Source organism: Arachis stenosperma, chromosome 6, assembly GCF_014773155.1.
Source record: "Arachis stenosperma cultivar V10309 chromosome 6, arast.V10309.gnm1.PFL2, whole genome shotgun sequence".
Classification (NCBI taxonomy): Eukaryota; Viridiplantae; Streptophyta; class Magnoliopsida; order Fabales; family Fabaceae; genus Arachis; species Arachis stenosperma.
The window spans coordinates 137703290-137847468 of record NC_080382.1 but is presented as its reverse complement, the minus strand read 5'-3'; the positions used below and the strand labels follow the sequence as shown (position 1 = coordinate 137847468).

At 33.4% G+C, this 144179-nt stretch overlaps 8 protein-coding genes across 14 annotated transcripts; 3 read left to right on the top strand and 5 right to left on the bottom strand.

Moving 5' to 3' along the window:
* Nucleotides 1-47982: 47982 nt before the first annotated feature.
* Nucleotides 47983-50709, top strand: LOC130934766 (uncharacterized). Its single transcript, XM_057864302.1, has 6 exons — nt 47983-48390; nt 48482-48559; nt 49160-49595; nt 49659-49751; nt 49841-50382; nt 50476-50709. The coding sequence occupies exons 1-6, from the start codon at nt 47983-47985 to the stop codon at nt 50707-50709; spliced, it is 1791 nt and encodes a 596-aa protein (XP_057720285.1).
* Nucleotides 50710-54140: 3431 nt separating this feature from the next.
* LOC130932393 (KID-containing protein 1-like) lies at nt 54141-55535 on the bottom strand. The gene is made up of 2 exons (XM_057861713.1): nt 54901-55535; nt 54141-54732 (listed from the first exon to the last, which is right to left on the bottom strand). Exons 1-2 carry the CDS (start codon nt 55263-55265, stop codon nt 54240-54242), a joined length of 858 nt encoding a protein of 285 aa, XP_057717696.1. The 5' UTR covers nt 55266-55535; the 3' UTR covers nt 54141-54239.
* Nucleotides 55536-82762: 27227 nt separating this feature from the next.
* Nucleotides 82763-86268, bottom strand: LOC130935322 (exocyst complex component EXO70A1). Its single transcript, XM_057865019.1, has one exon. It carries the CDS (start codon nt 85585-85587, stop codon nt 83548-83550), a length of 2040 nt encoding a protein of 679 aa, XP_057721002.1. The 5' UTR covers nt 85588-86268; the 3' UTR covers nt 82763-83547.
* A 15481-nt stretch (nt 86269-101749) lies between these two features.
* On the bottom strand, nt 101750-102517 carry LOC130934765 (transcription factor GTE1-like). The gene is made up of 2 exons (XM_057864301.1): nt 102454-102517; nt 101750-102390 (listed from the first exon to the last, which is right to left on the bottom strand). Exons 1-2 carry the CDS (start codon nt 102515-102517, stop codon nt 101750-101752), a joined length of 705 nt encoding a protein of 234 aa, XP_057720284.1.
* A 3204-nt stretch (nt 102518-105721) lies between these two features.
* LOC130934970 (uncharacterized) lies at nt 105722-119724 on the top strand. Of its 4 annotated transcripts, none has more exons than XM_057864492.1 (9): nt 105722-105935; nt 106179-106329; nt 106861-107628; nt 107813-115393; nt 116445-117252; nt 117436-118121; nt 118712-118853; nt 118952-119033; nt 119118-119724. In XM_057864492.1, exons 2-9 carry the CDS (start codon nt 106279-106281, stop codon nt 119218-119220), a joined length of 10221 nt encoding a protein of 3406 aa, XP_057720475.1. In that variant the 5' UTR covers nt 105722-105935; nt 106179-106278; the 3' UTR covers nt 119221-119724. The 4 variants fall into 4 exon arrangements, with proteins under 4 accessions (XP_057720475.1, XP_057720474.1, XP_057720473.1 ...); XM_057864491.1 differs by having other exon boundaries at nt 106861-107641; nt 107802-115393; nt 116448-117252; XM_057864490.1 differs by having other exon boundaries at nt 106861-107641; nt 107802-115393.
* Nucleotides 119725-120393: 669 nt separating this feature from the next.
* Nucleotides 120394-122750, top strand: LOC130934763 (uncharacterized). Its single transcript, XM_057864300.1, has 7 exons — nt 120394-120687; nt 120784-121026; nt 121132-121275; nt 121345-121493; nt 121595-121759; nt 121868-122020; nt 122123-122750. The coding sequence occupies exons 1-7, from the start codon at nt 120394-120396 to the stop codon at nt 122748-122750; spliced, it is 1776 nt and encodes a 591-aa protein (XP_057720283.1).
* Nucleotides 122751-123871: 1121 nt separating this feature from the next.
* Nucleotides 123872-127594, bottom strand: LOC130932962 (disease resistance protein RGA2-like). Of its 4 annotated transcripts, XM_057862434.1 has the most exons (5): nt 127385-127424; nt 126387-127100; nt 124734-126308; nt 124503-124614; nt 123872-124189 (listed from the first exon to the last, which is right to left on the bottom strand). In XM_057862434.1, the coding sequence occupies exons 1-3, from the start codon at nt 127392-127394 to the stop codon at nt 124897-124899; spliced, it is 2136 nt and encodes a 711-aa protein (XP_057718417.1). In that variant the 5' UTR covers nt 127395-127424; the 3' UTR covers nt 123872-124189; nt 124503-124614; nt 124734-124896. The 4 variants fall into 4 exon arrangements, with proteins under 4 accessions (XP_057718417.1, XP_057718416.1, XP_057718414.1 ...); XM_057862433.1 differs by lacking the exon at nt 127385-127424 and adding an exon at nt 127515-127594 and having other exon boundaries at nt 124734-127100; XM_057862431.1 differs by having other exon boundaries at nt 124734-127100.
* A 1043-nt stretch (nt 127595-128637) lies between these two features.
* Nucleotides 128638-136500, bottom strand: LOC130936288 (uncharacterized). The gene is made up of 2 exons (XM_057866333.1): nt 135960-136500; nt 128638-129501 (listed from the first exon to the last, which is right to left on the bottom strand). Exons 1-2 carry the CDS (start codon nt 136455-136457, stop codon nt 128842-128844), a joined length of 1158 nt encoding a protein of 385 aa, XP_057722316.1. The 5' UTR covers nt 136458-136500; the 3' UTR covers nt 128638-128841.
* Nucleotides 136501-144179: the final 7679 nt, after the last annotated feature.

Sequence of the window (144179 nt, the reverse complement as noted above, 5' to 3'; positions counted from 1 at the left end):
CTCTCTCTCTCTCTCTCTCTCTCTCTCTCTATGAATGAGGCAATGGTGGCAAAAATGTATAAGAGTTTTACACTATTATTATCAATCACATACTACTTCTATAATGTGGCAGCGCATAATTAAATATTTGTACAAGTGTAACAGAACCATAGCTCATTACAGCTAACGTTAGTCAATCCACTGAGCGCACTCTTGGTCTAAGTGGAATTCATCCCCAATTTAACTCCAAAATTTTAGTCCAAGTATTGTTCTAGTTCAATTGTATATATCAATTAGGCCAATTTGATAACTATCTTGTGATGGAAATATAAAGATACTGGATGATAAATCAATGTAGAGAATAAGATAATTACCGAAACAAGCAAACATTTCTCTATCTGGGACAAAATTTACCGAATTTCCTGTTTGCATCCAAAAATTAAGGACACTGAGGACATGGGACACGACTTCCTATCTTACATTTCCAATTCCTATCCTGATAGACTTACCAAACAAAGCCTTAACTACTACAACGAGAAATGAGAGGGGAAAAATCAGTGTTCCATATCATTATCTTGTTTCTGTACCCTCTTAATTTGATCAATTGGAACCCCTAGCTGGGCTAGTTGGTTTTGTAACAGAACCACTAAGCTCTAAGTTGCTTGATAAATAAACCTAGGGTCAAGTTTCAGAAACACGAAATGATAGCAGTAACAATGAGTAACCATCATGTTAATCATCATACTAATAACATAAAAAGCCAATTACATGAGAGCTTAGAAGGAAAACAAAACCAAAAACAAAGAACACAGTTAATTTAGTAGGCCGATGTGAATACCGAAGGGAGAAGCATAACAACAACAGGAATTTATCAAAAAAGAATAAATGGAAGGAAAAAGGAAAGGGAAGAACAAACCAGCTTCTTAGATTCGTTTCCCTTCTCGAGCTGTTGGGTCCATGCATCAACAGAGTGGCAACCGATAACCTGTCCCTCTTCTGATGAACCAGCCATTCTCTCTTAACTCGCTTTTCCTTTCTCTTTTTTCTCTTTCTCAAACAAAATATTGCACCAACAAACCACAACAAACACACAGCGCAAGATAAATATCAAATTAAATAATACATGCAAATTAAATAAATACCAATAGAAACTTTTATACAATGATGTACACCAAATTAAATTCATAAAAAAGTATAAAATTTTCATGGATAATCTCACACAAAAGATAAATACCAAAACAAGGAAGGAGAAGAGGACACTGTAGAAAATAGGGCAAAGAAACTAGTATATTACCAACTTTTGAGGCTAGCCTTGGGAACATATTGCCTCCTAAACTCTTGCTAAGGTGAAAATAGCACCTCCTCTCAAGTTTTCTTCTATTTGCTCAACTGTTTGTGTCCACTCAAGAAAATTCCTATAGTTAGGTTAGTAGATTGTTGCTGTAAAGAACCTGTTTGATAAATACAAAAGAATATGAAAAAAATTTAATAATTGGAAGTACAGAACAACCAATCTTCCTTTGTATCATCTCATCTTCAAAGAGACAAAATCAGTTTGAGAAAACTTGACAAAGAAATAACAATATTGCAGTGAAAATTGAAGCTGACATAAACAAATAAAGAAAAAACTAATTCCATAAACAATACTCTTGTTTTATCTTTGTCATTATTAACCAAATTATATCATTTTACTGTTAATTATAGTGGCAAAAGTCTACTGTCCTAGGTGGCAATGCTCTTGTATCTCAGAATTTGTGGCCATGCAAAGCAGAAAAGCAAACATCAGACCCAATGTTAAAGTTTGTTCATGAACTTCATAGAAACTTAGAACTGGGTGCAGCCAGCCCCACAACTGTTAAAAACTAACAAATTTGAATACAAGTATACAAATTTTATAAATATATAAAATTGTTAACTGTCAATGTTCAATGGTATTGTAACAAAAAGTACATTATACAGATTTCAAAAACAGTTAAAGAACCAAATTTAAGTTGCTATATACAACTTAGTTCAGCATAAACATCACACAGTGGCAAAGGCCATTTTGTCGAGAAGTGCATATAACTAATTCTTTATCAAATCAAGCTTTCATAACTTTTTCCTTTTTTCTAAATAAAACAGCAAAGTAAATTCTAAAGTATAATGGAGTAATCATACCAACCTGCAGCTAAAAATAGAAACCACCTCCTCTGATTCCTAACATACAACTCCAGTTTACTGCCTCGAACAAACTCAGGATTATTAATTCCTAACATAAGGTGAAATCCTAGCCATATGCATCCTTTTATCTCTGAGCGAATAGCGATCTGCAAAGAGTATAATAATATTTAAATAGGCACGAGTCACTCCAATTCAATGGTAGAATTGAATAGGAGCCTCACACAGTCCATTGACCTAGTAGATAATACCTTGAAAACTGAATCAATTGAGTAATTATCTCCAAGCCTAAATTATCTCCAAGCCTAGGATCCACCAGTTCTTTAAAACCACCTTTAGGATCTGGTTGATCAAAAACTTGATGAAACTGCCACAAAAATCACCAGAAAAATTAGAAAAGAAGAAACATAAAGATAATCTGAATTACTTATGTAAAGCCACTAAGCCCTCTAATGTTATCAATTATCACACACAAAAGAAGAAGTAATGCATAGTAGGGTATCAAAATTCACCAAAGCTATAAGTCCCTTGATTTCAGCACTACCATTGATCACAGCTTCTTTAGCATAAATAAGCTCATAAAGTCCCAAAAGCAAAGACATCTAATTTAGGAGAAACTCTACCATATATATACCTGCAAATAAGAGAATAAAATGGTTCAATGGTATAATTGAATTTGATCCCTTAAGTGCATGTTCTATTTTGCCATGTGAATGTGTCTATTTAAAGTAACAAACATGATTCATCATACTCTGGTGGCTATCGGTAAATACCCAGAGATCGCACGAGTTCACTCTCTTCAGATTATCGCGACAAAAGGGGCACGAAGATAGAAAGTAACAAGAAAGTAGAAACTGCATCAACAGCATCAACAGCAACAAGAGGATAGAAACTGCGAAGAAAAATTGATAAACCTAAAATTGGCACAGAAAAATTGAGCCCTAAGCACCAAAATCAGATTATACCTGAAATTCACTAAGGGAGCAAACGCGACAAGAGCGGCGGCGGAGAGAGCTCTGTGACAACGTCGATGAAGGGAGCAGACGCGACGAGAGCGGCGGCGGAAGGAGCTCGTGCGACGCAAGGGATGACAGAGAGATCGTGCGATGCGAACGGCGGCAACAGCGGAAAAAGTTCGTGCGACCAGAAAAGAAGCAACTCGTGAGGAAGAAGCTCGTGTGTGAAGTGTGAATGAACGTGTGTGAATTGTGAATGAGGTTCGAGACACTAGGGTTAAGCTAGGTTTACATCAATATTTTTCGACGAAAATTTTTAAATTACAGACAGAAAATCTGTCTGTAATAATTTAATAAAATGCACCGTTTTGTCTATTTAATTACAGACGAATTTTTTATCTGTAATCATTTTTCACGAAAAAAAATTAATTTTTCCAACAAAATTATCGACGGATTTTCTTTTCCATCTGTAATTTATGCTAATTCATTTTTTTTGTTTTCCAACGAAATAATCCCTCTGAAATTCTGTCTATATTTCTGTGGAATAAAATCCGTCGAAAATATCCGTCTGTAATAATTTTTTTCTAGTAGTGACTATAATAAGTGATAATAAAGAATTTAAAAAAAAATGTTACCAACCGCAACTACTTTAAAGAATCAAGAGAATTCGACACGATGTTAAATTATCAATTATGCCATGATTGTTAAAAAGAGATTGTGCAACAACAATAAAAGAAGATAAAGAGAAAATAATTTTTTTGAAGAAGTTGGCCACAATTAATAATTTAAATATTTGAAAGATAAAGGAATTATTACCTTATAAACGATAAGATAAAAGAGATAATAGGTTTAATTATTAAAACAGATGTTAAAGAGATTTTAAACAAAGAGGTTATAAGATCATTTAGGAAAAAAAAAACAAGAAACAAAAAGAAATTCTAATATTTAAAAATTTTGTTTATGAAGGTTTTAGAATCAACAAATAAAAATAGAATTGATTAATGTTGTTGTCGTCTTGAAGATCAAAGAAGAAGAAGAAAGAAGAAGATTTTGTCAAACTTAGCTTAAGGGAAGTAATGTTATATATATATATATATATATATATATATATATATATATATATAAAAGTTTGCTGTCATTGATCAAGTTGTTTGAAGATTATAGAAGTTCTAATATAACAACTCAGAACTAAATATCCAAGATACGTTCAAATTGAATTTATTAATATTGATAAAAACAAGAAAATTATAAAAGTTGATACAAGTTAAAATATATCTAATTACCAACTCAAAGTTTTAATCCATTGGAATTCTATTATTACAAGTGGGAAGAAGTACTCTATGCATATTGAAAGCAAGAAAAATCAAATAGAAAAAATAATTAACATGAGTAGTAAATTTTGACCAATATATATATATATATATATATATATAATCTTTAAGAATTAAAAAGCAACTAGTAAATTAAATACAAATCGTCTCTACTACCAATTATATTATTAGGCATTAAGATTAATTATAATTGTTTGTTTATAAATAGAAGTTTATGGGAATAGATGTTTTTAAATTTTTTCTATTATTTGATAAAGTATGAATTTTCACTTTAATTTTTTAAGTGGAACAAAAAAAATATGTAAAAAAAATATTAAATATTGAAAAATCATATTTTATCAAATAATTGAAAAAAAATTAAAAAAAATTCACTTCCGAAATTTATATATAAATATATAATATAAATTTTAAGTGAAGTTTATGAGTTATGTTGATAGTCTTTACTTTTCTGTATTAGAAAAATTAATAAAAAATAAACATATATATTATTATTTTAGTTTTGTTCTTTTTTAATATATTATTATATTATTATTGAAAAAATTATATTTAAATTATATTATATTATTATTGTTAAGGTGTTCACTTATGAACTATATAATATCATGAAAAAATTAATTATGAATGCCACACTTAACTAATATATTAGAGTAGGGGCCTGCTACACATACAAGTAAAAAGGCCGTACAAGTTTTACAAGTTATCAACCCAAACTTTATTAACACGCGCACTAACTCATTTTGAATGGAGCGTAACTACACGCGCCCCACTCAAACGGTTCTTCTTCGTCTTCTTCTTCCTCTTCCTCTTCCTCTTCCTCTTCCTCTTCTTCTTCTTCTTCGTTTTTTTTCGATTTTCATGGTTTCTGAAATTCTTCTTCTTCTTGCTGTACGTTCTTCTTCCTCTTACTCTTCTTCTTCTCCTTTTCTTTCGTTTCTGCACGTTCTTCTTCCTCGTTTTCTTCTTCTTCTTCTTCATTTACGTCTTTTCTCTCTGTTTTCTCGTTTTTTTTTCAATTTTTCATGGTAAAATCGTTTTTGAAGAAGAAGAAGCAGCAGAAGATGAGGAAGGAGAAAGAGAAAGAGTTCTGAATTATGCATAAGATGTACTTCAACGAATTTTGGGTGTATTTTCTTAAATCCTTTGGGTGTATTTTCTGTAACCCTTTGGGTGTATTCTATAATCGTTTGGGTGAATTCTTGTAACCGTTTGGGTGTATTTTCTGTAATCTTTTGGGTGTATTTCTGTAATCATTTGGGTGTATTTGAGTGATATCTGACTGATATCTATGGGTGTATCTGACTCATATCTATGGGTGTATCTTACTGATATCTATGGGTGTATTTTTCATTTCAGAAAAAATGGCAGGCATTACAGAAATACACCCAAACGATTACATAAAATACACCCAAGAGATTATAGAAATACACCCAAACGATTACATAAAATACACCTAAGAGATTACAGAAATACACCCAAACGGTTACAGGAATTCACCCAAACGATTATAGAAATACACCCAAACGGTTACAGAAAATACACCCAAAGGATTTAAGAAAATACACCCAAAATCAATGCATAATTCAGAACTCTTTCTCTTTCTCCTCCTCATCTTCTGCTACTTCTTCTTCTTCAAAAACGATTTCAGAGCTTGATGTCAAAAAACAATAGAAATCGAGAATAACAAAAAAAGAAAACAGAGAGAAAAGCACGTAAATGAAGAAGAAGAACAGAAAGAGGAAGAAGAACGTGTAGCAAGAAGAAGAAGAAGAAGAAGAAAGAGAAGGCAAGAAACGTACCTTGAATAATGTTTCTTCGTTTTTTCTAGTGATTTTGATGAAGGAGAAAGAGAAAACGAAAAGAGGAGAAGAAATTTCAATAAAAAAAAAGGGAGGAAGAGAAGAAAAAGAGACACAGAGAAAGAAGAAGAAGAAGAAGAAGAGGAAGAGGAAGAGGAAGAGGAAGAGGAAGCACGGAGAAAGAAGAAGAAGAAAAAGAGGCACAAAAAAAAAACGTGAAACGGCATGAATAAAGCGCGTGTAAGTGACGTAAGAGTTGTAACACGTTTTGGTGGATTATGCATTAATAAACTTGTAATAGTTACAAGCCCTAATCGCTTGTATACTGAGCTTTTCCCATTAGAGTATTTTATGTATTTAGATTCTCTAAAATGAATAAATTAGTAAAGTGATAAAGTGAAGCAATGTTATTAAATTCGCGAGTCTAAGTAAATTCGTGGAGTTGACTTATACTTAACTCATAGACTCGACCTATAAACTCGCGAGTATATATTTCTTAAATCTATGTATTTAAATTAACAATTTCAACCTCAAAACACATAATAAATTAAAATAAAAATACGAATTATAATAAATAATAATTCGAATCCTTCACAATTATGTAGTAAGTACAACACAGAAATAGAAGAAATACTAGCAACTGATAACCCTGTTTTGAACCAACAATCTCAGACATTCTATCCTAAATAAACAAAATCAAATAATCCAATTACTAATACTAACAGGTAACAATCATGAATGATGAATCATATTTTAATCTTTTTTCTTTGGGTTGCGTCGTTCAAAGAGTGTGCTTGTGTCCTGCCTAAGCAAAATACTCATCAATTTCTTTGTTCTTTTTTTTTATAGGTTCATCGTGGAGCCTCAGTTTTCAATTAGACAATGTCATCTATGATCCATCAAAGATTTACATAACTTCCAAGGCCCAAGAAACCAAAATCACTATTCACTACTATATAGGACCAGCTCACTTTAATAACTCAGAGGACTAATCACAGTTAGCGACTTATGCATCAACTGGCACTACAAAAATGGTCGCCTTGGATTCATGTTTAAATTTGACTTAGATAAACAGCAAAGAGCATCTCTGCCTCGTATAATTAGTGTGTAATCTCTTTCCTGGGCTTAGGCCCCGTTTATTTCACCAAAAAAAAACAGCTTATGTTTTTATGTGTAGAAAGAATTTATCTTTTACACCGTAGTATTCGCCATATAAGTATAGAAAAAATTTACCTTCTATACTGTAGTATTTGACTTACATATTATTTTCTATTATGTAACTTTGAAATTATTTCCACTCTCTTTTTTGTGCGACTAAATTAATGCTAAGGGATTGAAGCGAACCCCAGAGTTTGGTTATCTGATTGATTCATTCACAAACTGGTGTCTGATCTTTATCTTAGGATACTTCAAATGTCACCCCATGAATATGCATATTTGATGATCCACAAAAACACCACTCAATTTGTTGGTTCACAGGGCACATGATAATGTTCCAAGCTTCGTTAATCACATGCAATATAACTAAAAAAGTGATTTCCATTTTTAGACCTAGTTAACATTTGGGAATCTTAGAACAGTGACATTTTTTGCCACAAATTTGCCTGTGACGTCCACACACACTCAACTCAAGCCCCATATTAACATCGTGCCAAGGTTCCATTCTTATCTTTTCGTACTCTCCTTTTCCAACATTCACTTTAACGCCATCTCAACTTATATCGTCCTCACATCTATGTACATTATTGTATTATGCTTGATTCTTTATTTTCATTTTATTTCTATCTAACTATCATGAAACTTGATGAATTTTCTGCTTTGGATCGTTACTTTGTTGACTTTGTTCTGTTTTCTTTTATTTCGATCCTTAGTTTCTGGCTACTTTTTGTTTTGATACTTTTAATAATCAGTGGAAAAAACTAACTTTGATAAAAATAAATAAATAAATAAATAATAGAAATAGAACTATCATAAAACTTTGAGCCTCAGACATAAATTTGTAGATAATTTTACTTTTTACATTAATATTTTTTAATTTAAAACATTAAAGACAATAATTGTCGATATTTAATTAGTTTTTTATTTCATAAAAATTTTGAATATTAATTTCTTTTAAATTTAAACGGTTATATAAAGAGATATAAACATTTGTCTACCAAAATCTCTGTATTCAACTTTTATTACCAAAAATTGATTAATTTGATGTAACTTGCCTTGATGAATTTTTTTTTTTGTAAAATATAAAGTGTAGGAAGAAAAGTGAAATTTATTTTCGAAACAAAATTAAATCAAATTAAATATTAAGAATAATTTAAAAATTAAAAAAATTAAAACAAAAAATATATTTTATCTATATAAAATTATAGACTAACATAAAAAATAACTATTGTTTGGGAGACTGTTTTAAAAGTGGATAGAAAATTAACTTTGGAAGATAATTTTAATTCGGCCAGAGTTATGATTTACACAACATATAGATGTCACTGAATTTCGATATAATTGTTATTGATAAATAGAGAAAAATTTGATATCTTCGTGAAAGAAATATATTTTTACAGATTTTTTTTAATAGAATAAAAGAGAGATTAATAAAGGTAGAATCCACATTTTGAATAATAATAAAATAATAAAAAATAACTATAAAAAAAATTATATTCTTTTTCTATACTATTTTAATTTGTACAGTAGAGTGTCCTTTTTAAGAAAAATACATAACGTTGAACATACAATTTAAAAAAAAAAAAAGTAGACATCAGACATCAAGAGAAAGAATATTGTAATAAGGTGAGAGTTTTTTTGAAGATCAATTGGTAGTGCATGATGATGTCAAATACAGGAAGAAAGAGGTAAATTTCTAGACATACACCATATGGAGAATTTAATATATATAGAAGACTCAAGCTTAACAAAGTGCTTCCTAAATAATAGAAATATAAAAGAAGTTGTTCAAGAAACTCAATTAGAGTTTTAATATGGAACAATAAAAAAAACAAAAATTAATAACAAGGAGACACATGATGAGAAAGAAAACGTATTGGTCTCTAACCCTTTATTTCCACCGAATTTTGAAGATATTATTAGAAAATGTTTAGCTCAACCGAGTCTTAGAAAGCAAAGACCAATTCAAGTAAAGACGAGAAGTGTGATGTGAAGGAAAAAAAAAATAAATTAGGTAGCGTTTATTTTGAAGTATTAAGATAGAGATTGAGAGATTAAGATTTAATATTATGTTGGTTGGTTTAGAGACTGATACTAAAATTTTTGTTTCTGTCTTTAAAATTTCAATATTTTAATACTTCCAAAAAGTAGGAACACAGGAGACCAAAATTTTTAGAGATGGAGACTGAAACTTTAATAACATTTTATACCTAAAATACCCTCATTTTAATTAATTAATTCTAATTTTATTTTTTGTACAAATTAAATTAGAGTTTTATTCTTGTTTTAATTTTTGTCTCTCATTTTATACCAAATAGAATATTGAGATTTATTTTTATTTTTGTCTCTTAGTCTCTGTCTCTTAGTTTCAGTCTTTTCATCTCTGTCTCTCAATCAAACATTACCTTAGAAAGACCAAAAGATAGAAAAGTAAAAATAGATTTAAAAAAAGAAGAGCCGTTAATAAAAAGAGTCCAAACAGAAATGGAGTAACAAGAAAAAAGGACATAAAAGGTGGGATAAAAATAAAACAAGACATCAAATAAGAAATTCGAAGAAAAAAACTAAGACAAATGTAGAGGGAGAGGTTCACACAGTGCAAACAAAAATGATGAATTTGAAAGTGAAGCTACTAATACTTGGAGAATAGGATTGCAACTCAATTTGTTATATAAGGACGAGGAGGTTGTGGTGGCTTACCTTAATTAGAAAGAATTAGAATGAGAGAAATACTATCGAAGATATGAGCATAATCACAAGGACAAGAAAAAGAAAGAGAGCGATGTAACATTAGGAAGTAGTATATTTTTATAAGGATTATATTGATGGAGAGGAGTTAAACAAAAGAGAAGGATGGTGGTAGTATAGTTATCAAATTCAGTTCGACTCAGTTAATCGAACCGAAAATTCAGTCATATGATCAGCCAAAGCAAAAATCCAGTTACTTAATCATCAATTTGGGTTGAGTCATTGTTTGATAGGAAAAAAATTTCAGTTGATTTGTCTTTTGTTAGGATAGTGTTGTCATTTTATGTGCTTGGATTGTCTTATTTTGCTCAGTTTTTGAACTCCCTTTTTGTGATCGAGTGTTTAATTAGGTATTAAAAAAAAAAAAACACCTGTACAGAAGTGAAAGCAATTTTAATTTTGCCAAAGTAGTGAAGTACCGCACCCTGGTTTCTTCAGTAACCTAGATTTTCACTCATGATGCTTTCTCTTGAATCAGCAGACAACCCAAATACTTAACAAAGAGTTTGGAGAAAGACAGAGAGGATAACATATCTAGATTGGCTCTGAGTGAGATTGTATGTATGAGACGGAGAAAATAATTTGGTTTGGTAGCGTAGAAGAAAAGGCCAAGAGGGTAGTAAAGTTATTTTTTATATATAAGTAGTAATTGTTTTGGTATTCTTTAAAAACTATAAGGTAATTAAATTATGGTTTAATTATTCTGTTGAATTTTATAATTTTGTGAAATTTTTAATTAGGTTTTTATATATTTTTTTTAATTGAGTCCTTGTATTAATTTTTTTTTAATTGGGTTCCTACATTTTTTTATTTGGGTCCTTTGCACTAATTTTTTTTAGTTGGGTCTCTATAAAATTAAGTTAATTATTGCCAAGAGGAACCTAATTTAAAAAAAATTGGTGCAGGGACCCATTAAAAAAAAAAATATAAGGATCTAATTAAAAATTTTGCGAAATTATAAGACCAAACAGAATAATTAAGCCTTAAATTATCATTTTATATTATTATTGAGAGTATATATTTGAATAAGTTCTTGAAAAATTTTGCATCAGATATTTTCGTCTCTAAAAATTTTTTATTACATTGATATTCTTAAACTTTACAAAAATAAGATATATAAATTTTTACTTTAGTTAGATATATTATTTTTATTTGGTCAAATAAATCTTCAAAAGTGATGCAAAGACCTATATATTTTATTTTTGTAAAGTTTAAAAACTTTAATATAATTCTTGGGGATAAAAATGTTTGATAAAAAATTTTTTAGGAATTTATTTAAATATATTTAACGCATAAAATAAACTTTTTTTTCATATTTTATTGGAAATTATTTATGATGTTGTGTTTGAATTTTTTTTTTCAAAGGAAATATTTTATTAATATAATGAAATGACATGAAAAGTTCACTAGTGACTTCACATAGGGGACATTTAAAAAAGATCCAACAAAGATTATGATGTAATTGAATTATATTAATTGAATAAGTAATTTTTTTAATTCTTTAGTAGAAGTTCCGTTCTCCTCTCTTTCGCGAAGAACTCCATATCCAGTTCATCTTTTTCATCTCTTCTGTGTGGATCGGTAAGCCGCTTCAACATACATCTAAGGCGTTCTCCATTCTTTATTGAAGATCAATTCATTCCTTGCTTTCCAGATCTACCAGCACAGATTTGCTATCAGCTCTATGTTACTTAAATAGTTATGACTTCTATGTATGGTTGCTTATATGAATTCTAACCATCGCTCCCATGGTTCTGTTTGTTGTGCAGGAACTTCAAGCTCCGCGAGTCTCCATGCTTCCACTGAGTCCAGACAGTCAAAAATGCAATGATCCACTGATTCTTTTTCCGTTTGGCGGCGAATACACATCAGGTTAGAAGAAGTGATTCTGGAATGCAGCTTTTGGTCGACTGGTAAGTCTTCATGAGCCATCTTTCAGATAAAATTTTTGACTCTAGGTTGACTTTTCATCTTTCATATGTTCATCCAAAGCACTTGCTTCTTGCATCGATCAGGGAAGAACTTCGCTGGAGAGTGGTAGAAGAGGAATACTACTTGGTAACCTGACGCTACAGAATATACGCCGTTGTTGGTCCGCATCCAAGTTAGTTTATCGTCGCCTTCACAGATAGGAATATTGATGATTACTTCAGTGATTTCTGGTTGAAAAAAATTGTGCTATTTTAACCCGGTCCCAAGTTTTGTTAGGCAAAATTAGTACTGAGACCCACTGAAGAATTCTATCAGTGTTTTGGTTAGAAATAGGCATAATTACAGTGTAGTCATTGACCTATGAATCTGTGTGAATGCTCACCATATTTTCCCTACCAATTTTTTAGATTAATCCTTTTTTCAAGACTTTCCTGCCTTCCAAGACATTCCTCCAGTCCCATGATGGGTTATTCCCTATCTCTGCTCTCAGAAAAATTGTAAACCTGTAGTATTTGCTCCTGTAGACTTTATTAAGCAATGAAATCGATTTAGTAAGTAGCCTCCAGTCTTGTTTTGTAAGCATTGCAAGGTTGAAAGTTTTTAGGTCTTTGAAATTTAGTCTTTGTTAATTTCTGGGTCTACATATAATCTGCTAACTTATCCATTGCATCTTTCACTTTCTATTTTTTTGTTCCCACCAAAACTATAAGTTAGTGCGCTGTAACTCCACTAGTAAAGTATCAGGCAATCGAAAACAGCTCAGAGTATAAATGAAAATTGATGTAGCTACTGCCTTTTAAAAAAATCTCTCTACCGCTAGGAGAAAGTAGAGCTTGTTTCCATTGTTAGAGTTTCTGACGAATCTTGTTTTTTTAATATAGTTGAAAGTAGTTCTCTTAGACCTCTGAATAACTAACGGTAACTGGTGGACGAAATTGTGATCCTCAAAGTTGGTCTCTTTGTATTTGTATGAAACCAAAAATACCCAAAAGAGATCATGGTGTGATGAATTGGGATCTTAATAATCCCTGGTGTGATCATAACTCCGTTCAACTTAACCAGCAAGTGTACTGGGTCATCCAAGTAATACCTTACGTGAGTAAGGGTCGATCCCACAGAGATTGTTGGTATAAAGCAAGCTATGGTCACCTTGTAAATCTCAGTTAGGCAGATTAAATGGTTATGGGTTTCAAAAATTAATAATAAATAGAAAATAAAAAGGGATAGAAATACTTATGTAAATCAATAGTGGGAATTTCAGATAGGCGTGTGGAGATGCTAGAATCCTTTCGAATCTCTACTTTCTTACTACTTTCATCCAATCCTTCTTACTCCTTTCCATGGCAAGCTGTATGTAGGGCATCACCATCATCAATGGCTACTTTTAATCCTCTCGGGAAAATGGTCCTATGCGCTGTCACTGCACAGCTAATCGTCTGGAGGCATCACCCTTGTTGATAGCTACATCCCATCCTCTCAGTGAAAATGGTCCAAATGCTCTGTCACAGCATGGCTAATCATCTGTCGGTTCTCAATCAGGTTGGAGTAGAATCCCTTGATTCTTTTGCGTTTGTCATCACGCCCAGCCTTCAGGAGTTTGAAGCTCGTCACAGTCATTCAATACCGGAATCCTACTCGGAATACCACAGACAATGTTAGACTTTCCGGATTCCCGGGATCCTACTCGGAATACCACAGACAAGGTTAGACTTTCCGGATCCCCATGAATGCCGCCATCTATCTAGCTTATACCACGAAGATTCTGTTGGGGAATCTAAGAGATATGCGCCCGGCCTAAGGTAGAACGGAAGTGGTTGTCAGTCACGCGCGTTCATAGGTGAGAATGATGATGAGTGTCACGGATCATCACATTCATCAAAGTGTTGTGCAATGTATATCTTGGAATAAGAATAAAAGAGAATTGAATAGAAAGTAATAGTGATTGTATTGAAATTTGAGGTACAGCAGCGCTCCACACCCTTAATCTATGGTGTGCAGAAACTCCACCGTTGAAAATACATAAGTAAAAGGTTCAGGCATGGCCGAATGGCCAGCCCCCTTGGTCTAAGGACTATGCACCCCCAGATGTTCCTTAGATCTAAAGTGATCAAAAAATAAGAATGTCAAAAGATGTCTAATACAATAGTAGATTATCCTATTTATACTAGACTAGCTACTAGGGTTTACATGAGTAAGTAATTGATGCATAAATCCACTTCCGGGGCCCACTTGGTGTGTGCTTGGGCTGAGCTTGATCTATCCACGAGCTGAGGCTTTTCTTGGAGTTGAACGCCGAGTTATAACGTGTTTTGGGCGTTCAACTCCGGATCATGACGTGTTTCTGGCGTTTAACTCCAGACAGCAGCATGTACTTGGCGTTCAACGCCAAGTTACGTCGTCAATTTCCGAATAAAGTATGGACTATTATATATTGCTGGAAAGCTCTGGATGTCTACTTTCCAACGCCGTTGAGAACGAGTTCTGTAGCTCCAGAAAATCCATTTTGAGTGCAGGGAGGTCAGATTCCAACAGCATCAGCAGTCCTTTTTGTCAGCCTTTTTCAGAGTTTTGCTCAAGTCCCTCAATTTCAGCCAGAAATTACCTGAAATTACAAAAAAACACACAAACTCATAGTAAAGTTCAGAAATGTGAATTTAACATAAAAACTAATGAAAACATCCCTAAAAGTAGCTTGAACTTACTAAAAATACCTAAAAACAATGCCAAAAAGCGTATAAATTATCCGCTCATCACAACACCAAACTTAAATTGTTGCTTGTCCCCAAGCAACTGAAAATTAATTAGGATAAAAAGAAGAGAATATACTATAAATTCCAAAATATCAATGAATATTAATTCTAATTAGATGAGCGGGACTTGTGGCTTTTTGTTTCTGAATAATTTTGGCATCTCACTTTTTCCTTTGAAGTTTAGAATGATTGGCGTCTCTAGGAACATAGAATTTTGGATAGTGTTATTGACTTTCCTAGTTAAGCATGTTGATTCTTGAACACAGCTACTTATGAGTCTTGGCCGTGGCCCTAAGCATTTTGTTTTCCAGTATTACCACCGGATACATAAATGCCACAGACACATAACTGGGTGAACCTTTTCAGATTGTGACTTAGCTTTGCTAAAGTTCCCTAGTTAGTGGTGTCCAGAGCTCTTAAGCACACTCTTTTTGCTTTGGATCACGACTTTAACCACTTAGTCTCAAGCTTTTCACTTGGACCTTCATGACACAAGCACATGGTTAGGGACAGCTTGATTTAGCCGCTTAGGCCTGAATTTATTTTCCTTGGGCCCTCCTATCCATTGATGCTCAAAGCCTTGGATCCTTTTTACCCTTGCCTTTTGGTTTTAAGGGCTATTGGCTTTTTCTGCTTGCTTTTTCTTTTTCTTTCTATTTTTTTTTCGCCATTTTTTTTCGCAAGCTTCTTCTTTTTCACTGCTTTTTCTTGCTTCAAGAATCAATTTCATGATTTTTCAGATCATCAATAACATTTCTCTTTGTTCATCATTCTTTCAAGAGCCAACAGTTTTATCATTCATAAACAACAAGATCAAATTTATGCACTGTTCAATCATTCATTCAGAAAACAAAAAGTATTGTCACCACATCAATATAATTAAACTAAATTCAAGGATAAATTCGAAATTCATGTACTTCTTGTTCTTTTGAATTAAAACATATTTCATTTAAGAGAGGTGAAGGATTAATGGATTTTATTCATAGCTTTAAGACATAGTTACTACATACTAATGATCATGAAGTAGAGACACAAAACATAGATAAACATAACATAGAAACCGAAAAACAGAAGGAAATAAGAACAAGGAATGAATCCACCTTAGTGGCGTCTTCTTCTTGAAGGACCAACAATGTCCTTAAGCTCTTCTATGTCCCTTCCTTGCCTTTGTTGCTCCTCCCTAATTGATGTTTGATCTTCTCTTATTTCATGGAGAATGATGGAGTGCTCATGATGTTCCACCCTTAATTGTTCCACATTGTGGCTCAAATCTTCTAAGGAAGTGTTGAGTTGTTCCCAATAGTTGTTGGGAGGAAAGTGCATCCCTTGAGGCATCTCAGGGATTTCTTGATGATGAGCTTCCTCATGCATCTCTTGAGAACCGTGGAGGGTCTCTCTTGCTTGCTCCATCCTCTTCTTGGTGATGGGCTTATCCTCTTCAATGGAGATGTCTCCTTCTATGATAACTCCAGCTGAGTAACATAGATGGCAAATAAGGTGAGGAAAAGCTAGCCTTGCCGTGGTGGAGGGCTTTTCGGCTATTTTGTAGAATTCATTGGAGATGACTTCATGAACTTCTACTTCCTCTCCAATCATGATGCTATGAATCATGATGGCCCGATCCACAGTAACTTCAGATCGGTTGCTAGTGGGAATGATGGAGCGTTGAATGAACTCCAACCATCCTCTAGCTACAAGCTTGAGGTCCAGTCTTCTTAGTTGGACTGGCTTGCCTTTGGAGTCTCTTTTCCATTGAGCTCCTTCCACACATATGTCCATTAGGACTTGGTCCAACCTTTGATTAAAGTTGACCCTTCTAGTGTAGGGGCGTTCATCTCCTTGCATCATGGGCAAGTGGAACGCCAATCTCACATTCTCCGGACTAAAATCTAAGTATTTCCCCCGAACCATTGTGAGATAATTCTTTGGATTCGGGTTCATACTTTGTTCATGGTTCCTAGTGATCCATGCATTGGCATAGAACTCTTGAACCATTAAGATTCCGACTTGTTGCATGGGGTTGGTTAGGACTTCCCAACCTCTTCTTCAGATTTCATGTCGGATCTTCGGATACTCATTTTTCTTGAGCTTGAAAGGGACCTCAGGGATCACCTTCTTCTTTGCCACAACATCATAGAAGTGGTCTTGATGGCTCTTGGAGATGAATCTTTCCATCTCCCATGACTCGGAGGTGGAAGCTTTTGTCTTCCCTTTTCCTTTTCTAGAGGATTCTCCGGCCTTAGGTGCCATTGATGAAAAAACAAAAAGCTTATGCTTTTACCACACCAAACTTAAAATATTGCTCGCCCTCGAGCAAGAGAAGAAAGAAGAGAAGAAGAAGAAGAAGAAAATGGAGGAGAGTGAGGGGAGATGGATTCGGCCAAGGTATAGTAGAGGGGGTAGTGTTGTGTGAAAATGAAGTAGAATGGAAGGGTATATATAGGGAGAGGGGAGAGGGTAGGTTCGGCCATTTAGGGTGGGATTGGGTGGGAAAATATTTTTGAATTTTGAAGGTAGGTGGAGTTTATGGGGAAGAGTGGATGGATGTGAATGGTGAAGATGGTAATTGGAAAGAGAGATTGAGGTGATTGGTGAAGGGTTTTGGGAAGGAGTGTTTATTGGGAAGAGTAAAATAGGATTAGGAGGTAAGGTGGGAATATGTTAGGTGGGGATCCTGTGGGGTCCACAGATCCTGAGGTGATACTGTGGGGTCCACAGATCCTGAGGTGTCAAAGAATTCCATCCCTGCACCAAATAGGCATGTAAAATGCCATTGCACACCATTCTGGCGTTTAAACGCCGAGTGATGCACATTCTGGGCGTTCAACGCCCATATGTAACATGTTTCTGGCGTTGAACGCCAGTTTCATGCTTGTTACTGGCGTTCAGCGCCAGCTTTTCCTCTAGGCACATTCCTGGCATTCAAACGCCAGGATGTTGCTTGTTTCTGGCGTTCAGCGCCAGATTCATGCTCTGTTCTGGCGTTGAACGCCAGCCAGATGCTCCTTACTGGCATTGAACGCCAGTCTGTGCTTCCTCCAAGGTATGATTTTTTTTCTGCTGTTTTTGATTCTGTTTTTAATTTTTATATTTTTTTTGTGACTCCACATGATCATGTACCTAATAAAACACAAAATAAAAATAAAATAAAATAAAATAAAAATTAGATAAATAAAATTGGGTTGCCTCCCAACAAGCGCTTCTTTAATGTCAATAGCTTGACAGTAGGCTCTCATGGAGCCACAAAGGTGATCAGGTCAATGTTGTATAGTCCCAACACCAAACTTAGAGTTTGGATATGGGGTCTTAACACCAAACTTAGAGTTTGGTTATGGCCTCCCAACACCAAACTTAGAGTTTGACTGTGGGGCTCTTTTTGACTCTGAACTGAGAGAAGCTCTTCATGCTTACTCTCTTTTGTCACAGAGGGTTGGCCATGTGCCTTAAACACAAGGTAGTCCCCATTCAATTGAAGGACTAATTCACCTCTGTTAACATCTATCACAGCTCCTGCTGTGGCTAGGAAAGGTCTCCCAAGGATGATACATTCATCCTCTTCCTTCCTAGTGTCTAAGATTATGAAATCAGCAGGGATGTAAAGGCCTTCAACCTTTACTAACACGTCCTCTACTATTCCATAAGCTTGTCTCAATGACTTGTCTGCCAATTGTAATGAGAACAAGGCAGGTTGTACCTCAATGATCCCCAGCTTCTCCATTACAGAGAGTGGCATAAGATTTATCCCTGACCCCAGATCACACAGAGCTTTTGCAAAGGTCATGGTGCCTATGGTACAAGGTATCAAAATCTTGCCAGGATCTTGTTTCTTTTGAGGTAAAATTTGCTGAATCCAGGTATCCAGTTCACTAATGAGCAAAGGAGGTTCACTTTCCCAAGTCTCATTACCAAACAACTTGGCATTTAGCTTCATGATAGCTCCTAAATATTGAGCAACTTGCTCTCCAGTCACATCTTCATCCTCTTCAGAGGAAGAATAGTCTTCAGAACTCATGAATGGCAGAAGGAGTTTTAATGGAATCTCTATGGTCTCTATATGAGCCTCAGATTCCTTTGGATCCTTAATAGGAAACTCCTTCTTGCTTGAGGGACGTCCCAGGGGGTCTTCCTCACTAGGATTTTCATCCTCCTCCTCCCTTGTGTATTCGGCCATATTGATTATATCAATGGCCTTGCACTCTCCTTTTGGATTCTCTTCTGTATTGCTTGGGAGAATTCTGGGAGGAGTTTCAATGACTTTCTTACTCAGCTGGCCCACTTGTGCCTCCAGATTTCTAATGGAGGATCTTGTTTCACTCATGAAACTGAAAGTGGCCTTTGACAGATAAGAGACTAGATTGGCTAAATTAGAAGTGTTTTGTTCAGAATTCTCTGTCTGTTGCTGAGAAGATGATGGAAAAGGCTTGCTATTGCTCAGCCTATTGCGTCCACCATTGTTAAAGCCTTGTTGAGGCTTTTGTTGATCCTTCCATGAGAAATTTGGATGATTTCTCCATGATGAGTTATGAGTGTTTCCATAAGGTTCACCCATGTAATTAACCTCTGCCATAGCAGGGTTCTCAGGATCATAAGCTTCTTCAGAAGCTGTCTCTTTAGTACTGTTGGATGCATGTTGCCATCCATTCAGATTTTGAGAGATCATGTTGACCTGTTGAGTCAACACTTTGTTCTGAGCCAATATGGCATTCAGAGCATCAATTTCAAGAACTCCTTTCTTCTGAGGTATCCCATTATTCACGGAATTCCTCTCAGAAGTGTACATGAATTGGTTGTTTGCAACCATATCAATGAGTTCTTGAGCCTCTTCAGGCGTTTTCTTTAGGTGAATAGATCCACCTACAGAATGGTCCAATGACATTTTCGAAAATTCAGATAGACCATAATAGAATATATCAAATATGGTCCATTCTGAAAACATGTCAGATAGACATCTTTTGGTCAGCTGCTTGTATCTTTCCCAAGCTTCATAGAGGGATTCACCATCTTTTTGTTTGAAGGTTTGAACATCCACTCTCAGCTTGCTCAGCTTTTGAGGAGGAAAGAATTTATCCAAGAAGGCAGTGACCAGCTTATCCCAGGAGTCCAGGCTATCCTTGGGTTGTGAATCCAACCATATTCTAGCTCTGTCTCTTATAGCAAAAGGGAAAAGCATGAGTCTGTAGACTTCAGGATCAACTCCATTCGTCTTTACAGTCTCACAGATCTGCAAGAACTCAGTTAAAAACTGATAAGGATCTTCAGATAGAAGTCCATAAAACTTGCAGTTTTGTTGCATTAAGGCAACTAGCTGAGGTTTCAGCTCAAAGTTGTTGGCTCCAATGGCAGGAATGGAGATGCTTCTTCCATCAAATTTGGACGTTGGCTTTGTGAAGTCACCAAGCATTCTCCTTGCATTATTATTATTTTCGGCTGCCATCTCCTTCTCTTGTTCGAAAATTTCTGAAAGGTTGTTTTTGGATTATTGTAATTTAGTTTCTCTTAGTTTTCTTTTCAGAGTCCTTTCAGGTTCAGGATCAATTTCAACAAGAGTGCCTTTTTCCCTGTTCCTGCTCATATGAAAGAGAAGAAAACAAGAAAAGAAAGAGGAATCCTCTATGTCACAGTATAGAGATTCATTTATGTTAGTAGAAAAAGAAAGGGAAGAAGAGTGAAGAAGAATGAATAGTCTGTATAAAGAGTAAAGATAGGGGAGGTGAAGAGAAGTGTTAGTAAATAAATAATTAAAGAGAATAAGAATAGAGAGGGGAAATTTCGAAAATAATTTTGAAAAAAGGGGTTAGTAATTTTCGAAAATTAAAGATAAGATAAGATTAAATTAAAATTTAGAACAATTAAAAAGAATTTTTGAAAAAGAGATGATATATTTTCGAAAATTAAAGAGGGAAAAGTAGTTAGGTGATTTTGAAAAAGATAAGAAACAAACAAAAAGTTAATTAGTTAGTTGAAAAAGATATTAAAATCAAATTTTAAAAAGATAAGAAGATAAGAAGTTAGATAAGATATTTTAAAATCAAATTTTGAAAAAGATAAAATTTTGAAAAAGATAAGATATAAAAGATAAGATAAGATATGTTTGAAAAAGATTTAATTTTTAAATTAAAATTAATTACTAACAAGAAACTAAAAGATAAGATTTTAGAACTTAAAGATTGAACCTTTCTTAACAAGCAAGTAACAAACTTCAAATTTTTGAATCAATCACATTAATTGTTAGCTAATTTTCAAAAATTTGATATAAAGATAAGAAAAAGATTTTGGAAAATATTTTGAAAAAGATTTTTGAAATTTTCGAAAAATAGAAAAAAATAAAAAAGATATCATTTTTGAAAAAGATTTTGAAAAGATAAGATTTTTAAAATTGAAATTTTGACTTGACTTGTAAGAAACAACTAATTTTAAAAATTTTTGACCAAGTCAACTCAAATTTTTGAAAATTATGAGAAAAATAAGGAAAAGATATTTTTTATTTTTGAATATTTTAATTATGAGAGAGAAAAACACAATTATGACCCAAAACATAAAAATTTTGGATCAAAACACTTAATGCATGCAAGAATACTATGAATGTCAAGATGAACACCAAGAACACTTTGAAGATCATGATGAACATCAAGAACATAATTTTGAAAAATTTTTGATGCAAAAAAAACATGCAAGACACCAAACTTAGAAATCTTTAATGCATGGCCTCTAACAAACGAAAAATGCACATGAAAAACAACAAACAACACAAAACAAGAAAACATCAAGATCAAACAAGAAGACTTGTCAAGAACAACTTGAAGATCATGAAGAACACTATGAATACATGGAATTTTCAAAAAATGCAAGTAAAAATTTTTAAAACATGCAATTGACACCAAACTTAAAAGTTGACTCAAGACTCAAACAAGAAACACAAAATATTTTTTTATTTTTATGATTTTATTAATTTTTTTTCGAAAATATTTTTTGGAAAAACGAAAAAGAAAAATTTTGAAAAAGTTTTTGAAAAGAAAATTACCTAATCTGAGCAACAAGATGAACCGTCAGTTGTCCATACTCGAACAATCCCCGGCAACGGCGCCAAAAACTTGGTGGACGAAATTGTGATCCTCAAAGTTGGTCTCTTTGTATTTGTATGAAATCAAAAATACCCCAAAGAGATCATGGTGTGATGAATTGGGATCTTAATAATCCCTGGTGTGATCATAACTCCGTTCAACTTAACCAGCAAGTGTACTGGGTCATCCAAGTAATACCTTACGTGAGTAAGGGTCGATCCCACAGAGATTGTTGGTATGAAGCAAGCTATGGTCACCTTGTAAATCTCAGTTAGGCAGATTAAATGGTTATGGGTTTCAAAAATTAATAATAAATAGAAAATAAAAAGGGATAGAAATACTTATGTAAATCAATAGTGGGAATTTCAGATAGGCGTGTGGAGATGCTAGAATCCTTTTGAATCTCTACTTTCTTACTACTTTCATCCAATCCTTCTTACTCCTTTCCATGGCAAGCTGTATGTAGGGCATCACCATCATCAATGGCTACTTTTAATCCTCTCGGGAAAATGGTCCTATGCGCTGTCACTGCACAGCTAATCGTCTGGAGGCATCACCCTTGTTGATAGCTACATCCCATCCTCTCAGTGAAAATGGTCCAAATGCTCTGTCACAGCATGGCTAATCATCTGTCGGTTCTCAATCAGGTTGGAGTAGAATCCCTTGATTCTTTTGCGTTTGTCATCACGCCCAGCCTTCAGGAGTTTGAAGCTCGTCACAGTCATTCAATACCGGAATCCTACTCGGAATACCACAAACAAGGTTAGACTTTCCGGATTCCCGGGATCCTACTCAGAATACCACAGACAAGGTTAGACTTTCCGGATCCCCATGAATGCCGCCATCTATCTAGCTTATACCACGATGATTTTGTTGGGAAATCTAAGAGATATGCGCCCGGCCTAAGGTAGAACGGAAGTGGTTGTCAGTCACGCGCGTTCATAGGTGAGAATGATGATGAGTGTCACGGATCATCACATTCATCAAAGTGTTGTGCAACGTATATCTTGGAATAAGAATAAAAGAGAATTGAATAGAAAGTAATAGTGATTGTATTGAAACTTGAGGTACAGCAGCGCTCCACACCCTTAATCTATGGTGTGCAGAAACTCCACCGTTGAAAATACATAAGTGAAAGGTTCAGGCATGGCCGAATGGCCAGCCCCCTTGGTCTAAGGACTATGCGCCCCCAGATGTTCCTTAGATCTAAAGTGATCAAAAGATAAGACTGTCAAAAGATGTCTAATACAATAGTAGATTATCCTATTTATACTAGACTAGCTACTAGGGTTTACATGAGTAAGTAATTGATGCATAAATCCACTTTCGGGGCCCACTTGGTGTGTGCTTGGGCTGAGCTTGATCTATCCACGAGCTGAGGCTTTTCTTGGAGTTGAACACCGAGTTATAACGTGTTTTGGGCGTTCAACTCCGGATCATGACGTGTTTCTGGCGTTTAACTCCAGACAGCAGCATGTACTTGGCGTTCAACGCCAAGTTACGTCATCAATTTCCGAATAAAGTATAGACTATTATATATTGCTGAAAAGCTCTGGATACCTACTTTCCAACGCCGTTGAGAGCGCGCCATTTGGAGTTCTGTAGCTCCAGAAAATCCATTTTGAGTGTAGGGAGGTCAGATTCCAACAGCATCAGCAATCCTTTTTGTCAGCATTTTTCAGAGTTTTGCTCAAGTCCCTCAATTTCAGCCAGAAATTACCTGAAATTACAGAAAAATACAAAAACTCATAGTAAAGTCCAGAAATGTAAATTTAACATAAAAACTAATGAAAACATCCCTAAAAGTAGCTTGAACTTACTAAAAACTACCTAAAAACAATGCCAAAAAGCGTATAAATTATCCGCTCATCAGTAACCCAAAATACTTATTTTGATTTTCAATATGCGGAACCATAAGAAGATTAGACAATTGGTCTCGGATTTGAAGCGGTGTATTTCTGTTGAAGAAAACAGATGACTTGTCTAGATTAACCACTTCTTATACCCTCGTAGGTCTGCAAGATACTTAGTAAGCCTCAATAGTCTCTTTCTGTAGCTTTGCTAAATAAAATTGAATCATCTGTAAAAAATAGATGGGTAATTCTGGGGCATATGTGATTCAGTCTCAAACCAAAAAGATCCTGTCTTTGTTTTTCTCTGAGGAGCAGATGGGAGAGACCCTCTGCACAAAATAGAAATAGGTAGGGAGAAAGAGGATCGCCTTGACGCAACCCTCTACATGGTTTAAAATAACTACATGGTTGACCATCCACAGTAACAGAGTAAGAAACTGTCATCACACATTTCTTCATCCAATCTGGCCATTTATCGCAAAACCCAATTTTTTCATCATTTCCCAAACAAAAGACTATTCGACTCTATCATAAGCCTTACTCCTATCAAGCTTTAGAGCTAGTTCACAGTCACCATATCTCTTATTTTTTAGGAAATGCATAAACTCATGAGCAATAAGAACATTATCACTAATCAGCCTCCCTTTAACAAAAACACTTTGATTGTCACTAATCACTCTATTCATGACTATTTACATTTGGTGTACTAAGATCTTAGAGATAATTTTGTAAAAAATACTACTAAGACTTATAGGTCGAATATGCTTCATAGAGCTAGCATTATCAACTTTGGGAATAAGGCAGATATGAGTGTGATTAAAAGTTTTTTAAAATTTTACCTCCAAGAAAAAAACTTCGGACCGCTCTGATCACAGCATCCTTAATTGTCCCTGTTCCGTGGGTTACCTGAAACTAGAGGTCAATCTCTGTTGAGATCTCTTGCGTGGGTCGGAACTATTGTGTCCAACTTGATGATGGTGGTTGGAGCCGCCGTGTCCGACTTGTTGGACTGGGTGACAATGCTGATCCTTCGTCCCCGGAGGGTGGGGGGTACCTGCAAGGGACTCCGATGCTTAAGTTAGCAAGGGTATTAAGCAGGTATTGAGTAGAATCAGAATATGAGTTATACCTGGGTGCTCCAGTGTATTTATAGTGTTGAGACGTGACCTTTGTTGGATAAGATAAGTTAGTTATCTTATCTTATCTTTAGGGTTGAGGTCAGCGTATCTTCAGCGGAACCGCCCTTATCTCTATAGGTTTAGGCCGTCTTAGGATTTGGGTCGTGTTCCTTCATTTGGGCCCTTTACTGGGCTCTCTTGTCGATTTGGCCGAGCTCTCTGAGAAGAGGTCGGATAGTCTGACCTGAAGAGGTCGGTCGCTTTATCTTCAATCATCCCAGGTCGGATAGCTCGACCCAGGGTATGAACAGTGCCCCTGCTTGAGCTCGGTCTTCTTTTCTGAGGTCGAGTCCTAGACTTCAGTCCTTCTTGAGGCCGAACTCAAGCATTTTTGTCGATTCCCCTTGTAGAAATTTTTGAACATAGAACGTTTTCTTCTAAAAGCACGCGCTTTTATATCGGCGCTTTGGAAACGTGAGAGGGTTTAATGCCTTTATTTAACATTAATTGCCCTGTTTCTCCTAGGCCTTTTTATTTTGATTTTGAAAACCCAGAAACGGTTTTTCTTCTTCACGCATTTCGTAACTTCTTCGCATTTCTCTCTTCTCCCGTTTTTAACTTTTCCTCTGTGTTTGCTCTGTTTTGCCTTACTCTTTCTCTGCGCCGTTTCGTTTCGGTACTCCGTTGGTGCTTCCTTTGAGAGACGTTTTCCTGCCCCAGCTTTCCATTTTCTTCAGGACTTTTCAGGTTTGGTTTCTACTTTCCATTTCTTTACTTCTTTTTACTTTTTGACCTTCGGTTTATGATAAAGTTTTGGTTTTGCTTGCATGCTTGTTTGAAAAACTTGAATCTTTTTGCATTTACCGTGCCTGTTTATCGCCGTGTGTTCTGGGGCTTCTTTCATTTTCTGCATGATCGCTTTTTGCTTAGTGCCTTTAGAGCTTTCGCTTGTCATTGCCTTTCCTGTTTGTACTTTTGATGGTATTTTTTGCCTAATTCTGGAAAAGGTTGTATCTTTGGTGTTGTTCTATTTGGCATTGTTGACATTGACAGTGCTTTTGCTTGGTAGACTGTAGAAAGATAGTTGCTCTAATGACTTTTCCGTTTTTTTATCTTGCTGGACGAAGTGCTTGTTGCTTTAGGCCTTGTTTCCTTGTTTTCGAGAAACGTTGGGGTGTAGGTTTTTCCCAGGGACCTTGCTTTGTTGTTGCTGCCTCCAAAGGATGCCCCAAGACTTTTGGTTTGAGTCTTGGGGTTTTCCTTTTCTGCATGCCTCATCTGTATGATATTTAAGTTTGCTTTCTACCTTCTCCGAGATGTTTTTAGTAACCCCGTCTTCTTTTCTTCCTTGTAGGATTAGTTGGCCCTATGTCTTCTCGCAATAACATCGTAGAGATGTCTTCCAGAGTTCCCGAGGGGATATCCGACTGGCTGGACTCCCTTGTCTTGTTGTGTGTTTCTGTTGTGGATGCCGAGTTCTGTGCTGAACTGAGGAAGCGTCATAGGATTTGTGGTAACAGCGCTCGTGAGGAGGATTATGAGCTTGTTGCCCCTGACTCTGACGAGAGAGTTTGCTTTCCGACTTCTGTCGAGGGAGAGCGTCCCTTCTTTTATGCTTACGAGTACTTTTTCAGTCAGTTGAACGTTTATTTTCCTTTTACCGCCTTTGAGACCGACCTGCTGTGGTCGTGTAATATTGCTCCTTCCCAGCTTCACCCCAATTCCTGGGGTTTTATTAAGATTTTTCAACTTCTCTGCCGTGAACTAGATGTATCTCCTTCCCAGACTTTGTTCCTTTATTTGTTTGTTTCCGCCAAGCCCGGTGGTTCCTCAAAAAAGAAAGCTTCTTGGGTTTCTTTTCGGTCCGCCCAGGGGCACAAAGTGTTTGCTATGTATGATGAGTCTTTTAAGGACTTTAAGAACTACTTTTTCAAAGTTCGAGCTGTTGAGGGGGTCCACCCCTTTTTTCTTGATGAAAACGACGAGCCCTCCTTCCCCCTAGAGTGGCAAAAAGATGTACGAGTATCTCGCTACACTTGGGAGATGTTAGATGACGTTGAACGCGCTTTTGTGGTTGTCCTCAAGGATCTTTGGGGGAAACCACCTCATCTTGATTCGAAGAGATTCTTGAATGATCCTTCCTTGGTTCGAACTGTTCTGGGTATTTTGTTTGGCTTTGCTTTTATACTTGTTTTTCCTTTCTCTACATTACATTTGTAACTCTTGGCTGTTGCTATGTTTGCAGAGATGTCGAAAAATACTTATTCTTTGAAGGCCTTTAAAAAGGCGAAGAAGGCCACTACTGCTCTGAACATCTCGGCCAAGGTGGCCGGAGAGAGATCTTCTCAGATTCCTTTGAAGCCTCCTGTACCGAGTTCCCCTGGACCGAGGAAAGCAATTCCTGTTCCTCGGGTCCGCCTAGTTGATCCTCCCCAATCATCTACTGCAGCTTCTGGTCCCCCTCCTAGTAAAAAGCAGAAAACCATTGAACCCTTCAATCTGGATGCCCCCGACTTTGATGCCGTTGAATTTATTGATCAGCAAATTGCTCCCTATGGTGGTCTTTCTATGGACGATGTGTCTCTCCTTCAGCACCTGTATTTTATGGCCAAGAATAGTGTGAAGATGGCTCATATGAGTGCGGCTATTTTCCGGACAGTTCAGGGGATTCCGATTCATGCCACCAAGTCTTTTATGGAGGAGGCCAAGTCGGAGTTTAATCAGATCAAGGGCCTGAAGGAAGAGTTGGAGGTGAAGTTGGCAAAGGTGGAGAAGGAGCTGGAGGGTGAAAAAGCTAGTTCTATCGCCCTTGCTGCTTCTTTGAGGCTGGCTGAAGACATGGCCCTGAAGCATAAGGACAACTATGTCTCAGCTTATAGGGAAATCATGCGCCTTCGGAGTGAGTTGGAGACTGCTCGGGCTGATTATGGTGAGCTTCAGGGCCATCTTGTGGGTAGCGTAACTGCTGCCTCCGAGAATCTGATGGAGCAGTTTCGCGTTGTTGCCCCTGATGCCGACCTGTCTCTTGTCAGCTTGGACAATGTGGTGAGGGATGGCAAGATTGTCCCTGACGACCAAGATGATGATGATGCTGACCCTCCTCCAGTTTCTTCTCTCAAAGTGTCAACCTCCTCGGTTTCTCCTGTTACAGCTGATCCGGATTGCCAAATCCTGAACCGGGATGATGGAACTGTTGACGCTGTGCCTATTCAAGCTCGCCCTCCTTCTCCTGATTCTGATGCCACCAAGAAAGCTCCCGATGCTGCTGAGAAAACTTCTGTTGATTTGTAGTTGGCCCGACTTGTGGGCGTTTTGTGGAAACTTTTTATAACTTTTTTGTGTAGATGGCCCAATGTGTGGGCTTTTTGAACTCTTTATTTTTCTCGTTTGACATTTTTAAGTTGCCTGCCTGGTAACTTCATTTTGAAAAACAAAAAGCCGCTTTCTAAGGTTGATTATAGTGGCTTTTTGAAGCTTCGCATTTATGCTTTCTTTGGCGTAATATCCCTTTATGAGTTATTTTTGTAATCCTCTTTCTTGGACCTCTGTTAGGTCTCTTTCAGGGATTACTTTTATAACTTATCTTTGTAGGAGACCGACTTCGTTAGGTCGATCTCTTCTAAGTTATTTTTGTAATCCTCTTTCTTGGACCTCTGTCAGGTCTCTTTCAGGGATTACTTTTATAACTTATCTTTGTAGGAGACCGACTTCGTTAGGTCGATCTCTTCTAAGTTATTTTTGTAATCCTCTTTCTTGGACCTTTGTCAGGTCTCTTTCAGGGATTACTTTTATAACTTATCTTTGTAGGAGACCGACTTCGTTAGGTCGATCTCTTCTAAGTTATTTTTGTAATCCTCTTTCTTGGACCTTTGTCAGGTCTCTTTCAGGGATTACTTTTATAACTTATCTTTGTAGGAGACCGACTTCGTTAGGTCGATCTCTTATAAGTTATTTTTGTAATCCTCTTTCTTGGACCTTTGTTAGGTCTCTTTCAGGGATTACTTTTATAACTTATCTTTGTAGGAGACCGACTTCGTTAGGTCGATCTCTTCTAAGTTATTTTTGTAATCCTCTTTCTTGGACCTTTGTTAGGTCTCTTTCAGGGATTACTTTTATAACTTATCTTTGTAGGAAACCGACTTCGTTAGGTCGATCTCTTCTAAGTTATTTTTGTAATCCTCTTTCTTGGACCTTTGTTAGGTCTCTTTCAGGGATTACTTTTATAACTTATCTTTGTAGGAGACCGACTTCGTTAGGTCGATCTCTTCTAAGTTATAGCAATTCCTCTTTAATAGGGTTGGCCAGACCTCTTTCCAGGGATTCGCTGATAACTTGGTTTGGCTTGGCCCGATTTTTTGATGTCGGCCAGCCTTATTAAGTTATTATATTAGCTATCCGTAAGACCTCGTCAAGTTCTTTTCTAGATTGCTTTCGATAACTTCTTACATTATTCTGTGTTCATCTTTGCCGATTTGTAGGAAGTGGTTGGCATATCGAGCTCGTCCTTTGAGTGAATCGCGTTTTCACCTTTATCGGACGATTTGTCTTTATCGTGGTCGTGCAGTGAATTTGTTTTTCACTTTTTGCCGACCTGTAGCTTTATAATCAGACGATGAATACTTCAGAATAATGCGTCTTGAAATCTTGTAGAATACCTAGATAAATTTTGTTCAGAGAAAAATGCAAATATGTACATGTGGGAATTTTTTCATCCTCTTAAGTTGGGTATGGTCTAGGTCTCGACCTGGTGCCTCATTAAAAAACCTTTTCAGGAAAAAGAGTGCATCCACTGGTGAGATCCTTTACCCTTTCTAACTGTAGTACCTTCTTAGGTTGCAGGCGTGCCATGACCTTGGCAGCTCCCGTCCGTCAAGTTCGGACACTCTGTAGTAGCCCTTCCCGAGTACTTTTATGACCCGGTATGGTCCTTTCCAATTGGCTGCCAGCTTTTCCTCTCCAGGTTGAGTTGTTCCTATATCATTTCGGATCAAGATGAGATCGTTCTCAGTGAAACTCCTTGGCACTACCCTTTGGTTGTATCTGGAAGCCATTCGACGTTTTAGTGCTTCTTCCCTAATCCGAGCTCTTTCCTGGATCTCAGGTAGTAGGTCGAGTTCTTCCCTCTGAAGTTGGGAGTTTGCTCCCTCATTATAATGGACTGCCCTGTGCGATCCTTCCTCAATTTCTACTGGAATCATTGCCTCCGTTCCGTATGTTAATCGGAATGGGGATTCCTTTGTGGTGGAATGTGGCGTCGTTCGATATGCCCAAAGGACTTGTGGAAGCTCCTCTGCCCAAGCTCCTTTTGCATTTTGTAGTCTTCGTTTTAACCCTGCCAATATGACTTTATTGGCGGCTTCGGCCTGTCCGTTGGCTTGAGGGTGTTCGACAGAGGTAAACTGATGCTTTATATTCAAGTCGGCTACTAGTTTCCTGAAGCCCGCATCTGTGAATTGGGTGCCATTGTCTGTGGTTATTGAATGTGGGACCCCGAATCTTGTGACAATGTTTCTGTATAAGAACTTCCGGCTTCTCTGGGCAGTGGCGTTGGCTAAGGGTTCTGCCTCGATCCACTTTGTAAAATAATCTACCCCTACTATGAGGAATTTAACTTGTCCCGATCCCTGGGGAAAGGGGCCGAGAAGGTCGAGTCCCCACTTCGCAAAAGGCCAAGGTGCGGTCACGCTGATGAGTTCTTCTGGTGGGGCAATATGGAAGTTGGCATGTTTCTGACATGGTGGACATGTCTTTACGAATTCTGTAGATTCTTTTTGTAAAGTTGGCCAGTAAAATCTTGCCCGGAGTATCTTTTTGGCAAGAGCCCGTGCTCCGAGATGATTACCGCACATGCCGCTGTGTACCTCTTCTAATACTTCCCTTGTGTGGGAAGTAGGTACGCATTTTAGTAATGGTACCGAGATCCCTCTTTTATACAGGGTGTTGTTTATGATGGTGTAGTACTGTGCCTCTCTTTTTAGCTTTTTAGCCTCCTTTTCTCCTGTGGGGAGCACCCCTGACTTGAGATAGTTGATTATGGGAATCATCCAGCCTTGGTCCTGGCCCGTTATGGTTAGGACTTTTTCTGCTTCCGAGATTGATGGGTTCTGTAGCATTTCCTGGATGAGGCTTCTATTATTGCCTCCTGGTTTGGTGCTGGCTAGCTTTGAGAGTGCGTCAGCTCGAGCATTTTGCTCACGAGGTATGTGGCAGATCTTGTATTCCTCCAATTGTTCGAGTTATTGCTTGGTTTTAACCAGGTATCTTTTCATGACGGGATCTTTGGCTTGGTAACTCCCTGTTATCTGTGATGTGACCACTTGCGAATCACTATAGATGTTGAGTTTTCGAGCTCCCACTTCTCCAGCCAGTTTCAGGCCAGCTAACAATGCTTCGTATTCTGCCTGGTTGTTTGAGGCCGGGAATCCGAACTTAAGGGAGAGCTCGACCTGGGTTCCCTGGTTGCTTTCTATTATTACTCCTGCGCCACTTCCCGTTTTGTTTGAAGACCCATCCACATACAGATTCCACTCTATGGGGGCCTCTAGGGCATCTGTGAACTCAGCAATAAAATCGGCTACGTATTGTGATTTGATGGCGGTTCGAGCTTCATATTGGAGGTCGAATTCTGACAGCTCGACTGCCCATTGTAGGATTCTGCCCGCTAAATCTGTTTTCTGTAGTATTCCTTTTAAGGGCTGATTAGTTCGAACTTTAATGGTGTAAGCCTGGAAGTAGGGGCAGAGTCGCCGAGACGTTAAGACGAGAGTGTAGGCAAATTTTTCTATTTTCTGATAGTTCAGCTCGGATCCCTGTAGTGCTTTGCTAATGAAGTAAATGGGTTGTTGCCCGTTTTCGCTTTCTCGGACCAGCGCTGATGCTACTGCTTTATCCCCTACTGCAAGATATAGTATGAGTGGTTCTCCTTCTTGAGGTCGGGATAGGATAGGTGGCTGTCCTAAGAACTTCTTAAAGTCTTGGAACGCTTGTTCGCATTCTGTAGTCCATTCAAACTGTTTTCCTTTTCATAAAGTAGCATAGAAGGGGAGAGATCTTATTGCAGCTCCTGCTAGGAATCGGGATAGGGCGGCCAACCTCCCGTTGAGTTGCTGTACCTCTTTCACGCAGGTTGGGCTTTTCATGTTTAGTATGGCCTGGCATTTATCTGGATTTACTTCAATTCCTCTTTGTGTGAGCATGAAGCCTAAGAATTTGCCTGCTTCTACCGCGAAGGTGCATTTAGCTGGATTAAGTCGCATATCATGCTTCCTGATGGTATCGAACACTTGGGCCAGGTCGGTCAACAGTGTCTGTTCGCTTTTCGTTTTGATTAGCATGTCGTCGACATAAACTTTCATGATTTTTCCGATGTGATCCGAGAATACTTTGTTCATTAATCTTTGATAGGTGGCTCCTGCGTTCTTAAGGCCGAAAGGCATCATGATGTAGCAGTAGTTCGCCTTTGGCGTTAAGAACGAGGTCTTTTCTTGGTCCGGTGGGTACATGGGGATTTGGTTGTATCCTGAATACGCATCCATAAACGAGAGATATTTATATCCAGAGGAGGCATCTACCAGGGCGTCAATACTCGGGAGTGGATATGGATCTTTTGGGCAAGCTTTGTTGAGATCTGTGTAGTCGGTGCACATTCGCCACTTTCCATTTGATTTTTTCACCAGAACAACGTTGGCTAGCCATAGTGGGTATTTGACTTCCCTTATAAATCCAGCTTCCAATAGTGCCTGCACTTGCTCATCCACAGCTTGGGATCGTTCTGGCCCGAGCTTTCTTCGTCTTTGTTGTACTGGTCGAGATCCGGGATAAATTGCCAACTTGTGACACATCAGCTGAGGGTCTATGCCTGGCATGTCCGCGGCTTTCCATGCAAACAAGTCGGCGTTTTCTCGCAAGAATTGTATTAGCAGCTCTTTTAGATCTCCTTTGAGGATTGTGCCGATATTAGTTGTTTTTTCCGAGGTGTCACCGATCTGAATTTTTTCTATTCCACCTTCTGGTTGAGGGCGGAGTTCCTCTCGTCGTTGAACTCCACCCAGTTCGATTGTGTGGAACTCTTCTCCTTTGCCCCTAAGGTTGAGGCTCTCGTTGTAGCAGCGACGCGCCATCCTCTGATCTGTTTTTATCGTAGCTATCCCTTTTGGAGTTGGGAATTTCATGCATAGGTGTGGGGTTGAGACTATTGCGCCGAGTTGATTGAGCGTAGTCCGACCTATGAGAGCGTTGTAGGCCGAGCTTACGTCTACTACAATGTAGTCTATTTTGAGGGTCCTGGATTGGTCTCCCTTTCCAAAGGTTGTATGTAGTGATATGTATCCTAGTGGTCGAACCGGAGTGTCTCCTAACCCGAACAAGCTGTTTGGATATGCTTTAAGTTCTTTTTCTTCTAAGCCGAGTTTATCAAAGGCTGTTTTGAATAAGATGTCGGCAGAGCTCCCCTGATCTATCAGCGTCCGATGTAGGTTGGCGTTTGCCAATATGATGGTGATTACCATGGGATCGTCGTGTCCTGTGATGATGCCGGTCGCGTCTTCTTTAGTGAATGTTATCGCTGGTATGTTGAGTGCTCCATCCTCTCCTTCGACATGGTATACTTCTTTGAGGTATCTCTTACGGGAGGATTTGGAGATTCCTCCTGCCGCGAAGCCGCCATGTATCATATGGACATGTCTTTCTGGCGTCTGAGGTGATCGTTCTATTCATTCGGCGTCATCATCTCGTCGTCTCTTTCTTTGCTCATCATCTCGGGTAGCCAGGAATCGATCTAGTTTTCCTTCTCTCACTAATTTTTCAATGATGTTTTTCAAGTCAAAGCATTCGTTGGTGGAGTGTCCTCGGACCCGATGATATTCACAATACTCCTTTCGGTTTCCTCCTCCCTTTTTGCCTTTCAATGGCCGTGCTGGGAGAATTTTTTCCGTGTGGCAGACTTCTTTGTATATTTCAACCAAGGATGCCCTAAGAGGAGTGTAGTTATGGTACTTCTTAATTTTCTCCCCTTGTTTGTCATCTTTCCTTTTGGATTCCTTGTCTCTGTCACGGTAGGAGGCTCCCGATTTCGAGGATTCCCCTAAACGAGCGTTTTCTTCCATGTTGATGTATTTTTCAGCTCTCTCCTATACTTTGTCGAGGGTAGTCGGGTATTTTTTCGATATAGATTGGCTGAAAGGTCCCTCTCGCAGACCGTTGATAAGTCCCATGATTGCAGCTTCCGTGGGTAAACTTTGTATGTCCATACATGTTTTGTTGAACCTTTTCATGTAGTTGCGAAGGCTCTCCCGATCTCCTTGTTTGATTCCTAATAAGCTGGGGGCGTGCTTAGCTTTATCCTTTTGAATGGAAAATCTTGCTAGGAATTTTTTAGCTAGGTCGTCGAAACTTGAGATGGATTTTGGTGGTAAGTTGTCGAACCACCGCATAGGTGTTTTTGTCAGAGTTGTTGGGAAGGCTTTACAGCGAATAGCATCTGGGGCATCAATGAGGTACATTCTGCTTCTGAAGTTACTGAGATGGTGGTTGGGATCCGTGGTGCCGTCGTATAGAGCCATATCTGAGAATTTGAAGTCTTTCAGAATTTTGGTTTTTATAATTTCTCTGGTGAAGGGGTCTTGCTCTTTGTGTGAATTTTCTTCTGGATTAGCGCGGGGAGCTTTTGATTTGAGATCGGCTTCCAATTGCTGTAGCTTTTCTTCCAATTCCCGACGTCTCCGCATTTCCCTTTGTAGATCCCTTCCGATTTCTCGCTGTTGCTGGGTTTCTTTTTCCAGCTGCTTTAAGCGATCTAGAAGTATTTCTATGGTCCCTGCATTTGGTGAACCTTTGTTTCTATTAGTTTCCGGTGTGTCTTGTAGCGTAGCATCCGTGTTCTTGTGTGGTGTTCGATCCTCCAAATCTGAGTCGTGGTTGTTGTCATGGTCGTCCGCCATGGTGGTGGGATGACTTCCAGGTTCCCCGGCAACGGCGCCAATGTTCCGTGGGTTACCTGAAACTAGAGGTCGATCTCTGTTGAGATCTCTTGCGTGGGTCGGAACTGTTGTGTCCAACTTGATGATGGTGGTTGGAGTCGCCGTGTCCGACTTGTTGGACTGGGTGACAATGCTGATTCTTCGTCCCCGGAGGGTGGGGGGTACCTGCAAGGGACTCCGATGCTTAAGTTAACAAGGGTATTAAGCAGGTATTGAGTAGAATCAGAATATGAGTTATACCTGGGTGCTCCAGTGTATTTATAGTGTTGAGACGTGACCTTTGTTGGATAAGATAAGTTAGTTATCTTATCTTATCTTTAGGGTTGAGGTCAGCGTATCTTCAGCGGAACCGCCCTTATCTCTATAGGCTTAGGCCGTCTTAGGATTTGGGTCGTGTTCCTTCATTTGGGCCCTTTACTGGGCTCTCTTGTCGATTTGGCCGAGCTCTCTGAGAAGAGGTCGGATAGTCTGACCTGAAGAGGTCGGTCGCTTTATCTTCAATCATCCCAGGTCGGATAGCTCGACCCAGCGTATGAACAGTCCCCCAAAAGTATTGAAAGAATTTAGCTATAAACCTGTCATCCACATGAGCTGAAAAGGGGTTGATAGAGAAAACTGCTGACTTGATTATCATATCTGAAACTGGCCGAATCAACCTTTTTGTTTGTGGCTGCATCGATTTTCAAAGGCACATGTTAAATCTCATCCTCCGGATCAGCCGGGTTGTTAGAGGCAAAAAAAATTCACAAAGTAATTCTCTGCGATTTGAACAATTCTATCCTGGTCTGTTGCTGGATTTCCTTCTTCATCCTCCATAACACACACCTTATTCCTCCTTGATCTTGATTTGAATTTAGAGTGGAAGAATTTAGTGTTCCTATCTCCCTAATTCAGCCATTGAACCCTGAATTTTTTTTCTCCAATACCGTGTCTCATCCTCCACAATCTCTTCAAGTTCTACTTCAACTATTCGAATCTCTGTGGAATTAACATAGCTTTCTTTTTCGTATTCAACAACCAGTCTTTCCTTAATGTATGAAATTCAGACTTGGGAATTAGTGGGAAAATTCCTTTGCTAGTCCACCAGCTGATGCATGTAGTTTTTTAGCTTTCCAGCCAACTTAAACATTGGAGATACAGAGATTTTTATTTTTCATACCTCCTTAATTAATGTCACCACCTCCTCCTTTTCACAATCTTTCTTGGAAGCGGAATCTTCTCTTAAATCTCTTCTGTTGTCGATCGTCACTTAACAAAATTGGTTTGTGGTTTGACCCAATGCAATCTAAATGCATCACGAATGCATTTGGCCAAGCCACTTTCCATTCATTAGTGACTAGCACCCTATCTAGTCTCTCCCGTATCAGGTTACCTCCAAATTGACGGTTGCTCCAAGTGAAATTTCTTCCTTCTAAACCCATATCCACCAACTCACCCTCATTGATAAAGTCATTAAATTCTTGAATTGAGAATTCTACCTTATTTCGACCACCTTCCTTTTCATGATGGAATCTGATTACATTAAAGTCCCTTATCACAATCATCTTTTCGTTCCCAATCTAAACTCTTTGTAGTATTTTTTCGAATTGTTCTCTTTTTGTTTCTTCTGTCGCTAAATAAACTCCAATTACCTTCTATTGTTAATTAGATTCTACATTGTGACACTTGAAGTGAATAAAAAAATTTTCTTACTTAATAATTTACAAATTACTGCCTTTTTTTATGCCACTGTCATACTTTCTATCTGACCTATTAGATTTACCATAAAATAATTTGTAAAATTTGTCCTTCTAACAACCCTTTCCATTGTCAAAGCATTGTTTTTACTTTTATATAGTTATGTTTGAATTGGACTTTAAACTATAAACCTATTCTATCATTTGTATTTTTAAATTAATTGTTCCTTTTATGTTTTAAGTTGATTAAAATGTTAATATATATTTGAATACATATTTCTAAATATATTAATCTTTTAAAGAAAAGGAAGTAAAATAGAACGCTAATTTAGTAGAGATTAATTAATTTATTAGGAAATAATACTATAATAAGTTGATGAATAGAAAGAGTAAAATCTAAAAGAATTAGCCTAATTTACCCTGAAACATAATTTTAATATACTTTAGAAATTTATTGTAAAATATCTGGATGGTATATCGTTTTGGAAACCATAGTAAGTATATATTATTCAAAATACAAAATTACAAGTAGTCAAATATAGAACAACATCGTCATGACGTCGTGTATATAAAAATAAGATAATGCTCCATTATTGATTGATAAAATAGATTATTATGTATTTATTTGAGGAAAGAATATAATGGAGGCGGCCCACAACGGTAAAGAATTTGAATCACGAAATACGTAGATACGTGAATTTTAAAATTTTATAAGACACAGAAATATGCATATATATAAATTATAAAATATTTTTTAGATAAATCATAATTATATTTTAATATTTTATTAATATTAAAATATAATTAATTTTTTAATTATTTTTAATTTTATTTTAAATATATTAAATATTTAAAATATTTTTATTTTAATAAATAATAATAATATATACTATATTTAAATTTATTTTAAAAATATATATTAAGAATAAGACTTGATATACTGACATATGATTATATTTAGGTGTGTCTAAATGTATCCGAAAAAAATTATTTACTTTTTATTAAGATACATGGTTAGACACTGCAGACACACGTGTCAAATGAATATCAATAAAGATCGTATTCAAAATGTGTCTGATACCACAATTTAGTAAAGTGTCCATATTTCATAATTTTTGCCATTTTGCCGTGCTTGTTACTTTTGAAGTTCTTGTCTAATGCAATTCGCCGGTAGGGGTGGCAGGAGCACCCGAACCCGCGGGTACCCGACCCGCCCCGCCTCGGTTGGGGCGGGTTTTGGCCGGGGCAGGTGGTTGAGCGGGGCAGGGCGGGGTCGGGGTCAGGGTAAACCCGCCCCTACCCGCCCCGGAGTGCATAGTATATATACATAATTTCAACTTTAGGGTTTCTCTTTCTCAGTTCTCACAGCCGCAACCCTCAGTTTCACACTTTCACTCATTGTCTCCTTCAGGTTTGAGGCTTTGTCCCCCCATTCCCCCAACCCTAACAGAGAAAGGTCACCCTTCACCTCTTCCTCTTCAGCCGCAACCCTCTTCCTCTCCCGCCGAGCCAATCACCGCCGCGACGTTACCTTCCTCCGAGCCCCTCGCCCACTTCCTCTTCCTCTTCAGCCGCAACCCTCTTCCTCTCCCGCCGAGCCAATCACCGCCGCGACGACACCTTCCTCCGAGCCCCTCGCCCACTTCCTCTTCCTCTCCCGCGGAGCCTCTCACCGCCGCGAAGCTACCATCCTCCGAGCCCCTTGCCGAGTCTTCATCTGCTGTGTCACTGCGCTGCCGTCCTGCGCTACCAAACCTCTGCGCTGCCCTCTTTGTTACCGTCTTCCTCCTCTAGTAACTGGTAAGTTGCCCCTTTTTCCATCTCATGCTCTCTCTGCTGCCATATCTTAAAGTTTGAGTGCATTAATACTGTCATATCTTAGTGAGGTTATGTAACTATGTTTCTGTTCAGGTCTAGCATCACATGTATGTTCATTTGCAGGAACAATTTTAGTTTATGGGGCCGATTTTGTCACAGGATTAACTGTTCAAAAGAATAAACACTGTTTGGAGAAAAATTGAGATCTTAAACTTCCTTTGTTTTCTGTACTAAAAATTGAATACGAAGGGAAGACATTTTTTCTATCTCTGAATCTTTATATTTGTGTCCTATTTTAGTTACCAAACACAGCCTTGATGAATTCATCCTTGATTCACACTGCATTATAACCATTAATTCATGCTGGGTTAGTGTGTGGTTTTATTGAGTGAATTAGAGTATTATTCTTCTTTTCATTCCTTTGAAGTCATATATTCAACCTGTGCAGAATACTTTGAAGTCATATATTCTTCTTGTATTATTGATATTAATTGAACTTTCAATTTGATAACAAACATATTCATCCTTGATTTTTAGTGTTGTAGCTGAGTATGCTATTCTTTACAAACAAGATGGGCTTACCGGTGGCCATGCAATCATGCTCGGTGCGGATTCTTTGAGCAAAGCTGCTGCACTTGAAGCATTGCGTGCTTATCCCGGTATGATTTTTTATCAGTGGCATTTGTGTTTTCTAAAGGAACATATTTACTAAAATGTTGTGTTCTTAATTGTTATTGAGAATGATGTTGTTGAAAGTTGAAACATGAGCTTTAGCAATATACAAGTTATGTTAGTATTTTCATTGTCCTTTATGGTTGATGAAATGTTTAAAACTAACACAGATTTTTCCTCTGCTGAACTTAAATGTGGAGGACTGGTAAAATTTAGGCGGTTTGCAAATTGGAGGGGGTTAGGATAGAGTAGGGGCGGGTAGGGGCGGGGCGGATACCCGTGGGGGCGGGTTAGGGTAGAGTAGCCTACTACCCGCGGGTAGGAACGGGGCGGGTAGTAGTAGGGTACAAGGAGGGCGGGGCGGGGTCGGGTAGGGCAAAAACCCGCCCCTACCCGCCCCACTGCCATCCCTATTCACCGGTTTTACTTTCTTTCCCATATTAAAATACAAAAAATATATTTAAAATAAATTACATAATATATATATTCATACACAAATATATAATAATTGAGTTAATAATTAATTTTTTTATATATACATTTTAAATTAATTAAATTAATGGAGTCAAACGAAAGTTATTTTGGATTTTATTCACGCTTCTTTGTTATGATTTTAATAAAGTAAAATGAGTAATTTTTTATCTTTAATTTAATTCAAATATTTGCGTTTTCATAAAATTAACTAAAAACAAACGAAATTAACACTGTATGTATAAAAAATATATTTTATATAAAAAATATCTAGTTATTAAATTTTCATTAACTTAGATAAACGGTTATCTAAAATTCTCAAATTACATTTAACTCCTTAATAAGAGTTTTTTTTTTTTTTCGAAAGATGACGATCAGATGCGCAATCATATCCACTGTGAATATACCTTAATTTTAGTGCAAAATTTATAGCAATGTGTGATGTGTCTAATAGGAGTGTTCAAATTCAAATCGATTTAAATTAAACAGTTCATTCAATTCAATTTGAATTGAAAATCGATTAAAATCGTACTAATTCGGATTTGATTGGATCTTATTTTTTGTAAACCGTTGGATCAGATCGGATTTCAGATCTATTTTTTATAACCGATCTAATCCAATCCAAACCGCATAATGTGTTATAATATTATTATTTTATTATTATATTTACAATTATACTTATAACATATTCAATTTGTTATACATATTTATATTTTTCATGTATTATTATTATTTAATAGATGTTTTATGTTTAAAATGTGATTTATTTATTTATTTTAACTAACCTATAATTTATTTCTATTGTTATGTTATCGTTGGTTTTTTAAGATATTGTTAAGACTTGCTATGTCATTATTGGTTATTTGAAATTTGATGTTGAGATTTGTTATATATAATTAATTTTTTTAATTTACAAAACCGCAAATCCAATCCAATTCAAACCGCTTGAAATTGGATTGGATCGGATCAGATTTTTTTTTAAAAAATCTTCCAATCCAAACTGCACCACAAGTAAACATAGTGTTTGGATCAGATGAGTTTTTGACTTAAAATCGATCCAAACTGCACCGCAAACACTCCTAATGTCTAATGCAAAATGCAACAGGTAAGATATTGTTATTGTAATTAGTAATGTGCCCAAATATTTACTATACGAATGTGTTTTATTTATTAGTTAATATTCAATTTGATTTTTAAAATTTAATATTAGATTTAAATTAATTTTTAAAATTATAATTAATTTAAATTAAACTCTAAAATTTATAATAGTAACTCAAGTTAATTTTTGAGTTAATTTTCAAAAACGGCATATTAATTTGGTACATTAATTTATTGGGATTTAGATTTTTCATCCAAGTTTTATATGATCAAGACTTATTATAACTCCAAAAATTTGATTATTGTTTCCAGAACCACAAAATTTTCAAGTCGAACTTGTTATTGATGTTTTCATAAAGATGTTGAGGAGCCAATCAAAACTTATAAGAGGTCTAATAGGTCTTAATCACCTTATATTTATGTGAGGAATCTAAATCTTAACAAATTAACGTGCAAGATTAACACGTTGTTCACAGAAATCAGCTCAGGGACTAACGTGAATTACTACTGTAAATTTCGGAATCCTATTTAAGTCAATCGTAATTTTAAGGATCAATTTGAATTCGATCTCAAATCTCAATAGTTAAATTGAGTATTAACTCTCCCATCTGTGACGAGTGATTTATATGGTCTAAATGCTTAGCTACATGAAGAAAAAAAAAATATCAAATGGAATAATATTTATGATCTAAAAGGTTGTGTTTGGTTGATGTCTCAAAATAATAAATACATAAATATATAAGAGTACAGAAGTGCTACACATACAAGTTATTTTAGTTTACAAGTCATATAAGTTAGGTCAAACTTAATAAAAAGAACGCTCATCCATACGAGCATATCAACACGCACGCTACTCAACGGTTTTCAGCGCTTCACGTTCCTCCTCCTCCTCTTCCTCTTCCTTCTTCTCCTTTTTCTTTACGTTTCTCCTCCTTTTTCTTCATGTATTTCATCTTCATCGTCGTTTTTTATTACTCTTATTGCTGCTACATTTTTTCCTCCTTCTCTTTCTATTAATTTTACAATATTTTTTACTTTTCAAGAAGAATTATGAGAATACGAATTAAGATAAAGAAAAAGAAGCAGCAGAAGATGAGGAGGAGGAAGAAGAAGAGAAAGAGTTTTGAATTATGCAGAACTTATCAACACAGATACACTGAAAATTTTTAAACAATATACCCAAATATCTTCGTGTTACACCCAAATTTGCTGTAAATACAGAAAAATATTTTATTCAATGCAGAACTTTTACATTACATTCAAAATAATAATCTAAACAATAATCAATTTCGTTTTGCTTTAATTGATAATCTGAACTTGAGTTATTCATTATCTTCAACAACAAGATAAGGAGGAGAAGGAGAAAAAGGAAGGAGGAGAAGAAATTCCAATGAAAAAAATTAAAGAATGAGAAAGAGGAGGAGGAGGAGGAGGTGTTGGAACATGCAGTAACAGCATAAAGAAGAACGTGCGCGCGTTGATTGAAAAATCTGTTAAATTAGGAGGCACGTAAAATCGATGTGCTAGAAGAGGCGCATCTGACATAAAATAGAATATATGGACTTATATGACTTGTATGGATAAAACGTTTGTATGTAGAGAATAATTTATAAGAGTATATAGACACAAAAAGATATTTAATTTTTCATCTTATTTAATAACTTAGACACAATGTAACATACAACTCAAAATTTCACTCAAATGTTAATTTAACCTTCACCATTCTCCCACGACAATTTTTGTCCTTCTCCCTTTTTTAGAGTTATATCATTAGTCATCAATGGCACCACCTTTAACCAAATAAAAAAATAAAATAGTACCTTAATTCAAATTAAATTTAATATGTATAAAATTAATAAAAAAAAATCAATTTGATGCATCCCAAACAAAATAAGATACACAGATTGAATTTAAAAAAAAACAATTCAATAAAAAAAATAGAGAAGGAAAAATGAGCAAATTAGAGGAAACGTTCTCCTTGCATAGAGAACGACATCACAAGAGAGGGGATGGAGGGTGACGTCGACGACAGTGGCGGAGCCACGTTATAAGCAAGGGGTCAATGTCCCCCTCCCTCACCCCCTCCCCAAAATTAATAAAGTATATGTATAAGTCTCTAATTTTTTAGTTTACCCCCTTTTCATTTTTTAGTTTTTCTTTTTTCTTAATTTATATTTTTCATGTTCCCCCCCCCCCCAATTTCTAGCTCCACCCCTAGTCGATGAAATCCAAAACCAGCAGCGGATCTGGACAACTACCCAAAGCCTAAGCCTTTTGATAGAAAAAAAAGGTTGAACAAGCGCAGAAGAAAAGTGGCGATCGATGAAAAAGATAAACTCAGATCTAACTACCTGAGAAGGAGAGTGAAGCGAAGAGAGAAAGCGCAGTGGCCAAAGACAAAAAGTGAGAGAGAGGTGGCGATATGTGGTGCAAAGAGAGAGGGAGAGAAGCGATGAGCACCACTAAGAGAAAGAGGGAGAGTGGTGATAGGCAGCAGAGAGTGAGAAGGGAAGATGGAGGGAGGATGAAGAATGGTGAACTATGAGAATAAAATGAGGATTGAAGAAAGGGAGGTGGAAGATGCATGAGAGAGAAACAGGTTTGAAAGAGTGAATTTGAGATTCTGAAAATCAAATAAGGGTAAAAGTGTAAAAAAATTAGTGCCTCACAAGTTATATCTGAATTATTTGGAGGTACATAAATTTAGTGTCTCCATGTCTATTCATGTCCTCCGTATCTATAAAAAAATTGTGTCTTTTAAACCAAACAAGAGACGTATGTGACTGTGTCCATGTCTTAGAGAGATATAGACAGCAACTAAATACTGCGTAAAAAATTATCCATGTAATATAGCTTAATCTTGAGAATAGAAATATAAATAAAAACTCACATGGAGTTGTCTTCATATGAAATTGATATTTAAGAATCATTACAAGTTTGAATAAATCATCATGTAACCGTCTTCAACTATTAATTTCATACAAATATATATATATATATATATATATATATATATATATATATATATATATATATATATATATATATATATATGTATATATACATTACTCCCATGTTATTTTGAAGGAAAAATTAGTAGCAAACTCAACTTCTTTGTCATCTCCCGCATTGTCATTAACAACAAAAAGAATCAATTACACTCTACACTTTATAGCTTCTAAAAGACGATGCAACAACATCTTTAATTCTCTCTCTATTTTATTCTAAAAAATTCTTCGATTCCTTTCTATCCAAGTGTTTCAGACAATAACAAAAAAATCTATTAACCACTTCTGACGTAGTTACTTTTTTATTGTCGCACCTATAAAAAAAAAACTACCCACAAAATCTCAGTATCTGAAACGTAATCTTGCAACATTTTGTGTATCTTTTCAATAGCCTTTTGTTTTGCATTCCAAAAACTTTACAACAATGTAATTTCAATTGTCGCATCTACTTGAACCATGGGAAATATGTAATTGTCTTTGTTATTGACTGTCCTATTTTCTGAACTTACCTAGTACGAACATTTGCAAATTCAAACTAGGAGCACTGCATTTAGTTTGCTGCAACACAACATCAATGGCGACAAAAGCAAAGTCAGGCACGAGAATTTGAATCCATAGAGCTACTTCCAACATCTTCAATTATAATATATAACTATATGCAATTGATACTTGCAATGCCAACATGATAGAAAAACATCATAGACATATGCTCATTAGATTCGATCATCTTCTAATAACAAGGAAATGTCTTTGGTGGGGGAAGAATAATCAAGTCCTTAAAAGACCATGCAATAAGATGCCAAATGAATGGCTTAGATGGTTGTCGTACTAAACTTGTTGAAAATGCTAGATTTACCACAAAATTGAATGTATTTTGCATACCAATCCCAATATGGTTTTTTTTTTTTGGTCAAGTGGATTGGACAGCCCCAATCTTAGGCGTAATTACACCCATGTTTCACACATCCACACAACACACTCACACACATTATCATGGATACTATGAGTTCTTAAACAACAACCAACCTCAGTTGGGATTTGAACCCGATACACCTTAGAGCAAAGCAAACATAATTGCCACTCAACCAAACTTTGCGGTGCCCAATATGGTCCGATTGGACCAACCTTGTAAGTACTAGTTTTTTTTTTTTTGGAGGAATTAGTTTTTGTGTTTTTTTTCTTTGAAGAATTGATTTATATATTTTTTTTTTAAATTTACTACATAGGCCAAACCTACAACCCACCCAAACACAACTTATAGAAATTCATACCCTAAAAACAAGGTTTAATTACTACCCACAATCCAATATCATTATCCAGTCTCACTAGAACTTCATCTTCTCATCTATGGCAGCTTCTATCTTCTCTTTGCCTGTAAAAAACAAACTCTGCAACAACAACATATTACTATTAGTTTTTGAAACTATCATGTTATCTGCTCAAACTTCTTCTACTCTGCCACCTAATCATGTTATGTGCCAATGGTAAAATCCAACCAAGAATCCTCTCCAGTGTTTCTTTTCACTCTCTAGCAAGAACAGGATCACAAACAGAGAATCCAGCATCTTTCAATAATTTACAATTAAACTAAAAAAAATCACCAAACCCCAAATTACCATTCCCATCAAGTTTCAAACTTTTGAACGGCCTAGCAACATGAATAGCATAATTTTCACTATTGGGATTTTGATCCGAAGAAAAAACAATGGCTAAAATTGATAAACTACGAGACAAATAAGGAACACAATGCCCAATTCTAAACACAACCTTAATCCTTACTAACACAGTGAAAACAAATCTAACAAGCAACAAAACAACGCCATCAAAATCTTTGTTCCACAAAGATTTTTCCTTTAATTCCTTAACCTCTTGCTTCTACTAGAAAATCTTTTGCTAAAGATCACAGAATTTCTAATGATCCTTATTATTAACTGAACAAAGTTCAACTTCACCAATATTATTGTTATTACTATAGTTAAATACTTTTTGAGCTAAGTTTCAGAGTGGTCTCTGAAGTTACACTCGTGCTTCATAGTAGTCCCTAAACTTTTTAATTACCCAAATTGGTACCTGAAGTTAGACGCCGGGACTCAGTATTGTCCTTCCAGCACATTTCCTCCAGGTGGCGTGATCGGAAAGCTGATGTGGCTAATTTGGTGACACGCGGGCAAGGCTAAAACGACGTAGTTTTGATGCTGGCGCGTAAATGGCCAAAAACGACGTCGTTTCACTCCAAAAGTTGGTTTTGAAGACTCTCCCATCAAACGTTAACGTAACGCATTCTCTTCCCTCCCTCAAAATACAACACAAACCCCTCATCCTCTTCACTCATCAATGGCAGTGGGTGGATTCTGGTAACTGTTGCGATTTCAGTGGAGTATGACTACTATATAGTATCAGATATCGTCATCTGACTCAAACGAAGACTGTATCAAAGGCTTGTCTCTCTGAAAAAGGTAAGGAAAAAAGAAAAAATATAATGTGATATAAGGAATGCTTTGTTTTTTGTTAAGAATGTTAGTTTAATCTCTTCAGTAGTTAGAAACGATTTTTTGGAGTGTTATATGTGGGTATGCATGTTTGTGTTTCGCAATATTTACCTAGGGTTTGATCGCAACTAGTTTTCTGAGTGGTTAGGCTAATGAAAGTGTTGACTGTATGAGGGGTGTTTGTCATGAAGAAATGCTATTTCTTATCTTTTATGCTTTGCTGCATTTACAGTTAATGTGGTTTCCAACTTGTTAATATGGTTGAAGATGATGATGTTGATCATGAAATTTTGTTTTTAAATTGCAGATGGGAGATCCTTGGATTACCATCATATTTCACCATGGAGGGTTATTCGTCACAGAGCGTGATGGAACTGTGAATTACAGTGGTGGACAGATATCTGAGTTGCCGAGAGTTGACGTAGACACGGTGGATGTATTTTTTTTCTTCGAGACTACTATAAGACACTTGGGTATGACAATGTGACTCACTGTTGGTGGCTGGTGCCTAATAGGCCATTGCAAAGTAGTCTTAGAGCTTTGACACATGACAAAGAGCTCATGGAGATGTGTTATGCTGCTCAGACCAACAAGGGAATTGTCCATGTGTAATATGAACATGGGGTCTCTGAACATGTGTTTGATGAGAAACAAGACTACCATCATCCAAAGGCAAGGAGTTAATAGTACTACCAGACCCTATTCCACATACATACCCCACCATCAATGTCACAGCCAATACAATATCCACCACATCACCACCAATTCCAACCTCAGAACCAACAAACACCACAATTCCTACTCCAACAACAATCCCTCCAACTATGCGTACTGGTAAAGGTATTTCAGGACCAAAGCATAAGAGTCACACTACTGTAGCTTCTGTTAGTCATTCCAAATCACCACCCAAAAAAATGGCAACACCCACAGCTGCTGATCCCACTGTTAAGTCCACCCCACCACCAAAAACAATGGCCAAACCCACAGTTGCTACTACTTCTCAGCCCAACCCACGACCAAAAAGAATGGACCAGTCCACTGCTGCTCCTACTACCAAGCCCAACCCACCACCAAAGTCAATGGCCCAGCCCACTTCAAAACCTGTAACAAGATCAGCATCACAAAAATCAAGGAGGTCTGATATACCAAAGAAAGACCCTCAAAAAGTAAAGAATGCAGCATTACATGCTAGGAGGCCTTTAACAAGATCAGCTGCAACTGAAACTTTTGGAAGAGCATCTGTTAAGGGAAAGGATCCTGAAACTGTGTTTGTTAGCTTGTCTAGTGAGGAAGAATCTTCAGACTCCCATGACAATTATGACAATGTAGAGGACGAACAATATAGGCCTGCTGCTGATGATGTCTCTAGTGAGGAAGAAGAAGTGGTTGAGGAGAGATCAATTGGAAAGAAGAGTGATGCTAAAAAGAGGACTACAACATATAATAAAGAAGTTAATGAAAAGAGTTCAGTTATGGTTGAGGATGATGGGATTGTGTGTGCAGAGTCAGGGTTTGAAGATGATGAATTCTTCTTTGGCCCGATTCCTAAGGTTGGTGAAACGGGAGCATATTATGATGCTCAAGATGGAGCTTATGATGAATCTGATGGTGGAGAATCTTGGTACTCTGAGGAAATGAAGACTCCACCGAACTCTGAGGATGAGTTAGAGGAGGTTGAGTCAGATGAGGTGTTTCTGGTATTTAGGGAAGGAGGAAGGTTTGGTGAGCTTAAACTAAAGGTTGGGATGAAATTTAATTCGAAGATGGAATTCAAGGAAGCTGTTCGTGAGTACTGTATCCAGGAGGGAAGGCGGATCTGGTGGAAGAAGAATGACAATTTAAGGATGAGGGCTGTTTGTAAGGGAGAGGAGTGTGGTTGGGTAGTATATGCTTCCAGGGACAGTGAGGGTAACTGCTAGCAGATCAAGACATTTATGGACGATCACACTTGTCCTAGAGAGACTAAGAACAGGCTAGCTAACAGGAAGTGGCTGGGTTGCAAACTGGTTAGGAAATTAAGAAAATATCCCAACCTTAGACATTGTGAAGCTGCCCAGTACTTTAAGAGCAAGTGCGACTTGGACCTCAACAAGTCTTCACTGACAAGGGCTCTAGGGGATGCTAGGGCCATAGTTTATGGAGATACTGCTGTCCAGTATGGTATGGTTAGGGATTACGGATTGACATTACTGAAAACTAATCCTGGCTCCACTGTTAGTATTGGTGTTACACCTCATCCCAATCCTGATGAAGATCCAACTTTTGATAGGATGTACATTTGCCTTAATGGGTGTAAAAGAGGGTTCAAGGCTGGCTGTAGACCACTTATAGGGTTGGATGGAGTATTTCTAAAAACAAAACATGGTGGTCAAATCCTCTCTGCAATTGGTCAAGATGCAAACAATCACATTTATGTGATTGCTTATGCAATAGTGTCCATCGAAAACACGAATAATTGGTGATGGTTTCTGGAATTGCTGCACCAAGACTTGGGTGACTACAAGCAACATGGTTAGTGTTTTATTTCAGACATGCAAAAGGTATGCATATCTATTGATAGTTATCCTAAATAATAATAGTGATTCTTAGATATACCTGCTGCTGAGTAGTGAATAGTAGTAGTATAAATTGAATAATTGTTGAATTGAATACCTGCTGCTGTATAAACACAAATCTGTTTACTCTGATTGAGTCACTGTTGTATGCTGCATAAATAATTGTGTAATTGAATAATTGTGTAAATTAAATACTTGTTGAATTGAATACCTGCTGGTTTATAAACACAAATCTGTTTACTCTGATTGAGTCATTGTTGTTTGCTGCATAAATAATTGTGTAATTGAATAATTGTTGTGTAAATTAAATACTTGTTGAATTGAATACCTGCTGGTTTATAAACACAAATCTGTTTATTCAGATTGAGTCATTGTTATATGCTGCATAGTTGATGGTTGCATTATAGGGGATAGTATCTGTGCACTCAGCTAAGCTAAGGACCAAGTTGATGTCACTTACACAACTTTAGGGACCAGTATGAGTTCATTTAAATAACATTAGGGACCTTTTTGAGGCTCAATTTGAAACTTTGTGACTGGCTTGTTGGATTTGCAGGGTCTAATTCATGCAGTTCAGGATGTGTTCCCAAATGTCCATCACAGATTCTGTGTATGGTATTTATGGAGGAACTTCAACAAACAGTGGAAGGATAATCAGTTTAGAGGTTTACTTTGGGAGTGTACAAGGTCTACGACTCAAGAGGGATTTGTTGAAGGGATGAAAAAATTGGAAAGGCTAAATAAGGATGCTTTGACTTATCTATGCAAATGGCCAAACAATTCATGGAGCAGGGCATTCTTCAGCATTGCACCTAAAATGGACAACATCTGTAATAATGCATGTGAGGTTTTCAACTCACGGATCAAAGAACCTAGAGCCAAGCCTATTATCACACTGTTGGAGGAGGTTAGGATGTACATCATGAGATCTATAGCCAGAAACAAGGTGAAGTTGAGGAACAATGACGGGATTCTACCTCCAATACAAAAAAGTAGGTTGGAAAAGATAAGAAAGGAATAAAAAAGATGGGTTCCCATGTGGTCTGGTGATGCAGATTACGAAATATTCGAAGTTCATGGGTGGCCTACAAATATGGCTGTGGACTTAGGCAAGAGATCATGCACCTGTGGTTTTTGGCAACTAAGTGGTATGGTTTTTTTCTGCAAATTTTTTAGTTTTTTAATTTTCAATTGCAGTTCGAATTCTGTTTATGTATGGCTGTGATGTTCTATGTAGGGATGCCATGTGTGCACGCATGTGCCGCTTTGGCAAGGGCTGGTAGAAGGCCAGATGAATTCTGTCATAGCTGGTTGACCATAGAAGCATACAACAACACCTATGGCTTCCATATAAATCCAATTCCTGGTCAGGCACTGTGGGAGAAATCACCTTATAATAGACCTCAAGCACCAAAGTTCAAGAAGAAGCCAGGGCCAATCAAGAAGAAAAGAAGAAAGGATGCTGATGAGGAGTCAAGTAAAGGCAAGAAGCAGAAGACCTCAATGAAAAGGGTTCATAAAAAAGGACATTGTTGCTATTGTGGTGAATCTGGTCACACAAAGAGGAACTGTCAGAAGAGAGCCGTTGATGAAGAATCAGCTGCTGTGGCGGCGGCTGCTGCTGCTGCTAATTCTGATGCTAATGGAGGTGAGGTTAACAATTCTGCTCCAACTGCTGCTGTAAATGGTGGTGACGCCCCAGCTGTGTCACAGGATCAGGTTGAGATTCAGCTTGATCTTAGTCAGCCTATTATGTCAGAAACTGATGACTCGCAACGGGTGGGTAATATTATTTACCCATATATATACATGTATTATGTGCATACTTTAAATTGTCTTAGTCACATTAAATTTTTGGTGTTTCATACATAGGTGCAACCACCTCCTGTTCGGCCATCCAAACTGCCTCCAAAGAGAAGGTTGTCCACACCCACTGCTACCACCCAACCAACCAGCACCCCATCTGTAAGCACTCCATCTCCTCCATCTGCAAGCACTCTCCCAACAAGCAGTCAGCCTGCAAGCACTGAAATAGCAACAAATCTACCAGCAATGCGATTTGTGCCTAATCCGGAATTCAAGCCACCCAGAACCAAGAATTACTGACTTAGTTTTTTATATTTAGGGACAGTATGGTGTCTTTATTTGTCTGTTTTGCTGAAGTAATGTACTGTGTATGCTTTGAATCCAGTGTTGGAGATTGAAAACTTATGACAGTTATGTTTTAAAAACTCTGATATAGTTGGTGACTATTGTTCTGGCTTTATAATGCCTTATTTTGGATGTAATCACTACAATATGAAATATGAATTATGACTTTCTTGAAGAGATCTATGACAGATTTTTGGTTTTATTTTGCACTCTCATATGAATTAAGATGCTTTCCAAACACTGTCAACTCCTATTTTATTGACAACAATTATATTTTGGATGAATCAATTGGTAGTTCATCTAGTTTCTCCAAATTCCAACATATGCAAGCACACTAGTCTCAATCACTTTAATTTTCATTTCTTTCAAACAAAGTGACATGTACAACTACAGCAACAACATGCATAATTCATTTGTTTTTTTCCAGATACAATTGGCCAAACTGCCTATCTAACTTTAAGACAAGAATAGCTACTGTAACCAGCAGCATAAATACAAACACCAAAATTTCACCCACTTTTAGAACCCTAACTTCAGACTCTAATCTTCCAAGTTTTCAAGCAAACTTTATCTTCCATTCTTCATTGTCAATTGAAGGGCTTGCTCTACCATCACATGTGATCACATCTTCTTCAAGAATTTTATCAATCCACATAAACAAACCACATCATTTCTTACCTACAGTCTGCACCAAGATAAGAGATTCAACCAAATTTATATCCAAAATTACAGCAAACAACAACAACAACAACAACTACTTACATTGTAGTTTGGGCAACCCACGAAGGGTCTCCCTGGATTAGAATCCGTCATTGACCATCGCAGCACTGGTCTCAAACCGCATCTGCACCATTCTGGCAAACGCGAATCCCTGTTCCTGTTCATTCTTCTCATGATGCTTCCAAACGATCGTGGGTTGTTTGAGCTTCCAGCAGCATTGCTCGCACTAGCCATTGTCGTCTGGGTATCAAGATTTTGCAGAGAAACCAACGGAAGAGACTAGAAGAGAAGAGAAGGGCACTCGAGGTTGATCTTCAGATTTGGGAATTAGGGATTTTAAACTTCGAATTAGGGACCAAATTGAGTCAATAAAATTCGTTCATCCACCTCAGCTAGCCGTTAGCCTTGCCTGCGTGTCACCAAATTAGCCACATCAGCTTTCCGATCACGCCACCTGAAGGAAATGTGCCGGAAGGACAATACTGAGTCCCGGCGTCTAACTTCATGTACCAATTTGGGTAATTAAAAAGTTTAGGGACTACTATGAAGCACGAGTGTAATTTCAGGGACCATTCTGAGGCTTAGCTCATACTTTTTTCAACGCACTTTCTAGAACCCAAAGCTCTTTTTAAATTCTATATTTTTTTCAAACTTTTTCTAACCATTACTTTGCTTTATTTGTAAATCAGCCCATGTATTTTTAATTATTTGAGTTTACAACCTCATCCTTTAAGGTCCAAAATATATCTTTTTCAAAAAAAAAGTTTCTAATAACAATATTATAGTTTTTCGTGTCTCATCAAACTTCTATTTCGTGGATGGCAACACGGAATGATGCTTTTTTCATTTTGTGGATGACATTACTAAAATGGCACACATACACATTTCAACAATTCATTATATTTTTGTGTGTTCATTTTATTTAAAATAATAGCCCTATATCATGTAATTTGTTTTAAATGACTTATATGATATCCAAAGAATATTCAACAAATACCCGTCAGTTTTTTTTTTATTTTTATAAATGCGTTATTTATGGCCTCGTTAAACATTTCTAAGTTTCTCACCAAATAAATTGGTCACATCCTACAAACAAACCATCATAAAAGGAAATGAAAGTAGAATGGATTACGTAGACTTCAAATTCGATTCTTATTCTCATTGGACTAAAGACAAGAGAGGCCAACTAGCAACCATGATAAAAATTACTTATTTATTTAAATACAACATTAGATAAAGTTTTTTTTTTTTTTTAGAATCGGACAATTCTCAATTTTAAGTATTACACAATATATTCACACACTTTTCACATATTTATCATACATGATAGCAACAGTTAAAAAAAAAGTTTAATTAGTTGTAATCGATAAAATTCAAATTCAAAATTTTTAATTAAAAAAAATTATGTGATTTAAACTAATGTTTGTTGGTACATTAAATAAAGTACTAAGTACTTTATTTCAGAGATACATCTATTGTCTATACGATAAGATAAGATCTGTCCAAGATATACATTCTGAATACTGGGCCTAATTGACCATGGTTCCATGACCACTGGATGCCATCCTAACCACAATTGCAAGGGAATACAAAAAAAAATAATAATAAAAAATAAAAAAATACTCAAACTCTTTCATCCGTATTCTCTCGTCCGTAAAAATTGTCATATTCTTAACGTTGTTTAATTGATTGTTTGTCTTTCTTTCTTTTTCCCTTTCTCTCTCTTTTGAATAATTGTTCAAATATCCACATCCACTCTGGAAAATTGACGAAGCACTTCTCCCTCAAGTCATCATAATGGAACTTTCATTACTTCCATAGAACCACATGGAATATCCCTCAGTAAAATTCCTTTTCACAAGTTCTAATTGGTATTAGTATTGTTCTATATATATTAAGTTCAATTATTATTTATCTTTTCACTTACCCATAAGCTTTCAAGAATTAACTAGCTTCATGAAATAAATATCCCTTATAACACCCCTTCACTTCCTTTCCATTTTAGTAGTAGATTTTACATTACTAAAAAATTAGAAAAACACTATATATCTATAAAAAAATTAATTATTAATTCATTGTTATGTATTTATTAATATATTTTTAACATGTATTTTATAATTTAATATATTTTATATAAATAATTAATTAATAACTGATTTTAATGTATATATAACATATTTAAAAAATTAATTAGTGTTCAAATTGGATTTTAGTAACAAGATTACTTAGCAAATAGCAACTACTTTATCTACTTTTAAGCTAGCATGCATTAAAATATTTTCACTTAATCAACCAATCATGCATCTTCAATAATAATGATATACTAATAATAATTTCTAAACATAAAACTCATTTCATAAAACTCATTTCAATTTTTAGAAAATTTTTTAGAGCAATCTTAGAGAGCCAGCAACTTTGATATTTTGTAACCATCAATTAGTCATCAATGGTATTTTTAATGGTGTGAAATTACATCTAATAATGAGAAATCACTCACTTTTCTTTTGATGATTAAATACTGACCAGAAAAAATAAAAATTACTGGCCCTAGACTTTTCCAACCTTTTATTAAGATATTATCATCACCTTTATTATTATTATTAGCTTAACCCCTAATTCACAACCCCAAAGATAACATGAGCCAGTAAGATTTTTGACAAGGTTAATGATAAATTAATAATACTAATTAATTTATTTACGAACAACTAACAAAGCCACATCTAAGAATACAATACAAGCAACAATTAAAAAAATGAAAACAAAAGCTATGTTAATTGATGATGATCATGATGATCATCATTATCATTATCATCTTCTTCTTCTTCTTCATCATGTTCTTGCAGATCTGCAAGAGAAAGGCTCCTAGATTTGAAGCTCCCTAACCTAAGCCTCATATGAGCAGCATAAGACTGGGGAGGCACTCTGTTCTGCTGCTGCTGTCTCACACTCAACACTTCATCTCTTGCAGAAGACGAAGGAGATGAAAAGACCTTTCTACCCTTCTCATCTTCCTCGTCCTCGTCGCCTTCTTGTTCTTGTGCAGCTTCATCGGAATCCTCGTCAAGGGGCAAAAGCGGCATAGATTGTGGGTTTGACCACGTGTAGAAAGAGGATCTCCTTGACCATTTTGACGCCATTAAAACCCTCCTTCTCTTGTTGAATGGATTCTCTTGCTTCTTAAGATCCTTCACAGTGTTCACTTGTGACAGATCCGTAAAAGATTTTGATTTTCCACTAAAATGGTTCGATAATCCCCTCCTAAACAAATAATAAACACCACAACAATTTAAAATAATAAGAAAATTATCACATCTTTTTTAATTATATTAAAAAAAACTCCTAACACTTCAAAATCCTGAAAGAACGCAAAAGGAAAAATGAAATTAAAAAATTAAGAAAAGAAAGAGTTGAGAAATAGGAACTGACTTGATGGGAAGAGAATCTTCTAGAGAATCCAAAGACTTCAAACCATTCAACTTGCTTTGAACTTCTTCATCTTCGTCATCTTCTTTTATAGGTGAAACGACGTCGTTTTCGATGTCGCTGTCGTCGGGGGTTCCGATCGACGACGAGCTCTCCGAAGAATCGCCGGCGAACAAACCGGCCTTTCCTCCGGCACGGAAGCCCGAACCTTCATCGAAGAAGGAGTTTGACTTTGTACCGTCGCGTTCGATTTCGCCGGTGGTACCGGCGTTGCTAATCGTCGGTCGGTTGGCGTCGTATTCCGCCGTGGCGTGAGGCGGAGAAGAAGGAACCTCGATGGTGAAAGCAGGACCCACCAAAAGCTCCATTATTACAAGCAATTAAAGAATATTGAAGAGAATCAAACACTCTAACCCTTGTTTTGTTCCTTTTTGTGATTGGGATTTTTCTCATCCACAGAAAATAGCGGTTACAAAACAAATTAACTAACTTTTGTTAGGGAATGGAGAAGAAAAGCAAAAGAAGAGAAACAAGTGAAGAACAGAAATGTTCTCTATATATAAAAGTATATCTCAGTGGAAAGAGAGAGAGAGAGAGAGAGAGAGTAAATAGTGAAGAGCGAAAAGAAGGAGAGAGAAAGAGAGATAATGTTCGCCGGCGAAGAAATAGCAGGAAAGACACGGTTTGAGAAGTTCATGATGACGTGGCAAGAACAGCGACCCGGAAATCCTGCTTAAGTAATTTTGGTTAAAAACTTAGAATTATTATTGAAAGCTTTCAAGTTGTAAATATGTCGGAATAGGATGATTTTTAATTATTGAAGTTAATTATATATTCAAAAATAATATTTGTATAATAAAATCAGTCATTAAAATCGGTTATTAATATATTTGTGTATAAATATATGTGTAGTTTAATTTATTTTCAATAAATATTTATATTCTAATATATATTTTATACTAATGACTAATTTTAATAGTTAATTTTAATATATACATAACATAATAATTAAAAATTATTAAAATATCAATATATTTAAAAAATTTTATTATTATCTTTCTTATAGATATTTAAAATTACAATTATATACGACTAAATCCAATCATCAATTGATCTATAGAAATAATAATATGTTAAAAAAATTTTATTATATATTATTATAATTTTATAAATAAATTTGATTATTCTATTATAGTGACTTTTATTATTTTAATAGTTAATTATTTAGTTAAAAAATATATAAAAGAATAAATATATTTTATATATAAATACGATAACTAATTTTTTTATGTATGGATAGAATTTTGTTTAAAAGTAATAAGTGATTAGTTAATTGATTGTGTATATGAATGCACAGGATATGAAATGAGAGAATAATGAACTAGCCATTATGCTTATTATCCTGTTGTTTCTTTTTAACTCGATGATATAATCTAACAACTGATGCATTTGATGAGGTTTAGATTGTTGCCATCATATGGTGATTTTGTGTTTTCTTTTATTTGTTTGCTAAACTTTGATTTTATTATAATGAAAGTTATCAACACTTAGCACATGCTTTCTAGTTGGGAAAAGTTTGGTTATATATACCTAATCTGTTATTTCTCCAAACCATAAGATGAAGTTTTTTATGAATAACAAATTAAAGTTTTTTTTCTTCTGTTTAGGTCTTTATAAACGTTATTACAATGCGTTGCCAGAACAATTGCTAAAGCTAGCTTTCTCAGTTTGTTTGATTGTAATTAAATTATTTAAAAAATATTTTTTTAAGGAACTTTTTTATTTTTTAATATATTTAATAAATTTTTAATAATAAAAATAAAAATACTAAATAAATATTTATTTTAAAGGTTATAATTTATATTTTAAAAAATATTTTGTATTTAAAAATTATTTTTATATTATTATATTTAAATATAATTAATAAATAAAAATATATGTTTACATGAAATACAAACATCAAATTACTTTTTTTTTAAAAAAATTAAATCACCAAATTTTTTTTAGAAAGATCACAAAAACAAATTTTTTTTCAAAATTTGAGATACAATGAGAAATTTTGACAATGTGTACAATGAGCTAGTTATTTAGCCCAATAAAAATAAATAATAAAAATCACTCTACATATTACCTAAATTCAAAAACTTTCATTCAGTTATTTTACATCAAATTTTGAATTTCCCAATTTTAAATTTTAAATTTTTGAAAATTTAGTTAGTTATTTCAAAAAAATAACCATCTGAAATCTTAATTTATTAAAATATTTCACTCTAATATTCTCTTCTTTTTCAACCGGTGGCCACTCCACCTTCATCAATAATTAGCCCATTTCATCGTTGCTACTTGACTTGCCACATGCCACTCACCCTTAGTAAAAATAACCATCTACTTAAAGATGAAAATAATCATCCGCATACCTAATGAATTGAATATCTAACATATTTTAATTATATATAACTAAACCCAATCCAATTAAAATAATCATCTACATAAAAATTAAAATAATCATCCGCATACCTATTAAAATGACCATCCTAAATTGACGATTAAAATAAAAGAAGAAGTTGATGAATAAACAGAAGAAGCAAATATGATCATCCAACAATTTAATTTTTATTAAAAAAATGTATAATTTGACATATGAGTCTTATGATTTGATGTAACCATAAAACTGGAGAAACAAAAAATGAAAAAAAATCTTAAACAGATGCGGAGATAAGAGTGAGAATCAAAAGTAAGCAATTGAGTGTTTGATTTGATATTGCCTTCAAGCACGCGTGCGTTACATCTACCATACTCACACGGTTAATTCAAACAGCGGCCTCGTTGAGCTTTTGGCGGCGTATGCGGGAAGCCGTGGCAGCGTTGGTCGGGAGAGGTTGCAACGGCGTAGATAAGGCTGCGACAGCAAAAGGGACACCGGAAATTGGGAGCATATGATAAGAATAGGAGTAACCGTCCGTATTGTGAATGAATTTAATTGTTATAAGCGACGACGGAGCTATGGACGACGGCGGCTACTGTCGGTGGTCACGCGGCATCGGTGACATTGAAAGAAACTGAGTGAGAAGGAAGTCACATCACATGGGAGAGAAGGGAGCCGTTTTTGCAGTGTACGTAACTGTTGCAAATTCTTGTTTATTTTAAATTTTAAATTAAAAATTATAAAAAATTAATTAACTTAATTATCATTTGGTGTTAATTTTAATTTTTATTCTTATTATATGCATTGTACATTAAATTTATTGGCTTCCCATATTTTCTATATTAATAATTTCAATCGGTTATTTTTATATTATTTTAGAAATAATATATTTTAACATCTAATTAAAAAATATCATGTGCGTTAAATTAATCAAATGATCAAAATTGATTATTAATTTAAAAAATTATTATTTATTTATATATCTTTTGGAAGAAGGTTGTTTGCTCGTGTAATAATATGAATCCTAATGTAATGGTAACTTATCATGCGTTACCTGTAAAGGGTGGCCCGTAAAAAGATATCTATAAGTTGAATATAAAAGAACAACAGTTGAAGGAAAAAATTGTAAATGGGCTGACAATGGAAGTAGAAAATGGGAGAAGAACTCATTTTTGAAAAGTTAATTGGATACAAGGGGTCCTTTGAAAGCGAAATTTCTAAGGCTCTTATCTATTTCAAACCAATAGGGATCTGTGATAAGGGGACTGTGAGTTTCCGGATTAATTAGAGTGGATTTGAAATTTTCAGTGGATGAGAGAATTGTTCCAATGGGAGTTGGACCTCGTTCACCAACTCCATGAGAGATTAAGGCCAGTTAAGTTGCCAGCTAGAAAAGAGGATAATGTTATATGAAAATTTGATAATAAAGGTATTTTTTCTACTAACTTTTTTATGTAGGTGTTGCAGTCGTAGACTCTTTCTGAGGATATTACGAGCTATAGCTTCACAAGTTCACTTTGTAGAGGGTTGGTACCTCCGAAAATTGAGTTCTTTGCTTAGTTTGTGCTAGTAGATAGAGTGAATACTAAAGAGAGGTTAAGCAGATTAGGAGTTCTTCCACAGTGTAATATTTGGTGTGTTTTATGAATTTATGTAAACAGGACTTGGAAGTTGTACAACATTTATTTCTTTCGTGTGAATTTACGTGGCAGGTGTGGTGCGCTTGGATGAGGTTTTTTTATAGAGATTGGGTTGTCCCAAGAACCATTAAAGATCTATTTGAGAATTGGTCCGGCTTGCCTTACAGAAAACAGGAACAGAAAATGTGGTTGATTGGGTTTTTTACAGTAATCTAAAATATTTGGCTAGAAAGTAACAACAGGATCTTCAACAATACAGAAATAGGTGTTGAGATTATACAAAAAAAAAGACGCTTTTTGAGCTATAAGGAATGAACTGATACTGATTCTCTTGGTTGTTGATAGCAATGTCAAAAATAACAAAAAAATTTTATGTTCTAATTTGGTTTTGTTTTGTTGTGACTATTTTTTAGGTGTTTTCATGTTAATGTGTTGAGCTTTTTTAATTAGTTCTAAGAACTTTTAAATTAGGCGTTTTAGTTTACAATAAATCTTTATTCTCTAAGGTCCTCAAAAATGACGTACATTGAACAAATTGATTCTTTCGTCGTGTTTTGATAGATTTTTAACAAAAAATTCATATTGTTTTAAAATAATAAAATTAGAGGATAAAATATCCTCTCCTTTAAATAAGGCATCACATTGTCTTTTATAAAAAAAAATAATTAGAAATCCTAAGTTATTTTCTTAATTTTTAAATAAAAATATTGATATTTTCTAAAAATAATATATATACAATATACTTAAATTTTTACCTATTTAAATGTTAAGATGATAAATTAAGAACAATTTTAATAAAATATTTTTTAGATATTATTTTTTATATTTATAATAACTGAACTTATTTAAAATTAAAATTTATATTGAATATAATATTTAAAATGAGTAAAAAAAAGACTTTATCATTTTAAAAAATAATCAATTAAATATTATTGCCACTTGTATAATTTATTAAATTAAATAATAAAAAATGTTATAAAATTTAAATTGAGTTAAGACTAAATATTAAAATAATAAATTTTATATCAAATTTTAAATTAATTTGTATTTTATATTTTTAATTTATATCTATAACCATTAGGTCTGGATGCCTAACAACTAATTCTTTAGATATTGCAAAAATACAAAATAAACAATCCTTTTAAACAAATAAATTCTATTTCCATGCTCGTGAATTTGGAAGAGATGATTAAAAGACACTAATCTTTATCAAGCCTTGAAAATAAGACTCTAAATCATCAGTGTTTAAGAAAATAGAGAGGTGGCACGCAGCTGGGCTTTTAAACTCGATATTGGTTCTTGGGAGTTGCACCTGCCAGATTACCATTACAGCCGTCTTTTTTGTTTGGTTGGATTTCCAGTATTCCACGTTCCCAATTATGTGTCATTGGGTTGCAAAACATTATTGTTCTCCTTCTCCAGCAGTTCTTGCCCTGTGTCACAGCTTTCAATTCCTCATGTCAAAGGAGTTATTCCCATCTCATCTGTGATTGTGATCCCTTCTCGTACAGTTCAAGTCACTGCAATTGATGTGCATAGGTGGTTTCCAAATCAATTAAAGTCAAACTTAATTACTCGTATTCTTTCATTTTTTCCATGACATGTTTGCTAGCATCAGTTAGATGATCCGCTATTATCATATGCTACCCCTTGATCAACCAATGACCTACCACTTGAACAGTGACTCATTGTCTTAATTGTAATCATTATTTGATTTTGGAATAGACTCCAAATTAAGAAAAGACGAGAAACCAACGTGGGTATAGCAAGAACTTGAATGCAATTAATGTGTCTCATCAAGATAGTAATTAGTTGTCAAAATGAAGCCTAAAAATTAAAAAGAGCATCACAAAAAGTCATATTTACTGTACCGATAATTTGATTTTGATAATTATATTTTGAAATATACTTCAAATCAAGAAAATATGAGAAATCAACGTGAGTATCTAGTGAAAATCAGAAGAGATCTCAGCAAAAAATAAGAGCAAATTAAAGAATAACTTAAATATAATTAATAAAACCTAGAAATTTAAAAAAAAAACATGATAAAGAAAAGGATCTCGTTAGAGAGACAATGACCTATTTTTACAATGTATACAATGGGTTATTGAGTTACAAAATGAATATCCCTCGTATTATCTAGAATAACCATCCAAGTGCTAGAGATAATAAATATCTTTCCAAAAGTTTAAACTACTCTAATACAATGTCATGATACCACTCATCCCAAAAACTTCAACTGATGGAAAAAAGGTAACACTAATAATTATATCTCTAATACTCCATAAACCTTCATTGTCCACATTGTACAAATATTCCATTGGCTCCTCATACTTTCCCTTTCAAAAGTACTTGGACATTAACTCGGCACCTTGAGAATATGAGAAATCAATGTGAGTATCAATTAAAAATTTTAGAGGGTCTTGGTAAAAAATAGGAAATAGCAAGAACTTGAACGTAATTAATAAATCTAATCAAGATAGTAGATTGTCAAAATAAAATTTAGAAATCAAGAAGAGCATGCTAAAGAGCAATACTTTGGAACTTGGAAAAGATGAAAATTTTACGTGAGTATGCGTTAAAAATCACAAGGCATCTCGGCTGAAAATAAGGAATAGTAAGAACTTGAATGTAATTAATGTGGCTCATTAAGATAGTAGGTTGTCAAAAAAAGCTTAAAAATCAAGAAGAGCATGATAAAGAACAATACTTGGACATTGCCTCGGTGCCTTGAAAAGATGAGAAATCGCGTCGGTATCCATTAAAATTAGAAGAGATCTCGGCGTAAAATAAGAGATAGCAAGAACTTGAATGCAATTAATGTGTGTCCTTAAGATGGTAAAATTGTCAAAATAAAACCTAAAAATAAAAAAGAGCATGACAAAGAGTGATGTTTAAACATTGACTGAGTGCTTTTATTGTATCGATTATTTTATTTTGATAACTATAAGTTTTGAAATATACTTCAAATCAACGTGAGTATCTAATGAAAATTAGAAGAGATCTCGATGATGAAAAATAAAAGATAGCAAGAACTTAAATGTAATTAACGTGTCTCGTCAAAATAGTAGATTGTCAAAATGAAACCTAAAAATCAAGAAAAGCATGATAAAAAAATACAAAAATATTATTCGTAAACTAAAATTAGTCACTAAAAATAGTTACTAATGTATTTGTGTATAAATACATGTATAATTTAATTTATTTTTAATGTGTATTTATATTTTAATATGTACCTAACTTTAGTGATTAATTTTAGTGTACACGTAGTATTAATTAAAAAAGTACTTTAAAATTGACCCCGTACCTTGAAAAGATGAGAAATCATAGTAAGTATCTATTAAAAATTAAAAAGGGAACTCAATAGAAAATAGAAAATAACAAGAATGCGAATGTAATTTAGAAATCAAGAAGAGCATCATAAAGAGCAATACTTGGAGAGTGACTCCCTGTGTTAAAAATATGAAAAATCAACGTGGATATCCATTAAAAATCACAATGCATCTCAGCAGAAAATAAGAGATAGTAAGAATTTGAATGTAATTAATGTGTCTTATCAAAATAGTAAGTTATCAAAATAAAGCCTAAAAATCAAAAAGAGTATGATAAAATAAAACAATGCTTGAACATTACCTCAGTGCCTTGAAAAGATGAGAAATCAACGTGGGTATCCATTACAAATTAGAAAGGATATCGACAAAAAAATAAGAGATAGCAAGAACTCATGCAATCAACGTGTCTAATCAAGACAGTACATTATCAAAATGAAGCCAAAAAATCAAAGAGAGCATGATAAAGAATAATATTTGGACAATGACTTGGTGTATTGAAAAGTTGAAAAGATATTCGTTAAAAGACACAACAAATTTCAACCAAAAATAGAAGATTGTAAGAACTTAAGTGTAATTAATGTGTCTTGTCAAGATGATAAATTACCAAAACGAAATCTAAAAATCAAGAAGAACATTATTAAGAGCAATAATATGTTATTGCAGAACATGCAGTACACACTGCTAGGTTGGGGTGACAACACTACCCGAAATCGTGGGTATCCATTCCGTTCCTATTCATTCGAAACGGATAATTATCCGTCCCAGTATAGAGCGAAATTTTGAATAGGACAGAGAGTCTTAGATAGGACGGAGTAAGGTCGGATTTAGATATTAGTTGCTTCTATCAGTTCCGATATATATAATATATGTGATATATGTAAAATAATTAATAATATTGTATCATATTTAAATTTTTACCTTAATTTATATTATAAATGTGATGATAGTTATATAAATTTTAAATTTTTATTTTATTTGTTGAATTTTAACAATTATAAGGGCGGATAGGGGCAAAGCGGGTATCACTGGGGCAGGAGCTCACGGGGGTGGGTTAATGTTCAACTTTTTACTACTTGCGAGTAGGGGTGGGAAAATGCTAGGCGGCCTGTCAGGGGCCTGCAGCCTCGCCTGTGTTTGGCCTGGCCTGGTCTGATATAAAAGAGGCACAGGCTCAAACTCTTTTAAAAGTCTTAATATGTTAATATATCACGCCCAATCTCACTAATTAGCTTTACTAGCCTGTCAGGTCTGTCTTGAGCTGTTAAAACATAATTAAATATATAAATAATTTTTAATTATTAACAAAATTATGAGATATTTTAAATTTATTATATTTTATTATAAATATCTTTGTATATTTTAAATATTTTAAAAGATTAAAAATTCTTATAAATATTAAATATGACATATTACATATAAATATTTTTATTATAAAAGAATTTTTTTAAATAATATTTTTATTTTTGTAAAAAAAAAAATACCAAGCCTTTTAACAGGTTTCAGACCAGGCTAGGCTGAACAACAGGCCAAACCTAGTATTTTATAAAGAGCCTATAGCAAGCTACAGGCCAATTAGCTACATGACAGGCCAGGCCTGTTAAGAATAAAGCCTGGCCTGACTTAGCCTGTTTTCGCCCTTACCTGCGAGTATGAATAGAACGGGTTCTATACGAGTTATTGTAGGGCAGGACAAGAACCCGTCCCTACCCGCCCCATTACCCCCTAACTTCTAGCAAAATAAACCACATGAAATAAATGTCATTAAGGCATAGTTATTAAACTAGAACCGACTTGGTCGGTCGAATAAAAAATTCGGTCATTCGGTCATTAATTCAGGTTGAATTATTATTTAAACTGGTTAAGTAATTAATCCGGGTCAAAGATAGTCAAATCCGATAAAATTTGGTCAAATTTGTTCAAATCGGTTAAAATCAATCCGGCCAAATCAGGTTGAGCGAGCTAAATAAAATTATTTTTCTATACGTATTTTTTAATTTAAATGTACTATGTAAATTAAATTAAATTATATTTATAAATTTTTAAAAAATATTTTATTAATTACAATTATTTTCTATGTTTATCATTGTTATTTTTATTTTTTATAAATATTTAAAGAGTATAATAAATATAAATTTTATAAATACTTAAAAAGTGTAATTAATATAAACTAATTGATGAGTTATTAAAATTTAAAAATAATAATTAATTGAATACAAGATAAAACTAAAAACATTTATTATGAAAATAAAAAATAAAATAAAATTTTATATAATTATTTAATTATGACTGAAATCAAACGATTTAATTTGAGATCCACCGATTAAATTAGTAATTCAATAATTTGGTAATTTGATTGGTTCGATTATCAGTTCGGTTTTGATAACTATAATCAAAGGAAAAGAAACCATATAAGACAAAGTGGTATAAGCCTAAAACACAAATATGGATATTGTCAAATTAACTAGGTTTATATTATTTGTTTGAGAAAGTATAAGGGGCTAACTCCCTAATCAGCCAACTTAAAGAACTTTATTAAAAATTGATTCTTAAAATTTTTAAAAATGAGATTTTGAATAATTAGGATTAAGCAACGTAATTACACCCTTCTCTAATTAGTAGTAGTTATGCTGTGTGGATGTGAAGCTCTATCATCACGTTGCTGGGCCGTCAACGCCAACTGACCGTCGTGCAGGTGTTATGTGATGGCCCCGCATCTCCGAAAGTGTGCCATTGCAACGATATGGGATATTTCTTTCTTCAGTTATTGGATGTTTCCTTAATTATAATGCTGGATGTTTCTTTTATTAGTTGGTAGGATGTTTTTTTTTTTTGCCCTATGAAAGGTTTCTTTTTAAATAAGTGGATGTTCTTTGATAAATATATGGATGTATTTTTTTTTAAGTTACTGGATATTTCTTTTTTTAATGTGAGTAGATATTTGTATATAATATATGGGATGTTTCTCTCATCAGTTATTGGATGTTTCCTTCTCACATGAACGTATACTCTGAACCCGAAATAGAGAAGAAACATTCACTAACTTTTGAAGGATGGAACATGGCTCGACCACGCGACGAAAAAGGAGGAGGAGGCGAAGCACGACGAAGGAGGAGGAAGAGATGCTGTGTCACGGCTTCACCGCAGAGATGGTTGAGACACGACGCGATGGAAGAGGCAGATGACACACAAGTGGCGATGGATGGGAAGGCTGTGCAGCGCAGCAGAAGAGGCGTACAATTCAGCATGACTTCTCGATCATGGTAGATGACGTCCTTGCAGCGAAAGCAACACAGCGCAATGGGCTTGTTTATGGCAGCACTGGAGGAGGTAATGACAACGCGCACATGGTCTAGATCGAAGGTTGACGACGCGAGTGACAGTGTGCTGAATAGGAGAGTAAGACGGCTAGCTGCGGTATTTTTCTTTTACTTCACTATCAAAGTATCAATTAGATAAAGTTAAAACTAGGGTTAAGAGGACACTACAACATTTCTTAGCTATTGCAACATATATTGCAAATAACACTCAAAAAAGTGTTATCTAAACTAATTAAAGACAACACTTAATATTTGTTACATAAAAATAAAATTATTGCAACTCTTTTTTAACAACAGATCATAAATGTTCCTTTTGATCAATTAAAAGTACAAATAAAAAGTGTTGCTTTTGTAAAATTAAATAAGCAACATTTGTGATATTTATATATTACACTTTATAAGTGTTATTCTTAAATTTTTAATAAACTACTCATTATAAATGTTGCCAAAAATAAATTAAATTTTTTTCTCTAAAATTTTGACCTTTTCTCTCAATATTTTAACAAAAAATGCTTTTTTCTTCTTTTAACTTAACACAAAATACATCTTTATAATTTATATATTATTTACTGATTTACTTATTCAAATCCTGAGTTCAAAACAAAATTGGAAGCCCTATTTTCAATTAGAAACTCTAACTCCAACAATTAGAAACGAAGAAAGAAGAAAAGGAGAAGTCCGAGGGAGAAGGGAGATCGGGAAGGGAGGAGAGACCGTGCTGCGTCTTGCCACCGCACCGCCATCATCGGAGAGAGAGAGAGATCTGGGGAAAGCAGAGGAGAGCGGAGAAGAAGACCGCGCCGGCGCGCTGGGCCTCACCGCCGCCGTCGCGTCGTTGTCGAACCGTGGAGAGAGAGAGAGCGTTCGCAGAGGGAGCCATGGGAGAGAGTGACGAGCGCAAGCCAGGACTGGGAGGGAGAAGGCACTGTCGTGCATCCTCTTGCCGTCACTGGAGACTGGTCGTCGCCGCCGATCGTCCTTGAGCCGCGCCTGCGAACGGAAGGGAGCACGCGCGGAGGAGGTGAAGCCGTCGTTGTCACGGTCGCGTGTGGAGTCGCCGCCGTTGATGATTGGATTTTTGACGGTTTAGAATTTCACAAATGAATTCTCGTTGCAAGTATAGTTTCTAAACCAACAATAATCCTTTCATACAAAAGATTGTTTGTCACAAGTAACAAACCCCTAAAATTAATAACCGAAGTATTCAAACCTCGGGTCGTTCTCCCCTAGGAATTACAATAAAGTGTCTTGTTATTGGTTGTGAGTTATTTGGGGTTTTAATAAGAAGCATGAAAGATAAATGGCAAGAAAGTAAACTAAAGCCTAAAAAGATCTTGGCAAGGGTTGGTGGTCAAGGATCTCTATCCTAATCACTAACCACAATATGAGAATCGGCAAGGATTAATCTCATTAAATCATCCTCTAACTAGTAGTAAAGGAAAGTCAAATGAGCTATATCAATCCTAGTCCATAAGTCCTAACTCTCCACTAATTCAATTAGTGAGAACTAGAGTCAATGGCTCCCAATCATCAATCACTTGGACATTAGTAACTCAAGAGGTCCTAAGTTACCTTTCCAAACCAAGAGTATAAAATTCTACTCTAAAACCGAACCAAGCATTTCATCAAACACTTGGAAGGCATAAAAGGAAAGCATAGTAAAATTGCAAGAAAAGTAAATCTACACTACTCAATTGCAAGGAACTAAACAACAACAAATCAAATGAACACAATTATTATGAATTACCTCTAATTGAATTGAAAGAGAATAGGAGGAACAAAAGTAGATCTACAACAAAGTATAAGAACAACATAAAGGAAATTACAATAAAAGAATAGAGGAAGATGAATGTAACTACAAGGAATTGAAGAGTAGAAGTAGAAGAAAGCAAAGATTAAAACCTAGATCTAAGAACTAATCCTAATCCTAATCCTAGAGAGAAGTGAGAGCTTCTCTCTCTAGAAACTACTTCAAAACTAATCCTAAACTAATGGTAACTAACACAATGGTAAAGTATCTTGATTCCCCTTCAATCTTTGGCTTAAATAGTATCAAAAATGAGTTGGATTGGGCCCACAAGGCTTATAAAATCGCTGGCCACGTTGTGCTTTAAGTGAACCAGGTGGCAGCAACGGCGCGTGCACGTACTATGCACGTGCGCTCCACCATACGTGTAGCAACTATGGTAAATCTTATATCGTTTCGAAGCCCCGGATGTTAGCTTTCCAACCCAACTGGAACCGCATCATTTGGACCTCTGTAGCTCAAGTTATGGTCGTTTAAGTGCAAAGAGGTCGGCTTGACAGCTTTCCGGTTCTTTCATTTCTTCATGAGTTCTCCAACTTTTCATGCTTTCTTTCTTCATTCCCTTGATTCAATCTTTGCCTCCTAAACCTTAAATCACTTGACAAACATATCAAGACATCTAATGGAATCAAGGTGAATTAAATTTATTTATTTTAAGACCTAAAAAGCATGTTTTCACTCTTAAGCAATATTAAAGGAGAATATACAAAACCATGCTATTTCATTGAATAAATATAGGTAAAAGGTGATAAAATCCCCTAAAATCAATACAAGATAAACCCTACAAATGGGGTTTATCAACCTCCCCACACTTAAACCAAGCATGTCCTCATGCTAAAACCAAGAGAAAGCAAAGGAATCAACATTTATTCAATGAAAACTAACTAAATGCAATCTACCTACATGCAACTATCTAAATGAATGCAATTGCTTGGTCAAAATAAATCAATTCCCAAGAAGCATATATGCACAAGGGCTAAGGACTAGCAAGTCTAATCCACAATTGAATTGAGTTATTAAATATTTTTACAAACTTGCATGAAAGTTGATGATTGTAGGTGGAAACATGTAATTGAGCATCAAACCCTCACCGGTAGTGTTTGAACTCTATTCACTCAAGTGTTTAGGGTTGATTCTCTCAATTCTCCCCTAATCATGCTTTCCAATATTTGTTCTTCTTCTAACAATCAACATATATTTCATGCATGCATACAAGTATCATGAGGTCTTTTCTTTGGTTGTAATGGGGCTAGGGTCAAGGTATGATGCATATATGGTTAAGTGAGTTTGAAATATGAATCTTTGATAAGCTTAAACTTCCCACCTAACCTATGACATCCTATACAATTAAGTTCTAACATAACTACCCATTTCTCACTTTTTCACATGCTCATGTATCCCTTTTCTTTTCACAACACGTATGCATTGATTTTATTAAGCTACACTTTGCTTTGGGGCATTTTGTCCCCATTTTCATTTCTTTCTCTTTTTTTTTCTTTTTCTTTCTTTTTCTATATTTTTTTTTCTTTTCCATATTGTTTTTTTTCTTTTTCTTTTGTTTTTCTCATTTTTTTTCTTTCTATATACAAGAGCATCAATGCATAAGGTTTTACATTTGATCAATACATGAGTATATACCCAATTCCCAATATTTTCAATAACAATTCAAAATACCCTTTTATTCACCCAATGTCCCAAGGTTCCCACACTTGAATGATACTCACACACACTAGCCTAAGCTAATCAAAGATCCAAATAAGGACTTTTATTGTTTTTCGCTTTAAGGCTTGTAATGTGCTAAATTAAGAACAAAGTGGGTTAATCGTAGGCTCAAATATGGCTAACAAAGGAAGATAAAAGGTAAGGCTATTTGGGTAAGTAAGCTCAATGAAATGATGGCCTCAATCATATAAATGCATGAATACACAAAATAATGGACATAAAGAATCAAACAAATCAAAGATTATAATCATAGAAAGAGAATAATGCACACAAGAAGGAAAAAAATAAGTGGTTATAAGATGTAACCACATCATTAGGCTCAAATCTCACAAGCTTGTGTTCTTAGCTCAAAAACCATATTCCAAAATACATTCTTTCAAGCAAGTTCAAAAAAAATTTTTCAAATTGGTAGGTTGCCCTAAAATGGTTTCTTGGGAAAGAAATCATCACTCTAACCAAGTAGTCCTAATAAGAAGAAGGTAGTAAAATATGTACAAATTCTAACTAACATGCAACCTATCATGCAATGCAATAACTAATCTAACAAAGAAAACTAAGAATTGGTGTTGAAAAGGAAATTGTTACCCATGGAGATCGGTCGAACGACCTCCCCACACTTGAAGATTGTACCGTCCTCGGTGCATGCGAAGAAGAGCAAGGTGGACGGGTTGCTATAATTGATGAGCTCCTTCAAAAGGTTGTGCGGATGACTTGTTTGTTGCCCCATTTAAAAGCTTTTCCTTTTCCCCTTCTTGGTGGCCAACCTAAAAGGAAAGAAAAAGAAAGAAAATTAAGCCTATAACAAAGATATCAAGGCAATTAGAACATAGGCGGGGGCTAATGCCAAATAAAGGTATGGTTCTCACACTACATGGTAGCTACAACATGTAGAGGAGGAAACAATAAGAGAAAATGGCATATCAATGATAATTGATGCAAGAGTAAGGTCAAAGCATGAAGAGCATAATGAGCATCAAGTTCGAACAAGAGAGAGTGGGCCATGAAAGACAATATAAGGTCATATCAATGCACAAAGAACACAAGTGCATAAAAGATTGAGCATTGATTTGAAGAGAAACATCACCCAACAATATGAAACAAGTCAAGAAGCACCAAAGTAATGCAATGAATTTCTCAACAATTGAGTGTAAGAATCCAACACCATTATTGAAATGACGCTTAGAAAAAAAACTGAAAACATGCTATAGAAACAAAATGAAAATGGAAAGAGTATAAGTATGCGAATGCAGTGAACAAAAGAAAATGGAAGATGAGAAAAAAAAAACTCTTTTTTTTTATTTTTTTTTTACCGACGCGTGCGCGTCATGCACGTTTATGCGTCGATGGGTATATTGGTCGAAGGACGCGTACGCGCCAGGTGCGCGCACGCGTGCGTCGAGTTAGGCCGGAGGCATAGTGTCGGCCCAAGTCTGGCACAACTCTCGGGTAAAAGTACCGGGGGTGCAGATTGTGCAATCGACGCGCGCGCGCATTGCGAATTTAAGATCATGTGCGCATACGCGCCAGGTGCGCGCACGCGTGCATAGACTTGTGCCTTAGGCCCAATGTTCGCACAGCGCAGGCCTAACTCTCGGGTTTTTGGCTGGGGTAGAATTTTTGCATCCACGCGTACGCGTACAGTGCGCGTCCGCGTGGATGGTCGAAACCTCGGTTAGCACCGCCGAAGCTCCTGCCACCACTGTCGTTGAGGAGGCTCACCGGAGTTGATGGAGGCTGCCGCCGCTCTTCCGGAAATTTAACTCTGCTTGAGCCGTCTCTGCTGTAATACTCACTGCTCGCTGCAATCATGTCTCAGGTTAGGATTTTTTTCTCCTCCGTAATCTTAGGAAGCTAATTCTATTCTCAGATTGGGGAAATTGAGGAATGTGTTTAGAATGTATATATGTTCTTTGAGAGGGTCAAGTGTATGTGCTTATTGAATATGCTTTTTCGAGTCGCTAGCATATAATGCTATGCTTTGAGGTTCGAGGCCTAGACATGTTCAGAAACAACTGTATGTACTGTGTATTTTTTCTTTTCTTTCTATTTTCACTTTCATCATCATGTATGTACTGTGCTGAATTTTCAGTGTTTTTCCTAGCTTGTGGTTAGTACGGGCAACCGCAGAAGCTTTCAGAGTTGCTGATGCTCCTGCCAAGGTTTTCTTTCTTCTCATGAAAAACAATGAGGAAATTCTTCCATTTTGCACACAGATTTTCCAGTTCCAGTCTCAGTGGTATTAATTTTTTAAATTCAAGCTAAGTGATATACATATAGTGGTCTAATTTTTTTGGCAATTAACTTAATTGAACATAACCTGCATAAAAAATGTATTGCTTTTGTAATGCCTAATTAGAATCTCCTGAATAGATTCCCAACTGGCCATGTGGTGTGCAAAATTAGACCACTATATGTATATCACTTAGCTTGAATTTAAGAAATTAATACCACTGAGCCTGGAACTGGAAAATCTGTGTGCAAAATGGAAGAATTTTCTCATTGTTTTCCATCAGAAGAAAGAAAACCTTGGCAGGAGCATCAGCAACTCTGAAAGCTTCTGCGGTTGCCCGTACTAACCACAAGCTAGGGAAAACACTGAAAATTCAGCACAGTACATACATGATGATGAAAGTGAAAATAGAAAGAAAATAAAAAATACACAGTACATACAGTTGTTTCTGAACATGTCTAGGCCTCGAACCTCAAAGCATAGCATTATATGCTAGCGACTCGAAAAAGCATATTCAATAAGCATATACACTTGACCCTCTCAAAGAACATATATACATTCTAAACACATTCCTCAATTTCCCCAATCTGAGAATAGAATTAGCTTCCTAAGATTACGGAGGAGAAAAAAATCCTAACCTGAGACATGATTACAGCGAGCAGTGAGGATTACAGCAGAGACGGCTCAAGCAGAGTTAAATTTCCGGAAGAGCGGCGGCAGCCTCCAACAACTCCGGTGAGCTTCCTCAACGACAGTGGTGGCAGGAGCTTCGGCGGTGCTAACCGAGGCTTGACGGCGGCAGGAACGGCGGCGACTCCACACGCGACCGTGACAACGACGGCTTCACCTCCTCCACGCGCGCTCCCTTCCGTTCGCAGGCGCGGCTCAAGGACGATCGACGGCGACGACCAGTCTCCAGTGACGGCAAGAGGATGCACGACAGTGCCTTCTCCCTCCCAGTCCTGGCTTGCGCTCGTCACTCTCTCCCATGGCTCCCTCTGCGAACGCTCTCTCTCTCTCCACGGTTCGACAACGACGCGACGGCGGCGGTGAGGCCCAGCGCGCCGGCGCGGTCTTCTTCTCCGCTCTCCTCTGCTTTCCCCAGATCTCTCTCTCTCTCCGGTGATGGTGGTGCAGCGGCAAGACGCAGCACGGTCTCTCCTCCCTTCCCGATCTCCCTTCTCCCTCGGACTCCCCCTTTTCTTCTTTCTTCGTTTCTAATTGTTGGAGTTAGGGTTTCTAATTGAAAATAGGGCTTCCAATTTTGTTTTGAACTCAGGATTTGAATAAGTAAATTAGTAAATAATATATAAATTATAAAGATGTATTTTGTGTTAAGTTAAAAGAAGAAAAAAGCATTTTTTGTTAAAATATTGAGAGGAAAGGTCAAAATTTTAGAGAAAAAAATTTAATTTATTTTTGGCAACATTTATAATGAGTAGTTTATTAAAAATTTAAGAATAACACTTATAAAGTGTAATATATAAATATCACAAATGTTGCTTATTTAATTTACAAAAGCAACACTTTTTATTTGTACTTTTAATTGATCAAAAGGAACATTTATGATCTGTTGTTAAAAAAGAGTTGCAATAATTTTATTTTTATGTAACAAATATTAAGTGTTGTCTTTAATTAGTTTAGATAACACTTTTTGAGTGTTATTTGCAATATATGTTGCAATAGCTAAGAAATGTTGTAGTGACAAGATTAAGTTATTTTTTATTTTTTTTTATTTTTTTATTTGTTTTATCTGTGTTATTTTATTTAATTTTAAATAGTATCATATTTACAATTACCGCCAGTATGATATTTTATAAAATATGAAAATCAATTTTTTTTATAATTTAAATATCAATATTTGAGTTAATTTTAATTTAACTTTTTTAAATTAATATTAACTTTCATTTAGATCTTAATTAATTTAAAATACAAAATACTAATATATTTACTGTCTCTTTAAATAATAATAACTTTAATTTATTTACTGTCTTTTTTTTTCTTTTATATTTTGTTTAGCAAAGATAATATATGGATTAGGATAGAGTTAAAAAATATTCTATGTGATGCATGTTTGGCACTGATAAATTTATATGAAATAGAAGAGAAGAAAACAGAAAGCTAAAGAACACTGAGTTGAATGGTGTAAACAGATTCATTGAAGCCAAGTGTCTGTGGGTTCTCATGTCTCATCTCATTTTTCAAAATTCAAACACATTTTAAATGTATAAATTTTAATTATATTTGTTTTTTTCCTCTTTAATAAATACTACAATCTCTTCCTATTTTTGCTATAGGCTTGTCTTTTATTTAAAAAAACACACAAAAAATGTAAAAAGAAAAATCAAAGAAATTAAAACTGTTATTATATTTTAAAAAATTAAATGCTCTTTTAATTAAATATCTATGTAATTCTTATCTAGATATATAAATTGTATTTTAATATATTGAGTGGTAAATATAAAAAAAATAATTAATAGATAAGTTAAAAACGAATAATGATATCTATCTATTCTATTTATTCTATTATATAAAAATCAAATTTTCGCACTTAATGAAAAGTTGACGTGACATGTTTCTTATAATGTTTCCTGATTCATTTCTTCTAACTCATTAAATACAATTCATTACGGTGGATTAATTATATCAACTAATTGAGATATTTAAGTATCACACAATTTAATATTATGTATATCAATTAATTGAATATATTGTTAGAGTAATTAGGATCAATTAGCATTATTTAACATATCTAAATATTATTAGGATATTACGTCTTTATTATTTCGATTCTTTTAGCACCTATAAAATATCCTTCTATATTGTATCATTTTACACTTGAATACACACAAACCTTTTCTACTGCTCTCTCTTACCCTTTCTAATAATAATAAGTACAGTTTAATTTAGTTAGAAGTTCATTATTTTATAGTCTTCTATAGAATAATCTTTTTATTACTTTAGATATTTTAACTTTTTTTCTTTTTTTTTTTTCTCTTTACATGTAATTTTGTTGTGCATTAACTTTGTTTATTTAATGATGAAATATACTCATGTTAATTCTATCATATAATAGTTTGATTTTCTCCTATGTATTTTGATTTGTATAGTTACTATTGATCTTACTGTTTTCAATCTTGCTGCTTTTGTTTTCTTGAATTGTTCTTTATTTTTTATGACTTGATAATTTAAAAAAAAAAGAGAGCAAAGAACAGAAAAAAAGATGGCCAAAGACGAAGGTTAGAAACCTAAAGCAGCAACATCATTCCTCAGCATTATTATTATTAATATGAACTTTATTATTTCTTTTCTAACATTCTTTAATACAAGTTTCGTTTCTTTTTCTTAATTATTATTAATACTTTTATTCTTTTCTTCTCTAATTATAAATCTCATTATAATAATTTTTTGATCGAATATTTTTTTGGTCTAATAAATTTTTTCTCCTCCACCTAATAATTTTGTTTCTCTTCCATTTATATTTCTTTTTTTCAATATTTTATTGGTTCTTATTTTTCTAAATTTTATTTTAATTTATGTATTTATTCTTACTATACCTAATTTTTTTATTTATGTGTAATATACATTCTTATGTGTTTATAGAAATATATTTGATTCCATTAACTTGCCAAAATTTTTGAAAAATCTAAAGCTAAAGCACAAAAATATTTATAGATATTTACTTTAATTTTTAACTAAAAAATATAATATTTTTGTCATATTTGTTGGAATTCAAAGTTAAATATGAATATTAATTTTGAAATAGAATAAATATATTTTAAATTTTTTGCATCTAAAAATAATATTCTATCCATGTTAGAATTATTTAGATGGATAAGTAATAGTGAATATAGAATTATTTATGATGAATAAAACTAAGTAAATCTTTTTATTGAAAATACAAATTTAAAAATATTATATTCAATTCTCAATAGTCAACCTCTCATTGAACTATTGTATTTTCAAAAGATTTTTGAAAAAATGAAATAGTTTTAGGTGTATAAATTTTGTAAAAATTTAATTAATTTAAGATATTTATTATCGTTTATTAAAAAAGTAAATTGAAATGACAATTTAATATTTCTATACTCTTAAAATATTATTTATTTATTTTTCTAGCATTCTTTATCATCCAATGATCACATTAATATAATTTAATTCAAAAAAATTATTTATTATCATTTGATTGAATAAAATTTTTATTTTAGCTAAAAAAAATATAACTAAGAGCATAGAAGCGTCTCTTCATTCGAGAGTATGATTGAGATCAGAGAGCTTGACTCTTGTGGTTCTTTGATCTTCGTCAACCAAAACCTTCTGTATTTTTTATAGGGCTGAATCACAATTTTACTGTGGGAAAAGAGCTACGAATGCGAGTTTGATGTGTTAGAGACCAAAATTCTAAAGTCGTTATTTATATTTGAGTGTGACACTCATTAAACCCTAAAACTTAAATAAAATAGTATCTATGATTTTAATCTCATTTATCCAAATCAAAAGTAATAATGACTTATTTAATTTAACATTTATGACAATAAATGATATCACAGTTATATAAGTCATTTAATGCGAAATTACTTAATTTACGATTATAATTAATATATGTATTATCCATAAATATATTAAGAAATAATAATTTCCTAACAATCTTCTATTTGGGTTATAAATGTATATATTTTCCTGAGATAACTTCTTATAAATTTTACGCATAAATTTGAATGTTATTTCTCTTATTACTTTAATAATCTGGTCTATCTCATATTAGTTATGAAATTACCGAAACTACCTAGAAAAGAAACTCGGCAGGAGAATGCTGGCGACGAGCTCAACAACGACGGTAACGGGATGCAGCGATGACATAAGCTGTGAATAGTGACGGACCCAGAAAAATTTAGCAATGGGGACAAAATATAATAAATTTAGGTATAAATATTTTTTTTGCTTCCCATGATATTCAACAAGTTAAGGACTATCCGTCATGAATTTGAATTTCATTTAAGAATCTACAATTGGCCGGCAACGAGTTGCTATACATACGAACAGAATCGAATCCTCAATACTTATTTAAGCGGACGACTAAGTTGATCACTTGATTAATCTAAATTGGTTTAGATATATTCAAAATTTAAAATTAAAACTATCTAATACATATTGATAAGAACTAGAAATATACACATAATCATTTTTATAATATTAAAATAATAAAAATAATTTCATACACATAGTATAATATTTAAAAAAAAAATATTTATAAGGACCTTTTTTTATTTTTTAACATGATTAAATATTATTTTTTTATATATTTTTTAAATTATTTTACTTAATTGTCAAATCTACTTATAATTTTTAGTATAAATAAATTTTTTTTAACCAAAATAATTACAGTATTAATACATAGATAATATATTTTTTATCTTAAATAATTTTAAAAAAATCACTAATAATTTAAGTTGTATTTAATTAAAAAATTAATTTAATTTAATTGTTAATTAATTAACTAATATAATAATTAATTATCACTAATTTTTGAGTGTATTTATTTATTTTCATACTAAATTAAATTTAACAATATAATTATATTATGTGTTAAGTTTAACAAAATATTTTTTAACATAAAATACAAAAGAACTATTTATATTTTATTTTGAGACAAATATAATATAATAAGTGGTATATATGTATATAAGTATTACTTTTTTTAAAAAAAATTTGTGGAGGCAAATGCCCCCTCTATATTAAACGTGGGTCCGTCTTTAGCTGTGAAGGAAGATGGGAGTTGTGAATAGGTAAGCGGCGATGAACTCAGCAACAACATGATAAGAGCTATGCGATTTTTTTGTGAAGAAGTCGAGAAGAAGAAGATTTTAGGTGAGAATGATTGAGTTTATCTTGCATGGCTATATAGTATAGACTGAAACTATGAATCATGTGTGATGTGAGGCAAATCCTAATTCCTAAAAAGTGTTTATATGTATATATTCGGGGCGGGTATACCCTAAATCCGACCAAACCCCCGTCTTGAGCAAAATCTGCCCCATTCAGGTCAAGTTATTATCCTTTTCATCTGGGTATGAACGGGTCGGGTACCTGCATATTCGAAAACTCCTGCCAAGTCTAACCACGTATTGATACTCCATTTATCAAGAGTTTATCACTAGCTAATGGATTGCTATATACACAAGGCGAGATTCTAACTCCTAATAGTTGTTTAAGCGGACGAGTGAGATGATCACTTAACAAACTCAAATTGATTAAGACAAATACTAATTATTTTTAATATTTTAATATTAAAAATTTTGAGAGTTTGATTTTAATTATAACTTTATAAAATATTTATAATAATAATTATTATATATATTATTTAATTTGTTAATAAAATATTTGATATAATTTTATGTATTATCCCATACAAGGTACGGGAACATACACTAGTTCTAATAAAAAAGTATTCGAATACATAATTTGTTTGTCACTTATAAAAAGGAAAAATGGTGCAATTTATTAAATTAATATATTTTTATAATATCAAAATATTATTTTTTTGGACACTATTTCATCAAAAATTAACTTTTGAGGATTAAAATAATAATTTATTCGTAACAAATAAAAGAAAGAGAGGTTACAACTGAACTACGAAAATGTGCTGAAAGTTATAATTTGTGATATATATATATCAAGATCACTAGTTTATACTCATTGTTAACAAATTGCCATTCAATAATAAATAAATCATTCAATGAATGAATCGCGAGTGACAAATATGAGATGATGATGATGATGTGCGTTTAATTAAATAAATAAATAATATATATGAATGCATGGCAATGGTGGCAACATTAGTTGAACAGTGAGACTAAACACTAATAGCAAGGGCCAAGGGCAATGCAAGTGGAGAACGAAGTTGCAATCTTATGTGGTCTATGACACAATTTCAATAGTGAAATAGCAATCAATAATAAGTTTCCAGAAGAATCAACGCTTGTCCCATTAAAGTGATAAAATAGTTAATCAATCCTTAATTAATTTTTTTATTTTAATCAATGGTCTCTAATTTGGGATCGGATTTGGACAGAGTCATATTCCTAATATGAAATCTCAAGTGTTTAAACATAATTATTTACTTTTAGAAAGAAAAGAATACTTGTAGTTCTATTAGAAAATAAAAATGAAAATGTCCTTTTGTTAGAAAAAAGAATGAGTGTAGTAGTGGCCAAAAAGGAAAAACGATCTGAATATATTTGTTCTTTTATTTTTGGTATTTAATTTATTTTTGGTTTAAATAAACAACTATCTAGTTGATTATCCATTATGACACATGATTGTTAATTTTTGTTTTCTCTACTTAATTATACATATACATATGCTCCAGATGTTTAGATTCCGTTTAGTTTTGAAAATAGAATAAAATAAAATATTAAAAATAAAAATATAAAAATTAATATTTTTATATTTTATTTAATAATAAATTAAAATAAATTATAAAATTTTAATTTATTTTTTTATATAAAAAATTTTTTTTAAAAATATAATTATAAAATTTTGATAAAAATAATAAAAAATAAAAATTAAATTATATTTTTATTAATAAATTTTATAATTTTTTATTTGTCAAATATAATTTTATATTTTTGTATTTCTGATTTATTTGGTACTTATAAACAATCGTACCCTTAGTATTTGGTTAATTTGTAGAATATTATATAGTTTGGCATAATATAAATAATATAATGTGATAACTGATAAGACATGCACTGGTTAGATTCATTGTTGCTAACAAAACATGATTAATGCTATAGTATTTTGTAATCATAATTTGAAAACTAATAATGAAAGGCAGTATTATTATGGGAGGATATGTCACACCTATAACAGTGCATGGTCCATCCATTTGTCTTTAATGTGAACTTTGCAGTTGTTTATATTTTATATCCCATTTTGTTATTCAAATCGGCACCTGAAGCTAGATCGATATACATACATACATATGTGTATGTGTAATAGTTTTTTAAACATTTAAAGAATGTATTTTCTATCATGGTGATTTATGAGCAAAATTTACATTACAAGGAAGAAAATATCATTATTAGCAACGAGTAAAAGCAAGAGTCTTGTTAACAAATGCCTGAAAGATATTAATTAAGATGCTTAATAGAGAACATTTTATAAAAAAATAAAAAAATAAATAGTTGGAGTTATCAATATACTTATAATACATTTATTAAGACAAAAAAAATTTTTTTTTTGCTAATAGAAACTTTAAATAATGTCCTTAAGACACACTTACTAAAAAAGTCATTATTTTAATAGACTATAAAAATATTAATATTATTAATGGTCTGTAATGATTTAAAAAGGATATTTTTGACGATTATACTGATTCTTGATAATATATTTAATTTTTTTATTTGTAATCTCTTTAAGAATATTTTTCTCATAGACACTTACTAATTTATTATTTACTGTTAATAATGATTAAATATTAATAAAAGTATTGTAAAAATATTAACAATTAGTGATCTTGAAAAGTATTCTTTTGAAAAAAAAAAACACATTGTTTTAACATTTTATAAACTGCAAAAGTATTATATATTTTTTGGAGACTTATATGATTCTATTTCTTTTGAGATTTATCTTATCTGAGAAATTGAATTTTCGAATATTAAATTGGTGGTTTACCCAACTATATAAGTGATTTGATTTTTCAAATACATTTTGCCGAGGTAACAACATGTCCTTAAGTAGCGTGATAATTAACTTAATTGAAGTTATATATAAAAATAACAAATAATTCATCAAAAACTCCTCTTCCTAGGTGGTTTATATATATAGAGTCGCTGAATATTTTAAGTTGATTTTGGTGGACTTTTTCCCTATTGGCAGACAGATATTCTAACGAGGAAATTTTATAATGAAAAATAAAAAATTATAGTCAAACAAATGTTATTGGTGCTCTTACACTCAGCGATTTGTAAGCCTACCCTATCTATTTGGATAATAGTAAATAATTAACTATGATTAATCAATCAATTAATCATATAGACCAGAGATGTGGTTCCTCAGTTCCTGGCTTAGCTTAAGTATTAAATATTAAACTTATGCTTTGGTTTTTGCAAAACTCATAAATGCAAAGCATTATCAATTATCTAGAGGCAGATGGGCTGCCATAGGGAAGCCCAAAAATAAAGATTTTATAAGCCTTTATTGAAATAAAACAAATGTTTCCCGTGCAAAAAACGATAAAATAAAATCAAGCATTTGACCCAAAAAAAATTAAAATAAAGGATAAAGTATTATTGAAATACTTTTTCTACCTTGTTTTAGTCATTTTACATAAGTTTACATAAGACTAATAAAAAAATTCTGTGTGAAATTTAAATTAGAGGGGAGAGAAATAGAAGAGAAGAACGACAATAATAAAGAGAAGAAAGGCAATAGTTAGAGGGTTTGCTTTTTTATTTGTTATTTTTGTTTCGATAGAGTTTTAATTCTAATGTGAATATTTTGATTTTTAGGGATATTGATTTTGCATTTTAAATGTAAGAGTAAGAAAATGTGAGACATACAATCTGAATATATTTTTTGCAATTATTTAGCTCGGTTTCTATGGATAATGGTTGAATAAAGTTGAAAATATAAAATCAATTGTTATATGAGTAAACTACTATTTCTATCCATAGAAGTTGAAAACGTTAACATATTTATTCATAAAAGATTAAAATTACCATTTGTACTCATAAAAGATTGACTTTCGCAGCAAAATTATCCAAACCCTAAATAATTACATAAAATTTTCAAACTACCCGTAGTGGTCTTCCTCTTCAATTCTTCATCTAAGCTGTGAACCAGCACTGTTGCAGCACCATCCCCTTTCCACTCTCTCTCTCCTCCTTCTCCTTCATCTTCTTCAATAGTGCTTTCTCTCTTTCTCTCCCTCCTCTTCGCACTTTTTTCCTTCCTCTTCTTTTCCTATTGATGTTTCTCTCTTCTCTGTTGTTCTTCTCTCTCTTTTGTTCATTAATGGTAGTTCCTCCTTTTGCTATCGCGCGCTTCATCTTCTCCTCCCCTCTTCGGGATCTGACTTCAAGAAATAGCAATTTTGAATTCTCTATTTTCTGCAACCCCAACTTCTTCACCGTTGAGTTCCTTCATTTTCCAAATGTCGTATCTTCGTCTTCTCCTTCTCTCGGCATCACTTTTCTCTTCTCCTCCTAGCGATGCGTCTTGTCATTTCCTCCCAGTATCGCTAAAATCAAATTAGTGTTTTGTGTTATTTACAATGAAAATGATGATCTGAAATATGAGAAATTGTCAATTTTTTGTGAAAGTTCTAAGAAATTAGAGTTTTATTTTAAATCTGTGCATGTTCTATTCTTCAATTTGATCTGAGTTTTTTTTTTTTGGTGATTTTGAGGAGGATAATGGCTGGGCTATGTTGATGTTCAAGAGATGAGAGAGAAAAAGTAAGTGAGTGATAGAGAGAGAGAGAGAGTAAGAAGGGAGATGATGCTACAGTAATGATGGTTTAGGTGCTGCAGATAGTGAGTGAGAGTGGGTGTGTAAGAGAAGAGAAGGGGGTAGTTTGAAAATTTTATGTAATTATTTAGGGTTTGGATAATTTTACTGTAAAAGTCAATCTTTTATGGATACAAATGGTAATTTTAATCTTTTATGGGTAAATATATTAGCGTTTTCAACTTTTATCAGTAGAAATGATAGTTTACTCTTATTATATCAATTATTAAATCAATCAATTCTTATTTTGTATAATTAATTTCAAATAAAATAAATTCTAAAAATATTTTAATCCAAATACTCTGTAAAATTCCGACATGTTGCCAACATTTGAAGATTTAATTCATGTATTTATTGGAACAAACTATCAAGAACACAAACCAAAATTTTTAAATTTTATAATACCAGAACAAAAGGAAAAGAAAAAAAAATAAAGTAACAAAACAGTTTATGTTTGGATTTGGATCCTTTGAATTTTAAATTTTATTTTAAAAAATAAAATGTGATCTCTCACTATTTATTTTATAAGTAGGACTAAGAGAAAATATGAGAGAAAAATCATTCAATAATAAAACACTTTACACTCTAAAATGAAAATTCAAAATTTAGAGAATTCAAATTCTTTATGCTTTACAACGGCAGATTTATTGAAACCTAGAATTTTTGTGGAATATATATATTACAACTAATGTGATCTGGCTCAAATTAACAATGCAGGCCGAGTATGTCATAAGAATTCCTGGATTGATTCTCAATAAACACACTCGCTTAGATCAACTGTAATTAAATTCCCCAACGTAGATTCATCGGTTCTTAATAGCTATCCAATGTTTTTGGTTTTTTATAGAAACGGGGAATAAGCCCAGAGAAAGAAAAATCAGATACGAATTTGGACTTAGATTATTCAAATGTAGTGGATATAAACACAGAATTGTTTACAATATTTTTATCCAATCTCTGTGTTGAACTAGTGAACTCGATAACTGTGGCCCTTTGGTTTCACACGGTTATAAACCTAAAATTCAGAGCATACCACACAAAATGTTACTTGAACAAAAAATGTCAAAAAAATGGAGAAATTTTAAAAGTATACAAAGAGGATTGAGATTTGAGAATAACCTAGTCTGCTGAGGCTAACTCCCTTTAAAACGGGTTTCTGCATTTACATTCTACAGTTTAACTTCACCCTCCTCTACAACATTGATGACTGAATATTCTGCTAACACTAAGCTAAAAAAGTTGTACATAAAATCTGCATACAACGACCCTGCTGCTAAACACAACTGAATAATGGATAAATATGAAAATGAAAGAGAAAAAGAGAAGAAATTCCTTTAGCTGGGTGTATGACCAATGAACCTAAATGGAAAGGTCCATGTTTTATTGATCAGGATTGCATAACTTTAGCAGAAACCTCCATCTGGGGGAGACACATTAACCAGTTTTTTTTTTTTTGTTTTTTTCAATCTCAGAAGATACAAAATTCCATTTTCATGGAAATACATCAGATATTTGAATGGCAATACTCAGAAACTTCCCTTCTCAGAATCATAGAAAGTAATATGCACGGCAGGGCTCAGTAAAATTATATACAGTAGCCAATCAATCTGAGGAGATGAGAGATAATCAAATGTTTACCCCTTTTCGATAAATAGGATTAGGAAACTACACAACTGCAGAAGCTGTACGACGAAGATCTGGCATTCCATTGCCGTATTTTCCGCTGAACTGCCGACCCCTCAAACTGGCATGCCTCACAGGCTTTGGCCGATAAAGACATGAAAGCATCTCCTCCAGCTTCTGCACTGTGTATTTTGCATATTTTGTGGAGCTAGCTTCTTGCTCGACTAAGGGGCCGTAATTCTGCATGTAACTCCGGTAAACAGGGACCACAGCTTGCACTATAAGCTGACATGTCTTCTCCCTCAGATCTCGCTCCGGCATGACCCAACCCGACTGCTTCCCATACATCTCATCGAAAACTTCATTGAACTTTTTTAACCTTTTCTTGACCAGATCCCGAGCAGTAGCCCGCCCTCCGGAGAAGAGAATCAGCCCTTCTCTACTCAAGTGTGAAGGAAGCTTTCCCCAGCTCTCTCGCAAGAAGATTGTCGAGTAATATTCTTTGTAATTTTCATGTTCCCTTAACCAAGAATCTCCCAAGAGATCCCCAAGCTTTGTCCCTTTCAAATGTTTGTAAAGGTGCCAGTGATTGTTCATAGCGAAGAAGTTCATCAACATAGGATCTTCATAAGCCTTGATCCATGTTTCCAAATTCAGTTCAACAGCTTTCACAATGTTCAAAATTTCAGTAACAAGAAGTTTCTCCTGAAAGCTCTGACGCTTCCAACTTCGGTGAATGATCAAGACCTGTGTCAATATTGGCTTATAGTCATCACCAAGTAATTTGTTACAGTAATCGGTGATAAAACTCACCAATCTCGGAACATTGCCGTCTAGAGGGGGTGGACTCTGCCTCTGCAACTCCACCTGTAGCAGAAGTTCCCAGAAAATCTCTGCCGCACCATCGATTACACTCTTAATAAGATCCCTGGTCAAATTCTGGATTTCAGCACATGCTGCTCCTCCAAATAGACGGTTGAAATCAAGCCTCAATTTGTTCAAAGACGCGAAAATATCCAACAACTTCAAAAGTTTAATGGGGTCTTTCTTACTCTCCGTGACGGTCTTCCCAAATTGAAGAAATGCTAGTATACCAGCTTGCGCAGCTATCCTCGAAAAACAACCCATCCAAACATCGAGCCCCATCCTCTCGAATACGTCATTACAAAGCTTATACTCAGCCTCAAACAAATGTTTCACTGCAAATTCTAAATGTTTTCCCCATTGCCCTATATACCCCTCTATGCTCTGCACATCATTGAATTCAGACACCGAAATTTCAAGGTAATCCAAATTGAGAGCCTGCAAACTGGCTCTCACATTAGAACTACGGACTTCAACATAAATCGATATGCACTTCTCAAGTCTATTATTAGCTTTCAGTCTACCAAGAATAGCTTGCAACTTGTGAATAACAGATACAGGCAAAGGCGATGGTGCGATGCACGCTTGATCACCAAGCGCAGCCGCCATTGGAAGCGGCACACTATTCTCAGTCAAGAGCTGGCGGAACTCATTCTCCAATTTATCCAATGCAGCTTCCAAAAGCCCGCCATCAAGCCGCGCCTTCTCCTCATCATTCTGCAACTCCCTAAGATTCTTCAACGCCTTCTTCAAATTCGCAAGATACCTCTCGTCCGCAACCGTGTTATCCTCCAAATACTCCACTATATCCTCCAGCCATTGAATTGCCAACCCACAATTCTCTCCCAAGAACCTCAGTGCCTCCTCAAGGCGCTTCAACACCGCCATGTATCCAGCCAGATCATTTCTCGGATCCGACAAGAGCGACTTTTCAAGGCCATGAACGGCATCAAATACCTTAAGCACCGCGGCCGCAGGACCAACGGCGCGATTAATGTGGCCGCCGACGGCCACCAGAGCATCCTTATCGGCGCGAATTGGGCGAACCGCAGCTTCAAGCGAGGGCAATCTTTGCCCAATCTCCTCCAATCTAGGCCCTGCTTTCTCCAATGCTAACCCTAAAGACTTTGATTTCTCTAAGCTAAGCTTCAATGACTTCCTAGCAGAAATCAGATTCTCAATTCTACTATCACCATTGAGGTTCGCAGAACCAGCCATCCAAATTTGCAAAATTAAATAAAGAAACCCCTCAACAATCCAAAGCCAAACACAGTAATCAATTTTTTTCCTTGGAGCTCAAAAAAAAAAAATTAGCTGAATCAAACGGGAGAATAACAATTTGCTTTTCCTGCTAAGTGAACCAGATCGAGGTTTTCCTTGGTTTTTCTTAATTTATGAATATTTTTATTTTCCATCGGAATCATCGAGAAACGGTGTTCAAAATCAACCCGGAACCCAACATTGGAAATTGTGCATTTCGAAGCTCAGCGAACAACACCAACCGAAAACACTAGAAAGAAACGAAATAGGAACGAAGAGGTAGAAAGAAGAGAAGAAAATAAATAAAGCGAAAGGGTTTAATGGTGAGAGAGAGAGAGAGAGGTGGAACTCACACGGAGAAAATGAGTTTGACGGAGACGAAAAGGGGGTGAGTCAACCCGGCGAGTTGGAACTGAGTTAGCTGAGTTGTTGAGAAATAAAAGGGAAACGGGAGTTTTAACTGTTTTAAGAGGGGAAGATGGGGAGATTCTGAATCTGGAGCTATGATGAGGGATGAGAGAGAAAACCAAACCCTAAAGAGAAGAAAAAAAGAATGTGAATTGGGAGAAGAAGTGTTGTAAAGAGAGAGAAAGAGAGTTTTAATGTGGTGTGTTTGGGGGTGCAAATTGCAATGTCCAACTAGTCTTACTACTACCGCCCCAAAGTGCATGACAGAAGGCAAATATGCTCACACAACTGTTACTTCCTTTTTGGGTCTTCATTAGTTTAATCATTCTTCTCTCTCTTCTTTCGTTCAAGTTTCAACGTCTTTGAATTTTCCTCTACTTCTCTTTTTGCGTTGCCTTTTTTTTTTGTTACACTTTCTTAATTCGATCAGTGAGATCACTAGATCGGCACTAATCTTTGCCAACCTTATAAACTTTTGGCTTCTTTTCATAAATAATATGAAATTGATTCCAAATTATAATTCGAAAATTTAATTTGAATATGGAAGTAAAGGAAGTATTGGACTCGCGTATGAAGAGGAGTGCTTCACCTCGTTGTGGGATTAGAGAAAGCAGAACTTGAATCCTGCGAGTTGTGTCTCTCAAAATGTAAAAAAAAAATACCCAGAACAAGAAAAATGGAGGGTCCGAATTCACGTTTCAGATTTCAAATTCCATCCGTTGTAAATCGGACCATGCGATGTGTGAAGCAAAATTTCATCACCACAGAACTCACATGATCCGAGTTGTGTACTCTGAGTTTTTTCAATTTTTTAACACAAATCGGAGTCCGATTTGTGTACTCTGAATTTTTTAAACTTTTTAAACACCGATTTGTATATTCTCATAATTTTAAAAAACACTAAAAATTACCATGTTAAAGTATATCACTCATTTTGCTTTCATATCAAAATTTTTTAGCCTTATAATTCTCCTAAATAAATTTTGATTACATATATGTATTTTTTATTTATATAAAACGTTAGATGGTGGTAGATGTTATTATCTATTTGAGGAAGCATAGGGAGTCAATGGAATATATGTACAATGTGTATAACGAGGGTTTAGCGATATTCGATTCAGTAGGATATCAGATATTTATTATCTCTGGTACCCAAATAGTTATTTTAGATAGTATAGATGTATTGTATTTGAGAAATTAATAGTATTTTATCTCAGATGTTCATTTTTTAACTTATTGGACCAAATAAACAACTTATTATACACATTTTACAGATACTCCATTAACTTCCTAGCGAAATTCTATCTATTTATCTATCTGTCCACTTAATATATTAAGGTCAACTTTTTTAAGGAAAATACTAGAAGCTAATACTTTTAATAGAAAAAATTAAAAAATTAATTAGTATTAATACAAATGTAAGACAAATATCATGGAAAAATTTTTGCCATTATATATTCTCTACTTTAATTTCTTTTCTAAAGGGCATTCAATAGTGTATTTATAAATAATTAAATATGTACATTATTTTTGTTTAAGGGAAAGTTGTGTTTGATGTATCTAGTTATTTGTTCATTTCATTGTTTTTTATTGAAATAAATAAAAAATATTAATTTCTTAAATGCACATGACCTAAAAATTGGCGATATTTTTATTATTAAATAAAAAACAATAAATTCTATGTCAAAGTCATTATTCTCATTAAGTCTAACCAAGTATTTTATCTTTCTCTTTTGTTATTGTTATCACTAATACCACCACCTTACCCTCCATCTTTTCTCATTTAAAATTCTTCTTCTTTCTCATTTTTTCCTCCTTCTTCGTCATCATCGTTATCATGATCATCATCGTTATCGTTATAATCATATTCTTTTTATACATATCGTCGTTATCGTTATCGTCGTTATCGTTATAGTTATTGTTGAATTTTTACCATATTGATGATGTTGTCTGATCTAAAATTGATTTTGAATGTATTTTTGTTCATGATTTAATCTTGTTTGTGTGCTTATTTTCGAAGTTAGTTTATGTGTCACAATTATTATGAAATTTCAATTCATTTGTGAGTTAATTGTATCGCAATCATTATATAATTTCGGTTCATTTTTGAGTGAATTAAGGTGCATTTGTACTTGTTGTCTTGCACAATTCAAAACTATTTCTCCTCTTCCTCCTCATCTTCTAATGCTTCTTTTTTTTTCTTTTTCATCTTTTTCTTTTTCTTCTTTATCTTCTCCTTTTTTTTTCATTTTCTTGTAGTTCTTCTTGTTTCACTCTCTTAAAAAAACTAAAATCAAGAAAAAGAGAAGAAAATGTCACACAAAAAAGAAGAAGAAACATATTAATGACGTTATCTGATCTAAAATTAATTTTGGATGTATTTTTGTTCATTATTCAGTCTTGTTTGTGTGCATATTTTCAAACTGAGTTTATGTGTCGACATTATTATATAATTTCGGTTCATTTCTGAGTTAATTGTTGTCCCAATTCATTATGTAATTTTGGTTCATTTTTAAGTGAATTAAGGTGCATTTGGACTCGTTGTCCTGCACATTTCAAAACTTTATTTCTCTTCTCTTCCTCCTCATCTTCTACTACTTCTTCTTCATCTTCTCCTTCTTATTTTATTTTCTCAAAATTTTTCTTGATTTACTCTTTTAAGAAGAATAAAACCAAGTAAAAAGAAGAAAATATCAAACAAAAAAGAAGAAGAAACATATTAATGATATTGTCTAATCGAAAAATGATTTTGGATGTGTTTTTGTTCATGATTCAGTCTTGTTTGTGTGCTTATTTTCGAACTGAATTTATGTGTTGCAATCATTATGTAATTTCGGTTCATTTCTGAGTTAATTGTGTGCTTATTTTTGTTAAGGTGCATTTAGACTCGTTGTCCTAAATAATTCAAAACTATTTCTCCTCACCTTCTACTGTAATAACAGCAGCAACAAAAGAATGACGACGCGGAGAAAACATGCAGAGGAGGAGGAAGAAGATGAGGAGGAGGAGGAGGAACGTAAAGAAGAAGACGACGATAACGTAAAACCCCGTGCGTGAACATAAATGACTTGGTTGGAAGAACGATATGTGCGCGTGTAACCACGTTTTTTTTATTTAGAGTGGTTTTTGTTGGTGTTAGGTCCACTTAGTTAGACTTGTATGGCAATATTGCTTGGATGTGTAGTAAATCTGATAAAAAAAATATTTTTCAAAAAAAATATTAAAACTTTACTTTCCGATATTCAACTTTTTTTGGTGAAAGACAAGTTCTCCACTCCCCTAACGAACTTCAAATTCTTAAGTTTTTCTAGGTGTTAGGAAGTACCATTTTTATTACACAATTGTTGTCTGTATGCATATAATTTCATTTTATTTTGTCCTGAGTTTCAAAAGTATGTATTCTTAAAAAGCTAATGTAAAAGTGCAAAAATTCCAAGTTATTTTAAATATGATTTATTTCTGTGTACTCTTTGTAGAAGGCGGCTGCAAAACTTAGAAAATTGAAGTTGGCCAAGGAATACAGTGAATTTTATGAATTTTATAAAGTTCGTTGGGGTGTGACGAACTTTCCCCACCTAAAAAAAATTGTATCTCTAAAATTAAAATTTGAATTTTTTTGAGAAATATTTTTTTTTAATTTTATAATAAAAATTTCAAAAAATGATTTAAAAAAATATTTATCAATCAATTCCTCTCTTGCTGTGAAATGATTTTAACCCCTTATCTTATGGACAGATATTCGCAAACAGCTCAATTACACATCTAAACGTTTTTGTATCTAACTCCGATCAAGTAGGTCAAGACTCAACAAAACCCACTTTTATTACACCCATGTGTACACATGCGCGTTTCAATAGTGCTTTTTCTTTGTCTTCATCTTTGTCTTTGCGTTCTTCCTTCTTCTTCTTTGCTTTCCTCTTTCTTTGTCTTCACATTCCTTCTTCTACTTCTTCTTCACGTTCTTTTTTCTTTTTCTTCGTCTTTCTCCTTCTTTTTTTTCGTGTTCCTTCTTCTTCTTTACGGTTTTTTTCTTAATCGTCATTCTTTTATTGTTGCTGTTGTTGTTGCATTTTTTCTTTTTCTCCTTTTAATTGAGGTTCATTTGGATCCAAAAATGAACCAAATTTGGTTCAAATTTAGTGAATACTTAACAGTAGTATCAAGTAAACCTAACTCATTTTACAAATGAACCGAATTCGGTTCAGATTTGAACAAAAAGTGATAAACATTCAATCAACAAGAAAGCACATTTCAATTTATTTCTACATGCAAATGAACTCAATTAAATTAAGAGATGAACCGAATTTCTTAAGGAATAACAGATTTAGTGAATACTTAAAAGTAGAATAAAGTGAACTTAACTCATTTCTCAAATGAATCGAATTCGATTCAGATTTGAACAAAATATGATAAATATTCAATCAGTAAGAAAAACACATTTCATTTCATTTATGCATGTAAAGGAACTCAATTAAACTAAGAGATGAACCGAATTTATTAAGGAATAACAAATTTGGTGAATACTTAAAAGTAGTATCAAGTAAACATAACTTAATTCATAAATGAATCGAATTTGATTTAGAATTGAACAAACAGTTAAAAAATTACTTAAAAAATAAAAAATTTGGTCAACACTTATTAGTAGCTTCAAGTAAACCTCAATTAACATACAAATGAATCGAAATAAACTAAGAAATGAACCAAAATTATTTAATAATGGTATCAGAAAAATCAGAACTAATAAAGATGTTAGCGAAATATTGGTATTATTGGTGATGACGATAATGAAAAATGAGAAGAAGAACATGCGTGTGTGAATTTGGAAGAAGAAGAAGAATAAGAAGAATAAGAAGGAGGAGAAGAAGAAGAAGGAAAGAAGAATGACCTATGCAAATTTAGAAAAGAGAAGAAGAAGAAGAAGAAAAACGAGGAGGAAGAGAATGAGAAAGAAACAGAGAAAGAGAAGGAGAAGGAAATGGAGAAGGAGAAGGAGAAGGAGAAGGAGAAGGAGGTGCGTGATTTAAAAAGTTATTATAACAACCAGTGGCGGAACTTGAAACAAAATTTTGGGGGGGTCAGATAGAGGATAATTGTCAAGATGCTTTTGATATGGATCCCGTTTAAGATAAACTCGTCTAACCTCTTCTCTTTAGTTTGGGGAGTTAATACTCAAATTGGCCCCTGAAATTTGACCCCGACTCAATTTAGCGATCAAGGTTTCAATTGACTTTAATTGTACCCTGAAATTTTGACCCGCGCCTCAAATTGGCCCTTATAGCGTTTTCCGTCACCGGAGAGTTGACCTGGGAATTTTAAATGACACCTGGCAGTCTCAAAACGACGCCGTTTTACTGTTGGCGTCGAAATCCTTAGAAACAACGTCGTTGACATGAGAAAATGGGTTAAATGAAATCCAAACATTAACCACTTCAAAAGTGAAATCCAATTGACCCTTTCTCTTCTTTCTCTTCCCGTCGTATACGTTCCCGTCAGAGAAGCACCATGAGTGTCGCAGTAATGGAGGTTTGAAACTTTTCTTACTTGTTTTGCTCCCCATTGTGAAGATTAATTACCTGTGAGTCATCTTTTGAAAAACAGGTTAGTAACAAAAACGCTACTCTCAACTACCATGCTCTGTTTTTCTCAAAATGTTGTTATGGGTTGTTTTTCATTTTTCTCAGTCTGCTTCATCAGTGAAACTTTGGGAGAATGTGGTTGATTATGGTTGTTGACGATGATAGAGTTTTTGTTTGTTAGGGTTTAATTTTTTTGCATGTGTGTGACTGTGATCAACTGAATCGTTCAGTTCTTTGTTCGTTTGAGCAGTCTTTGATTCTTCATATTCCATTTTAAAATAACAATTTTACACCTTCATATCCCATTTTATTTTAATTGTTAACTGGGTAATTTCTTATAAAAATAAAGGATTTTTGGTGCTGAACATTGTCTGTAATGATCATAACAAGAATATAATTTTGATAAAAAAAATCCTACTTTTATACATAAACTTTAAAGGTGTGATTACTAGTTGGAATATAATTTTGCTTAATGAACACAGCTGACAATTTTACTTTCATGTGTTTCCTTGTTCTTTCTTGTAATATTATTTATAAGAGTATTGATATAGTGGAAAGGGAGTACTGCATTATGTAATGATCATAACAGGAATATAATTTTGATAAAAAAAATCCTACTTTTATACATGAATTTTAAGGGTGTGATTATTAGTTGGAATCTTTGAAGAAAGGAATGACTTAATGATTAAACTGGAGTCTATTTTATTTCTCAAGAACCATTCCTTTAAATTTTATGCATGAGTATTTTAACACGAAGAAGTAGATTGGGCGCAAGTGCTGGACAACAGAGAAAAAGGTTCTAAGGCTGGAGAGACTAGAGATCCAGCAAATACTGCCACTACTAACACCCAAACTGTTGAGGTTAATGAAAATGCTCCATTAGCACCAGGGCAAGCTGTTGATGATGCAAATGTTTCAGAGATTGATCTCACCCAACCCACTTACTCACAGCCAGAGAATCAGGAACAGGTAGTGATTGGTTTCTAATATTTGATTAACTGTTAACTAGTTTGTATTGGTTTATAATACATGAGTAAATGTTGGGTAGATCCAATTGATTGATACTATTTGATAATATATTGCTTGGTTTTTATTGGGTTGTATTGGTCACTAATTCTGTTAACAATTTCACTAGGTCCCTCCATCAGACCCACTTCTACCTCCACAACAGGTCACAAGGCCTGACAAGCTGCAATCTAAGAGGAAAAAAACTTTCAATGTGGACCCAATACAAGGAACAAGTTCTGGGACAGCTGCACGCTTGACAGAGTTTATGACATTCATCCCCACTCCGGGCTTCAAACCACCAACAACAAAATAGAAAACGATTTACAATGTTGACTAGAAGTTGTGTAGAACATATTTTGTAGAGAGCATTTGATCAAACTATGCTCTTTTGATATTTTGTTACTATGTTATGTAGAGTAATATGTTTTGGTTTAAGATATTTGAAACTATGTTATCTAGGATATTTGAAGTATGATACAGATACTGTTATTGCTAATGTTGTGATATTGACAATAATTAATGACTATGAATTACTTTATAAATTACTTATTTGTGGGTCCTTTGTCAAGTGCAAGAACCACAAAAGGTTCTATTAGATTTTTTTTTGTCACTAATGGAAGTGCATACTATATATATAATTATCAGAGCCAGCTCCTGATCTTATCTTCATATACAAACACATAACAGCTTGACCGATTTGATCAAACTATGCTCTTCTGATACTTATTTGGTCATAAGTTATACCTCCTCTTTTGTATAATCTCAGTTTTAAAAATTTTTTACAAGATATATCATTACAAAGAGAACATAAAATTCCATTTCTATTTTGTCATTAAATATATAACAATGCTTCATTCACATAACTGACATCACAGTTACATATATTTCATCCCACCTAATCCATAAGCTACAATCACAATTCCAAAAATAATAACAAACATAGACAACATAATATTCCACAATTTTAATATTCTAATTTCAGCTTCAACTGCACTAATTTTTTATCCCAGAGATATTTTTCAATGGTCTTCACTAACTGAACTTTCATTTCTGCCAACTATGGCTTCTTCTTCTTCAACCCACAACCGCACCAATGCGGAACCTTTCCACCTCTGTCACGGTGTGCGTTCTTCATCCAGCCACCATGCGAACGAGCTCTACTAGAGCTACCTGAGCCTTGGCTGTTGCTTCCCAACATTCTTCTCAACTCTTGGAGACACTCTTGCGATTTGGAAAAATTGGGACTTCTAGGTTTTATTTAAAATTTTAAGGGGTTAAATTGATACTTTCAAACATTTTGCCATGTCATATAACTGCAAGGGTGCCAGGTGTCAACCAAAATTGACAGGTCAGCTTTCTGGTGACGAAAAACGCTGGAAGGGCCAATTTGAGGCTCGGGTCAAAATTTTAGGGTACAGTTAGAGTCAATTGAAATCTTGAGAGCTAAATTGAGTCGGAGGTCAAATTTCAGGGGTCAATTTGAGTATTAACTCTAGTTTGGGTGATATTGCCAAATTTAAAACTATTTTTCAGGGTCTCGTTCCAAAAAATTAAGGTCAAACTCATCAGATATAACTTTTTAAACTTTTGAAGGTTGTATCTCACTTTCTTCGTGATTCATTAAAGTAGAAGAACTACCTACAGGTGTTGATATTGTAAAAGTTATATGTTCTCTTTTTTAAATATTAGCTTTTCTCTTAAAAAATTGCATCAATTATTTATTTTTATTATTATTTTATATAAAAATTTGAATATATATCCTGTAAAATATGTAAAGAAGAAGTTAGAAGGACAAATATTAAAATTTATAATATTTATTGAATTTTTTTATCAATTTATACAAATATAATAATATTAATACTTATTGAATATTCTATTTTTTATCATATAAAAAATTAAATTAAGTAAACAGTAAAATATAAAATAATATTAAATTAAATAAATAAAAAATATCTAATTTTTTATATTTGAACTTAAAGATAAAGGGAGTGTTACTTATTGAACTTATTGAGTACTTTAAGTCATAATAAAGTATTTAAATCAATTAAACTATTTTTTATCTTTTGAAAAAATACTATTAACTTTTTTATAAAAAGTTTGGGGGGCCATGGCCCCTTTGTCTGAACTAAACTCCGTTCTTGATAACAACTTGGTTAGACTTAGGCTTAGTTTGGTAAAGTTTTAATGTTTTAAAAAGTATAGCATTTATGTTTGGTAAATCAAATTAAAAATAACTTTTAATAAACACAAGCAACAACAATTACGTTTGGTAAGATAACTTTTAAAATTTAAAAATACTATAAAAGATATAAATTTAAGCGTTAAATTTGAAAATTAGTTAATATAAGAGACTATATTAGACTTTTAAATTTTAAAAAACATAAGCCAACTTTAAAAAACTCCACCTTTTTGCTTTCAAAACTCAACAGCATCCTGATCTTTTACAAGTAGGAGCATGTGGTCTTTTTTATTATCAAACACAAAATGAAGAGTTTGTACTTTTAAAAAGTACAAGCGCCTCTAGGGATGTTCATGGATCGAATCGTATCCGTAAATCCGCGGTAAATATCCGCATTTGATCCGAAAATTGTGAATAGGATCCGATCCGCACTCTTTACGGATCGAATCGCGGATATCAGCTCTGCATCCGCGGATCCGCAGATCCGCACAATAATAATTAAAAAAAGTAAATATATATATATATATATGGTATTATATTTACTTGTTTGAATGTTTTAGTTAATAGTTATTATTCACATGTTATTTTATTTTATTTTTTTTATTTAGAAAAAAATTGATTAAAAATATTTTAGGAATAAATAGGTTTAAAAGTGTGAAAGAAATATTTTTATTGAATTTCTTTTACATAGAAATATGATTAAAAAGAGAATGTTCAATTATGCGGATATACCCGATATCCGATCCACAAAAATGTGCGGATCGGATCGGATTAGATTTGACACTAAAAAACGCGGATATCATATCCGATCCGATCCGATGAAAATTGTGCAAATCGGATCGAATTTTCGGTCATATTTGATCCGATCCACGTACACCTCTTCAAAAAACTTTACCAAATTATCACGCAGTTGTTCCATAACTCACGCAGAACTTTGGAAAATGGCTCGTGGTCTACAAATTGTCAATGGCCAGAACTACACGACCCTTATTATAGAAACCAATTCTGCTTCGGCCCTCCAGTTCATGCTTAACGGGTGCCTTGCTAACTATTCCTGTGCTCCTATTATTGAAGATATTTGCGTTCAAGCCAAAAGAATTGGTCATCTCACTTGGTCTCACTCCTTTCGAAAAACTAACTCAGAGGCGAACCTTTTTGCTAAGAAGAGACAATCTCTTCTGTTCAGATTTCATATTTTTGAAGCTGCTCCACCAAATATTTCATTAGCTTTAAGTTTTGACTGTTTGAGATCCTTTCGTGTGAGAGGGTTTTGATTTTGTTTTTTATTCTTTTTGTGCTTGTTTTGCTCCTGTTGTTTGAAATCTTTGATCTCCTAGTTTACCAAAAATATATATATATATATATATATATATATATATATATATATATATATATTATTTACTTGAATATAAAATTTTATTCATTCGCAAAATAGACTGTTGTCCAAATATCTTTTAATTCATGAGAAATAATAATAGGAAATTTATGTCAATATGAATAACCTAATTTGTGAGTGATAAAATTGAAAATATAGTTCCTTCAATTCGTAAACGATACAAGTAGAATGACACAAATTTTTTTTTTTTTTGGTATTTAATGACACAAATTTTTTACTGTCATTTTGTATGAATCTAAAGAGATTTGGGCATCAGCCCATTTTATAGGTGCCTTTCATAAAACGAAAACTAAATCCAATTTACAAAAGAATGAGGCAAATTAATTTGATACCTATTCTAAGCCCTTCTTGCAAATTGAGCTATGCGCATTTAAAAAATTAATTATTTTAAAAATTTATTTCGATAAAAAAAAGCTCATTTCATTAATTAAAGAAACTATTTCATATATCATATTATTGAGTTGTATTTGTAATTTTATTTATTCTCTCAATTCCGGATTGTTTTGCTTTTTCTATCTTTATTAATCTTAATTATTTATCCACGTAAAAAATGGTGTATGATAGGGAAAAAATGTCGCTAAAAAATTTTATAAAAATATCGCGTTGCAAGTATAGTTCTAAACCGATAATTAAACATTAGTCAATGTTTAAATTGTTTGTCACAAAAATAAACCCAATAAAATTAACCGAAGTATTTAAATATCGGGTCATCTCTCAAGAAATTGCAGAAAAATATAGTTTATTATTGGCTATGAAAAAAGTATATTTTTGGGTTTTGTAACAAGAAATAAGAAAGTAAAAAGGCAAGAAAATAAACTAATAACTAAGAAAGCTCTTAGTAAAGATTGATAATTAGAAATCCTATCCTCATCATCATCGTCAGTTGTTATGGTAAATATGAATTGCCTTCGCTTAGTTAACCTCTAACTAATGGAGGAAGGTCAAGTGCATACAATCAACTTGAGTCAACAAGTCTTAGTCAATTCATAGTGAGAGACTAGTTTTTGTGAAGTTCAAGCTAATCCGCAATCTTCAATCACCAATCAACAAAAGACTTTTGATAACTCAAGAGTCTCTAAATAATCAATCCAAGTTAAGAATAGAAACATCTAATTTAAAATCCAACTAAACATTTTATCAAACACTTAGAAAGCATAAAATAAAAATATAGAAAACTAACAAGACCTAGCAAAATCTAAGAGTAACAATTACAAAAGGAAACAATAACAACAAATTAAAGGAAGCAATCATAAACATGAAAACATAAATTCCATTAATATGAATTAAAGGGAACAAGAAGAATTCATAAACTAAATTGGCAACATCAAGAAATCAACAAGAGAAGCAGATAAACTAAAATAATATAACAAATAAAAATAGAAGAAACCTAAATTCAAGCAAGGTAGAAATATGAATTTGAGAAGAAATAACTCTAAAATCTAGAGAGAGGAGAGGGAAAACTACATCTAAAACCTCAAAATTGTGAATGAATGAAAAGTGAATGAATGATTATGCTCCACTCCCAGCCTCTAATATGCATTTTTGGGCTTGAAACTAGGTCCAAATCAGCCCAGAAATCGCCCCAACGTTTTCTATTAATTGCAGCACGTGACGCTCTGTCACGCGTACGCGTCGCTTGCCTGCTGCACCGATCACGCGTGCGCGTCGTTGTCTGCTTTTCTAAACTTCAATTTCTTGTATTCCTTCCACTTTTGCATGTTTCTTTTTCATCCTCTAAGTCATTCCTGCCCTATAAACTTTGAAAACACTCAACAAACATATCATGATATCGAATGATAATAAAAGATAATTAAAATTAGTAAATTTAAGGTTAAAGAAACATGTTTTCAATTACAGCACAAAATTAAGAAACAAAAATATAAAACATGCGAATTTTACGAATAAGTGCGAGAATAATAGATAAAATCCACTCAATTTAATCTAAAGTATACCATGAAATAATAGTGCATCAATGTACTTCCAACAATACATATGAACAAACTCATCATTCTTTTCTAATTTGATATGAAATTGGTTTGTGTTAATACTTAATATTGCATATCTTGTTCTTAATTTTTTATAAAATATCTTAAAATTTTTATTCTCCAATTAAATAAGTTAATATTAATTTGCATAAACAGCCAAATTAATCTTTAAAAATTTAAAATTAAACACTTTAATTCTCAACGAATTTTTATTACTTTAAAAGCTTTGAAGATGGATTGGCCCCTCAACAAATTTGTCTGTTATTATTTGTTGGAGATCAATTTGCCATATAAAAAATTGTTAAGAATGTTTGTCTAAAACACATATTAAAAATTTTATTATAAGTAACAGAGGAATCAAACTGTCTAATAGAAATAATTCTCAAAACGTCTAAAATAATAAAAAATTTATTTGATACCAAAATATTTTATCTAAAATTTGTTATGAACCAATTTAAATATATACTCTATTAATTTATTATGCATCTTTTTACTTGTTACAAGTTGAAAGAATCTGGCCAATAAATTATAACTCAAATAGTATAATCTTCTCGTACTCATTTAAAGTATTGCACTTCAAGCTTTTTTATTTTTGATAAAAAAAAAAATTTGAAAGAACCTGATAAAGGAGAAAGTGCTAAGCCACCTGGCAAAGTCATGATGACTGCTACACCGGATGAAAAACATCCAAAGGAGGAGGAAGTTTGATGAAAAATCAATCAATGAGTAAGAAGAATTTTTATAAGAATAACTACCGCATCACTGTATATCAGTCATACTACACAGTTTTTCATGTTGAAGATATATCATTGAAATATTTAATCTACAATATGGTGTTTTTTTTGGGCTAAACCCTCATGACATCCGGTAACTATTTTTATTGCATATAATACTTTGTAAATCCAATTTTCATTTTCATTTGATGTCCTTATTTTCTGTAAATTGGAATTCAATAGGATAACAACTTGTTTAGTATTGTTTTCAATATTTGAGCATTTAGGATACTAAATTTTTTTATTTGTGTATTTCTCTCTTCATATTATATATTGTGGTACTAACTATTTGGATATCTGGTATTTATTGGCAGAGAGCTTGTTGAAAAGAAAAAGAAAAACAAAAAAAAGAAGTTAATTAATATCTTGAACTCTTATTGTATTTTATTTTTTGGCTCAGGGATGAGGGTTGGGAACAAAAGAAGAATCACAGTTCCACCATCTATGGGGTATGAACTTCTGTTCAGTAACTTCGTTTCCTTCTTCTTCACTCTTATTGCTAAGTGTCTTGTTTTATGTTTTTACAGATACGGTGGTGACAGACGGGTTGGAAGTATACCACCAAATTCGCGGCTTGTGTTTGATCGCTCACTTCAACTTTTTGGTCCTTCATATTCAATCTCCTCGTGTTGGAAGGGTTAACCACAAAAAATATCTCCGAATTATTCATACACGGATAAAAATGCATTCGAATTTTATTATCAACAAAAAATTTTTTAAATAATTTAAAAATATAATAACAATATCCAATAATAAATATATATTTTTAAAAAATGTCTTAGAGATTGAATTTTGATATAATTTTTTACAAATATGATTAAAAAAATGAAATATTATTATTTTTAAAATTTGATAATTTTTTTCTAAGTATATTTTTTTTGTGATTTTTTAAAAGTATTATTAGTTGTTAATTAAAAAACCACAAAAAATATACACTCAACGAAAAATCACCAAATTTTAAAAATAATAATATCTTATTTTTTTAATCATGCTTGCAAAAAATTGTATCAAAATTCAACCTCTAATATATTTTTTAAGAAATACATATTTAATGTTATATAATCTTGAAAAAAAAACTAACATTAAAATATTTATTTCTCAAAAAATACATTAGAGATTGAATTTCGATACAATTTTTTGCAAGCATGATTAGAAAAATGAGATATTATTATTCTTAAAATTTGGTGATTTTTTGTTAAATATATATTGTTTTCATGTTTTGTGATTTTTTAAAAATATTATTGGTTGTTAACAAAAAAAATTATAAAAAGTATATACTTAACAAAAAATTACTAATTTTTATGTATAATAATATTTTATTTTTATAATCGTACTTACAAAAAAATGTATCAAAATTTAATCTCTAAGATATTTTTTGAAAATATATATTTACTGTTGAATATTATTATTGTGCTTTTAAATTATTTGAAGACATTTTTGTTAATAATAAAATTCAAATATATTTTTATCGGCGTTTAAATATTTCGAAGTTATTATTGGTAATTAACCCTTGAAAAAGATATTAAGTTCACATGTACATCCATCTTGAGAGTTTTAGCCTTAGAGCACAATTTTGTAGGAAATTTTGGATTCATAAGAAGGGTTTAATTTAAAGTAAGGAGTTTCAAGACCAAATATAATGAAAGAAAAGGATTGTGAAAATTGTGGCAAACGATATGTATTATTACATTTAATTAATCAACTACTTTTTATTGGGTATTATTATTATTGATAGGATGTGTTCGAAAAATTTTCAGTTTTTATATTATCTGACGCTGCAAATTTTCAGAAGAAAATTAAAAAAAATGTATAATTCATAATATAAGAATGACAATTCTAATTTAAAATAAGAACTCTTATTAAAGCTTCCATCCATAAGAGAGTTTAATCATTCTTCGTTTCTTCTAATCGTTTTGATATATACAACTTGTTAAACAAATTTTCAGAAACTCTAAACGATTTTTGTTAACCAATTTTTGCTAAAAACCGGTTAAAATTTGATTTTTGTTAAAGTCAGTTTTTAAAAACCATATCTATATTATAAAAAATTAATTAACAAAAAATCAAAATTTAAAAACCGATTTATGTTATTCTTGTTTTAAATTGGTTAACCGATTTTTTTTTAAAGTCAGTTTTTATTATTATTTTTTGAAAATCCAATTTTTCTATATAAAAAATTAAAAAACTGTTTTTTTTAGAAAAATTTGCTGTTTTTTAAAGTAGGTTTTTATTTTTATAACCAATTAAAAATCAATTTTAAATTTTCTAACCGAATAATAACTAGTTTTATTATATAAAATTAATTTAGTCACCAAAAAATATAAAATTAATTTAATTAATTAATCAAATTAAATTTTTAATTAACCAAAAAACAAATTTAGTTTTTAAATTAACCAAACCATATTCAGTCCTAATATGAAAAAATTAATGTTCTTAATTAGAGGCATTTAGACTTAATAGTGCAAAACAATTTATCACACGCTGCAATATATAAACGCCAAGGTAATTCACTAATATAGTAGCATATGACACATTCAAAAATCCTAAAAATTCAAATACATGTCTGTAACAGAATGTAGTAACATTAATCTTCCAAAAAGAACCATGACCATAAAATTTCTAAAAAACAGAAACCAAACCAAAAGTGATGTGCTTAATGACAACGCAGTATAGGAGGTAGCACTGATGAGAGTAACATTAATGAATATAAACATATAAACAATGTCATTGCTGCTAACATAATAATATTTACAATTGTTTTAACTAAATTCCAAATTAACTACAATCAAATAATATCAGAAAACTTCTCCTTCTTCCAAATCCTCATTAAGAAAGTTGTTGTCTTCAAAATCCTCTTCCCTGAGAACCAAACCTGTAAGGTTCTTCAACAATGGATTTTCCTTTGTGCAATAATGTGTTGGTGAATGGCCACACAAGTTTTCCAAATCCTGAAAGGACTTGAAAGCTTCATCAAAGAAAATTGTTCTCTCCATTTTTTGCATCATCTCCCTTTGTTTCTTCCTTTGCAAGGAAACTCTGTTCTGTTGTGCAGCTTCAATGGTTTTCTTCTTTTTCAGTATCAATTTAGCTTCGGCAGTAGCAATTGACAAATCTGAACCAGAAAATTGTTTCCTTTTCTGCCCTGCATTCGATTTCAAAGGCAGTGAATTTGGCTTTGACTCTTCTTTCTCTAACTTGTTTTCTTTAGCTAGCCATCTTCCCTCCAAACCCTTCCACTTTGTCTCGAAAAGATAGCTTAACTTTGCGGCGGTTCGATGAACTTCATGCCCCGAGGGATACTGGGACATGACATTGCGAAACACCGTTCTGATATCAGCAGCAAATTGATCAGTTTTGTTGTACAAATTGTTCCGTAGCTTCCGCTGAACTCTCTCCAAATCCATCAAAGCCTTTCCTTTCTTGAAATACACTCCATCTGGATGAGCCAATAACCTTGTCAGTGTTACTCAACACTGCATATTCTTGAATCCATCCATACCCGAAGAACTTCGTTTCTTCTCTTCACGTTCCTTTACGGCATCATTAGTTGTACTCTTCTTCATCCTTGAATTTTCTTCACTCTTTTCCGCCTTAGTTCTCTTGTTGGCACGAGAATCAACAACTGTTATTGATAAGAAGTTACGGGGGATTAGGGAGTTTAATAAATTCAAAGCATTAAAATCCCAACAAACGAAATAAAAGAGAGATAAAAAAAAGAATGACATAAAAGTAACATAAAAGAATAGTTAAGGGATTTTTCTAAAGAAATTTGTTCTTAACAACTTAAATCACGCAAAGAATTTTTTACTAAACCTTCAAAAAACTTATTATAGACCATCTAGATCAGAGGAATAAAAATTAAAAGAGATTAGAGAGTGGGCTGAACTCATTATGGCACATCAACGCACAACACTTACCTCAATCACATACAATGCAATAAGGTTTCTTGAACGAAGAGCTAGTTACCAAACCCGGATTATCGGAGTGTTTGGATTTGTATTGGAGAAGAGAGAAGTCCGTTTGAGTTTCTCAAAGATTTTATATTCATATTTGGCAATATTTTTATCACGTAAACGCAAAAGTGATTTCTGTTTTCAATCCTAGTTTACCAAAAATTAAAAATTCTAACTTTTTCACTTATCTTTTTTAAGTTGGATTGAACTTGATGTTCTATGTATCAATTATGTCTTTTTTTTATAATATTTTTTTTCTAATACTCTTTTATATATATTATTATTTTTTATAAAATTTCTAATTTTTTTATATGAGTTTTTTTACTGTTATTGTTATTTTTTTTATATGGAATATTTTTTTTAATTTGTATAATGATAGTATTAATCCTATTAGAGTACTAAAAAATACTGAAAATACTAAAAAAAATATTAAAATTTATTTAAAAATTTAAAATAAAATTATAAGATAACATAAAATAATTATTTAAATTTATGTATTTTTCTGTAATTTTCTATCTAAAAGTGATTTCGAATAATGTAATCCAAACAATATAGTTTATTATAATCCATTTTAAATAAAAATTACCAAATATAAATCATGTTAATAGAAACTCACTTTTAATCAAAATTAATTTTATACAAACTTCTGTTTGCAAAGTGTAATACAAATCCACTATGTAGTTCTTTACTTCTTTTTAGGTTTATTCGTCGGTTGGAATGAATAATTAATTTTTAACTCTATTAGGGTTTTTTTTAAGACATTGAGGATTGGTCACAAAATATTTTACTCACACATTGTTCTAAAATTGAATCTGAATATGAGATATAATAATGAAGCAAATCAAGCAATATATGATGTTCAAGTTATTCTCTTACTTAACCGAAATTGATATCTAATACGGTTAGAGATTAAATTTGATTTTTAATTGAGTTTATTCAAAATTAACGTCTAGTAGACCAAAAAAATATATGCAATATGGCCTAATTTTCTTTTCACATTGTTTGGCAAATATAAAAATATTTTAAGTTAACTAATTGGAGTCAAGTTTGATATAAAACATTTTGTTAAAAAAAAAAACTACTTTAGACAAAGAGTTTCAATATTCTCTTTGGCCGAAGCTAATGATAGTGTTTTACAAATTTTTTGGTTTATTTTCTGTAGAAATGAATTTTAACTCGTTGAAGTCTTGACTCTTGAGTTATTTGTTCAAGATCTATTTTCTGTACATAAAAATTTTTAATTTTTTTTGAAATAGAAATTGAATGGCTTGATTTTAGAAATAAGAGAGTTTGATTTTTGTATTCCACATAAATAAGATGATTCGATTTTTTTATTCCAAATTAAATTGTGTCACATTTAAAATTAACACTCTAATAATTCATAATCTAAAACAACATTGTAGTCAACCCAATATTAAAAATAAAGTGCAACTATTTAGTAAAATATAATTTTATTTATTAAAGAGAAAATAACGAACCAAATATAATTGAAATGTGATTTTAGTATTTGATAAAATTTGATTTTACTTGTTTAACAAAAAATGTGTCACATGTCCATTATTCAATTTTAAAACTTTTATAAAAAAGTATTTCTGTTTCATTTCATTAGAATTATACACCTTATTAGTAATAGTGTATTACTTTCACCTTTTTATTTATTAAATATATAAAATTATAATATATGTAAAATTAGTCAAGATGATAACCAATTATTATTTTAAACAAAAAAATTTAGGTTCAAATCTTATAAATAACAAAAGATATCTCAATATACATAATAAAGAATATTTTAGAAATAAAATTTGTACACTAAACTCTTTCCAAGTTCTCATTATATATATTATAAATAGATATACAATAGATTATATACAGTAGATAATATATAATAAAAAATAAAATATTTCTATTTTAAAGTAATTATATAATAATAATAATAATAATAATAATAATAATAATAATAATAATAATATTATTATTATTATTATTATTATTATTATTATAAAGTAATTATATCATAATAATAATAATAATAATAATAATAATATTATTATTATTATTATTATTATTATTATTATTATTATTATTATTATTATTATTATTATTATTATTATTATTATTCAATAAATGGGAGGATGGAATTACCTATTAATCCACCGGTAAATATCTATTTCTTCTACTAGAAGGTAGGATATATGAATAGTTTGATGTTCAAATTTTTTTTTTCTTTCAAAAATATTATTTACTATATAATTATAAAATTTAAAAATAAAATACTTTATTACTTACCAATTTAGCTAATTTTAAATTTGTTATTGTTACCATATTTACATATAAAAATTTGGAGTAATAGGCAAAATATCTCTTCATACAACAGTAAATATAATATGAGAAAAATTAAGCCACTAACATTTTTTATAAATATTAGTTAATATTTTATTTTTATATTATTAAAATTTAAAATTTAATTTATGTGTACATTAAAATTAATTATTAAATTCAGTCATTAATATAAAAAATATATTAAAATACAAAATATATAATAAAAATAAATTAAATCACACATATATTTATACATAAATATATTAATAGTTGATTTTAGTAGTTAATTTTAGTATACGAATAATATTTTTAAAATTTAATATTTAAAATTTAGATTTGGCCAAAAATAGACAAAAAAAATTTGTTAGTTATATAAATATTTTACCAATTAAATATTTTCCTTTGTAAATATGATATATTATTTTCCTTTTCTATTTATCATTAATTCAATGAAAAAAAAAATTGATGTTGCTTGTGTTTTGTGTGATTCTGACACTTGACCAATGGAGAAAATAACGCTTACGTTTGTGCTTTAGATCTCAGAAGAGAGACGCTACGCTCCCACCACCAGCAACCCTCTCTCACCCCCTTCTCACAAACGCAAACAGAAAGAGAGAAGACGAAGAAGAAAAAAGAACGCACGCACTCCTTTACATTCCAAGGGACGCCCGATACGACGTCGTCTACCTTTGGCCAACCCTTAATCCAGGTCCCTTCTTCTTTGCGTTATTTCATTTCTTTATTATTTTTTTCTTTCTTCTACTATCTAATTTCCAATTTATTGAAACGTTTTCTTTCGAATCCGATTGTTATTCATATTAATTTTGAGAATACAATCATTTAAACAACGAATCTTCAAAATACAACGCGAGTGTTTGAGAATTCCAGGTTCTTAATTGTATGAATATTTTATTTATTTGTTTATTTACTTATTTATTTATTGCGGGAGCAGGATAATAAGGTATAGAAATGGTTTCCAAGGCTTGGGTGCGGTGATTGTTGCTGTTACAGTGGGGAGCAATAACGGAGTGGATCGCAGAGTGGATCGGAAAATGGACAGAAGTAAGAGCCGTACCGATCTACTCGCAGCCGGAAAGAAGAGGGTACAGATTTTTATTTCTCGATTTATTTTGTATATATGCATCATCAAGAATCTCAATTTTTGCTCGGATAAGTTTATATGCTTGTTTAGTTTTGAATAAGATTGAGCTGCATTGTTTATTTTTATTGTTATTGGGCACTTAGGTTGTTCAAATTGGTGTTGGATGATTGCATAGTTGGAATTAGAAAAGTAGAAAATCATTTTACATTGGGATCTTGCAAAGTAAAAGAGTTTGCTTCGGAGAGTAATGTGCAGAATTGATAAACGTGGATGAGAAAACCAATAGTTTAAGATTTCATAATATACGAGCTCTTTGCATAATGTATCATGGATATGCAGGAATTTAAGTGCCTTGATTTTCTCATTGGCACTTTGGCAGTTACCACCTGCACCTTTGTAAAGTTCACCATTCCCTTTAGATGCCTAAAATCAACATAAGAAAAGTGAATAATATTACATGACCTTGTGGCATTAATGAATGGAGTTGAGTGGTTGCAGTTTCTTAATTTTATTATTGTGTTTTTATTTCCAGCTTCAACAATTCCGTCAGAAGAAGGACGGTAAAGGTGGTAGTAGCCGTGGGAAATCAAAAAAATCTGATAAAAATCTAATACCTGAGGACGACACTGATGGACAAAGTAGTCCTTCTATGTCAACAACATCATCTCAGGTTACAGATGGAAATGTTGAAACTGACAATGAGTCTAATGCCGTTAGCGCGGAATTATTAGAGTCCCAGTCTTCACCAAACTCATTAACTCTTGACAATCTTGATCCATCTGCTGATTCATCACCACTGACTATTACAAATACTATAGATGAGGAAACAGAATTGGATTCTGGTAGAAAGACAGCCCTTGCAGTTCAGGAGGGCCGTGAGGTTGATTCTGAGCTGTCTTCCCAAGATCAAGGGAAACGTGCTGAGTATGTTGGTGCTGATGTGGCTGAGGATGTTTCTTTGCGAACTTCAGACGACCAGAAAGATCTGGAATTGGATAGAAGGCCAGGTGCCGAGGCTCAGGAGGTCAGTAAGGAAGATTCTGAGTTGTCTTTCCACGATCAAGGGAAAAATGCTCAGAATGTTGGTGCTGCTGTGGCTGATGATATATCTTTGAAAACTACAGATAGCCTGGGTCCTGAAGGTGGACCAACTTATGATCATGAGTCTGCACCTGCCATTGTTGCAACTGCAGTTGGCGAGCCTGTTCCAGTCACAGCAGAGGGTGATAGCAGGGAAGTATCCTTGCTTTTATCTGAAGATACGACCATTACATCCTTGATGCAAACAAGGGAAGATAAGGTAACCAACTTAGGTTTGTGCTCCTTCTCTTTCTCTCTCTTGTGGGCTTTCACTCTCCCTTTTAATACAATGTTATACGTTTACTTTTAGGCATTAAGGTATTAGTTGCGCAGGCTGGAATATTGATTTGTGTATTTGTTTTATAATTTATATTCTCATTTGTTGCTGGGTAGGGGCAATGCAGGATGCTGATGGTTTGGATACAAAGAAATCTGGTCAAAGCACTGATGTGGAGGAGGAATTTCATAAAACAGAACAACTGGGCAAGTCAGTTGAAGTTGTTTCCTCCCCTAAAGACATTATGCCAGATAAACATTTGACTTCTAATCAAGGGCAGGGAGATGATATTGCAACTGGTGGTCCTTCTGTGAAGAATCTGGAGGGAGAAATATTATCAGGTTCATCCCATGAAGAAATGCATCTTCAGCCTATTCAAGAACAGATTGTTGAACAGGTTCATAGTGGACATGGCAGAGGACTTCAGGAGGAGCCTTATCAGCAAAGCACTCCCGTTGGATCTATAGCTCTGGATCCAAATCATGAGTTGTCAATGGGAGATGACGCGGTTAATTTGGCCAGGCCAGTGGATGCCTCTCATAGTTTTGATGCAAAAACAGTTGATTTCATGAAGCTGGCTGGAATTATAAAAGATCTTAATGAAGATGTGCTGGCTGAAATTATAATGGGGCTTAATGAAGACGAGTTTTACTTTTTGCTCAAGTCAAGAAGGGAAGTTTCCGATGCAGATCCTCTAGCCACTAATTCAACTCTACCTGATGGTGACTTTTCAGAAGCATTTCAGAGACTTAAAGAAGAATTGTTCCTTTCAACTTTAATGAAAAGTATATCTGACATGCAGTTAGGTGAACACTTGGAGCTACAGCTGCAGGCTGACAATGAACATCCCCAGGTCATTGATGAAGTATCTGAGCTCCGAGCTTCTCATCTCGAAGTTAACGAGAAGAATCAACTCCTCATTGAAGAGCTTTCTAATTGCCGTGCTGAACTGCAAGATGTTTCCCAAAAGTGTGTTGAACTGCAAAACCAATTTAATGATGCCAAGGGTGTGGTTGAAACTCTTTCTGCCAGAGTAGTTGAGCTGCAGATTAGTTGTGAAGTCTCCCAAGAAGATTCATTGAATCTGTCAGCAGATTTGTCCGACGGTAGAAGCTTGATCTCATGCTTACAATCTGAAAAGAAGGGTATGAATGAAAATCTCGAGTTGGTGTCTTCTGAGAAAATCAGACTTCCAAATGAGAAGGAGGTTCATCTAGGTGAAAGTAAGAGGCTGTCAACTGAATTATCTGACTTAAAGAGTTCCATGGAAGTTATAGAAGTTGGAAACGAAGTCTTTGATGATTTTCTTGGTTTTGTTTCGTTGAAGACTTGCTTGAATGAGATGGAGAAAATTTTGGCGAAGCTTGAACAGGCAACTAATGAGTTCCATTTTCAATCAGTCGGCAGGTCTGGTGAACAAGTTTCTCCAGCTGCAGTATCAAAAACACATGAAGATGAACATGAGGTGGAGGTAAGGGATTCAAATGAAGTTCATTCGTCATCAGAATCATTTATTATGTTTGCCAAAGAGGAAACTGGAAACATGAGAAAATTGCTTTCAGAGTGGAAGGGGCATGTTCAGAGTGCAGATGCGTTGTTCAAGGGGGAGCGTGATGGTAGGAAAAGTGGTGATGCAAAGAACCATGATCTCAAAGATCAGTTCGAAGAATTGAAACAACATTGTTCAAATTTGGAAGCATCCAATGTTGAACTTACAGTTCAATGTGAAGTTGCAAAACAACTTCTGGGTGACTTTCAAGAAAAGAAATGTCATCTTGAGGAACTCTCTGAAGCTTTAAAACAAGAAGATATCCAACTCAAAGCCAAAAATAACGAACTTTATGAAAAACTTGGGCAGTTTCAGTCAAAAGTTAGTGAATTATATACTGAAATCTGTGATGTGAAACAAAGTTCAAATGAGATGTCTTCTATCATTGGTGATCAACTGGAAAATTTGCAGAAGGAGTTGACTCAAAGAACTATGGTGCTCGAGCAAGGCTGGAATACTATTATGGCTGATATATTTAAATTAGTTAGCAAGCTGAATGAATCAGTTGGGGAAACATCCTCAGTCGTCTCGTTTGATGCTCATGATAACTTGGATATCAATAATCTGTTAGCAGTTTCTGTTAATGCAGCCACTAAAATGATTTTTGATCTTCGGAAGAAACTTGAAGCTACTTGTTCGGAACATGAAACAATCTGCTCATCATTTAAAGAGGTGAATATGAAATGTGAGGATATGCTTGGACGGAATGAATTGGCCGTTGGTGTATTGCACAAGATATACAATGACCTGCGGAAACTTCTGCTCAGTCATAGTGGATCTATGGGTGAAGAGAAGATAGATGTACAAAGTGAAGCACTGCCTGATCTCCTTAACTATGATAGCTATCAGAATATCATGAGATGTCTTGTGGATATATTGACTGAAAAGCGGGAGCTCGAGTCTGTTAACAATGAGATGAAGTCAGAAATGGAGGAACTGAAGATTAAGTGTCTTGATCTAGACTCTGTTAGCAAGTTAATTGAAGATCTTGCCGGCGCTCTGAATATAGAGCATTCGCAGATTGAAAGAAATAATACTCCTCTTTCATGCTTGGATTCATTAGTGTCTAGCCTTCTACAGAAAACCAGAGATGCTGAAATCCAGTTACACATGACTAAAGAAGGCTATGGATATAGCGAGACTGAATTGGCTGAATTGAAGGACCAAATGCATTATCTAGACACACTGCGTCTTGAGAAAGAAAATGAAATCCTTGTTCTTAAGGAAATCTTACACCAAGCAGAGGAAGCTCTTACTGCTGCTCGTTCTGAATTGCATGAGAAAACAAACGAACTTGAATATTCAGAGCAAAAGGTGTCCTCCGTGCGGGAGAAACTTAGCATTGCAGTTGCCAAGGGAAAAGGCTTGGTTGTCCAGCGGGATGGCCTCAAGCAGTCTCTGGCTGAGACATCTAGTGAACTGGAGAGATGCATGCAGGAGTTGCAATTGAAAGATGCTAGACTTCATGAGGTTGAAACAAAGCTTAAGACCTACGCAGAGGCTGGTGAGCGCATGGAAGCTATGGAATCTGAGCTTTCATATATTCGTAATTCATCTAATTCCTTGAGAGAGTCATTTCTTCTTAAAGATTCAATGCTTCAGAGGATAGAAGAGGTTTTGGAAGAACTAGATCTCCCAGAGCAGTTTCATTCAGGAGATATAATTGAAAAGATTGATTGGTTGGCTAGGTCAGTTGCTAGTAACTCATTGCCTATGAATGATTGGGAGCAGAAGGAATCTGCAGGAGGAGTTTCATATGCTGATGCTGGTTATGTTGCCAGAGAGTCCTTGGAAGATGATGGTCGGCTGCCACCAGATTCAGGGGATGATTCCCGGAAAGATGATAGTCAGCTGCAATCAGATCCAGGGGATGTACGGCAGCAACAAGAAGAGCTACAAGCCAGTCTTGTCCCACTAGATGGAGATGATCTGAGAAAGAAATTTGAGGAGTTACACAAGAAGTATTTTGGTCTGGCTGAGCAAAATGAAATGCTGGAGCAGTCATTGATGGAAAGAAACAGCATAGTTCAGAGATGGGAAGAGCTTGTAGACAGGATTGATATGCCTTCACATTTACGGTCTGTGGAAATGGAGGATAGAATTGAATGGGTAGGACGAGCACTTGCTGAGGCTAATCATCATGTTGATTCTCTGCAGCTTAAGATTGAAAAATACGAAAGCTATTGTGGATTGCTAAATTCTGATCTTGAAGGGTCTCAAAGGACTGTGTCTGCTCTTCAGACAGACCTTAGATCTCTTACAACTGAGAGAGAGCACCTTTCTGAAAAACTGGAAGTACTGATGTTTGAATGTGAGAAACTATCTATGGAGGTTGGGCAAGCTGAATATCAGAATGAAGTGATGCATAATGAAATATCTAGTTTGAAGGATATACTGGAAAAGAAAGAACTTGAGAATGAAAAGTTGCATAATGAACTAGCTAGTTTGAAGGATATATTGGAAAAGAAAGATTCACTTGAAGAACAAGTATTTGCCATTGATAGCAAGCTCAGAAAACTGCATGACTTACTTGGTGATGCGTTGCCAGAATCTGAAATGGAAAATCTGGTTTCTGGAACTGCAAATATTGATTCCTTGGAAGAACTGCTGAGAAAGCTTATAGAAAATCAAGCTAGTCTTCAATCAAAGAAGGATGCAATTGAAGAACGAATTTTCACCATTGATAGTAAGCTCCAAAAACTGCATGACTTAGTTCGTGATGTCTTGCCAGAATCTGAAACACAAAATCTGGTTTCTGGAAGTGCAAATATTGATTCCTTGGAAGAATTGCTGAGAAGGCTTGTAGAAAATCAAGAAAGTCTTAAATCAAAGAAAGATGCAACTGAAGAACAAATTTTCACCATTGATGGGAAGCTCAGAAAACTGCATGACTTAGTTGGTGGTGTGTTGCCAGAATCCGAAACCGAAAATCTTGTTTCCGGAAGTTTAAGTATTGATTCCTTGGAAGCACTGCTGAGAAAGCTTATAGAAAATCAAGCTAGTCTTCAATCAAAGAAGGATGCAATTGAAGAACAAATTTTCATCATTGATGGGAAGCTCAGGAAACTGCATGACTTAGTTGGTGATGCGCTTCCAGAATCCGAAAATGAAAATCTTGTTTCCGGAAGTTTAAATATTGATTCCTTGGAAGAACTGCTGAGAAGGCTTATGGAAAATCAAGCTAGTCTTCAATCAAAGAAGGATGCAAATGAAGAACAAATTTTCATCATTGGTGGGAAGCTCAGGACACTGCATGACTTAGTTGGTGATGCGCTGCCAGAATCCGAAACTGAAAATCTTGTTTCCGGAAGTGCAAATATTGATTCCTTGGAAGAACTGCTGAGAAAGCTTATAGAAAATCAAGCAAGTATTCAATCAGAGAAAGGTGCAATTGAAGAACAAATTTTCACCACTGATGGCAAGCTCAGGAAACTGCATGACTTAATTCGTGATGTCTTGCCAGAATCTGAAACACAAAATCTGGTTTCTGGAAGTTCAAATATTGATTCCTTGGAAGAATTGCTGAGAAAGCTTGTAGAAAATCAAGCAAGCCTTCAATCAAAGAAAGATGCAATTGAAGAACAAATTTTCATCATTGATGGGAAGCTCAAAAAACTGCATGAATTAGTAGGTGATGCGCTGCCAGAATCCAAAACTGAAAATCTTGTTTCCGGAAGTGCAAATATTGATTCCTTGGAAGAACTGCTGAGAAAGCTTGTAGAAAATCAAGCAAGCCTTCAATCAAAGAAAGATGCAATTGAAGAACAAATTTTCACCATTGATGGTAAGCTCCAAAAACTGCATGACTTAGTTCGTGATGTCTTGCCAGAATCTGAAACACAAAATCTGGTTTCTGGAAGTGCAAATATTGATTCCTTGGAAGAATTGCTAAGAAAGCTTGTAGAAAATCAAGCAAGCCTTCAATCAAAGAAAGATGCAATTGAAGAACAAATTTTCACCATTGATGGGAAGCTCAAAAAACTGCATGACTTAGTTGGTGATGTGCTGCCAGAATCTGAAACTGAAATTCTGGTTTCTGGAAGTGCAAATATTGATTCCTTGGAAGAACTGCTGAGAAAGCTTATAGAAAATCAAGCTAGTCTTCAAACAAAGAAGGATGCAACTGAAGAACAAATTTTCATCATTGATGGGAAGCTCAGAAAACTGCATGAATTAGTAGGTGATGCGCTGCCAGAATCCGAAACTGAAAATCTTGTTTCCGGAAGTGCAAATATTGATTCCTTGGAAGAACTGCTGAGAAAGCTTGTAGAAAATCAAGCAAGCCTTCAATCAAAGAAAGATGCAATTGAAGAACAAATTTACACCATTGATGGGAAGCTAAAAAAACTGCATGACTTAGTTGGTGATGTGCTGCCAGAATCTGAAACTGAAAATCTGGTTTCTGGAACTGCAAATATTGATTCCTTGGAAGAACTGCTGAGAAAGCTTATAGAAAATCAAGCTAGTCTTCAAACAAAGAAGGATGCAACTGAAGAACAAATTTTCATCATTGATGGGAAGCTCAGAAAACTGCATGTATTAGTAGGTGATGCGCTGCCAGAATCCGAAACTGAAAATCTTGTTTCCGGAAGTGCAAATATTGATTCCTTGGAAGAACTGCTGAGAAAGCTTATAGAAAATCAAGCAAGTATTCAATCAGAGAAAGGTGCAATTGAAGAACAAATTTTCACCACTAATGGCAGGCTCAGGAAACTGCATGACTTAGTTTTTGACGTCTTGCCAGAATATGAAACAGAAAATCTGGTTTCCGGAAGTGCAAATATTGATACCTTGGAAGAATTGCTGAGAAAGCTTGTAGAAAATCAAGCCAGCCTTCAATCAAAGAAAGATACAATTGAAGAACAAATTTTCACCATTGATGTCAAACTCAGGAAACTGCATGATTTAGTTGGTGATGTGTTGCCAGAATCTGAAACAGAAAATCTGGTTTCCGGAAGTGCAAATATTGATTCCTTGGAAGAACTGCTGAGAAAGCTTATAGAAAATCAAGCAAGTCTTCAATCAAACAAACTGATGCATGTGGTTGAACTTGCTAGTGACAGTTCACAACAAGATGGTGCCACTATTCTGGAGGCAAGAAGTACAGATATGCATGATAAGGAGGAGGCAGATATTGATAGATATAAGAAAGATCTGGAGGAGGCTTTGAGTGAATTGGAGCATGCAAAGGAGGAGAGAGAGAAAACTTTGGAAAAGCAAATGGCTTTATCCATTGAAGTTGAAGGTTTGAGCAAAAGAATTGAGGAGTTGCAATTGCTTCTTAATCAGGAGGAGCAGAAGTCAGCTTCTGTTAGAGAAAAATTAAACGTTGCTGTCAGGAAAGGGAAGTCTTTGGTCCAACACCGAGACAGTCTTAAACAAACAATTGAAGAGATGACTACTGAGATTATGCAGTTGAAATCTGAGATCAGTAAGAGGGAAGATACTCTGGCTGAGCATGCTCAGAAGTTAAGTCATTTGTCAACTTACCCAAATAGATTGGAAGCTCTTGAATCTGAGATGATACATCTGAAGAACCACTTGGCAGAATCTGAGCACCACTTGCAGGAGAAAGAATATTCTTTGAACCTGATTTTGAACAAGTTAGGTGAGATTGAGATTGGTGGTGAGGGTTATATAAGTGATCCAATCAAGAAGTTGGAATGCATTGAGAAACTTTGCTCTGATCTGCATGGTACTGTTGCCTCTTTAGAACAAGAATCCAGGAAATCTAAAAGAGCAGCAGAGCTCCTGTTGGCAGAGTTGAATGAGGTTCAGGAAAGAAATGATGCTTTTCAGGAGGAGCTCGCAAAGGCAGATGCTGAGCTTGTGGATCTCAGGAAAGAGAGGGATTCATTTGAGGCTGCCAAACTGGAAGCTCTTTCACATCTTCAAAAGTTGTCAGCCTTGCATGAGGAGGGAAAAAAGAACCATTCTTCCGAGATGACGGCATTAAAATCTAGCATGAATGAACTCTGCACAGGATTTGGTGAGATACAGCATTCACTGGTTAGTGCGTTCTCCATGGATTTGGAATCTTTTCAGAATCTGGAGGCTGGTCTCAAGTCATGCATAAAAGGAAGCAATGCTACAAATATGTTGGATTCATCTGTTGCCAAAACACATAATGGCATGTCACCTTGGTCATCTATTACCAAGGTATTATTATTATATGGATACTCAAACCAGTCATTAGAAAATATTTTTTTAGCACTTAGTTTTGATTACATTTGGTTTTCTAAAGCAACTTCTCTAAATGCTAAAGCAATTAGAAATTTAAATTAGAAAGCAGTTACTGGATGGGTGAAGCTGTGTAGATTTGATTTCTTGTACTTTTTTTTGTATGTTTTGTTTTGTTTTTTCTCCCCCTCTCCCAGGGGTGCTGGCCATTCCATCTTATGCTATTTGAATGGGCTGTTAGGTTCATTTCCATACTTTGATATATGTGTTACCATTCAGATATTTTTTTTTCCTTTTCTTTTTTTCTCTCTCCCCAACTGCATGCTTTTGTCCATAAGCATGTAATGCTATGGATGTGTTCCTAGCCTCTGTTGTTCTGTGAATGGTTATTTGAAAGAGCTTCTTGGTCTGATATACGACGCATAGGGATATTACAACTTGGCTGCATGTTTGAGATTTCTATTCTCTCTGTTTTTGTTATCTCAAACCATTGTAATGCATTATCATTTAATTGATTTAGATTTTCTGAGTTGTGACTACTCAAGCTAGAATAAACTGAGCACTGGTGACAAATTTCAGAGCCAGAAAGATTATTTTGTTCTATCGCAGAAAAAGGATAGAAGTTTGTATTCAGTAGACGCTGGCTTGCTGCATACATTTTATTATTAACTTGTAGGCATTACTTTGAATAACTTCTTTATTGCATGTGGTTTTGTTAACCTATTTCCTCAAGATTTCAGAAATTTCTATAACCAGTTAGAAATTCAGGTACAAAAATATTTCCCCTTTGAGATATCAGTCCGTAATGGAGGTAGAGATTTTTATCTTTATTATAATTGTAAATAGAATAGAAATGGATTGATGCAGTTGCAACTTGAAACTCAGTTCTCTTCTCTCTTTATGACTCATTTATATTCCTTGCATATTTCTGGTTTATCTTTTAGTTAATTTTTCTGATAAGGCTTACTTGCAATTCTTGTTATTATTTTGTTGAATTTGTTCTTCCTAATATTGTGACATTTCTCTCCAGAAGAGCTCCTTGTCTTCAGATTCTCGATCTGATTTTGACACAGTTGGAAATTTCCATCTTCTTCGGAGTCAACTGCAAGAGGTATTGGTAGAGATTGGTTCTCTTAAGGAAAGAATAACTATGCACTCAAGTTTGATGCTGGAGCAAGACAAGAATCTGTCTGAACTAATGGCGAGTATTGAAAAAGAAATGACTATCCAAAGAGAGTCTTGTGAAGCCATGAAGCAAAAAGTTACTAATCAAGATGGGGAACTAGTTGCATTACGTGGGAGCATTGACTACCTTTGTGAAGCATGTATCAGCTCGGTCAATGAAATTGAAAATGGAAAAGCTGAACTGGTTGGAAATAAGGTTGAATCAGATCCAGGGATTAACTTGATGCTGACATCATTCGGCGATGGAACATCTGAAGAACGCATCAGAACCCTCGTAGATAGATTGCTGATGGCTGCAAAAAGTGTTGCTACTATAAGAACTGGATTTTCAGATGCTAATCATAGTGAAATGAAGGCTACTATAACAAATTTACAGCTAGAGCTTCAGGAGAAGGATGTCCAAAGAGAGAGGATTTGCTCAGAGCTGGTAAAGCAGATCAAGGATGCTGAAGCTTCTGCAAACAGTTACTCTCAAGATCTTCAATCTCTTAAGATTCAAGAGCACAATCTTAAGAAACAGGTGGAAGTAATTGAGGCAGAAAGGAAGATACTGGAAGAGAGAGTAAATGAGCTGCAGGAAAAGCAACGAATTGCAGCTGAATTGGAGGAGAGAACCAAATCTCAGACTGATTTGCTGGCCGCCAAAGACCAAGGTGAGCTTTATGTGGTTTCTTGGTTTTTTTTATTATTATTTTTTATTTTTTATTAAACATGTATTTTATTTATTTTTGGTTATGAATGAGAACTTGCCGACCCCACCTAGTGGGACAAGGCTTCGTTATTGTTGTTGTATGAATGAGAACTTAATATATCTTGGACCTGATGGTTTGTTGTAGAAATCGAATCACTCATGCATGCACTTGATGAGGAAGAGATGCAAATGGAAGAGCTGACAAATAAGATTGTGGAACTTGAGAAGGTTGTTCAGCAGAAGACTCAGGAGATTGAAAGTCTTGACTCCTCTCGTGGTAAGGTTATGAAAAAGCTTGCTGTAACTGTAGGTAAGTTTGATGAGCTTCACCACCTGTCTGCAAGTCTCCTTTCGGAGGTTGAAAGGCTTCAGTCCCAATTGCAAGAAAGAGACGGTGAAATTTCTTTCTTAAGACAAGAGGTTACAAGATGCACGAATGATGTTCTTCTTGCAACACAAATGAGTAACAAGGCAGGTTCAGACGAGATCTTTGAGCTTTTGATGTGGGTTGACACAATGATATCTCAAGAGGGGATGGATGATATACTTCCCGACCTCAAAAGCAATAGTCAAGTTCATGAATACAAAGAAATACTTCAGAAGAAACTGATGTCTGTATTATCGGAATTGGAGAATCTAAAGGCTGTTGCTGAAAATAAGGATGCAATGTTGCAAGAAGAAAAGAGTAAGGTAGAAAAGTTGAACCACAAAGCAGAAACTCTTGAGAAGTCCTTGCATGAGAAAGAAATGCAGTTGAATTTGCTTGAAGGTGTTGAAGAAAATGGGAAGGGAGCTAGCACGAGCTCAGAAATTTTGGAAGTTGAACCAGTGGTAAGGAACTCAGTTATTTATCTACTTATTCATTGTTAGTCTTAACTGAAAATGTGTTTGGAGATTGTTACTATTTACTTAGGTACTTCATTGACATCTCTACACTAGGAATTAAAGAAGCACAACATGAATAAAATTGTAGTTTCCTTGGTTTTCTTGCATCCTTTACTCTGCTGCCAAATGCAACTAGCGCAAGAATCTTATCATAAATTCAGATCAAATAAAAAACCTCTTCAAAGTTGATCTTAAATTAGAATAAAACATGAAATCTCCATGTGTTTATCTTGTGATATTGCTTGCTCATTATATTTTTGCAAGCAAATATCTGCTAGCAGTTTTAAAAGTATAGTAGTTATATTCTGTAGAATGTGTTCCTTCTCTCTTCTGACATCTCACTCTGATAGAAAATGATAACACACACTTGCATTTCGTTTTTGATATTATGAAATTAACTTTATTTGATGTGGTGATTGGAAACTGGTTATAGTTCTTTTCTGGTTGAAATGCATCCACACAGTTGTCGGTTCAATTTGAATTTGGAGGGGTTGTGTTTGTTTGACCTTTTTATTTTAATTTTTTTTCGTGAATAGGTGAACGAGTGGAGAACAACAGGGCCTTTTGTAACACCTCAAGTCCGCAGTTTGCGCAAGGGCAATAATGATTATGTTGCCATTGCTGTAGATGAAGACCCTGTTAGTACTAGTAGGATAGAAGATGAAGAGGACGACAAAGGTATTTTTCTGCGACCTTACTTTGAACTGGCTTCTGCAATCTCAACAAAACATTATGGTCTCTTTTACTTACTCTTGTTTCCCCTTATCTTGTTGCAGTCCATGGTTTCAAATCACTTAGTTCTTCAAAAATAGTCCCGAGATTTACTAGACCTGTGACAGACTTGATCGATGGCTTGTGGTAGGCAACGTGATTCTTTCACCTTGTTTTATTTGCTTTTTAGTTTGATGAATTTAATGAATGTCATGTGCTCGTTTCTTGCAGGGTTTCATGTGATCGAACTCTTATGAGACGGCCAATATTGCGGCTCGGCATTATAATTTATTGGGCCATAGTGCACGCACTTCTTGCCTTCTTCGTAGTTTGAGGGCCTTCATTTGGCACCGAGTCAGGTGTTGGCTTTGTAGAATTAGTTGTGGCACTCCCAAATCCTGAGGAGCACAGGAAGTGCTGATAGTGGGGGTGGTTGATTGATTGAAATTATAGTTTGAAACAAATTACTTTAGTTGTACAGTGTCTTCCTTTCACCTTATTCTTGATATAATAATAAAGTGAAAGATGCTACTGCCAGAAAGAACATGCAGCTTTAGAAGAAAATGATAGCAGATTGCTCAAATATTTGAAGAGCCTGTTACAATAAAACCTTGGTGGTTTTACCAGATCCTGATGCCATTTTACCTTTAGCAAGATCACAACACTTTTCTGGAGGGGTTGCTACTGTACCTTAAATATTGAACATTTTTAGAAAGTAGGATACATGAACAGATAGTTATAGAGAAACATAATTCTTTTGTACCTTGATTTTTTATATCTTGCATTTTGTGATGACTCGGTCAACCATAATATGCTTTTGCTTCTGTATTTAGCGGAATAGTCGTGCCTAATCTTAAGCAAGTTGCTTTTACTAAAAATCTCACGTGACCCACGATTAGATCATACTTGAAATAGATACAAAGAGCATAAGCTTGTTTTGTATCCTGTTAATTTGCGTTCATGCTCATGAATTTTCTTTTATGTTGTGTGGGTTATCAAAAGAATGTGTGAAAATAATGGATTAATTCATACAAGTAGTTCTTTTAGTAAAAGCTTATGATGTCGGATATGGGATATATAGACACACGGATTTTAAAATCTTATAAGACACGGAGACATGATATATATATATAATATAAAATATTTTTTAGATAAATTTTAATGAATTTTTTATATTTTATTGGTATTAAAATATAAAATAATTTTTTAATTGTTTTTAATGTCTTCTTTTGACTATATAAAAATATTTAAAATATTTTGTTTTAATAAATAATAATATATATTATTTCTAGACTCATTTCAAGAATTGATTGTGCTTATTCCTAAAATTGATAACCCTACCTTTATGAAGAATTTCAGACCTATTAGCTTGTGTAATGTTGTTTATAAAATTAGTACCAAAGTATTGACTAACCGACTTCGGTCTTTTCTTCCAGATATTGTTAGTCCTTTACAAGGAGGTTTTATTCCGGGTTGTGGTATTGTGGCTCAAGAAATTCTGAATTTCATGAAGCACACAAAATCCAAGAAAGGTACTCTTGCTTTTAAAATTGATCTTGAAAAAGCTTGTGATAGGGTGGATTGGAGGTTTTTGGAGAGTACTCTCATTGCTTTTGGTTTTCCTATCATCACTGTTAATTTGATTATGAATTGTGTCCGTACATCATCTCTTTCTATTATATGGAATGAGAATAGATTGGATAGTTTTGCTCCTAGAAGGGAGCTTAGACAGGGCGATCCAATGTCTCCTTACTTATTTGTGCTTTGTATGGAAAGACTTGCTTGCTATATATCTCATAAGGTGGTCGAGAGTGTGTGAAAACCAGTTTCTGTCACTAGGGGTGGCCCAAAATTTTCTCATTTGATGTTTGCAGATGATCTCTTACTCTTTTGTCAGGCTACAAAGAGTCAGGTTCAAATGGTCATGCATTCTCTTAACATTTTTTGCAAGGCATTTGGCATGAAAGTGAATCTTGAAAAGTCTAAAGATTTTTGTTCTAAAAATGTGACTGCTCGTAGAAGAGATATTTTTACTAGTGTTTTTTCAATACGTTTTGCTTTGGACTTAGGAAGATATCTTGGAGTTAACCTTAATCATTCCCGTACCAGTAGGGCTTCTTTTCATTCGATGATTGAAAAGGTGAGGGGAAGATTAGCTAATTGGAAAGGAAGGCTTCTAAATAAAGTAGGGAGACTTTGCCTGATCAATTATGTTGCAGCATCCATTCCTGTCTATCATATGCAGGTATCTTTTTTTCCAAATTGGGTTTGCGATAAATTGTCTTCTATGATGAGACAGTTCCTTTGGAAGGGTCAAGTTGATAGTAGAGGTCTTTCTCTTGTTAATTGGAGGACCGTGATCACTCCAAAGAAATTTGGTGGCCTAGATGTTAGAGATCCTGCGTGTGCTAATATATCTTTTCTTGGTAAATTGGTTTGTCAACTTTTTTATTATCAGGACAAGCCTTGGGTTGCTCTATTGAGGGCGAAGTATATGAGGAATGAGGGAGTTTTAGATGGCCATATCCCTTGCAATGCTTCTCATGTTTGGAAGAGTATCTCAAAGGCTTTTGGTGCTCTTAAGGATGTCTTCTCTTGGTGCGTTGGGTCACTTGATCAATCCTTTTGGTTTGACATTGGAGTATTGAGGGCCCAATTGCTCAAGATGTCCCTTTTGTACATATATCTGACTCTGATTTAACTATTAGAGACGTTTGGAAAGATGGTCAATGGAATCTCCATGATATTTTCTCTATCATTCCAGAAGATGTCAAACAGCGTTTGAATGCTTATAATCCGGATTTGAATGCTGGAGAGAGTTCGGGTTGGTCGTGGGGTGTGGCATCTTCTAGACTCTACTCAACTAGGAATGGGTACAGTTGGCTAGCCAAAAGAAAGTTTGACTGGAATGAGCATGATAATTAGTTGTGGGTATGGCGACTGCATATTCCTGAGAAGTACAAGTTCTTGATTTGGCTCAGTCTTCATAATGTCATTCCTACGGCAGAGTTTCGTTTGGGTCGTGGTTTAACTTTATCTAGCACCTGTTATCAATGTCAGAATGGTTCTGAATCCATTCTTCATTGTCTTCGGGAGTGCCCTAGTGCCAAGGAGGTCTGGAACCTTTTAGGCCTGTATTCAGATAACTCGAATTTACATGATTGGCTCTACAGAGGTGCAAAGAGTGGAGATATTTTTCTTTTCTTTTTGACCATCTGATGGATTTGGAGAAACAGGAATCAAGACTTATTTAGTATAGATGATTCATGGAATGCTAGTAAAGTGGTGAGTTTGATTCGTAGTTCAGTAAGGGAGTTTCACACTATTTTTGCTATGCATCAATCTTTGTCTCCTCCTTCACTTTGTTTGCATTGGGTTCCACCTCCAGTTCATTCTGTTAAATTGAATTGTGATGCTAGTTGGTTTGCTCCTTTTGGCTATGCTGGTTTTGGTTGTATCATTCGCAATCCTGATGGATGTTGGTTGAAAGGTTGCACTGGGAAAGTCGAAGTGTGCAGTGTTCTTTTTGCTGAATTGTATGCAATTTGGAGAGGTTTACTTCTTGCTTGGGAGAGTGGATTTCGTGAGACTATTTGTGAAACATACTGTTTAGAAGCTTTTTTCTTGGTAAACCAAAGAATGCTTGGTAAGGATATTCCGGAATGGAATTTGGCAAAGCATATACAGGAGGTTATGAATTGGAATTGGAGAGTCTCTATTCTTTTAATTCAGAGGACTGCAAATAGTGTTGCAGATTGTATGGCTAAAGCAGCTGCTTCTGGCGCGGACATTCACTCGAATTGGAGCCAACCATGGAGTGAGCTTCAACCTCTAATAGATTTATATATGACCCTAGCCAATTAATTTGGTTTTGTCTCTTTTTTTCTTTCCTTTCTATTTAGTCACAAAAAGGACTCATTTCAAGAATACATGTTAAAAATAAAGTTGGATACGCCGACACGTAATGGTATTTAAGTGTGTCTGAAGAAGAATTTTTTATTTTTTATTAAGACATGGTTGGACACAATAGACACGTGTGTCGGACGAATATCGATAAGTGTCGTGTCCGAAATGTGTCCGACACACGAACGCGACAACTCAACGAAGTTTCCTGCTTCATAGGTAAAAGCAGTATTTTCAAATGGAAAATGATCTTAAGCACATGTTGTAAATAGAATTAAGAATAACGGGTTCATATATACAAGAATCCAGTTTCACATAGGTAGAGTAATCCTTTCATATTTTCAAAGAACTAAAATTTGATAAACTATAGTGATTTTTTTTAAAAGAATATGATCATGTAATTAAATTTCTCGAAATGGATGCTTATTCAAATTCAAGATGAGAGACGTACTTCTAAGTTGCGTTTCTCCGTTTATTTACACGTACGGAACATGAGACAGAGATATTAGAAGAGACTTGGACAGAGACATTGTATTCAAAGATGAGTTAGTATATTTTATGTCTATTTTGATAGAAAAGATACAGACACAGTTTATTTTTTATTTTTTTATTTTTATTAATTTTTTATAAATATATTTTTTATTATTATATTTTTCTTCTCAAAATTTTGGAATGAAAAAAAAATGAGAATAAATAGAACCTTCATAATTTATTTTAGTTTATTATCAAACAAAATATAAAAACACTAATTTTTGTGCCTCTGTTCTTTGTATCTTGTTTTTTATGTTTTGTCTTATCTTGTTCTCATAACCAAACACAGTCCTATGTCATGAATTTTCTCCTTTGAATTTCAAAGAGTAGTTACTAAACATGGAAAACAAGGAAAAACAAAAGTAAATAAAATGATCACTTTGAGCATGTAAAGTTGTAAACTCGATTGATCTAAAGTGCCTCAATCATATTTGTTAATCTCTTAACATCAATCAATATGAATTTGTATATATTATATATGTTATTTTGTACAATTGTCTGAAATATATTACAAAGCAAGCATTTGATTATTTGCAATCCAGAGTGGTGAATATATTACAAAATAAGCATTTGCCTGAAATTATTAATTATGAACATTGTTCTTGTAGTGGAAGAAAACAAGAATATTCTTTGATACTTAGAGACCATTGAAAACATATAAATTATAAAGGCACAATTGTTCTGTTACATCCAAATGATAAAGTAAAAATTTGATGTTTCATGGTTTCTTTGTCCTTTTGAAATGTCACAAGCCACTTGATGATTTACAATCTAGAGTTTCTTCTGTGTTTGAGTCTTTCCAAGATAACAAACCAGATTGAGTGTTCAATTGTCAACAAGGTATATGCAATAGATGACTTAATTGCAACCTACATTCATAAGAAAAAGATTTATTGTTTAAGATGATATTCAAAAGAAATAAAGAAGTATCTATTATTTTTTATTTAATCTAACAAGCATGCATTATCAAATACACCAACAGTTTGTTATACAATCTTGGGCAATAATTTCATTTCTGCTTGTCATTTTACCCTCCAAAATAAATCAAATAATAAAGCAATAACAAAGTATATATTGTTGTATCTTTTAAGCTATAACTTAGTTTCCATGAAAAAAGTGGATAATAAGCATTAGAAACACTATATATAAATAAAAAAATATCAGTTAATGTTAGAATCTTACCTCGAACTTATGATCTTACTTCAATTCTACTTCTACCACTTCTTCTATTTCTGCTGTTTCAACAATGGTTGTTTGCTGGTGTGAACATTCTCCAACTTGCAGCTGAGTGTTTCTGAATAATTCAGGATAACCATCAATTACAAATCTCTCAATAGTGGCAAAGCGATGCATGTCATTTGGGAGAGACAATAAATTAGGACAATTTGTGATGTACAATGTTTTTATACAAACCATAGTTGGTAGCCACTCAGGAAGCACCACAAGATTGATGCAGCTTGAAACCAACAAATACTGTAATGTCTTCCTAGATCCTTGAAGCCACTGGGGCAAGGTCACCAAATTTGGCATAGATACAAAATGTAGAACCTTTAACCTCAAATTGGAATTTTGATCATTATGTCCCTCTGTATAATTCTAGCTTGTCACAATTATCAACTACCAAAGTATCTAACAGAGGAAAATGTTCAATATCAAGTGGCAGAGACCTTAGACTACTACAGCCAGAAACAACCAATACTCTAAGACTTGGAAGTCTTGTTTTTGCAAACAAAGACTTAAGATTTTTGCATGATTCAACTCTTAGAGTTTGAAGTGAACTCAACCTTGCAATATCATCCTCTGGCAAACAATGTAGATTTGTGGTTATCTCCAAATGCCTAAGACTGATCAAGTTTCCTAGACCTTTAGGCAATGCCTCAAGCTTGGCACATCCACTAAGTATCAAAACTTCCAAGTTGTGTAGCCTGCAAATAGAATCAGGAAGTTTCTTGAAGCTTTTGTTATTTTCAAGACTTAGATATCTTAAATGCTTCAGGTTACCAATGGATTGAGGTAAGGTCTCATAGGTAGAGTCACTTAAATCCAAAAATCGCAAGTATTTGCACCTTGATGCCAATGCATTCAAGAGATCCATACTAGTAGCTCCCACTCCGGCAATGGGAAATAGTATGGTTCTAGCTGTTGCGGATATGGTGGTGACATCATTACTTAGGAAAGAGGCATTTCGAACAATCCAGCGGTGGCGGGATCCAAAGCTAGAATTTATGATATGAGAGTATGGTCTTGCAACAGACTTTGCATAATCATGCACAAGACCATGTAGTTTGAAAGTAGAACCAGTTCCATAATCCACAAAATCTTCAAGAAAAGATCTAGATTGTAGTTCATTCAAGCACTGATTAGGACCATGTTTCAGTATTTGATTGTTGCTTTCTAATGGAAGGAGACCAAGTGCACTCCAAAGGGAAGCAACATGAAAACTATCAAACACATAATTGATTGGGTAAAGAGCGAACAGAGCAAAACATTGTTTCAAATATGATGGCAATTGATCATAAGAAATGTCAAATGCAGAAAAACCAAGCTGATTTTCGTCTTGCCAGATCTCACTATCTCTCAAACTTATCCATTTATCTTTGTCAACATTGCCAAACAATGAACTTGCCAGTGTTACCAATGCCAAAGGATTCCCATGACATTTTTTGGTGATGTCCTTTGCAATTTCAATCAAATCTGGATACCTTCTTTCAGCTCCTTCCCTAAATGCCCATTTAACAAATAAACACAATGAATTCTCCTCTGAAAGACTATCCAAAAAGTGGTGAGGACTAATAGTACTCATAATCGAAGCTGTTTGTCTGCTCCGGGTAGTCACCAAAATTTTACTTCCTTTGGCTGCATCTAACCAAATCAAATCCCTTAGTTCAGTCCATTGAATTCGATCATGGAACCATGCATCATCCAAGACCAGGAGGAACTTCTTATTGGCAAGTTTATCTTTCAACTGATTCTTCAGTATCTCCATGTCTAGATTGCCAAGAGCATTAGCAAAACTAGAAGTTGAATAATTCAGAAAATCAATGATTTTACTAATCACATGCTTACTTTTTGAAGAGTCTCCACACTCCTGATCAACATATACCCATATTCTTAATCTGAAAGACTGGGCAATCCTCACATCATTGAACACAAGTTTGGCAACTGTAGTTTTTCCCACTCCTCCAACACCCACAATGGAAAGAACACTTTTGCTACCATTTTCCATCAAAAGCTCAATGATTCTTTCTTTGTCCTTCTCCCTTCCAATAACATCGGAAGCATTCACATGGGAGTGAGTTGTTCTTGTTTCCTTCCTATGCACGACGCGGTTATCATCATGAACTATATGAAGCCCAAACCTGTCCCTATCAGCAGCAATCTTATCTAACTTCCCCTTAACTTCTTTGATTCTTTGAGTCATCTTAAAACGGAAGATAAGTGGATTAGATCTTGAAAAGAGGTTACCTATCTTCGTAACGAAGGTAGAACTTCCATGAACTTTGGCAACTTGCTTTCGAATCGCAGCATATTCGATCTCATCCATCAAGTCTTGAGCATCATTGAAGATCCATTGCAGCTGGTGAAGCCATTCACGGACAGCTGCATCGACTCTGCATCTACGCTCGGCGTCCAACAACAGAGCCTTAACAATGGAGAGAGTGCGGTTAACATCTTGGAGGTCTTTGTAGACACCAAGAACTCTAGAAGCTTCTGTGAATGCATGAGAAGCGAGCTTTGCTACGAGTGAGTCTGCGATGCAGAAGAGAGAATCCGTCATGGCTGTAAAGAGTGAACCAAGAAGCCACAATTAGGGTTGTTGGAGGCAAAGTCTTCTATCGACTATGACGTTATTGTTATGGAAAAGTTTAACCAACTTTATTAAATTCTGCTCGCCATATAATCAGTTAAAAAAAAGTGAGTTATTAGATAAAATTTCATATCAATCTCACCATTAAAATTATTATTGCAAAATACAATATATGCATTAGAGTAATAACCTAACAATCATCAATACACTTATTCGACTCTCTTAAACTTTATGGTCGATATCAAAACTAACAAACCTGAATCCATTGTCTCGAGCTGTTAATTAAACTAGCTAACATTCTAACCGAATGAAAGTTTACGTTTACATCAATATGATTGCAAAATTGGATTTTGAGAGCAAACACACTCTCAAGTTGGCAATGTAACCTGTGATATAGTTGCCTCACAACGCAGGTGTTCCATCACTTGTTACACATCCATTCGAATTCAGATTTAGCCAAGACAAAATTTATTAGTGTCTGTTAAGTTGAGTGATACTCCTTAACATTTTTTATAGTTTAAAATCAAACATCTATCAAGTAATTAGGAACACCATCGAAGATAACTTATTTCAAAGAAATCATTTAAACTCTCTAGTATCCATTATCATCCGATCCATGTTAGCTTCGCAACTGGACGGTCCCTCAACACATGCAGCCCAGATTCAATTATTGCAGTTGTAGATGTGGTGAATAATCTAGTAATAGAAATAAAATGTTAGTTTTAGGCTTAACCCAACTTACTTTTAGCTGCTGGATGCTAGGGTATTCAACATCTAGCTTGGCCCGAAAATCCATATTTTGTCAGGTTTAAATTTATTATTTTTATTCTTTTTTGGGTCGAGTATGAATTATTTTTTAGATTACCTGGCCAACTCGAATCTATTTTTAATAATAAAAATATATATTTTAGATAAAATTAATAATGTCATATTATATTTTAATTAATATTTTTTATATTATATGATATTATTTTTATTTTAAAATAATTTATTTTAGTATAAATATGATATAATATTTATTAAATTTAATTTTTAAAAATAAAATTTTATTATTTTAATATATAAAATTTAAAAATTTGTGTATACAAATTTTATATCGAGTCAACCTACCATACATGAGTTATAGACCATAAATAATATGGTGAATAATTTTATGGTGTCTTTTGTTTTGGTATTTAAGTTCTTTAAATTATTTTTTAAAGTAAAAAAATAATATTAAAAAACTGTGAAAACGATTAGAATATAAAATAAAAAATTACTACATTTATCTCAAAACTTTAACATAATAAATTAATGTATCTCTTATTTTATAAATTTTTTGTACTTTCTTATTTTCTTTAACGTGAGACTAATTTTATATATTACTTATTACACTTGCAATATTAACAAATAGATAGAGCTAAAGTTTCGGAGAAAAATTAATACAAATTATAAGCTATAAATATTTTTAAACTTTTTCAAAGAACGCCAAAAAGTATATTAACTTAGATTTATGATAATGTATTATTATATTTATCGAGTCAAATCACAACAGCACTTCCATTCGGTTTATTTAATATAAATAAGTTCAAACCCTTAATTTAAACCATACTTATATGTAAGGTCATCCATAAGCTTTAATTAATAATCTATCCACAAGTAGCTCATAAGCTAACTTGATTTATTTATTGCATGCTTAAATGGATATTATCCTCGTGTATGTTCTGCTTCAATTCAATTTGGAGTTGGAGGTGTGACTATAATCACTGCAGATAAATTATCCCTTGGGTGTGGCATTGCCATAACATGTCCTTCAGGAACTGAAGATGCAACCCAACATGAAACATGGACAGGTTTGTTTCCATCACAAAATGCTACATCGTACAATCCAAACTCGTTCCACGTTGCTAGGGTGATTTGATATTTGAGACCCAAACTCTTAACATTGTTTCCACCATTATTTGAGCAGCTTTCAATTGTGATGACCCCACTTGATGATGAGGACGAGTGTTTCTTCACAAGGAAAGAAAATTTTGAACCCATTTGTATGTTATGTTTTTGTTCTAAGTTTTTAACACAAAGCATGGCTAACTCCCTCCATGTTTCTTGATTGATACTCATGATCATCACATCAGTGGTGGAAGTGATCTTGAAAATCATGCTTTCTGCTCGCTTTCTGCTGAATGTGCGGCTGATTACATGGCTGGGGAGAACTTCATGATCTTTCACCAAAGGGTGGATAAATATGGATTTCTTAATTTCTCCATTTTGGGGTAACATTTCTTGGTATATCTCTGTCCATTTCTTGAGGAAGTTGTCAACTGCCAAAACCTCTGTCAATAAGAGGCTGCAGCTAATGCCAATTGAGTACCCTCCACATTCAAACTTAGTCACCTAAGAGAGTGAGTGGGGGAAGACATATCACTTTCAATAAAATATTCAAAACATTTGAATTTCATGATATGAGATGTTAACTTTGAATTTCAGTTGGCTGAGAAATGAACGAGGAAAGAAAAATGGTAAGTCAGACTTACACAAAATTATAATAATATAAAAAGTACAGAGAATTAATTTTTAAGTAGTCAAAATTAATCCATTTTTTTGCTTTATGTTTTAGGAATCTAGGATTTAATATTAGAATTTTGGATTAAAAATTAAAATTAAAAAAATTGATTGATGTCGATGGAAAAAATAATATTATATGAACAACTCGAATAAGTATTATGATAAGAAGCTGAGTTGGATGCACATGAATATATGGGCGGCTCGATTTCTCATTGAACAAATTGTTTTATTCTTCAATAAATGAGTTGTGGAAAAAAGGTGTTCCATATATGTATAAATAGAGAGAGGCTTAAGCCTCTAAACACATACATCAGTAACAATAAAACAAAAACATATATGAATTATTATTGAGCTAATTATATTAATATTAGTCTTCTATTTATACATCTTTATTTTATATTTAGTATAACTTTATTTATTTTACAACACGTTATCAGCACGAGACTCTAATCAAATTTTTAAGAAGACTCAGGTAACAAATTTTCATTATGTCGAAACTCTCTCATCTTGAATTCAATGCTCTTGATATATCTGGAAACAATTATTTATCATGGATACTAGATGCTAAAATTCATCTTCATTTAATGGATCTTGAAGATACCATTAAGGTTGAAAATAATGCATCCCAGAAGGATAAAGCCAAAGCCATGATTTTTCTTCGTCATCATCTTGACGAAGGATTGAAAAATGAATATCTCACATTAAAAGATCCTGCAGATCTTTGGAAAGACCTTGAAGAAAGGTACAATCATAAAAAAGGTGATACTTTCTCAAGCTCGATATGATTGGACGCACTTGCGTCTACAAGATTTTAAATCTATAAATGAATATAATTCTGCAATGTTTCGAATCACCTCACGAATGAAATTATGTGGGGAAAAGATAACTGATCATGATATGTTGGAGAAAACTTTCTCAACCTTCCATGCCTCGAACGTGCTCCTACAGCAGCAGTATCGAGAAAAAGGGTTTAAAAATTATTCTGAGTTAATTTCTTGCCTTCTTGTTGCTGAATGCAATAATGAGTTGCTCTTGAAAAATCATGAAGCGCGTCCAGCTGGCGCCGCCCCATTTTCTGAAGTAAATGTAGCAAATTACCTCAGAAGAGGTAAATGGCAAGGTTTTAATAATAAGAAAAATTATGGAAGGAAAATGAATTATATTCAAAAGAGAGGATCTCACCAGAAGTGGGATAAAGAAAGAAATATCGGGCAGAATAAATCAACAGATTATAAGTATTTCCGTTGTGGTGGAAAGGGACATTGGTCACGTACCTGTCGTACCCCAAGGCACCTAGTCGATCTTTACCAGGCATCTTTGAAAAAGGACGACAAGGGAAAAGAGTCGAATTTCGTTTCAAATGATGCTAAAAATTTCACCACTCATTATGATGTATCTGATTTCTTTGAGGATCCTGAAGGAAATATTGATCATTTGATCAATGATGGAATAGTTTAATGTGTGAGATTGTTAATTATTCATGTAAATAAGTAATGTAAAGAACTTATTGTTAAGTTTTATTTTCTATGTATTTAAGTTTCAAATATGATGTATAAATGTTTATGAATTTTGAAATCATTAAATATGTCATGTTTTAAAATAAAATTTTAATATATGACATTATTTTATGTGCAGTATTTCTTAGAAAAATAATTTCGATCAAGTATTCAATTTAACTGTGCATACTACTCATTTTATTATTATCTGTCTTTGAAGAGAATGACAAGGATATGTAATGAAGATATATGCCTTGCGGATAGTGTAAGTTCGCACACTATTCTCAAAAATGATATATATTTTACCCATCTTGTGCCAAAAGAAGAATGTGTTAATACTATTATTAGCTTAGGAAATGTGATTAAAGGCTCCGGAAGAGCCATAATTTTGTTTCCCAGAGGAACAAAATTTATAATAAATAATGCACTATTGTCTACCAAGTCTCGAAGAAACTTGTTGAGCTTTAAAGATATTCGCCGAAATGGATATCATATTGAGACTATGAATGAGAGAAATTATGAGTATTTATGTATCACAACTCATGATTCAAATAAGAAAGTTATATTAGAAAAATTACCCTCACTTTTTATCTAGGTTGTATTATACCAAGATTAGTGCAATTGAATCACATACCACTGTAAATCAGAAGTTTACTAGCCCAAATGAATTCATAACTTAGCATGATAGATTGGGTCATCCAGAAACAACCATGAGGAGGAGAATTATTGAAAACTCCCATGGACATTCACTAAAGAACCAGAAGATTCTTAAATCTAGTGAATTTTGTTGTGCTGCATGTTCTCAAGGAAAGTTAATTTTAAGGCCATCACCAGTAAAGATTGGATTTGAGTCCCTTGAATTCCTAGAAAAGATTCAAGGTGATATATGTGGACCTATTCATCCACCATGTGGATCTTTTAGATATTTTATGGTCCTGATAGACGTATCTTCGAGATGGTCACATGTGTGCTTATTGTCTTCTCGCAACCTGGCGTTTGCGAGATTACTGGCTCAAATTATTTGATTAAAAGCACAATTTTCAGAAAATCCGATCAAAGCAATTCGTCTTGATAATGCTGGTGAATTTACTTTCCAAGTTTTTGATGCTTATTGTATGGCTAATGGAATAAGTGTTGAACATTCAGTAACTTATGTTCACACACAAAATGAGTTAGCAGAATCACTTATTAACGCCTCCAATTAATTGTTAGACCCTTACTTACGAGAACAAATCTCCCAACCTCGGTTTGGGGGCATGCTATTGTACATGCCACAGCACTTATTCGTTTGAGACCAACGAGTTACCATCAGTTCTCCCCTATGCAATTAGCATTTGGCCAGCAGCCAAATGTTTTCCATTTAAGAATATTTGGGTGTGCAATATATGTTCCCATTGCATCACCTAATCGCACTAAAATGGGACCCCAAAAAAAATTAGGGATATATGTTGGATATGATTCTCCTTCTATAGTAAGGTATCTTGAGATACAAATTGGGGATGTATTTAAAGCCCGATTTGTATATTGTCATTTTGATGCATCATCCTTGATGCATTTAGATCCTCGATCAGGATAATGTGAACTAGAAGTTCAAAAGATTATACATTTGCAAAGAATAGCAAATGAATTGCCTGATGCATTTTCCGATACAAAGAGGATAACCAAATCTTATATACCAGCGAAAAATGTCCCAATTCGAATTGATGTCCCAGTAGGACAAATAACCACTGAAGTAAATTTACGCCAGAAGCGTGGCAGGCCTGTCGGTTCCAAAGACAAAAATCCTCGAAAGAGAAAATAGGTAAATAATATTCCTGTTGAAAAAGACATAGTAGACACCTGCAGTTGTCCAAAATTCTGATATAGTGTTAACGCTAGAAGATGTTCAGGTACCTGAAAATTGTGAAAATGACGAGATCTCGATAAATTATGTCTTTACAGGAGAGAAATGGGACCAAAATAAGACAATTGTCAATGAAATATTTGCATATAATGTGGCATTAAATATCATGCATGAAAGTAAGGATCTTGAGCCAAGATCAGTTGAAGAATGTTGACAAAGGGATGATTGGCCAAAATGGAAAGAAGCCATGAAGGCTAAGTTAGACTCACTTGCAAAACGTGAAGTCTTTGGACCTGTAGTCCGTACACTAAAAGATGTAAAACATGTTGGATACCATGGGTATTTGTGAGAAAACGAAATGAGAAAAATGAAGTTGTGCGCTACAAAGGCCGACTTGTGGCACAAGGTTTTTCACAAAGACCCGGTATAGATTATGAAGAAACGTATTCCCCTGTAGTGGATGCGATAACATTGCGTTATTTGGTCAGTTTATCTGCATATTATAAATTTCATATGCATTTAATGGATGTGGTAACAGCCTATTTATACGGCTTATTATATGAAAGTCCCTGAAGGACTAAAGATATCTAAACCATCCAATGAATATTCGCAAGGGTTATACTCAGTTAAATTGCAAAGATATTTATACGGTCTAAAGCAATATGGACGAATGTGGTATAATCGTCTTACTGAGTATCTGGCCAAAAATAGATTCAAGAATGATGATATATGTCCATGTGTTTTCATAAAGAAATCTACATCTGGATTTATTATAATTGCTGTGTACGTTGATGATTTAAATATCATTGGGACTCCTGAAGAGATTCCAACAATTATAAAAACTCTAAAAGAAGAGTTTGAAATGAAAGATCTTGGAAGGACTAAATTTTGTCTCGGCCTGCAGATCGAGCATATAAAAAATGGGATCTTTATTCATCAAATAACATACACAGAGCAGATCTTGAAGAGATTTTATATGGATAAGTCACATCCATTAAGTACTCCAATGCAATTATCGTAAGATCATTGGATGTGAAAAAGGATCAATTTCGTTCTAAAGAAGAGAATGAAGATATCCTTGGTCCTGAAGTACCATATCTTAGTGCCATTGGAGCGCTAATGTATCTTGCTAATAATACGCGACCTGACATATCATTCGCGGTGAATTTACTAGCAAGGTATAGTTCCTCTCCAACCAGAAGACATTGGAGTGGAATCAAGCAAATCTTTCGATATTTTCATGGAACGGTTGATATGGGATTGTTTTATCCCTATGGATCCAAGTCACAATTAGTTGGCTATGCAGATGCTGGATACTTGTCTGATCCACACAAAGGGAGATCTCAAACAGGATACCTGTTCACATATGGTGGTACAGCTATATCATGGAGGTTCACAAAACAGACGATTGCAGCAACATCTTCTAATCATGCTGAAATACTAGCGATACATGAAGCTAGTCGCGAGTGTTTTTGGCTCAGGAGTCTGATCTAATATATTCTGTCATCATGTGGACTGATTGATCATAAGATAGCTCCAACTGTCCTGTTTGAAGATAATACAGCATGTATTGCTCAACTTAAAGGCGGATATATCAAAGCGATAGAACAAAGCATATTTCTTCCAAATTCTTCTTCACTCATGATCTTCAAAATCAAGGAACAATTGATGTCCAACAGATCCGCTCAAATGACAATCTGGCAGATTTATTCACAAAGTCACTCCCAAAATCCTCCTTTGAAAGATTTGTACATGAGATTGAGATGCACCGATTTCGAGACATTAAATGATGTCGACAAAAGGGGGAGACTGTACTCTTTTTTTTCCTTGGTCAGATTTTTTTCTATTGGATTTTTCTTGACAAGGTTTTTAATAAGGCAGTTCCCATCACAAAGGATATTGTACTCTTTTTCCTTCACTAAAGTTTTTTCCACAAAATTTTTCTTTAGTAAGGTTTTAATAAGGCAATAATTCTAAATGGGCATCCAAGGGGGAGTATTGTGATAAAAAGTTGAGTTGGATGCCCATTAATATATGGGCGGCTCAGTATGAAAAAATTATTTTGTTCTTCAATAAATGAATTGTGAAAAAAAGGTGTTCCATATATGTATAAATAGAGAGAGGCTTAAACCTCTAAACACATATATCAGTAACAATAAAACAAAAACAATTCTCTCTCTCTTTACTTTTAATTTATACTTCTTTTTATTTATATATATATATATATATATATATATATATATATATACATTTAATATTAGTAGATACATATATAAATTATTATTGAACTAATTATATTAATATTAGAATTTTCTATTTATATATCTTTATTTTATATTTAGTAGAATTTTATTTATTTTACAACAATAAGCAATTTTTTTACATGGCCTCCTGTGCAAATATGTATGTAAGGGTTTGTCGAGTAGTCACACTCATTAGAGCTGTTAAATGGACTAATACAATCTATCTAGATTTAATTTATCTATATCTCCAGGTTATACAAATTGACGGAATGTTTTGTTCATGGATCATAAATTTTCAGCTCGAATTGTTTACCGTCAACCCAACAAATTAAATGAAATGGCATGTTTACTTTGTATTTGTCTTTTAAAAAAATCATTTTGGTAAAGAATATCGACAAAAAAGTGTTGTTTTGATAAATACAAAAGAAAAATATATTAAATATAACGTATTTATTTAATTCGAAATTTAAACCAACCTAATTTTAGAAGAAAAAAATCGCTAATTTAAATGGATAAACTTAGTAATGGATTTAATCTATTTTGACACTCCTCTGCCCCCACTAACTACAAAAGATATGATTGTGTCCCCTTAAAACCTTATTATTCACATGGGTGGTTAAACTTATACTTTGGGTATAAATGCACTAGTAATTCATTAAACGAAAAGTAAAGTGAAGTACATGTAGAAGAAATAATAGTACTTGCCTGAACAGAGCACAAGGGTGAGAACTGAGGAAGTGTCTCATCAATTTCCTTCCAGTAGACAAGCTCAGTTTCATTATCATTGTGTCTCTCATTTAGATCAAGAAATTGTGACAAGCTCCATTGACACTGTGCCGACAATAGTCGAAAGCCAGAATCAATAGACACAATTTCCAGTCCCGTGTCTCTTTCCAGGAGCCTGGCAGCGATTATAGGGTAGTCCACTAGGGCCATGCACAGTGACTCTACAATCCAACCATAAAAAGACCAATCACTCTCCTCACCATTATCGTTATTATAGTAGAACACTACTTGGTAGCACCCTCCAACAATGCTCCTTGGCTGCATGCTATCATGGTCTTTACTGGCTAACAAGACTTGTTGAGCTAGCCGTGGCTGAGTTTCCTTGACCGGTGCCACAGTCTTCACGGCTAAGATCCGCACCTTTGGGAGGCTATGACCATCATCATGGGTGGCACCTTTGTCAAGCACAACGTCCATGATTTCTTGGGTTAAGTAATGGCCTTTGATAGTTGGAATGAATTGTACGGATTCTACTTCCAACTGCCACTCTTATAATATATATACAGGTGGATATTCCAATTGAAAATTTTTTTTGTTGATCTATAAACGATAAATTGTAAGATTAGATTTTGATATATTATAAAAATATTATTTTTATTTAAAATATGACCAAATAAATAAATTATATTTTTATAAAAACAATTTTATTAAAAAATATTTTTAATATTTTTATTTAAGTAACTCCTATGTATAAAGGTCTTTGTGTAGCATTCTAAACAAGCTCAAAGAAAAAATAAAACACTTTTTTCCTGCATATGTTTAAATGACTTTTTTTATTATTATTATTTTTAAAATATATAATTTTTTTATAAGAATTAAAATAACATATTTTAACCTATTAGACTAAAATACTCTTTAATAATATATTATAATTATATATATTAGTATTAATAATATAAAATATATATCTATTACTAATGTAACAAATTTAATTTATTTTTAATATTTAACGTATTATAAAAATATTTAATTTAAAAATTTTATATATTAAAAATAAATAAATTTTATTACTTTAATAATAAATATATATTTCATATCATTATTATTATTACTATTATTACATAATATAAAATATTTTATCATTTTAAAAAATTATTCAATTAAAATTTTTTATGTATTTCATGATTAATGATAATATATTAAAAATAAATAAAATATGTTATAATAATAGAAAATATATTTTTTATATTATTATTTTTCCTACTATAATAATATAAATATATTACTGTTAGTATAATTGATTTTATTTATTTTTAATATTTTATTGTTAATCATGAAATATATAAAAAAATTTAAATTAAATATTTTTTATAACAAATTAAAATATTAAAATTAAAATCTATTTACAATAATAATAATAATAATAATAATTTTATATTTTATATTATATATTATTGCTTTTCTTGAATAACCAAATAATTATCATTAATTGATATATATAAAAATAAGTATTGAAAAGTATTTTAGTCAAATAAATTAAAGTATATGTCATTTAACTCTTGCAAAAGAGACAAATGTATATTAGAGCAACTTCAATGGAGTAACTTTCAGGTTTCATTTTCTCTTTTTCTGACATCAACCGTTGGAGAGAAAGAAAATTGAGTTCCTACTCACATTATGAGGAGAAGGAGTCCCTCTTCGGAGGGACTTGTAAATGCCAATGATAGCTTACCACATGGGTAAGTTATCTTTAAAATAAATAATTATATTAATTATAATTAATTAAATAATTATATTAAATAATTAAATTATAATTAATTAATTAATTATAATTTAATTATTTAATTAATTATTATAAAAAAATATTTATATAAAATCATAATTAATTAAAAAATTATACTAAATAATTAAATTATAATTAATTTATTAATAATTATAATAATTTATTATATTAAATAATTATATATCTATTTAATTAATTATTTATATTAATCATTTAATAATTAGTTATAATAAATTATAATTAATATAAATAATTATATTTAATCAATATTAAATATTATTTATATTGTTATATTAAATTATAATTAATTAAATTTATTAATTGAATACATATGACAATTTCACAATATTTATCGTTAACTATGGAGTTTAATTACGTTTTATATTAAATAATTTTACAAATTAGTGTCATCTCGAATTATGAATTATATATTGTGTATTATTTTTATATATAATTTTTTTAATATTAATATTTTTTAATAATGAATTATTTTTTAATTTATAAATGTAAATAATATTATTGTAATATATGAATTATATATTTTGTATTATTGTTATATATGAATTTATTTAATATCAATATCTTTTAATAGTGAATTATTTTTTAATTTATAAATTTAAATAATATTATTGAAAAAATTCAATTACATTAATTTTAAGTATTTTAATTAATTAATTAAGTGGGACCACAATAGGGACTAAACTTAGTTCCTCCTAATGGAGAAGAAAGAGATTATTTGAGTTCTTATTTACTGTTTATGACGCAAAAGCTGATGTGGAGTTACTTTTTATAACAGGTGGGCCATAAATAGGAATTGGGATGAATTCCCTACTGGAGATAGTCTTAGCTCCTCCAAAACACCATTCTAGCTCCGTTTCCGAGGTTACTCTATAGTAATATTATTTCTCATTAATATATATAAATTGATTAATAAAATCTAAATCATTCTTTTTTTTTTTACATTGGCTTCTCTTCATGTTTATAAATTAACATTAATTTTACATATATTTTTTTATCTACTCTCATATAATATTATACCTGTTATTCTTTTTTCTTTATTCTTAGTTAATATTTTGCACAATTATTTAACAATTTTTTTAATGACTATAGGTCTTTTTAGTGTGCTAAAAATTAGTTCATTATTTATTAGGTGATGAATTCTCTAAAATACTATAATATATTTTTACAATAATCTTTTTGATGTATTTTTTTATTTTTAATTTAATTGCATTTATTAATTATATATTCTTTATCTTTTATATATTTTTTTTCTTTTAATAATTTATATTTTTTAATATTAGGGATAAGTATTGTTTTGGTCTCTCATGTTGAGGGTCGGAATCGAACCCATTCCTGATGTATGTTTCGAATTAAAATCATCGTTAACGTATTTTTTTTAATTAAAATCGTCCTTTTTTAAAAAAAAAATTAATTTTATTTCTAAAATACCCTTACTTTAATAAAAAAAATTATAAAATAAAAACAAAGAAAAGAACACGTTTTGGGGGGAGGGGGAGGAAATGCGTTTTTTGGGGGGTGGGGGGCCGAAAGGAAATGCGAGGGGGGAGGGGAGGGAGAGGGGACAGCGCCGGCGAAGTTTGGAGTTGCCGTCGCCGTCGCCGGAAGAAAGAAGAAAGGAGAGGGGCTGCGACGGGGGTGAAGAGAAGAGGGGAAAGAGAGAGGGAGCCCCGGTGGATGGGAGGACCGTTCATGCATGCTTCTGCCGCCGTGGAGTGCGTCGCCGGGAAGAGGAGCACCACGCGAGGAGGGCGGCGCGTGAAGGAGAGAAAGAGGGATCCGAGGCTGAGCTGGTCCGCGCATGCTCCGTCGCCGGTCCGCGGGTGATGGGTGGCCGAGGAGAGAGAGGGATCCGAGGGTGGAGTGCGTCGCCGGTCTTCGGACGCTCCGTCGCCGCCGCTGGGGATGGGTGACTAAGCGCCGGTGGTTTTGCATCTGCTTTTTCTGCTTCTTCTTCTGCTGGATCTGCTTCTTTTGCTTCTTCTTCTGCTGCATCAGCATCTTCTTCTTCTTCTGCATTTGCTTCTACTTGAGTTTTTATTTTTGATTCTATAACTGCCTCTGTTTCTGCATTTGTGACTGTCACTGCTTCTGATTTTGATTTGTTGTTTTCTGATTTGGTTGTTGAATTTGTTGAATTTGGGTTGATTTGTTGAATTTTTTATTTCTAAATTTGTTGAATTGATTTTGGATTTGTTGAATTTGTAAAATACACTGTGATTCTTGCACAGAAATTGGTTACCTTCTGCACTATGAGACCTTTGTTTTTGTGTGGGTTTTGATTTGAATGGGTTTTTGGTGTGTTAACTAGATTTGCTTTCAGTGTACTGCAAGTGTAACTATTAGGTGTTTGTGAAATTAGGAATTTTTGTGTTGATTAACAAAGATTAACAAAGCTATTGATTATATATTGAAATGGATTGATGAGAGTGATTTTGCAACGGTTGAGTTTAAGAAGGAAGAGGAAGATCTTTCAAGTGTGTTTAGTCCAATTATTTCGAAGATGATTGAAGATCATGATGCTTGTGATAGTAAAAAGAGAAGAGAAAGGTTTAAGAAAAGGTGTTGGTGGTCCAAAACGTGTTCTTTTTTTTTTTTTTAATTTTACAAATTTTTTTATTAAAATAAGGATATTTTAGGAATAAAATATTTTTTTTAAAAAAAGACGATTTTAATACAAAAAAATACGTTAAAGATGATTTTAAATCAAAAGATACATTAAAAACGGGTTCGATTCCGACCCTCAATATGAGAGATCAAAATAATATTTATCCCTTAATATTATATAATTATAGCAATAATGTTACGTTGAAACTACACACTGTTATGATTCATAAAAAAGCGAATAGTATTTTCGGTCATTGAAATATTATATTTATATTAGTATTGCACTTAATAATTTTAGTCATACACTATCGTTTTTTAATATAACTATAAAAAAAATAATAAATAAAGTAACCATTTAAAAAAATTATATAAAATTAAATAAATAAATTTTAATTGAATATTTTTATAATTTTACTTAATATCCTAATTTATATCTAAATTTCATAATTACATAATTATTAGATTTTACATTAATTTATATATTTTAAGAAAGTACATATCTACCTGGGTGTACAGCCAGTTATAACTAATTTTGCATCGTTATAATAAAAATATTAGGTGTTCAAGCATTTTTATTAATTAAGATAACTAAGTTATTAAAATTTAAATTTCAATCACATTTTTTTTTTGCTACCACTATTAAAATTTAAATTTGTCACGTTTCTCCTTCTTTTCTTTTTCTTTTTCCGTCATCACCACTATCACCATCGTTATTATTGCTGCACTATTACACCGTCATCATTATTATTGTTACTGCCATCATTCTTACGTTTATTTTTTCTTCTTTCTTCTTTAACATCTTATTATTATTGTTATTATTAATTAATGATGATGTTATTGTTGTTCTTTTTTTTTCTCTTCTTCTTTCTTTAACGTCTTGTTGTTGTTTAATTTTTTTTTCTTTGTAAATTGGATGTATCTTTTTTATTGAGTGAAATTAAAAGGTACAAATTTTTTTTATATTATTTTTCTAAGTTCAATTTTTTTATGCTAAATGTGTGAATTTGTGTGCTATATTGAATAAAAATGTGTGCTCTATGCTTAAATATTTGTGTGCTTTAATAAACCAAAATTTACTTAATGATTTCTGATAAATTAGTGTGAGTTAACAGGCTATTAGTTTCGATTACTTGTGTTTTTTTTTATACTCAATATTTGTGTGTTATTGTATATATTTTTATTTTTTTCTTGATTATGATTATTTATGATGACTTTAATTTTCTTTAATTGAGTTGTTTGAAAAATTATTATTATTTTATGATTCTGATTTTTGTGCTATATATGTGAATTTGTGTGCTATGCTGAATAAAAATGTGTACTATACTTAAATATTTGTGTGCTATGATAAACCAGAATGTTTTTAATGATATCGGTCAAATTAGTGTGAGCTATTAAACTATTAGCTTCAATTACTTGTGTACTATAAAAATGAAAGAGTGTGTGTTATTTCACTTTATTTTATTTACACATGTGATGTGGTATGATGTTTGCAGTGTTGATGGACAACTACAAAAAAGACGAGCCGATTGTTAAACTTTTTAAGAGCCATTGCATTTAAAATTGATTTCCACGTCTTGTGTCTAAGAGCAGCATTCCATAAACACAAAGGAGATGTGTTGGGTGCACTCAGAGATTTTCGTACGGCACTCTCTGTGAACCCTAACCACCAAAAAATATTAGAACTCCACATCAGAGTTAATAGCCATGAGTCATGATGACATACTTAAAAAGTGTCAACAATATCTTTGTATATATGTGCGTATTTTTTTTTTTTAAATAAAATTTGTAATGTAACATTGACTTTGTAATGAATGGTGATTAGTAGTTTATACACTATAAACAAAAAAAAATAGAAAAAAAAATGTATAATAAAATTCAATAAAAAAATATACACATAAATTTTGGTATAAAAAAAATTTGTGTATTATATTTTAAAAATTTGTGTACTATAAAAAATATAAATAGACTTGTACATATAATGTAAATTTTTTTAATTGTGTGCTAGTAGAATATTGAAGCGTGTGTCAAGTGCTTTATTTTAAAAGTGATTCTTATTATAATTAGATCAACTTAATTAAATTTAATTACCAAAAAAATTTGCACATATAACGTTAACCAAAAATTAAAATGCTAATTTTAGTTTGTCTTGCCGAGAGTTGGTGAGTCATCTATAACCAATTTTATTATTGTCTAATTAAGAGATGGTGATCATAACTTACTGAGGGTGCAACAACAGAGTGTGGTGAAAATGTTTAAAAGACATTGAGAGTTATTTATATTAAAAATGCTATTTATATATTAAAATCAATTAACATGTATTTATGTATAAATATATGTATTATTTAATTTATTTTTAATATATATTTTATATTTTAATATATATTTTATATTAATAATTGATTTTGGTGACTGATCATCAAATTTTTTATTATATAAAAATACAAAAAAGTTTAAATTTATAAAAGTTGATTTTTTAGTGTTTAGATTTAGAAATTCGATGACATGTGAGAAAATTTAGATTTAGTTTGGTAAAATTATTTTTTTAAAAGTAGTTTATAAAAATTAAATTTTAAAAGATAATTTTTTAAAAATTATAACATCTATATTTGATAAATAAATTTTATAATTTAAAAATATTATAATAAATATTAATACAAGAATTAAATTTAGATATTAATTAATATATGAGATTATATTAAATTTTTAATTTTGATAAATACAAGTCATATTTAAAAAGCTTCACTTTAAGTGTTTTTAAAAGTACTTCTATTTTTTTAAAGGTTTAATTATTCTGTCGGTTCTTATAATTTTACTAAATTTTCAATTAGGTCGTTATACTTTTTTTTTCAATTGAATCTCTATACCATATTATATTTTGTAATTAAGTCTCTATCGTGAAAAAAATGTTAGAATTAACGGAATATTCTGTTAAACAAAATGCTTAACACTTGACTGAATATTCTATATACTTCAACAGAATATTCTATTAATTCTAACATTTTTATTACGGTAGGAATTTAGTTACAAAATCTGATATGATATAAAAATTCAATTAAAAAAAAAAGTATAAGAATCTAATTGAAAATTCAGTAAAACTATTATAAAAACTAATAAAGAAATTAAACATTTTTTAAAAACTGTAAATACAAACACATAATTTTTTGTATTTACCATATGTAAAATGAGAAACTTATACTTCAATCCGATAGGTCAAGAATTAATTCATTGTGGATTTGAGTTTCATTTAAAAGTCTGTTATTAGTCTATAAATAATTACATGTATAAAGTAAAATTTAAATTCCTAATAATTGTTTAAGCGGACGAATGAATTGACTACCCAATCAACCCACCTTAGTTTCTAACACATTTCTAATACGTAAGTTATAAAACCTTAGTAAATTCCATTGTAACTAAAATAACATTTACTTTTCAAATAAAGTCAAGAGACATTTGAAAACGAACAAAGAGGTTATTCACATGCAATACATAATAATACAAAATAAATAAATGAACAAATTTGTGAAAACTTAAATTTTGGTTGACAAAGGGCTTTTACTAGGAGTGAGCATAGTCGATTTGGTTCGAGTTTATAATAAAATTAGAATCGAACTGATTAAAATATAATTGATTTGGTTTGGTTCGAATTTGTGTTTTTTTGTACATATATTTAAACCAAACCACACCGATTAAAAACGGATTAGTTCGGTTCTAGTAATTGGATACTCGATGACTTTGAAATTCATAAAAAAAAAATCAAATTTTTATCTTAAAAATTCAGCAAGTATAATAAA

Bases quoted from the DNA above. Each gene is read 5' to 3' on its own strand.
- LOC130934766 (XM_057864302.1), top strand. From the start codon at position 47,983: ATGGACGATCACACTTGTCCTAGAGAGACTAAGAACAGGCTAGCTAAC. The intron at 48,391-48,481 runs GTATTTCTAAAA...CTTATGCAATAG, and splicing joins CACTTATAGGGTTGGATGGA to TGTCCATCGAAAACACGAAT. The intron at 49,752-49,840 runs GTATGGTTTTTT...TGTTCTATGTAG, and splicing joins TGGTTTTTGGCAACTAAGTG to GGATGCCATGTGTGCACGCA.
- LOC130932393 (XM_057861713.1), bottom strand. From the start codon at position 55,265: ATGGAGCTTTTGGTGGGTCCTGCTTTCACCATCGAGGTTCCTTCTTCT. The intron at 54,733-54,900 runs GTCAGTTCCTAT...TTATTTGTTTAG, and splicing joins GAAGATTCTCTTCCCATCAA to GAGGGGATTATCGAACCATT.
- LOC130935322 (XM_057865019.1), bottom strand. From the start codon at position 85,587: ATGGCTGGTTCTGCGAACCTCAATGGTGATAGTAGAATTGAGAATCTG.
- LOC130934765 (XM_057864301.1), bottom strand. From the start codon at position 102,517: ATGAAGAAGAGTACAACTAATGATGCCGTAAAGGAACGTGAAGAGAAG. The intron at 102,391-102,453 runs GTATGGATGGAT...TGGCTCATCCAG, and splicing joins GAAGAAACGAAGTTCTTCGG to ATGGAGTGTATTTCAAGAAA.
- LOC130934970 (XM_057864490.1), top strand. From the start codon at position 106,279: ATGGACAGAAGTAAGAGCCGTACCGATCTACTCGCAGCCGGAAAGAAG. The intron at 118,122-118,711 runs GTAAGGAACTCA...TTTCGTGAATAG, and splicing joins TTTTGGAAGTTGAACCAGTG to GTGAACGAGTGGAGAACAAC. The intron at 118,854-118,951 runs GTATTTTTCTGC...ATCTTGTTGCAG, and splicing joins AGATGAAGAGGACGACAAAG to TCCATGGTTTCAAATCACTT.
- LOC130934763 (XM_057864300.1), top strand. From the start codon at position 120,394: ATGAAGCACACAAAATCCAAGAAAGGTACTCTTGCTTTTAAAATTGAT. The intron at 121,027-121,131 runs GTGAGGGGAAGA...TATCATATGCAG, and splicing joins TTCATTCGATGATTGAAAAG to GTATCTTTTTTTCCAAATTG. The intron at 121,276-121,344 runs GTTAGAGATCCT...TTTTATTATCAG, and splicing joins AGAAATTTGGTGGCCTAGAT to GACAAGCCTTGGGTTGCTCT.
- LOC130936288 (XM_057866333.1), bottom strand. From the start codon at position 136,457: ATGGACGTTGTGCTTGACAAAGGTGCCACCCATGATGATGGTCATAGC. The intron at 129,502-135,959 runs GCAAGTACTATT...TCACTCTCTTAG, and splicing joins CACCCTTGTGCTCTGTTCAG to GTGACTAAGTTTGAATGTGG.